At 47.0% G+C, this 144179-nt stretch overlaps 2 protein-coding genes and 1 non-coding gene across 3 annotated transcripts; 1 reads left to right on the plus strand and 2 right to left on the minus strand.

Annotated features, from left to right (window-relative positions):
- Positions 1-13396: 13396 nt before the first annotated feature.
- On the minus strand, positions 13397-13469 carry TRNAV-UAC (transfer RNA valine (anticodon UAC)). The gene has a single exon. It is a non-coding gene; the product is annotated as a tRNA-Val (tRNA).
- A 545-nt stretch (positions 13470-14014) lies between these two features.
- Kap-alpha3 (karyopherin alpha3) lies at positions 14015-76749 on the plus strand. Its single transcript, XM_050188497.3, has 11 exons — positions 14015-14181; positions 20980-21185; positions 22572-22667; positions 27632-27717; positions 27843-27929; positions 33687-33901; positions 35566-35697; positions 39322-39450; positions 48738-48842; positions 69624-69950; positions 72665-76749. Exons 1-11 carry the CDS (start codon positions 14116-14118, stop codon positions 72758-72760), a joined length of 1545 nt encoding a protein of 514 aa, XP_050044454.1. The 5' UTR covers positions 14015-14115; the 3' UTR covers positions 72761-76749.
- A 15133-nt stretch (positions 76750-91882) lies between these two features.
- On the minus strand, positions 91883-125009 carry LOC126541644 (uncharacterized). The gene is made up of 7 exons (XM_050188500.3): positions 124680-125009; positions 116651-116747; positions 113433-113518; positions 104990-105082; positions 100713-100802; positions 95588-95648; positions 91883-92146 (listed from the first exon to the last, which is right to left on the minus strand). Exons 1-7 carry the CDS (start codon positions 124755-124757, stop codon positions 92046-92048), a joined length of 606 nt encoding a protein of 201 aa, XP_050044457.1. The 5' UTR covers positions 124758-125009; the 3' UTR covers positions 91883-92045.
- Positions 125010-144179: the final 19170 nt, after the last annotated feature.

Consider the following 144179-nt stretch of genomic DNA (forward strand, 5'->3'; position numbering starts at 1 on the left):
GTAAATGATAAACAAATTCTGACATTATACCAGCTAATAACTGCCTTGCTCAAGATGGACAACTGAGCTATTTCATGATAGGTGTGTTTGAAAACTTGCATCAATACTGACTGAACGAAATGCTATTTTGCTTCAGCTACCTAGAAAGAACTAGCATTAGTGAGGTTGATCTCTTGATATGTCTTATGGTAAACGAATGGAGGTGCATTTGCCCATTTAGAATGAGAATAGTGGAAATTAATGGGACATTGAAAAGACACTTCAACATTCCGACAGTTGTTACAATTATGAAGGGCATGACAGTTCCCGTAGCATTACTGTTCTGCTTACCATTTAAAGGTTACCAGCTTACTGCTGTGGTTTGGACATTAAACTCTACATTCGACCTCACATTGTGTGTTCTTCTACCTGCCTTGAACCTCATCCTTTCCGTGCATACGAGGTGTGTTGAAAAAAAAACCGAACTTTTGCTATAACAGCTTTGCTGCTTATGGTACAACATCTTAAGTGCTGTCTCCTTCAAAGTAGTCCCCTCTACTGGCAATGCACTCTTCCCATCTTTTCTTCCATTTTTGGAAAGCCTCCTGGAATGCAATTTCTGGAATGGCATGCAGGTCTGTTCTCGCATTGTCCTGGATCTCCTCTACGATTTGGAAAGGGTCTAGGTCCGGAGAATATGGTGGGTGGGGCACAAAAGGAGTGTGGTGTTTCGCTAAGTAGCTGCGAACAAGGAGCGACATGTGAGCCAGGGCATTGTCACGATGCAACATTCAAGCCCGATTTTCCCACAATTCAGGCCTCTTACTGCACACAGAATCTCTCAAACATGCTAGGGTTCCCTGGCAAACTTCTTTGTTTACCGTCTAACCATGTGGCACAAATTCCTGATGGGCAATGCCTTTGCAGTCAAAAAACACAACCAACATCACCTTCATTTTTGACCGACTCATGCGTGCTTTTTTTGGATGAGGAGAACCTTTGGCCACCCACTGCGATGACTGCACTTTCGTTTCAACATTGTAGGCATAAGCCCATGTCTCATCGCCTCTTATGATGTTCTTAAGAAAGTTTTCATCGTCATTGGCAGCGGCAAGCATTTCCTGGCTGATTTCAACATGGCTCTGCTTCTGTGCACCAGACAACAAACGTGGCACAAATTTTGCACTGACACTACGCATCCCAAGTTTGTCACTCAAAATTTCATGACATGATCCTATGCTGATACCCACTTCATCAGCGGCTTCTCGAACAGTCAAACAACCATTTCCATGAATCACAGTTCGAACTCTCTCGATGTGGTCATCATCTGTGGATGTGGAAGGTTGTCCAAGCTTGGGATCGTCACCGACCAACATTCTTCCCTCTTCAAAATGCTTGAACCAATCATAGCACTGCGTGCGACTCATATAGTCCTCCCCGTATACTTGGCTAAGCAACTGAAATGTCTCTGTGAAAGTTTTCCCAAGTTTGTAGCAGAACTTCACACACACACACTGTTCTTCCAATTCCTTCATTGTCACTTTGGCACCAATCCGAAGAGCAGCTTGTTCATGTGTTCACTTCAGCGGCTGTAGCTCGCCAACTAACGGTCAGAGCGAAATGCGGCAAATGGCAGTTAGTTGTCTAAACCTGCCGCTTCATGCGCTCAGTAGCCGCAGCGCGCTCCCTCTGCTGATTGGCATGCTATTTCAAAAGTTCGGTTTCTTTTTGAACCCACCTCGTATATATTACTGCACACACACACGAAAACCTTGAGTCATAAGTGAGCACTGTGTCTGTCTCCTTTCCTTTTCCAATCAGTTGACACTGTTTTCGTTCTAAATACCTTCTAGGAACTAGGCCATCAAGAAACTGTCTTGCAAGTGCCCTATATTATCTGTGTTGTACAGTCCAGTTTGTCAGTCCACCTAAATTTAGCATTGTTTATAAATTCTGCTTAAGTGCTTCAAGATTTTATGTATTTTATTCTGTACGCTTCTACAGGTCAACACCACCACATATTTCATGTAAGTAAAAGTTACTATGCAGAAAATGCTCGTTTTATTTGATGACCAAGCAGTTTAAGTGATAATGCATGTCCTGACTAGGTAAAGTTAGTGAAAAGTGACCAAACATATTTTTCAAAGAAAGGCTATGTATATGTACTACAGGCAATACAAACCTCTATTTGCATGCCGCTGCTATAGGTCCCATGACCAGTGTGACTTGCTTTCTGTAAACAGTACAGGCTGTACAGAGCTGTGAAGTCAGCTAGTCTTTAGTCTATCTAGCTTGCTTTCCTGGTGCTTTCATGTATACAAACCAGAAGGCCGCCTTCTACAGTATTATGCTGAAGATTATGAACGGTTGTCTGACACTGTGCCTTGCAGTGTTCACAGGCATTCTGCTTACCAGGAGACATCATTTGTGTTGGCAACAGTAGGTGAGAGGTAAATAAAAAAATAAAGTACACATTAATTTAAAAGCCTTCATCTTCACTATGTTGTGCAACATGAGGATGCCTTTCCAAAGGAATGTAGCCAGTGCCATCTGCAAGCACATTGCTCACCAGCTGCAGTGGCTTCATATTGACACAGGTGACACGTAACTACATCATTGTGCTTGAAGTGAGGTGCATGTAAAGCACCACAATCCAATAAAACTGCTCATCTTTTATACATGTACTGCGTTTTTGCTTCCACTTTGAGGTTGACATGATGAGCCTGAATGCCATCAGCCATCCCATACAAAAACTGTCCCAACTTTCATTCAAATGACTCAACCTAACTGTGATAGGCTAGCAATTTTCTTGCTTGGATATGCTGTTCAGTTGGTGCATGTTATAGTGCAGGCATACCACCAACTGATTTAAGCATTGTGAAAATCAAGTACACTACATTGCCTACTTAAGCACATGAACATTTAAGTAACAAAATCTTTTTCTGCTCATGCAGTGACCTACAGCTACAAAGGAAGACACAAAGACATTGCAGACGTGTAGGTAATATCAAGCTTTGATGCAGACATAGTAAGCTGTGGTGAGGAATGAAGTGTAATCTGTGTTTCCACTTCTGCATGAATTTTGTGGAAGTGCTGGAGGGTCGAGGTTTTATACAGCTACTAATTTATGTATGTGGTCTAATAAACCATTGCAAAGTGAATGTGTGGCATCAGCAACAGATAGCCAGGCACTATCACAAAAAGAAGCAAAATAATGCTGGGGAGTGGTCAAAAGCTGCAGGTCTGGAGGAGAGAGACAAAAGGACAAGACTGCTTCGATCAATTTGACATGACTGAAGGCATGCACGGTATGTCGTGCAAGAAGCAGACAGAAGGAGTATTAAGGAAACGCATGAAGGAGAAGTCTGACGGTGTGAGAAGGCAAGAGCATCACATAAAAAGAAAAATTTGAAGAAAGTAGCAAATGAATGGGGAGATCAGATGCCAAGGAGCAAGCATTTTCCACTAGAAATGTTTTTGCTGTTGTGCCTTAGCCCTGATGCTGTAAATGGAAGGTGGAAGAAACAAGTACAGTACAAGTTGAAAAAGTGTTGTGGCAAGCGTGAGCGGCATTAGATCGGTGCCTCATCAAAATGATTGAATTTGCAGTGCTCATCTGCACTCAACAAAGTGTGCTAACCTGTGCTGCTGGAAGTGTGTGAACTATCTCGAGATTAAATGTACAATCAGTCAGCTCTTCCAGATTCAGAAAAGACTTAAGACCAGAGGAAAATTTCAAAAATTACAAGACGGCAACCTGATTTGATAAATCATATTATGGATGTTTCCAGTAGAAGCACTTGCACCAACGGAAACTAAGCTGCATTAAAGGTTGGACTTCAGAAAGTGCATCAACACTACACCAACGATAAATGCAATTCCACTACATGGATGACTTGCCTTGTATGAAAACATTGTTTTCACCTTTTGCTCTCCTGTTCGCCACATAAGCATTGCAGATTAAACGAAGTCTCACTGTTTCGTGCGATGCGTTTGTCACTGGCTGACCACAAATGAATCGCTGTCAATGTCGTGTAATGAGCATTAAAAATTTCTCTTCAGCTCCTACTTTGTGACTGATGAGCCGGCTGTGCTTATATAGGTGCGGATCCACCTCCAGAGGGTCATCAATGAATTGCACTTTTTTTGACTGACTGCACATATGTTACCAGGCTTTTTATCAATGTTTTAAATCACCCACACAGGCGTACGTTATTCTCTTCATTTAGTACAGAGGGTTAAACATCGACAAAATGATGCAGCTCAAATAGCTTGAACGTGTATGCGTTTTCTATCCGCAGTGACAGACAACATGGCTCGAGCGTTGCATAATGCCGTTTGCCTAAAGCCAGCTTCGCTGCAGGGCAACATTGTCGCGCAAAGAAGCATGCGCATTGTATTGCGGCAAAGTATACCAATAGTGGAAAGCGGCCACTGTGATATACGTGCCCACTTGCCGTCACGTCTCCTGTCGCAGTACAAGCACGGAGACGCCGAACAAGTGTACTGGCAGGCATTCAGAGCTATTTCACATGCGGTTGTAGCGACCTGAGCCCTTGTTTCGCCCACATAGAGCGCCCCTTATATGAGCTAGACATTGTAAAAGCCGGGATTATTAACTAGCCATTATCAGTGTTACTGTACAGCTTTCACAAAGGTCTACTGCTATGAACTTTCATGACGACCATTTTTCTTTAGCATACATTTCTTCCGTATTCATCCGCAGGGGTAGTGTTTTGCCAGTGTGGCTGTACAGCTCTCACAACGAACTACGGCTCAGATTGCATGGCGACGCAAGTTTTAGTACTTACACATACAGAGTACAAGATTTCCATTCCCACGAACCTCCAAGTGTGCTGTATTCTCAGTTACATTAAGAACTAATGCATCGGCACGGCAGTTAATTCATAAACTGTTCCCGTTCCCGCGATTCCCCTGAAGTGTGTGGTATGCTGACCTTGATCGACACTAATGAACAATGCATCGGCACGACGTAATGCTTTGCCACTAAAGTCATCCGAGAAGACACCTCACTTCCAAACGTATCCCCTTGCGACTATAAAATTTAATATGCTACCGTCTCAACAAAATAGCAACAAACTCACCTCGGACGCGGCTTTTTCGCCTTGCCGGCCACGCATCCTGTCGATTCTGTGCTGCAAGCTCGGCTAGGGACAAACGGAGCAAACGGTTTTCTTCCCCATAGTACCTAAACGACGAGAAATTTTGAGCACCTAAAGTCCCCACATTTCTCTCTCGCAACCACTGCTCCCCGCGCGTGCGCAGAAAGAGCGGTGAAATCCAATTTCGATGTGCTCGTCATGGACCGCGCGGAGTTGTGTTACTCTGCCAACCAATCACAGAAGCAAACAAAATCGTCGTCATGCGGCCTTTTCAAAATGGCGTCGTACTTGATACCTCCGGGGTGTCTGCTGTTCTTGAAGGGTCTTTTCATCGGCGGAAGCAATGAGGTGTGCAACAGACATGGACAAAATGTATGGAGTCTGAGCATTTCACTCTTCAAAAGTCTGCGGTGCAGTTAATTTCACTGCTGAACCCATTTTACTCATGCAACTTCACTGCCAACTGAAGTGAAACTTCACAACAAATAGTTGTAGCATAGCAAGCATGTTATTTCAGTTCAATAAAGAATTAGGCATTCGCCATTCTATTACAATAGGCGAGGGGAAAGGTATAACATCACGCGCTAATAATTTTATTTTTGTAGTTAGCGTCTTATTTGGGTAAGAAAAAGTTTGAAGTACGAATTATTTGCAGCCTCGCGAAGGAACAGTGGCTGGCGGTTATGAGGGCGTGGGCGGCGCTTAAGGAATGTGTGTGCGTGGGCGGCGCATTGATTTGGCGGCGCTTAAGGAATGTGTGTGAGAAGTGGTGGCGTGGGCGGGGAGGGGGGGTAGGTATGCGTCTTAATTTCGGGGGAGGGGGGAGGGGGGCGCTTCCACGGTACGTGCCTGCTACAGGCTATTGCGAATAGTATGCGTTCAATTCAATTCGCTTCCGACGCGCTTTCCATATTTAAATTCTTGGCTCGAGTTATGTGGGGCACCCTGTATAGCCGCCCGTCTCCACGTGCGTGTAAAAAACAGCGCGCACAGTTTCTTATTCCGGTACCAGCAATTTCAGCCCGGGTCATCGCACGGCGCATATTCGCAGCTATCGCCACCAAACCTACTGCGATAAGCCTCTTCACCTAACTGTTTCTCAGCGCGTGGTGCGTAGTGCCATGTTTTTATAGTAGGCGATAATCCAAACGCGCCGCCGTTCCCTGCTGCAGGCGGCGCGATATATGTGGGCATCAAGTTTCGCTTGGGCGTCATCCGGCATCGCCCACCAGCTCGGTATCTCTTGTTTCCCGTCGCCCTCTTAAAACACTACGCAATAAAATAAAATTAAATTATGGGGCTTTACGTGCCAAAACCACTTTCTGATTATGAGGCACGCCGTAGTGGAGGACTCCGGAAATTTCGACCAGCTGGGGTTCTTTACCGCGCACCTAAATCTAAGTACACGGGCACGTGTTTTCGCATTTCGCCCCAATCGAAATGCGGCCGCCGTGGCCGGGATTCGATCCCGCGACCTCGTGCTCAGCAGCCCAACATAGCCACAGAGCAACCACGGCGGGTCACTACGCAACAGGAATAGCATATAGTACAGTAGAACCTCATTGATATATTCCCGTTACGTACGTCTTCCCGGTGTCAATTCATTCGCAATCGCGAACACAAAAAATGCCCTAATATAGAGTTACGTATTTTTACCGTTTCATACGTTTCCGGAAAACTAAATTTTTCGGCACTAACGTTCAGTACGTCGCCAAACTGTGATCATATGATACGTATTCCGGCCGCTAGATCCTATGTGAAGAAACTGCACGAGGCGCACGCGATCGAGAACCGTATACATCTGCCAGCCACGACAGCTTCCCCACAATACTCGCCCGCCCGTCTCACGTGAAAACGCCTGCACGTACTCAGTTTCTTATCTCGTTACCAGTTATCACCACTATCACCTCCAATATCCTATTGCGATTAGAATCTTCGCCTATCTGTTTCACAGCGCGTGGCGCTGTCGGTAGCGTATAATGCAAGCTTTTAACATGCGATGACCGAAACGCGCAGCCACTCCCTGCTGCAGACTGCGATCGTATTCCGGCCGCTAGATCCTACGTGAACAAGAAAAGGCGCGAGGCGCGCGCAGCCAAGAACAGTATAGCTGCCTGTATCACGTGAAAACGACGGCGCGCGCAGTTTCTTATTCCGCTACCAGCAAATCTCCGCCCGAGTCGTTGCACACTGCATTCACAGCTATCGCCACCAAACCTATTGCGATAAGCATCTTCACCTATCTATTTTACAGCGCGTGGTGCGTAGTGCCATTGGTAGCGTACTGCACGCTTTTAGTAGGCTATAATCCAAGCACGCCGCCGTTCCCTGCTGCAGGCGGCGCGATGTGCACGGGCATCAAGTTCGCTTGGGCGCGGCATCCGGCGTCGCATACCAGCTCGATTTCGCTTCGGTTTCCCGTCGCCCTCTTAAAACACTACGCAGTAGGAAAACAACAAAACGCGTCTCGGGCCGCTGGAGCACCACCAGCTGGACGCGCGTCGGCGTCTCGTGCCGCAACGATCCGCGCGACGCTTCGCAGATGTCAACAGTCTGTCAAATTCGTTTGGTTATTCGGATCGTAAGTTTTCCCCGTTAGTACGCTTTTTCTCGCGGCTTTTTCGAAAACGTTAGTTTGTATTCACCATCCATGGAACAAGAGAAGCCAGACAGCATCACTGACCAATTTTATATCACTAAAGAAAGGAGTTCATTTTTGATCTTGTACATCTTGTTTTACTGTACATGTCCCTCGCTCCATCCAGGTTCCCAACATTTTGATCTGAAAAGCTTGTCTGTCACCACGTACACGTATACCTTGAAGGAATATCCGTTTTGAAAGCATTTTCAACCTCCGTTTGCTTTTCTGGCATGGAAATTAAAATTAAATTATGGGGTTTTACGTGCCAGAACCACCATCTGATTATGAGGCACGCTGTGGTGGGGGTCTCTGAAAAATTTGACCATCTGGCGTACTTTAACGTGCATCTAAATCTAAGCACACAGGTGTTTTCGCATCTCGCCCCCATCGAAATGCAGCCGCCGTAGCCATGGTGGATTCGATCCCGTGACCTCGTGCTTAGCAGCCCAACACCATAGCCTCTAAGCAGCCACAGCAGGTTTCTGGCATGGAATAAAACAATTTTTTGTCTTTAAACCACTTACTTTTAAAATATTCTGTTTGGTTCATTTTTCTAACTTCTGCAGATCTGCATTCATATCTTCCATAATTAACTGGCTCCGTTTTCTTTCTTGCTTGCCAAAAATATGCCGTCATCCATGTCATGCTAAATTGGAAGGCCTTCTGTTAGCAATGGGTATTGTGCTTCAAGACTGTCAGTGCAACTTTCCACGAAAAAAGCTATTCTTGGATTCTTCGGTGTCCCCTTGTATGAAGGCAAACTGAACATCAATAAATTATTGTTCAGCTTCATATCATATGTTGCTGCTGCATGGTTCACTTAACTCTGCAAGAGACTGGTCTTTTGTCATACCAAGAGTGCACTTCAATTGGTCTTATTCTCTTTCTTTTGACATTATTGTTTATGAGGCTCACAGGTATACGTATCTGTGTTAACAATAACGCCTGATTTTGTGCAGCATATACTACATTTAACCAGATAAAATATGCACGTTGTGTCTCTTGGACTTGTCTGCAGTGGTAGGAGGTCAAGACCACAATTGGGGATGGCTGGCCGAGATCTATGGTGTGTGTCCTCGCTGTCCTGTGGTATACATCTGGCAAGCTTTCGTGGTGGCAAGAAGACAAGCCAGGCATCATGTGATCTTTCTAATTATTGTGCACAGAGTTATCAGCATGATAATATCCTTCATGCTATAAAGAATACCCCCAGCATGCAGTCTATATGTTTATGCATGCCTTTTTGTTGCTTATGACAATAAAATCTAACACCCTTTGAAGCACACTCACTCGCTGTCTGATCAAGAAAGGAATGCACAATTAAAATGAAAAACGCTGCCTTCTGTAAATTTATTAGCAACAAGGAAGCCACTCTGAAAGAATTTATTTACATACACAGCAACACGAACCAAAACCTAAAAATGGGGAAAAAACACGAACTAACAATAAAAGAAACCAGACACCCAACAATATGTGTTACATATTACTCAAGTAGGCACATTCAACCTGAGTTAAAGAGATATACTGTTGACTCCTGCACTCCTGCGCATGCATCTGGATATGTTAAGCCTTTTTCATCGGGCGAGGAGGACAGGGCGCGCGGAGAGCCTTTCCTCCTCTCTGGCTTGGGCGATCCGGCGCGGCGCTGTTTGAAAGTATTGCTGTCGCGTGCTGCGGAACGATTTCGAGATGTTTTAGATCGTACTTTGTGAAATTTACGCCATGTTCGTTCATATAAGGTCCTCAGGGAAGCCTTTCGGTGCATCGGTAACAACTATAGGCGGAATTATGTCTTGGGGGCGCAAAAATGTGACGCGCATAATGAGCCGCGGTGTACGCGCAATATCAGTCGCTGTGCGTGTATGTGTTCTTTACTATTTTGCTTATATCGATTTTAAATCAATAAAGGAAACCAGCGTGTCTGTATTACCATCATTAAATGGTAAATCAGCTCACTGTCTGATCGATTGGCGTAGGGAGTAAAACATAAGAGCGCGTGCTGTGCACGGCCAACCTAAGGCAACCATGAAATATCTGAGCGGCAAGCGCTATCAAATATTTGTGATACACTGGCATCGTTCTCACACATTTCAAGTCTAGTGTGCTTGAAATTACCATATGTCTACGCTAGCCTTGCTGCATGAGGACCATATGGCGCTGCTCAACACAGCGATCACTACGGCTGGTGAGCCAGCACGATACATATATAAGCTGTGTGCTTCGGAATTGCCTTCTTGGCCTGTATACAGCCATAATATATGAGAGGGCTTGCATAAAAAGAATGCGATGGTTATTCTTGAGCGCAAAATTTCCGTAATAAGTGTCAGTGCGTCGTAGAGAAATGAACGAACACAACCGAAAAAGAAAAATTCGGTTATCATCCTCTTTCTCTAAAAAGCAAGAGAAAACGGGCTAACGCAACACAACGTTTATAAATATATACCCGCTGATGCCGTATGCTTGGACCATGCGCTATACAGAACAAAGATATCTGTAATCCAGCACCTACTACTGCTTAGGACGCTCGCGCAGTTCGTAAACGGTCGCTTTACTGGACAAGCTTAATGCAGACTGTAAGGTATGCTGCTATTACTAGTCCAAAACTATTTTATTCATGGGTGGAAACCTCATCCATCCAACCAAGTAGTCACGCAATGTAACCTGCAGCGAACACTTTGAACGCTTGTCAAAGTATAACAGCACAGCTCCTATCGTAGCAGAACGATCGCCGCGTATGTTTCATGGCTCCTAAACCGCAGCTTAGAAATAAAGGATAATACTGCAATAAGGTAACATTAGTGATTGGAACATTCAGAAATACACAATTGATCTCCGAGGCTGATTGTAGGCTCAAATATGCGCGCTCACATCGCGCTGGGTCTTCCGTCCACCTCAACGCCAGCAGAAATTCCGGCTATGACGCCTTAAACCACTTCAGCACGTCTCACAGAACCGTTTACCACGTAGAAGACGCACGTCATACTCAACAGGCCGCACGACCGCGAAAACAAACGCCAAAACCTACCGCCGAGCGTACACATCCCATGCAAAAGACCGCTTTCACCCAAGCCAGTATGGCGCTGCTCATAGGCGGCGCCACTGCGTTCACAATATGGCGGCGCCTACGAAAAAACGGTCAGGTTGCGAAGGGTTGCGAACATAGTTCCCGCGCCCACTAGGGCGCCCCTCGCGGCGGCGAGCGCGGAACCGGCAGGATACGACCGGCCCGCTTGCGTTCGGAAAGCCTGTCTGTGCACTGTTTCGCGCGTAGCTGTTGCCTTTTCTGAGCAATGTCGAAGTGCAACGCGAGCTGTTGCGTAGTGGGCTGCAACAGCACGTACACCAACTCACGAGCAACAAAGTTTTACAGGTTTCCAAGCCGACCGTATGAAGCAGAATGGTGTCAACACTGGATAGCGCTCGTCCGACGGCATAAGCTGTTTTATGTTCCGGCGTTATGCCAAGTGCGTTAACGCTGAATTCTTTGCTTTTACAGCAATGATGGCTGCAACGGTACACCTGTAGTGCGTACCAGCATATGCAGCAAACAAAGTAGTTTGTTTCCACACTGTACCGCAGTAAATCTGTGGAACTCTTTCCCAATCCTTTCCCATTCAAACAGCGCTAGGGCTTGCTGAGAGACTTGAGGAGGGATTGCAGCTGGCTGAGCTGGCATGCACCCTTCTGCGCCCAGCATATCAACTAAGGGACAGTTGAGATCACCAAATTTTTTGACGACGTGGTTTATTGGAACCTCCTTTGCACGCACTGAAAAATCGCATCATAAAAGTATCGCACTTCCAGTAACTTGGGCGAAAATATTTACCCAGCGTTGTCTAACACAACTGGTAAGTTCCTCACCTTTTTTTGTGTGTGTTTGGGGAGAGCAACGTTGGAATACCTCAGGTAGGTCTTACGAGTCGTTCGTACGCCCCACGTTCTTGGATGAGATGTTTTGGATTCGCATTTGCCGTCCTGTATGTACATGGAAACTACCGCGGCGTCCTTGCACTTCCCTGCGATGCCAGCACGGCAATCCCAGTTCCCCGCTAGGATTTGTCTGCTGTCGCCGATCTTCAAGAATCAATGTCACTTATAATTTCATGCGTCCACACCGTAGATAACGAAGTAACTTACGCTGAGCTTCCCGCATCTCGCTGGTGCGTTATTTTTCGTTTGCGGAATACACCTAGCAGTCACTTCCGATCAGTGCGAGTTGAACACTTCCCTCACGTCGTAGACCTGCCCCACTTAGCATAGACGACTTCCTTTCTCTAAATTCCTTTCACGAAAAACGCTGTCAAGATCTTGTAATTCCCGAAACCCGGTTAAAATTAATATCGGCACGCTGTTTCGCGCCATCGCTACCGTTTGACAGGGCGCCAAACACGCAGCGCGAGCTGCTGACGCCGTGAGTAATCCTACCGCATTCGCGCAACTATTCGTCAGATGGCGCTAGGGGTTGGAAAGACAGGGCGCCGCCTAGCGCTTGCAACGTGCCCATAGCACATTCCACAAAGCTATTGGTCAACACGATTTGTCACAGGCACAGGCGAAGTTCGCTAAACACTACACGGGACTACGCGGCCACTCTCGATCACTTAGCCACCGACTCTTACATTTAACGACATCCAATAACTTCTCCAACTTCGCTCAGAGCTCTTGTGGCTTATTGTCGCATTCATCCTTTTACTGCCATCTATTTAAAAATAAGTTTTTTAATATATGAAGCCAGGTCAAATCATTATTTAGCGTCTATTTTGGTGAACGTAACGCTTTTGGACCCTAACCCGCCCTAACCCCTATAACGACCCTGGCAAAGTAACGTTTACCTCCCCGACCTCCCGTAATCACTCCGTCGACCGCGGGGTCGCAGTACTGGTGGCCACGCCCGTTTCCACAACCTCCGCAACAGCCATATAGATGTTTAGTGGCATTTCAAGAAATATTTATTTAATTTTTTTTATTTACTTAATTTTGTAAATGTCATATATCTAGAATTCGTATAAGTTTGTGAGAACTACGTTCGCATCGAAGTTTTTTTTTTTTTATCTAAGGATCTTATGTTGGTTTCGGGCGACGAGCGCAGCACGTGCCCTTCGCATGGCTCCCCTCGAAGGAACGTGCCATATGTCGTGCCGAACAAGTTGGACGACCAGCCTTGTCGGCACAAAGAATTCGAAAACATCGACGCGATTTGCATTGCATCAGGAGGCCGTGCAAGCGCTCCTGCGCTTCTTGACATCGACCGGCCGGTGTTAATGCCTGTGGTTTAAACGCCTTTTCTGTCTTTTTCTTTCTTGTTCCTTCTTTTTCTCCTCTCGCTCCTTGTCGTCTTTGCAACCCCTATATTCCCCACCCCAGTGCAGGGTAGCAAATCAGAAATTCGCCTCTGATTAGCCTTAGGAGTGCAGAAAGTTAGGCTAGTTGGTTGAAATGCGTACTGAAAAAAAGTTTGCGCGGAGGCACGAGGACAAGCAGAGAAAGAAACAAGGACGAGCGCTAACTCACCACTCCTCCCTGCCTTTCCTTTCTCTCTCTTGAAGGCAACAACAATCGGCGCCTTTGTAGCGGCTTGTTGAAGTCTGACCACGAAGACGGTCGAAATGACCAAATAAAAGAAAAAGCGCTAAAAAGAAAAGCATAAAAGTAATGGTTCCGCCCGGGATCGAACCGGGGACCTTTCGCGTGTAAAGCGAACGTGATAACCACTACACTACGGAACCAGCTGTGCGTTGCAGTATTCTGACATTATATAAAACATTTTCTAAACTTTCATGTTGATAAAATTTAACTTTAGGTTTTATGAATGCACTGACTACCGTGCAAGGCAAAAACAAACGCAACGTTTTATTTCAACTATGTACAATGTCGAGTTATTAGCCTAAAACGGTCTAAACACAATCAGAACGCAACAGCCACCGTGCGCGGCAGTAGTCAGCGCGTATCGCAGCTTGGCTGCTACGCTGGCCGCTATCGCATGTATACATGTAAGCCAATACAAAATTATGCAGGAATTTCAGAAAATTAAAACGATTTCAGTCTTAGCGCTAGCAATTGTCATTTTTATACGTTATACAAAATTGGTGCTCCGGCTGAAGGCACGATGAGTGCTGCGCCGTGGCTGCTCGATAGTGTTTCATTGCTAAACGATTTTGCGCCGCCTTTGTTTTGGCATTCTTTCACTTAGCGTATTTTTTCCGATTTAATTGCACGTCGTTTTACGAGAAAGAAAATTCCACATTGGCATTCGCAGCTTTCAGATATCTGTGACGTCATCAAAGAAGTGCAGACCGGCATTTTGAAAGACGTGTTTGGTTCTGCAAGCCTCCGTTTTTCAAAGACTGCCGCGGCTAAATCAAAGAAGCCAGAATGGCTACAGATGGCCTACAGAAATCGAGGTTGCAGCACTTTAAAAACAAGGGCAAGGATCAAGAAGTAAGTGCTTATCATCGTTTGCACACAACGTTTTTACACGCACAACCCTAGGCCTAACTGCTTTACCGTGTTAGTGAAAGCGCTTGCTCGCATTGATGGAGTGAACGACCTGACGAGCGCCTTAGTGACGCTAGCGTAATTCACCGTGATGTTGGCCCCCAAAACAAGGTTTTTACTAGCTGACTTCTTATGGTGTGGCCAGTGTGTGTTGTAAAGCGTAGGTCACTTGTCTCTATTAGGCCTATCCGATAGTTCAAAGCAAAACTTGGTCCGCTGTACGAGTTGCGGGTATACTCTTCGCTTGAAAGTTCACTTTTTTTTATAAAAGTGCTCGTCCCTTATGTTAATTCGATGTTCCGTAACCTAGCTGCATCACACGCTACCGGTTGTCGCATTTTGGTAACATTCCTGCGTGGTGTGAATGTCCGAGACGGATCATGCGAAGGGCCCGTGGTGGTTGATGTATCGACTGCGCGTTTTGGTTCGTTTTTGGGTTTAGCCGATCCGGCTTCAGGCAGCTGTTCTTGACATATCTGACTGCATGAAATTACTCGACGAATTGTTTATGTAGCGTGTACGCAGTTGCCTTCCAGAAGTTCTTGCTTTTTGACCCACTATGTCTACCAATGTTTTTCCTATTTTTTTTTTTTTTTCGAGTCGCAGCGTTGAAGGTACTTCGGCGCGTTAAGTGCTTAGCTACGGTTCGAAAATTAGTGTTCGATAAGCCGTTATTAAATAAAGTAAAATTGATCTGTTCCTGTTTGCTGGTATGGTAGAATGACTTGGTCGCGTTACCACGTGCATATGCAAGTGCGCAGCGTTGATGTCCACGCCGCGGTCCATTGTCGGAGGCGGTGCATATCGCGGAGTTGTGACAGCGCGCCGTGGCGCGGCGAATGGAGTACGCATCTTGAATTGGTTATAGCGGTTGCAACAGCTTTTCGTTGAACTTGGCTCGCGAGACAAGGGGCTTTTGCGAAAAATCGCACGGTAAACCAACCGATGAGTTCCTAAAGCAGTAGCAGAGGCGCGCGGCGATTACTTATTAAATGTGACCTACTAAAAAAGAATGATACATACGCTGTTAAAAATGTGTTTGTAAATGTCTCGGCAACACCACGTTGGGCATGTGTGAGTAAATGAGTGGACACTTGCATTTTAGCTAGTAAAACTGCTGGATGTTTGCAATGCATTTGTTGTTCGGCATCACATTAGGGCATTGCTGTGTCTTGCAAGAGATTGTGCTTCATGATAAGTGGTTTGAGAGATGCTTAACCCATTGCTGCACACTTCGTTGTTGGACAATGTGCTGTTGAGCTGTTGAAATATGTTTGTCGCTAGCTGCATCCTAAATGTGGCAGTTGAATGTCAAGGAGGTAGATCTCAAGTCCAACATGCTTTGTGTGGAATTGTCAACCTCTTAATGGCTTCACTGTGAAAGCATTGTAACAGACGAGTGCCACAAATAAAATTAGCCAATGCTGTTAATGATTTGCGTGGCCTTAAGAACAAGCTGGAGAGCTGTGAAAATCACGCACCTTTGCAGCACAGTGACATACAGAAATTGAGTTATACACAATTTTTCTTGCAGTCTTGCACCCTGTGTACTGTTATCGACAAACAATATTTTCAAAGATTTCCATATGCTGTGGTGCATATGCTTTTTTATTACAAAATGTTCATATGCAATGATTAAGCACCAGATAGACCCCAAATCCTAGGTGTTGGTACATCCTGAATATACCATGTTTTGGCAAGAACAGTTTATTTCATTACGAAGGCTTAGGTGGACTCAGCTTCATTTAATCTTAAAATTTTGTCACAAACAATATTTACACTCGTGCCGCTGCATGTATCTTAAATGTCTTCATAAGGCTTTTGCATGCTAGGTTTGTGCACTGAATGAGTTCATCTGTTGCAAACTCAGGTACCTAAATATTTAATTGTAACTTGGCTATTTGTTTGATTGTGACAAAACTTCTGCAACTGTTTGTGACATTAAAGAGCAGTACTATTTCGGTGATAAGCCACATGCAGTAACAAAAACACAAGTGAACCTTGCCGCTTGGTATATCACACACTTTGCCAGATGTGTGCTGCTTTTGAATCTTTGTTCATCGATATCATAATTCAATCTGATTTCAAATTTGTGCTTAATAACCTGCAAAATGCATTCTGTGTCAGTTGCTGCTTTTCATGTCTTGTAGGAACCAGCTGTATTCAAAGTGACACTAACCCCCGAATGCAGAGATCTAACTTGGCTCGAACTTGACTTCTGGCAGTCTCAAGACAGCTTCGCCGCGCGTCGTAAATCGTGCTTGATCTTGCGGACGACTTGCGAACGACTTGGCTGCGTCGAAGACCGCTCAAGTTTGAAGTCTGCTCCCGGGCTAGCTTGAAACTGACTTCGTGTGTTATTCCAACATGGCAGCCTCCTGAATGGACGTCGCGCGGAGGTTAGCTGCTTTCGAGTTTGCTTGCTACGCCATGGCTACAGCATTTTCAGAGACACAGCCCTTGCAGAAAATTCCGTGACCCACCCTACGTGACCGAGGGAATCCGATGGAGCTGTACGACGACGAACAATTCCTCGGTCGCTACAGATTCAAGAAGAACGCCGTGCGACTTCTCGCTATGTTGCCTATCCGGGTAAGCGGGGACAACAGAGGACCGACTGTGTGCCTCCCATGCTGCAGTTGCTGATGGCTGTGATGTTTTACGGCGCTGGCACGTTTCAAACAGTCACCAGAGGTCCGGTCCGCATTCCTCACTCAACAGTGTGCCGCGCAGTTGGAAAGGTGACTCTGCTCATCGCGAAGCACCCGCGCCCGATGCTGGTGCGCTTCCCGCAGTCGCGGAAAGATTGATTGCGAGTGTATTTTCTCATCTCCTGTGACTACACATAATAAAATGTAGCCCAAATAAGTCAGTCATGCAGAACATGTGCGCTTACCAGTTTTGTGGCGCTTTCCCTTTTCTTCCGCAGCTTCCTCTTTCCGCTTTTGCTTCAGGTTGGTCCAGCATTTTTTCATTTGCAGGTGATCGCGCCGCGTAATCCCGTGGTTGGCATTCTAATGTTTTGCTATTTCTTTCAATGTCTGATTCTTCTTGGTCAACGAAGCGACATCAGTTTTCTTGCATTCCACAATATGCTTGTAGTCGTTCAGGAGTGTCGTCGGCAGGCTCTTTTCGTGTTCTTTAAAACGGGCTGCCGTCTTGCGTTGCGGTGCATTCTCTTGGGAGGAGACCGTACGTGAGTGCGACATTTCAGCGTCAAAGCCTGTTGACAGAACAGCAATTTCGTACCAAATGCGGCGCGCGGCCATCACGCGAGCCCCACAACTTGTTTTCCTAACAGACGACACTTTTCTAGCAGACGACACGCACTGCCAATTTGCGATGTCTACGACTGTGCTGCACTCTCCCTCTCGTTGTTCTCGACAAACCCTCCATGCGAAGCAGACAAATCGTTTGCACGTGTCATTTTACTTATTTTTTTTTTTTTTTTTTATCGGGTGTTGTCACCCATATGGGTCCGGGCAGGGGACTCAACGGCGCTCGGTACTCTTCGTTCGCAGCACATGTTGCAGTTTTTTTCTTGTTTGTGACTCTGGCCTAGTGCGTTCGAATAGGTTGGCTTTTTCTTCAAAGGGTCACGTAGCCCGAGCAGAACACGGGCCGTCGCCTTCCTCCTGGAATGCCTATAGGCGAAAAGGGACGCGCGAGCTCCCTCAGAAACCGACCGTATGCCTCGTCTCGGCCTCTTGTATCCGGTTGCTGGCCCAGACGGCGCATGAGCGCCTTGCCGCAATTGAGAACAAAGGCCGTTTAAAGACCGCCATACGAACCAACGAAATGAACCAACCATTTCGTTCGCTTCTCTACGGCAACAAACATGCAACAAGACCTCTGAGTTAAAGATAAGCTAAAACCAAAATAAATGTGACGATAAAATTGATTTGCACTCAAATACACTGTCGCCTAAAAGTGTAGCGGCGACTTGAAAAAATGGTGAAACCTGCAACTCAAAAAGCGCGCCAAAACACCGAAATTTGAAGACCACCTAAACCCGCCGGGAACGCGCGCTTTCCGCAAGCAACACTGCCCATCGCAGCGGCGGACGTAGCCAGATGGAATAAGTTTACGCAAACTATACTTCAGCACTTATGCCCTGGTGGAAATTTGGAAAGATACATACTTTTTTGCTATAAAACGTGCCTTACGCTAATAAATGTATTGTTAACCTCGAACACAGACGAGCAACCTGCTTTTGCGTTGAAGCACAGTCTTGACTTGACGAAGCAAGTCAGCTTGAGCGTCTATGAAACGTGAAAGCCGACTTGGTCGTTTTGAAGTCCGCCTCTTGCTTCGGGCCGACTTCATCAAGTCAAGTCCAAGCCCGATCCAAGTTAGATCTCTGCATTCGGGGGTAAGGTGCAATATATCAGAGCAGATTGGTAGACAACACTTGCAAAATATTGGATGATGGGCTTTGCCAACAGCAAAGGGGTTCGGTGTGCCAGTAAGTAATGTTGAAGCAGGAGGCTGAGGTGCTGCTGAAATCCCCACACATCGTTGTGACGTTTACAAATGTTAGCAATGCCTGAATATAATGACTTAACTACCTAGTGTTAAAAAAATTTGAATAGGAATAAGCAGTTAAAAAAAAAAGTAAGGTCTTAGCAGGCATCTAGCAGTTTTCCTACAGAAAAATGAAAGATCTCTGAAAATGCCATGCTGCATGTTGCTTTTCATGGCTACATCATAGTTACACTGGCTTAGCAGTAGAAATGAAAACGGAAGTAAACAATATGCAGAATCCACAAATTGATTTTTCTCTAACTCAACTGGTGAAACATTTTCACACCAAACTAAATGCCACCATATAGGTGGTGGATCTAGTGCTCTAGGAATTAACAAGTTGTGCCTTACAGGCTGAGAGCAAAAGCAGAAGAGTGGCATGTATTAAAGGGACCCTGAAACGATTTTGTACAAACCTACCGAGTTGTTAGAGTAGGTCCTTCTGATCATTGATGCATTTAAGTGCTCCACATGAAGCGTGTAATTTATTATAAGGTTTTAAAAATGTACATCGCTGCCGATTGCAGCACATCGCTCAGCTGAATTTTAAGCCGCCCCTACCCATTTGACGTCATTTACTCCCATGACGATAGTAGGGCGAGCTATCTGATTGGCTGCCCAGGGCGCGTCATCAATAATTTTCCCAACTTTATAGTGAACAAATGTTGTTTGTAATAGTTGGAATGTTAGTTAATTTGTTTTTATAAAAAAAAGTAACAAAGAGAATGCACAAGAACAATTTCTCACTACATTTAAGCACTTCCAGCACACAGCGTCGTCTGCTTGTTACGTGCTCCATTTTGACCAGAGCTCCACGGTCAGAGTCGGTTTCAGTCTTTTTCGCGTGCACCATGATTCGACTTCGTTGCATTGTGGACTGCAAACATAGTGACTGGCAATATGTCAAGCTGCGACATCGTGTCCCTCCGCAAGGCAGCAGATGAGTGGACTGGCTGCAGCACATCGAACTGCCGCTATCCGATCGGCGCCAGGATTTGCGTGTTTGCAGCCGTCACTTTACACTGGAGGATTACTACCGCAATAGCATTTTGCGAGTCCGGTATTCGGGTAAACGCAAGCACAAGGGGACAGGGCCTGGCCGTTTGACCGTGGCGATGAGCAGAAGCGCAAATCTGAATGGTCTGCGCGGTGCAGCCACCTGGTGGCACAGAGCTCAACCACATACAGTAGCAGTAACGAAATGTATTCTTCTTTGCTGCTGGTGCAAATTTTTTGCAGGAGTGGAATCAACACATTGTTTTTGTAAATGTTTAAAATGTTTTGTACTTGGTTAGAGCAATATTAGTGCTTTGTTTGACTGGTTAAGCTCTGTGCCAACAGGTGGCTGGACCGTGCAGACCGATCGGGTCGCTCATGTACATCAATGCTAAAGTTCCTTCATCAACTTGAGTTTATGCCTCCAGCCATCCGTCGAAATGCCCAGCTCGCTGGTGGTTACCGGAATACCAGACACATACGGTGCTGCGACAGAATGCTTGCAACGCATGCTGCTTCGATAGCTCTCGCTTGGGGTTGACTGCCAAGCAGCTGGCGGAGAGTTTGAAGAAGCTTCGCACGCTCGCTCCTAGAGAACGGAAGTTGAAATGACTTGCCAATATGACGCAGAGCCAGTGAAGGCGGAGCTTGGTCCCAATCGCTCGGTGAACGAGTTGAGGAGAAAATGCATGACTGTGGAGGAGGGTAACTTGTAATCGTTTGTAGCTCTCTTAATATGAGATGCTTCACACAAATTGTGGTGCAAATTATTAATTTTAGCTGTAACCTACGTGTCTACGAAAGTTGTCCGAGCCGTTTCCGGGGCCCTTTAATGCATATTGGATTAAGAAAGGAGGCAGAGCTTCTGTTGTCTGTGCAAAAGAATGGATTTTGTTTTTTTAATTGGTGGTGTGAACTACACTGATTGCTGCTGTGCCTCGGCCTTTGCTTAGCTTGAGTGCTGAGTTTGTGTAGCCTGCTTCTAACATATTGAAAAGCATTGTTCAGTTTTTGTAACAAAGCCTATTCGGGGTGTTTTCAGTTTGTTTGCAGTCATCTCTTAACGTGTATTCTTTTGGAATGCATGGTCTAAGATTATTTTGAATAAATTTCTCTCCTAACTTGCTGTTTGTTGGTAGTGTTCCTTTTGAAGATACTGCTGTTTACATCTTTGTTGCTGCAGTGTGTTTGCATTGTAACCTGGCTTCTTTTGCATCACAGGAAATGCGAAGGCGGCGAAATGAGGTGACAGTAGAGTTGAGAAAGAACAAGAGGGATGAGTCGCTGCTCAAGAGACGCAATGTGCCCCAGGTGGACTCCACGGATGATGAAGAAGTTGACAGGGGCCACCCAGACCTCCAGGCTATTGTGGCTAATGCAAGCAGTGGGGATCCCAATGTCCAGCTCAGTGCAGTCCAGTCAGCCAGGTGATTGCCGCTTTGTTTTTTTCTGTGCTGTGTATGCTGTTTTTCTAAATGGGTAGTTGATCTGCCCTCTCCTCTTGGTAGCTAATCCAGTTTTTTTAGCACCTATAGCTGCTTCACATGGACAAAGTTATCATTCTTTCAGCGCATATTTTACGGACTTGCAGCAGAACTACACAAGTAGGCTGCAGATTGGAATGTTTGGGATGTTATTTGGACTGAGTGATATCAAATGGATTTACAGAAAATTTGTGCAGTGTGGTAGTGAATTGACTCTCGATTGCTCTCGGTACATAGAACTACACGAATGTATGAGTGGATTATGCAGACTGATATTTCTGCAGTGTACTGAAACAGGGCTATTTGAATATATTTTGTCATTGGCCCTTTCTTTTTATGCAGTGTCACCTTCACAACTGTGCGCTGCTAAGCTGTGCCATTTGTGCGGTCTTCATGTTCTTTTGCTGTCTCTCATTTTATGGAATGCTGTGATCTTATTTGCTATAATGTTTATTAGTATTTCATACCCACTTTCTCTACTTTGTTACTATTAGTTCTCCTGAAAGGCCGCGTAGAATGCACATAGCAGCTAAGAGAAATGAATTATTTTGATTTCGCATCTTTTTCATTGCTGTTATCTAATATTGTGACCTTGTGGAAAAGTGTATGCGAAGTAAAGTGCAGGAGAATCTGTCACTAGACGTTTTACACTATTAAGTTGGCTAACAAAATCCCGACGACTGCATTTGGAATTATATTTAGTAACTTAAAATTTTGTAATTAGTTTAGAAAAGGTTTTTTTGCCACCTTTCCATATATAAAATTGTTATTGACAACATTATTAGCATATTTGTGTTCTGCTGGTAAGAATTATGAGACCAGGCCTTAAAGGGTAAACGCTATCAAATGTCAAAAAGCCTTGGCAAGTTTTTTGGTGCAAACGTTTCCAGGGCCATTTAAAATCGGATAATACTCTAATAATTCATGAGCTACTATTTTCAGTTTAAAATCTTCGTGTGGTAGGCCGTAAATGGCTGTCTTTGACCGAAGATTACATGTTTTTGACGCATTCACTGCACTGCCAAGACAGACGCCACTATTAGTCACCAGTCGGGTCAGTTGCATGCTGACAAGCCAAGTTAGAATTATCTGGTAAAGGTAAATGTCAGGTTCAAGATAACCATAGTTGTCCCGATAGAAATGTAGGAGTAACGGCGGGACCTTCACTTGCGATCAAATTATAAGGAAATTGAATATATCGGAGTTGAATTAATAGAAGTCGACTGTAAGCATTTTCAAAGTGCAACAGCAGTTTTATAAGCATTTATAGGTTTGTGCTAACTTAAGATGGAAAATTACTAATAAATGTGTGTTGTTTCCTTTTGTCAGGAGGCTACTCTCCAGCGATCGTAATCCGCCTATTGACGATCTGATCAACTCCGGAATCCTCCCCATATTAGTTCAAGCCTTACGAAGGCATGACAAGTAAGTATCCTCCTTTCCATTTTGTGGTTGTTGGGTGTTGCCAGGTGTGATATTGTTGGACCTATTCTAGCTTAATGGTGCAAGTGTACACACCAGTGTTTCGGGAATATCGGGATTTTCGAACAGTAGTTTCGAATATTGCGCTATTCCATATTCGCTTTGAGAGCAGCTGTAATATTTGTGCTTTTCGAAGTGTCAAACTTACGGTCGCAAATTACTGTTTAATACAGTCAGTGACCCATCTTCCAGATGCTTGATTTTTCAGACATGCCTGATAATTCAGATGCCTTTGCGGCACCTCCATGATACGCCACAGAGTCAATCTAGAAGAATGTCTGGAATTTCGAACGCAAAAATGCGTCTCTGTTCGGTTTTTCAGACTTTTTGCCATGACCGCAAGTCCGAAACGGCATTGATTGAAGCCACCACTGCCGCCATTTTCGTTATCTCGCAACCTTGAACAGGTGCTCTTCCCTGCAGAGCCGCTGGCAGCCGTAGCCACCAACGGGGCAACGCTAGGCCTAGTTATGTTAGCTACTGAGCTTCTTGCTGTTAGCAATGGCGCCGACTCTGCCTTTAATCCTCGCTGAAGGCTTCGAAGCTCTGAAAGCATGACTCGTTGCATAATGCTGATTCCCGAAAGACAGCTTCATCTTAATACAGTGCAGTCCACTTATAACGATATCGATAAAGACGAAAAATATGATCGTTATAACCGATGATCGCTATATCTGGACTGCAGTTATCAAAAAAAAAAAAAAATTTTTTTTAAACGGGTTTGCGCTCTTTACCTTTGCAGCTCTGAACTCGAATTCGCTACTTGCTCTAAAGAATAGATGATGTATACAGTAGGCCGTGAAAAACAAACTTTATTTGTAGCGCCAATGACCGTGTCAAGGATTAGGCGCGCCGAAATAGTCCGAAATCTGCACTTGCTTTTGCGGCAGCTTCAGCTTCACAACCGCGGTGTGCATGGATTCCAGCTGCTGCGCGAACACTGGCGGCAATCCTTTAGCATGCATAAAATCAATTAAGGAGTCGATCGACGACAGTGCGCTTTGCGTGGACATCGTGGTCGAGGTCAAGGAGCCACTGTCGATCTCGTTGTCACTGTCGCTGATGCCGTCGCCACCGTCGCATAACTTTGCGTCTGTCGAGACAGCACATCTTCGGCGATCGCCTCGTCGGTGACCTCATCGCAGAACGAGGCAGCACTGTCTGCAGTCAAAAACTCTTCCTTCGACACACCACCTGTGTCACCAGTAGGAACGAGCTCCCAGAGCTCGGTTATGTCAGCGACTTCCACCGGGTCGGTCTCGGCGGGTTGGGGAAGTTCGTCCTTACGCACAAAGCCCGACTTCTTTAAGCCATTGGTGATGAACCACTGGTAAAGCGCCTCTTCAACATCGGCGTACAAGGGATCTCTAAACCCTTTTCCGCTGATCGGAATGGCCGCTGATAGCTCCTGCCTTCACAATCGCGGTGCTCCCGGTTTTCAAGATGGTTGATATCGTTAACTGGACGAGCTCATACTTCTTCACGAGGGCGCTCACCTTGAAGCCGCATCGAGAGTCCTGCAAAATATCCATCTTCGTGTCAAGCGACACAGCTTTGCGCTTTGTCGGCGCTATCTTCGAACTGGGTTGAACTGTTAGTTGCACGCTGCTTCGGTGGCGTCAGCCTGCTATCGCGAGAGAGACGCGGGACGGGCGCTACCGCGCCGCTTTGCTTGTCGCTTCTTTTTTTCTTTCACTCTCTTTCGGAGCGACTGTGGCCGACGCGCATGAAGCAGCTAGCGCCATCTTGTGGCGCGCTGCGCCAACGTTGGCTGCGCCTACTCGTGCGCGGGCGGGGCGAGACGCGCTGCGCGGTAATGGCGGCAGATACGAACTTACGGAGGTAAACATCGCCTCGTCTCGACATCGTTCGTTTCAGGGAACTAAGCAACGCAAACGTTACGATTATTTGGCACGGAAAACGCCGTCCAGACTGCAAAATTTTGATCGTTATATCCGATATGCGGTGAATAACCTATCGTTATAAATGGTTTTTTTCCCCATAGACATAATGCATAAAATGACACTCTCATGTCGACCCATCGTTATAACCGATATATCGTTATATGTGGTATCGTTATAAGTGGACTGCACTGTATAGCGGTGTTATGCGGTGAAGCATGTGCGCATTATTATGGCAAAGCATACCAAAAGTGGGAAGAGGCAATTGTCACAGGACACAGTATGTATTCCTTAATTATACACACGTGCACTCGCTGTCTTCTGTTAGAGTAAGAGCACCGATATGTCTAATAAGTGTACTGGCAGGCATTCAGAGCTATTTCGGACGTGTCTGTGGAAATTTGATCCCTTGGGGGGGCAGTAAAAAGCATGCATTCGTGTTTTCGAACTGCCCGATTTTCTTTTTTTCATTATTGTGCCCTAGGGAGTCGGAACAATCGAGCGTTGACTGTAGTCTGTAAGGCACGATTTTCAAAATAAAAATAGACATTCGGCAAAACTGCATAAATGGTATGGGTGGAGTTTGCAAATACAGTTGAACCCGGCTATATCGAACTCGGAAAAAAAAAACGCCTATCAGTTCGATATAGAGCGTAATTCGCTATAAGCCTGCTAAAGAATTGGATGTCATAAAAGCACATACCATTTATAAAATCACTTTATTAATGAAATTAGCTTAGTTTCCCATTAAATAGTCCTGTATTTTCTTCTGCTTGGGCAATTTAGCTGCCTGCGACGCACGCGCTTCTCCACATTGTCCAAGGAGTCGGAGCAGCTGAAGCCGCAGCCTTCCGCATTTGCGCAGAAGCACCGGACTAGTGCAAGTGCACCAATCGCCTCGGAGGATGTGGGCGGAGGACCGTCGTTGCTTTCCTCATTCTGCCCACTTTCACTTGTGCTCAGTACGATGTCGGCAATGTAATCTTCGTTTTCGGGCTCTCCCGTAGTCGCGACACCGTCATCTGCACTCGCAAGCTCGTCGACTGTTGATTAGCCAATGGCTTCCGGACATTCTGACAGCTCGCTCCAAACTTTCGCAGCATCGGCAACGGCTTCGTCGCATTCATCAGAATTTTCAGTCATCACCGAGCATGCAGAAGCTGGTACGTCTGAAGCAATTTCACATGAACCACTTGTACACCTCCGTATGTAGGCGTCGGGCGCCACGGGCACCGGTTCGCGAGTTTGGTCGCTTTCGCCCCAATCTCCCCCGTATTCTTCAAGATTGTGCTGAGAGTGCTCCTCGGAATCTTGCACACTGCGGTAACGTTTGACTTCTCATCACGTTCGAACCGATTTGATTTAGAGCTTCACGATGAAAGGCGAATTCTGCCACTTCATCACGGCAACACGGCAGAAGAAGGCCCACAAGGCGTAAATACAATAAACTGGAAAAGCAGCGAGACAACTCACACTTGCACCATTCTGCACGACGAGGGCACAAGAACCTCTGATTGGCTGTCTGAGCAAGCGCTGCGGCCGGGCCAGGATAATTTTTTGCAGGGTTGTGTCGACGGCTTGCCAGAGGCAGCGCAGTCGCGGTAGGGAGAGCGGTTGGATCGAGCCGCACCGCCGGGTTGTCCCGCCATCGCGAGGGAAAGCCAACTTCTGGGGGCACTTTCCACCGCTTGACGTTTGATATGTCGGGAGTCGCTGCTATTTTTGTTCGATGTAAGATTAATTTTTGCTATATATACTCATTGTAACTATACTGTGTTCAGAAATTGTTCGATATACAGAATAATTTGATATAAACGGGTTTGATATAGTCGGGCTCTACAGTATATTAATTGTAGTTATTTTATCAACTTTATTAAACAACTGGCAAAATAAACTGAGCAGCAAGCTCCAGATACGCTGGTATATGCTGGCGACATCTTTGCCAAACTTGGCGCCCTGGTTGCCTGCACTCTTTTCACCACTGCTGCGTCCAGAAACTAAGTTAGAAAAACAAGTTTCGGATAAAAATAAACACCTTTAGATGTTTTTCATAACCTTCATAATTTCTTAGAAATATTTGTTTGCGAGAAAACCCATTAACGCCATTTCAAAAAATTTGTACTATAATACAATTTATACTATCTCTGTGCGCCTCTCTTCTGTCGCCCTTCCACTCCTCTGAACACGAATGGGCTGTGCCGTAGGTCTACGCCGCCCAAACCTTCCAAAACACGAATGGACAGCGCCAACTGTGCTGCTCGCAGATTGCTCACATGTTGATCGCTGGCTTCTCATTCAACGCAGTTCTTCAAACAGCTTGATCGCTCGCATTCGTCTTTGTTGGTTGCGTCGAAATCGTTTCTGTCCACGCGGTCTCTGAGGCGTTTCTTTCGAGGAACCCGTATGGGTTTCCTTTGTAGTAATTGCTACGATTGGGTGGATGTCCGATTTTCCTTTTATTAATTACTTCTCTCCACCTTGCGGGTTTCCGCAGAACTGCTACGTCAAACACTTGCCTTTGCTTTGTGTTGTTGACAAATTCGACTTCGCACTGCCATCTGCTAGCTGCCTGGTTAGCTCAGATGGTAGAGCAACTGCCCCGGAAAGGTGGTGGTCTCGGGTTTGAGTCCCGGACCAGGACGAATTTTTCTTCAACTCTGAGGCGTTTCTTTCGGGAACCCATATGAGCTTCCTTTGTAGCCATTGCTACGAACGGGTGGATGTCCGATTTTTCCTTTATTAAATACTTGTTTTTCAGTACTGAGAGGATTACATTTGAAAAATGCTTAGAAGTCTCAAAAACAAATCTTTGAAAATCTGCCTTTAGAAGTGTGGTTCAGTAAGGTATTCTGGCAGAAAAATATGTGCCAAGCACATATTTTTTATTCAGTTTGGAAAAGAAGTAGTAGGTAATATGCTCAAAGCCTACATATTTGTGCATTCTCGCACATTATGTGACATGCAAGTTTGTTGAAGCATATGCCTTATTGCACTTTCATTTTTCAGCCCTTCCTTACAATTCGAAGCTGCGTGGGCACTAACGAACATTGCATCAGGAACATCACAACAAACGCAAGCAGTTGTGAACGCAGGTACGTTTGATGTTCTAAATTTCTAGCCTTGGAAATTGTCTTCCTTGCCTTGTTTTTATGCTTTCGATTAAATTTTTTTCTCCACTTTCCTAATCGTTTATGCTTTGCCTGTTTTGCCCTTCCAGAAGCAGTACCACTTTTCTTAGACTTGCTGAGATCACCACACCAAAATGTCTGCGAACAAGCAGTTTGGGCATTGGGAAACATAATTGGTGAGCTGTGTATCATTGCAGTTTTTGTAGCAACGTAATGGTCATTGTTCTATGGGGAACCTTGAGTCGCACTACTGTTTGCTTCGGATGGGAAGAGATGTCAGGTTATTGTAAGTTGTTGCAGGTGTGCGCTGCCAAACAAGCCCCTGTTACTTGAGGTGGGACAAGGCTCTTTTCAAGGAAATGTCAAGTGTTGAGGTTCTGTTTATCGACTTCAGTGAAATTGACAGATTTTGAGTGCTGTTCCTGAAATCTGTCGCAGTATTGTGAACACCTTGTATTCAACAGTGTGGCTTGTGTAACCTTGGAGTGTGCAATCATGTTTTTAGTGTTGCGCATCTCCAGAGATCTTGCAATGCATCGTACGTGGTGTACTGTGCTCTTATCTCTGTTTACCGATGTACGGATTGTCATGGGAAAATAAAAGGTGGAAGGTCATGGGAAAATAGATGGTGGAAGATACATTCTGCCCAATTAGCCCATGATATTTCAGTGCATCCCACCCATCACAGCAAGACTAGCGAATTCCCATAGGAAAGACGGAGGGGGCTGTAGGTGAAAGTAGCGCGTAAGGGGGGACGTGGGTTTTGAAACGGCAAAAAATCACAAAAAAGTAGATTTTCGGAAAAGTGCATTTTCGCTACGTTTATACATTCAAGAATCCCTCCCCGAAATCTAAAAGCTAAATCTAATTGGAAAATAATAAAAAATTGCGCTTAAAGGGGCCAGGGTGAACGCGAAATCAGCAAAATTTGGTCAAAAATGTTCAAACTTCGCGCCGTCACCTTTTGCGAACGCGGTGGCCGGTGGCCGCTATCTTGCGCTTGTTTTGAAGCTGTTTTCTTTGTGCGCATTTCGCGCCAGTTCAAAATGGTGTCAGTGAAGGGAAACTGACGCTATCGCGTCATTTCTGAAGGATGCGTCCGTGCCGCCTATTGGTTTGGCGCTCCTTGGCGCGCGCTCGACCGCTCTCGCATTTCGCCACGTTTGTTTATCTCTGGTTTCATCGCACCGCTGTCTATGTTGTCTACGTTTGTTGTTTGTTCAGCCGCTTGCTTCGCGACCACGTTTGATAAGGTGTTCATTTCGCTGCCCGGATGGCTGGAAAAGATCATCGTCAAGTGGCTGTGGAATGCGCGACGGAAGGCGGCTAGGCCTGTCATACTCGCGGAGTTGCCGGTTGCTGGTCTGCCTGGACATTCTATCGGATCAAGTTCCGAGCTGCAAACCGGCACGTCTAGCGTCAACACTTCGTCCGCCCACGCCACGCATGTTGGCACAGATCGTGCAGGCACCGTTTCCTTCACAACTGAAGAAAGCAGCGAGCGCCGGGAAATGTACCTGGTGTCGTAGTCTGCAATGGAACGAAAGTTCAAACTGCTGGGTGTCCACACGAGAGAGGACGTCAACAACAGCGGAAGTAAATTTGCAATCGTGGATTTATCCGTCGTACAAGAGTTCCCTGGACTCGTGCTGTGTCCCGGGTGCAGCTAGAAAGTGGTGATGCTTTCAAGGACCCCTCCAAGGAGTACGGGCTCTCAGCAATGTTCTGACAATGTTCTGTCGTCACAATGCTGCGAGAGCAAAGGGAGAGCCTGAACCCAGGCACCACTACAACTTGCCAGAACATGTGGCAGAAGCAATGCTGCCCGTATGTACGTGGCTATCTGAAAAAACCCTGCTTCAGATATGCCAGCGAGGCAAGACACAGAATTCGAATGAGAGCCTTCACTCAGTGATTTGGAATGTCTCAAAGGAACAGCGTGCATCTTTCTTTGCTGTGCAAGCTGCTGTTGGGGAACCTGTCCTACGCTTCAACACTGGGAACCTGCTTGCGTCCACTGCAATTCTACAGCAGCTACACATGAATATTCCTGGCACTGCATCTCAGCGAGCAAATGAGAAAGACGGCCATCGAAGTGCTAACTCCAACAAGAAGCCTCTTTGAGCGCAAGGAAGCTGGCCAAAAAGCGGCATAAAGATGGGATGCATCCAGTTTATGCCCCTTGTGAATTTCCTTGAGATTTTATTGGTATGTTCTCAATGAAGATGTTGCAGAATGTTTTTCCTTGATTTCTCAAAACAACAATTTTGACAGACTTCCAATTTGGAGGTAAAATAGCTTCTGTCCTATTTCAGCTATCGGCATAATTTTTTTTTTTGCCAGAAAGAGAAATGTATGCAGTAAGCAATATGCACATTTTCAAAGCAGTACTCTTCTCAGAAAGTTTTTGAAATGGGTCACATGCTTGACATGTCAAGATGGCATTTTTTCCTCATAACTTTGATGAGCTCTGCCTCTTGCTCAGATTAGCCTAGAACATTGATTAATACCTTATGGCACTCCCTGAACATTCTAGATAGTCTTTATACTCAAATCACTGTGTTAGGGTTTTCTGTTTAGATGCTAGTTTTCTTCCAAACAAAGGACCCAGCTTATACAATGCATTTAGAGTATATCAGAAACTACTTATCCTATGGCAAAATTAATTATATTTTTAGAATCTGAATATTAAAATACACCAAGTGTGAAAATTTCGTTCAGATCTGTCCACAAATAAAAAAGTAGTATTTCAAGTGTAGCCTCCCCCTTTAAGGGGAGACACGGCTCTTTGAGGCGAAAAAATCTTGAAAAAAATATATTTTTTAAATGTCATTTTCGATACCTTCAGCCACTATTCCTTCACCAAGTTTGCTATCTCGCAGAAGAGTATTTTGCCTGTAATATAAATTTATAACATCACTGCGAGCTGAATTCCGTGCAAAAGCAACCCTCTTTATTGCGGCGCGTAGCTCTTTTCCTATGCATGCGGTTGCAGCCATTTTGGTCTTTTTGGAAAGAGGAGGCTTTCTTCTTCAATTTGTCACCAAAAGTGACTAAGCCAGCTCGCCGCTGACGTTGAAATCCGGGAAGAAAATAAAGTCCAAACATGCGATCCCATTCGTCAACTAGCGCATGTGATCAGAAATGCGTACTGTGGTTGGCTGCGCGAGGTTTCTGTCGTCTGCTCCACTCCGCAGGTGACACGACATCGCGTCTCATAGGTTTGTAACAAGTGTGCGACGATGTCTGATCCACCGGGGAAGTTCGCCACGAGGCACAAGTTTGGCAAAAAGAAGCGATCAGCTTATACATTTCAAAAGCATTCCATTCCTTCGGAAAACATCAAGAATGGTCTGTCGCCAACCACAAGTGATGCTGAAGTTGTGGACGATGTCAAAGTAGGCCGAGCCTACTTTCAGTGAACACTTTCACTGAGTGAAAGTGTTCCGGACAGTGGCCGCGTTCGGCATAACTCTGCAATGTTGCAGCGTGGGGATTTGCTGCAGAGAGAGATGAAAGCCCCCCAAAAGCTTCAAGTTCTTGCTTAAAAGCCAGCAACAAAGCGAAAGTTGGATTTCTTCACTTGCGTCGACGACGTTGCGGCCGTACCAGTCGACGCCGAGGGAGGCTTTGCTATCGTCGGTTTGGACTGAATGAACGCACTGATGTTGTTTGCCAAGTGCAAGGTGTGCGGCCGTAGCATCACATTTGGCAAAAGCGAACGAGAATATGGCCTCGCCATAAAGTTCGTTATCATGTGCGTGTGATGTCACGTTGAAGTGGAGCTCGCCCTGCAGATGCAGAAGAGAGAGAGAGAGAGAACTATTTGGTCCATTAAGGGTAGATGCAGAAGAGCAACCCGTTCATTGTGAACGATCTTGCCATGCACACGATGCAATCCGCGAACGGTGCTAAATGTTTTTGGCACATTTGGGTGGCTGTAGTCGGAGCGACTACATTCCTGGTGGCTTTTAGCCACTTTCACTGTAAAATATTGCAATACTATTTCTGCACTTTTGATTAAAAGCGAATGTATTTTTTCTCATTTACTCATAACACAGATTTTTGACTTGCTGATTTGCGGCAGCGATATGTCTGCTTTCAAGGCAGGTAGAGCCATAATTATTGTTGTGGCTCATAGCTGAGTGTGCAAAACACACGATAGGAATAGATTTTGAAATTTATGCTTCAAAATTTTTCAGTTCTGCTTTAGATCAGACAGTAGCAAACCCACCTTTGGAACAGTGAAGATTGAATTGCTATAGAATTACTAGTACCTATTTGTTATATCAAAAGAATATTCCTACCACTGTGTTATGTTTTCAGTACCTAGGCATGTGCCAATATGATTTCTTGTAGTAAGGTTATTTTTCTATTGTTTCTGCAAATGATGAACGATGAATTTCATTCATCTTAGGACTGGAAAGTTTCATTAATATTAATGAAAAAATTATGAACATTATTTTAATAGCAGTGTCCCTCCTTAAAAGGGACTTGACAGAAGCCCACCGATACCTCTGTACAGCTGACAGTTACAATAAAGCATTGATATAGATCCTGAAAGGCATTGGAGCTACTGTTATAAGGCAGGGAACTAAGTGAACTTGTTTCTGAAAAAGTACCACCGACAGCCATATTTACACCGCTAAGTGCCTATTCTAAAATATGCTAGAGAGGATGTACTGTATCCACCTACAGAAAGTTACCAGTGGGGTGGGGTCTTTTATGTTGCAACTTAATGCCAAAAATAGCAGTGTGAAGCATTATGGCATTGGATGGGGAGGCCTCCAAAAACTAGGTATGCAAATGACTTTCTTCAATAACAGGGGTAGCTTTATTCCTTGGTTGTGTTGATTTATTCAGTGCCATGCTGTAGTAAAAGAAAGTGTGTTGTTGTGCTTGGATATTCTTATGTGCATTCTTTTGTTGAGGCATTATTTTGGTAAACAGCCTTACCCTTGCTTGTAACTCAGTTTAGCCAGATTGTCCAAACAAAGGTTATCTGTGCCGTTCAGGCCAGTTCAGCCAATACGCATGGAGTAATCATTTTCTAGTTGCATTACAATAGACTATCCTCAAGGGAGGGTTAATTACAGCATCATTGATTCAAATGGTAGTTGTGCTTAGCACATCAAATCACAAGTATGGTCTCTTCACGGTGTCATTTATCATAGCACATTGAACAGCACTTTTGCCAAAATCCCCTATACTGATTATGAAGTGGAAAAATCCAAATTTTATTGGCTTTGTGCATTCCACTTGAAGTACACTTGAGTCTAGGCTCGGCATTAAAGGAACAGAAAAATGAGTCAAGCTTTATTAAAAAATTTAACTTCGTTAATACCATAAAAAACACTTTTACCTTGATAAAGAGGCCTGATAAGCCAGGAAAGATGTGAAAATGAAAGACTGGTGGTAATGTTGCATCGCCCAGCTCTTCGTGGTGTCAAGGATTTTGACGACACCTGCTCAGGCCTAGTCTTCTTTTTTTTATTGGTAATGATGGACTACATTGTACTTTAAAGGAGGCAAAGACAGAACTTCGCAAACTTTTACTGAGCCACAGTGGCCCCAATACGAAGAAATGCTTTGAAATCTGTGATGTCGCATTTGACATATTGCTGCTGAGGTGTCGGTGTGAAATTGAAATGGAGATTTTCTTACCTTGAAAGTAATGTGTGTAATTATGAAATATTTTGTCAGTCCGAACTGATTTAGCGTTCCTTTTTAGTGCTCCTTAGTGAAGGTTACTGGCATCATGGTGCCAGCAGGATGTGTGCACATGCATGCACCCTTGAGTCTGGTGTTTGTCACTAATTGCATATAATGTGTACTCTGGATGCTTATGAGGATTGAAGGTGTTTGCTTGTAATTGCTCTTGGAAGAGGCACTGATGCAGATCTTTTAAAGGATTGTTTGCATCTTTGTTTCAGGGGACGGGCCACAGCTGCGAGACTACGTAATTAAACTTGGTGTGGTAGAGCCACTGCTGTCGTTCATCAAGCCTTCCATGCCGCTAACGTTCTTGCGCAATGTTACCTGGGTCATTGTAAACCTCTGTCGGAACAAAGACCCTCCGCCACCCCTGGAAACTATTCGGGAAATTCTGCCTTCCCTATGTCTCCTCATTCACCACACGGACAACAATGTGAGACACTTTTTCCTGATAACCTTCGTTTTGCTGACAATACTTATTGACATTGTGGTGATTACCGTATTTACTCGCATAATGATTGCACTTGCGTAATGATTGCGCCGCTGAATTTTGTCGTCAAAATTCTATTTTTTTCTTTCCCATGGAATGATCGCACCCCGAACTTGTCGCAACGATATGTCGTGTGCAAAGTCTAGCTAATGATGATCACGCTTACCATCTGTCGAATGCTGTCGAATGCTACGCGAACGACTCATGACGACATACCAAGCGGTCTGCACGCACCATTCTTAAGAATATGCCGCATTTCAATCCTTTCACCACTTTCCGCACTTCCATGAAAAAGAAAAAAAAAAAGCCACAACCAAACTTGCTTTGGCTTTATTACTCGTAGGCTTCATAATGGTTTTGGCCATTAACAACAAAAAAGGTGCCTTTCGATTCTTCTCATCTGCACTCGCGGGCACACAACAAATCACGAGCAGTAACTATAGTGGCCACGTTTACACTGATATGTTAAAAGTGTACCCTATTCATACGCCGACGCTTGTAACACTGCTAGGATATTCGCCCACCTTAGCGGAAACATGCCGTATTAGGATAGTAGTGAAGACAAATGTTGCACTTCCCGCAGCATGCCCGCCATCTGTTTCACTGGCAGCTACGTGTGCCCATCTCTGTTTCCGTCCCCTCAAAGTGTACATGGCTACGTTATTGCCGCAAACTTGCCGATATTAACGATATTATTCATAACTGATATGGAAGAAACTGTTTCAATGCGCGTAATGTACTCACAAGAACAACAAAAATCGCAGTCTGCGCGTTTGGCTTGCTCCGCCGGTCGCCATATTTGGCAGCCGCCTGCTTGTTAACCTGGCAAACGTGGGATGAAAAAAATTTGTTTCTCGCGGGAAATTTAACTCTCGTAATGATAACAGTCCTGAATTTGCATCAATTCTTTTGACAAAAAAGTTTGATCATTATGCGAGTAAATACAGTACTCTAACAGTACTGGCAAAATAAAAAGCTTCAAGTGAGTGGACTAGGTTGAAATTAGATCAGCAGTTTGAAAAGAGGAAATTTAGGATAACTTGTTGTAAAATTTATAAATTACAGGCCTTTACTTGCTTGGCCAGTGACACCATTCCAGTAATCTAAAATACATATTACGTACTGTAGACGTCATCCACAGACACAGAAAGACGAGATGGCCAGGGAGAAAATGGTATAAGTGCGTTGCTCAGAGGCTTGGCTGGAGGCACAGCTTGGTTTGGCTGTAGCTGTTGCCAGCTGCAATTGTCTTTATTTGTTCTTTTTTTTTTTTTTTCCTGTGGCAGCATAGCTCGAGCAAGGAAACTTTAGCCAAGTCAGTTGTTGGTTCAAGTCTTGTCCATTATAGCCTCCTGTAGATTTTAAGGTGTACTTTTTGTGCATGTAAGGCTGGCAGAACTAAGGGGAAATGTAGTCCACTATGTTGGAAAGTCTGTCGTATGTGAGGATTCTACCTTCCTAGCCTGGAAATAATGCTCTCTCTCTCCTATGGCACATTTTTATTTTGAAGTGCAAATGAGAACTTTGTCTCGTGACCCTTGGCATAACGTGCTTTTTCTCACTTTTTCAACATGCTCAGCTCTGCCCTCATTGCTTTTGTACTGCAGATCCTGGTCGACACGGTGTGGGCCATTTCCTACTTAACGGATGGTGGCAATGAGCAGATCCAGTGGGTGATTGACTCTGGAGTGGTGCCTCTGCTGGTGCCCTTACTTAGCCACAAGGAGGTGAAAGTGCAGGTATGCCTTCCCTAAAAATAGCTCAGTAATGAAGCCGGCATGTTCGCACTACTATTCCACTGGTTGGCATCTGGGGTATCGCATATACTGGAGCAGCGCCAAGAAAGGCTACCCCCTTGTCCCCCAGATGCATGCATAATAGGGGTCGTAAACACACGACCCATGAATAAATGTTTGCACAGTGACTGTTCAGCTTTCCCATCAAAAATATATCCTTCATGTTGTTTAGAAGCCTAGAAAAGTGTGAAAAAGAACTGTATCTCCAACACTGAGTGCAAAGAATTCCTGTTTGGTAATGTAATGTTCCTGCTATGTTCGTGTGCTGCCATCTTGGAAATGGCTGTTGTCTTATGCAAACAAAATGTGACATGCCTGCTAAGTTCTGCAATGTCACAGACTAGGAAAAAGCATACCAATAAACTAATTGGAAGACTAGCCAATCCTTTTGAATTGCTAACGTTGGTTATATCTGTCAGTAGTGCGGTGTCCAGTGGGTTGTTAATGCCTGCTGCAAGCTGCACTGAAAGTGATGGCCAGGAGCAATGAAGAATTGATGGAAGCTTTCTCAGCAGCTATGATCATTGGCAGGTGGCTACAGCAAAACAGTTTTTTGTCACCAGCAGTTCCGGCTAAGTTTTCTCATTTTTGTCCAACAGTCCCTGAAGTGTTGTTTGCCCGCTCCACCAATCCAGAAGAGGTTCCTTCTCGCTGGCTGTTGCCCAGGGTTGTTAAGGATCCCGTTTTGGGTCCCATTTCAGCTCCTGTTTTCTAGCTAATATGCATTGCAATGTGTGGGTTTCCGGCATCATGAGCAGCAAGAGGAACTCAAGTACTCGCATTCAGCACAGTTGCGAGCATCATAGCTCACTTCTCACAGTGGCAAATTGTCCTGGTGTATCATGTTTGCAAACTAAGGCTACAAGGTGGCAGCTGTAGGCAAGAGTCAAGCAGTGGTCATAGCTTTATCGTGCAGCTCGTCTTGGTGATACATATGACGGGTGCGTCATAGTGGACAAATAAACCCAAGCACCAGTAGTTGCTGCAGCCATTTCCCTGAGGTGAGGTTGGGGCAGGCTGATAAACAAGATGTGTTCATTAATTGGGTGGTTGGAAAAGAAGAGTAGGGCTTGTAGTGCAGCAGTCCTTGAGCATGAGACCATCAGCCACCTTGGTGAGCTTTGCCATGTTGGCAGAAGGTTTATTTTCCACTGTGTCTTGGTGTTGCAGATACACCTGTCTGAGGCTCTGAGCATGCTATCAACTTTATCTCCAGTGCTCATTTCCTGAGCTGGTCATAGCGAGCTGTGAACCTGTAAGCGCATATTTTCCTGTGGGTGCTGTATGTGGACCTGCATCTCCTCCTTCAAATTGTGTGTTCCAGCAGTGGACCCATTCTTCGCTGTGGGTCCGCGGCAGACGGACTTGTCGCAGTATCCGCAGCAGCGGATGCGGTCGTTAGGCCTGTCGTTGCTGCATCGACGATTTCGGCATCGGACGCTGAGGTTGTGGCGTCCTGGGCGTTTTGCAGTGTTGAGCAGCGTTTTTTTTAAGTTTTCGATGAGCGTCCGTCGCACTTTTTTCGCACCAAACTTGTGCCGCGTTTGAAATTTGCGCTCCGTTTCAGACATCGCATTGACACTGGGGCAAGATGGCGCACCTTAATGCGCGGCTCTAAGCGCGGAGCAGACGATGGCCATGCAGTTCCGCCAATCGGGAGGCAAGCTCAAGTCACATGCACCGAGTGACGAATAGGATGGAGTTCTAGTACCTTTTTTTGCCGCGCATTTTCTAAGTGGCCAATGACCGAATGGGGCCCGTTCTGGTGGGAATTTGAAAGGAAAAGTCGCCTCTTTCAGATGAGACCAAGATGTCCGCGCTAGCATATGTGGAAGAGCAGGTGCGCGTTTCGGAAAATGTGCCGTTTCAGCGCAAGTTCCGCCTGAAATTCAGCTAGTACATGTCGTGTAAGGCGTCACTGCGGCTAAAATACGGATGTTATCGGCATAAAATTAACAATGTTGATGCAATAATAGCTGTACACTCCAAAAATGCAATAAAAAAATCTAGAGTTTTCTCGCGATTTTTGGTCGCCACAACCCGTGTCCCCCCTTAACCAAGATAGCGTGAGATCGCCCATTTACCTGTCGAAAATGGAACTCTGGGAGAGTGTAATGAAGGGGCAAAAAACACAGTATTTATTCCTTTCACACAACAAAAGTCTTATTTTCATTTGATGCCGCAGCGGCGTAGCAGCGACGACAACAACCTCAAACTCCCTTAAGCTGTGAGCCAGCTTTTCCGCCAACACCCTCTTTTTAGCAAACACCCGCATGAGGCCGATGTGATGCGCAGCTTCTACCCGCCGTGGTTGCTCAGTGGCTATGGTGTTAGTCTGCTGAGCACGAAGTCGCGGGATCGAATCCCGACCATGGCGGCTGCATTTCGATGGGGGCGAAATGCGAAAACACCCGTGTACTTAGATTTAGGTGCACGTTAAAGAACCCCGGGTGCTCAAAATTTTCGGAGTCCTCCACTATGGTGTGCCTCATAATCAGAAAGTGGTTTTGGCACGTAAAACCCCATAATTTAATTTTAATGCGCAGCTTCTGCCACTGTCTAGCCTGAATCGTCCATGCTGTCGCTTTCCATGTCGTCTTCATCACTGTCGTTAGGCGACACTTCGGCAATAACAGAGGCTACAATGGCAAAAAGTCGAAGCTCGAAAAGGTGAGCTTTGTAGCCGACATCTTTTCGCGGTCCCAGCAGCACTGCCAAGCATCTTCTCCTTCGCATTCTGAATGCCACACACCACAGTCAATGGTAGGTCCCTCTCGCATGCCAGCAGAGACTTCATGCCACGTTCAGTAGCACGAACAATGTCCAATTTTTATTTTATGTTGAGTACCTGGTTTTTTGTCCGAGCTTCGGTATGATGAGAGTCCTAGCTTGCACGACGTCACAACATAGGCCACCACTAGCCACCCACAATGCTCTCTGACTCTGCGCTGAAATGATGTGGATGTTAATGTGGCTTCACCCTTCCAAGCGTCCTCTGCGTTTGCACTTGCAAGTCGTTCTGATCTCTGAGGCTCCTTCTTCTGCCTGGCCGACCTACTGCCGTGATCGTGCTACAAAAGTGCAAACACTACGTGTTAACTGATATGCTTGCAATAAGCTGGTACGGTTTATGCGGGTACAAAACACATTATGTTCAATGGCTGCTGAGTCGGGGAATTGACTTTACTACTTTTTAAACAAATTACTGTTTAAGCGGATATGGTTTAACGAGGTTTTACTGTATTAACAATATGTGTGTGTTAGCATGCAGCATTGAAATGCCTATTTTTGTTCTTCTTGAACTACCTGTTTGGTGCATTTGATGTATGCTTGTTTCATCAAATTCCATTTACATGGGTTTCTATAAATTGCAGGGCGATACAACATGCTCGTGTCACAGCTTTGCGGTGGTTCCAAAAACTGGTTTATACGGAATAGCTCATAAACTTTATTTGAGCAGCATCTCATGCCTGTATGCTAATGACAAGACTTATTACACTCATGTTTAGATCACTTGCGCATTTACTGTGTTGGCATTATGCTGATGGTTGAGTGTTTGCTTTGCAGACTGCTGCCTTGAGGGCAGTAGGCAACATCGTCACAGGCACTGACGAGCAGACGCAGGTGGTACTGAACTGTGATGCACTGGCACACTTCCCTGCACTGCTGACACATCCCAAAGAGAAAATCAACAAGGCAAGTAATGGTTTACTACAATTTGCTCCACTGCTGCTAAGACCAGCAGAATAGCACAGTACTGCTGCACCAAACGCCAAAGTTTTGCTGGTAGGGATTTTCATTTGTGGAGTTTTGAACTCTACTGGTAGGCATGACTCGTGGTGGTGCTGTGCATATATATATATATATATATAATGGAAACAGGCACAGGTTGCCATGTACCAGATGCGAAAAGTGACCTTTAAGTTTTCTATAGTTTTTAAAAATTAGTACAACCAGGCCACACATGGGAAAAAATGTCCAGCTTTACTAAGTTGTCATCAAAGGAACCAGCACTTTGCATTACTCAATGTAAATATGATGAGCAAAATGAGAACGAGGTAAAAGCGGGAGCCAATGTTTCGACAAGTGGACTTGTCATTTTCAAGGCCTTGAAAAAGGACAAGTCCACTTGTTGAAATGTTGGCTCTCGTTTTTATCTTCTTCTCGTTTCCCACCCTCCCCGTGATTTCCCTCAATGTATATATGAGAGATAGCCATGGCTGCTCATGTGCGATTGTATTTTTCCATTGCCAAAGTCAAAAATAGGAAGCTTAGCTTAATGCATGCTATGGTTATGGTGAAAGATGCGACACAATTCATACAGCACTTCTTTTGTGCTGTGATGATATCTAATACTGATACCCAATATTGATTTCAAGTGTAGTGAAAAACAGTCAAGGTATAGGGGATAAATTTTCTTGCACCTAACAAGGCCTTAAAGTAGCCAAACCTGACAGCCCTGTGGGCGGAATATACTACCCAAGCATATGAAGTTTCATAACTTCAGGGAAGCCACGGGATAGGAATGATGACAAGACTCTCAAGAGGTGGTAGTGCTTTCTTGTGCTGATGCGTGTGGGCCTGGAGGTTCCCAACACTTGGCCAACCGCCATTGTGGCTGACATAGCAGTGCATCTGAGGAGAGCATCCCAGTCTGCTGCTTTTCTGAAGCATGGTGGAAGATTGGTATGCACCAGTGATCAGACAACCGTGAGGGCCGTTGATGTGCTGGTGAACCTCCTCCACGTGCATTGGAGCAAGAGCATTAAGCAATGCACTGCCTTATTGAGAGTCCGGGGGTTTGCCTAGCTGGGAGCTCCTCTCGTTCTTCGCTTGAGTTGAGCACCAGTGATTGCTAGCCCCTGTCCTGGTCTGACCAATAATGGCTACACTGCTGAATTTCATTTGGGTTAAATATGCAGGTGTTTAGCACATACGTGTTCGTTACTGGTGGGCCGTGCAATACACTCAAGAAATGTTGTGTAGCGATGAAAAATCTTCCCCTAGTGTTGCCATTTCTGCTTATTGCGACATCGTGGAAAAGCACTGGGTTTTGCTCGTTTGTGTAAAGAATATGCCATGTGTCCTTGTGTAACTGCTGCATTCTAAATATTGGTGTAAATATTTAAAGGGGACCTGAATCACTCCTTGGGCTTGGTGAAATAAAAAAGTCTGAGGATAGCATACGCTGCTGTGAACATATAAGCCAAGTTTTGCAGTTATGCACGGTGCGTGGAGCTTGCAAGCAGAGTGTGAAGTAATCTTCCTCTCAAACGCTCTTTTCAACAGAAGCCTGCTCCTCACTCTTTTCTGGATGCTTCATTTGTATTAAACCGGATTCCCATACGCAGCTGCTATTGGCCAATAGCTGACGTCAATGAAGAAGGGTGTATGGATCAGAGTGCTTCTTACTCCTGTTCCTGTGTATATTTATTGACAGTTTAATAAGCAGGCTGAAGTAAGCGAAAATCTGCTTTAGAATTTCGATAATTATGTACTTCCCAAAGAAGCCAACTATCGTGTGCTTATGCTCGGCCGCAGCAGCCTGCGTATGAATGAAACAATGGCCACCCTGCTTATTCGTGTTCTAACCGGTGGGTCTCGCTAATTTCGATTAGTTTTGAACGCTCAACTAGCCTCGAACCATGCGAAATTAGAGGTCATACCACATGCATGTTCGCCAACACACACTCAGTCCTATCCACTCCTGGTTCTATGCCTTGGCAGACTTAGTGATAGCGCTTCAAAAATACGCAAGTTATATATGGCTACTATCCATCGTACAAGCTGTTGTAGGACAAAGCCGGCCTGCACCATGTAGCATGGCCGGACCAGAGCGTATGAGTGTGAGCATGCACTCAGGCTCTGTCATGCACACGGCACACACTGAATGTACACACTACAGTTGCATGTAGCTGCTGTCTGCTACGCAGTGTAGATACAGCGGCCACCATGAGGTGCCGTGACGAGTCCACTGGCTAAGTGCACTGTGGCTTGCCGTGGGCAAATGTGTTTGGCTTATGTTTGTCATGTCGTAGGCAGCAAAATAGGAAGTAGTGGCATCTACGTTAACATGAATTCTGGACTACGGTAACGTTCAGTGGGCAGAGAATTGTGGGCATGCCTCACTCCGCCGTAGCCTTCGCATTTCTAAGCATTGTAGAAAGAGTGGAAGCACTGCGAAGGGGGCCATGTTTGATTGCCAAATAACTCTGCTTCTGCTGAATGCATTGAAGTACTTCTTGCGGCAAGTAAATATGAAATAGCCCATTTTAACTTTAAATGCCTTTCTTTCTCCACTTCAATAAAAAATGGTTCAGGGCCCCTTTAAAAAAAAAAAATATTCCGTGCATATACTGTGGCTGTGTGGCATGCACTGCATTACAGTGAAAACCCGCAATAACGAAAAGTTTCCTATCCCTGGCGAACGCCTATAGGGTTCAATGCATTTCGTAGCTCTCGACAATGAAATGTCACTGTACTACAATCTTGCATCAACTAAATTTGCCGAAACGTAACCCCCCCCCCATATCACCTACTTGCACAAGGCTAGCAGGCTTCAATATGGCTCAAATGCGATTTGCACTAAAATTGCATAAAATACCACCACATTACACTTGCGTTGGTGCCACCATTTCTGTTTACAAAAACAACCAAGTGCTGGGAGTGATCGCATGCGCCAGAAATAAGATGAGGGTAGCTTTGTTGTCCTTGTCATCCAGCTTGCGCTACAGCAAAATAGGAGATGCCGGAAACAAGTCAAGGCCGTCATCTTTTTGATGATCCCCTGTTTGAAGCAGCGCACATGTTGCTACCGACATGTGACGACTGTTTTTGCACACTTAGTGCAGTGCTTAAAGAAGGAAGGCTCCTCTTTCCAACGAGACCAAGATGGCTGCGATCGCGCGCATAGAAAAGGAGCTACGCGCCGCGATAAAAAGGGCTGTTCTTGCGCGGAATTCAGCTCACAGTGATGTTATAAATTGATATTGCGGACGAAATACTCTTCCCTGAGATTCAAAACTTGGTGAATTAAAGGAATATTAGCTGTAGAATTCGAAAATTTTATTTTCGAAAAATCGATTTTTTCGTGATTTTTTCGCCGCAAAGACCCGTGTCCCCCCTTAATGTGCGCCTCAATGAGCAAAATGCAGCAAGAACAAGAAAATTCATGTCCCACCGACGTGGAATATGCTGCTTGAGATGGCATGGCTTTAGGTGGTCGCAGCATGGAGTGCCAAGCATCGGCCCATGATTAAAATAAGCATCCCTTGCTTTAAGAATGCTGGTTTGGTGCCACCTGACAGGCATCATGTGCGGATTCGGCACCGGATGTAGATTTGCGCTAAAAGGCCGTAATCTCGATCGACTGCCTTCGGGTATGCGAGATATCACTTTCGCGCTCGGCACTGGACGCGTCGGTGTTTACGGGCAACAGTGTGCGATGGATAAATGCTGCTGGTTGTGTGGTGCGTTGTTGTTTTGCCTTCGGTGCCGAGTTATGCAAAATCTCATAAAAGTGATTGTATCTCCGAAAGCAATTGATTGAGAATATAGCTCCACAGCACTGCTGCCACTGCTGATTGATGCATTCGGCGCACTTTGTACTGTCGGCAGTGCGGTTGTCAGCAATGCGGCAAAGCTTGCCAAAGTAGGCTAACGGAATTTCGACAGTAAAGCTTTGTTCTGCGTCGCATTACCTGTCTGTTTCATTTCGCAACAACGAAATTCTTGCGAAAGCGACTTTATTCGCGTTCCCTGCTGATTTCGTTATTGCGAGGTTAAACTGTGTCCCCAAATTGTATTGGCATGCTGCTTAGAGGCATATGGGGCTCCTTTGATTTGTTGGCTGCTCCTGACCGTTTAATAGAGCCCTACTAGTTCTTTTTATTTATTGACTATTTTTTTTTTCATTGTGCCACCTTATGATGGCACATTTGAGCTCTCCTTCAAGGATAATTTTTACATTAGAACTGCACACTTTGAAGCGACAATGAATGAGGTAGAAATCAAAGATAATGTGAATGCTTCCCAAGTTTGAATGCACGTGGCAGTAAGGTTGCCTGTTTTACTAAGCAGATGCAGAGTTGTATACATCGTACTTATATTGGGTGCACCCAAATAACCCTGATCCAAATTTAAGACGAAGCTTCAGCTCGGTGCCAGCTTTGATACTGCTAATAAAGTACAATTAAGCATGGTTATACAGTAAAAGCTTGTTAATTCAGAACTAATTAATTCGAAATTTCGGATAATTCGAAGTAGCCGCTGCGGTCCTTCCAGCAATGTATTGAAAGCAATATGTAACACATCCGGCTAATTCACACTGAAATCTGCCCCTTCACTGATAATTCAAACTCCACGCCATCGTGGATAGGGAGAGTACTAGTGCGCGGTAGCACGTTGGCGATGCTGGCGTTGCCGCGTGGGCTGCGTGGCTTTACTTTTAACGCGACAGTGTTACGGAGCTCGTGTCGCAGAAAAGCCGGCGTCAGTGTCGGCGTCCGCGGCGTTGGCCGTGAGCGAAAAACCCCGGCAGGCAATTCATAAATAAAAACAACTTGCAACATGGGCTGCGTGGGAATCGAACCAGGGTCTCCGGAGTGTGAGGCGGAGACGCTACCACTCAGCCACGAGTTCGATGCTTCAAAGCGGTACAAAAGCGCCTCTAGTGAATGCGGTGTTGTCTTAGAAACGTGCCGTAGAAAGTTATACTGCGGTGTATATCGGTAATTATGAGCATGTAACTTACAGAAGTTGCAGTTACACGAGTAGCGAAGTACGTTTCCGTTACATTTCTTCTGCGCTTTACGCACATGCAGAGCCATCTTGCGGCAAACACAGAAGTCCCCTCCTCTCAATGTACGGCACTGCCCTGACAGGTGGCGCGCCACGCGCGTATTGGGGCTGTGCGGGGACCGGTGTGAGGTGCGTCGCGGCCCCGACTCCCTCTCCCCTGACGACTCTTCGCCGTGCTCTCTCAAGGGTTGCAGAATCAAGCGTCCTCCCTTTCTTTAGATCACTATCTATATATCTCTCTGCCTGTGCCGATCACGACGTTTGGCTGGCATAGATTGTTTCCCCCTCCGAGACACCGAGTTCTTTGGTTCGTTCCGCTTGCTCAGGCGCACGTTTCGTTGCCGCGCCGAACGCTGTGTTGCTCGACGCTCACCGCGTGATTGGTGGGTGCAAAGTCCGATGCGGGGCGCCTCGTAAGTGATCGCTGCGCCGTAGCGCATTGTCTTACACCCCTTGGCGGGTCTACGGGAACGCTGTCGCGTTTCACTCTTGAAGGCGAAGCTTAAGCGTCCTCCAATTTTTTCCATCTGTGGCCCTTTGTTGAGGCCTGACTGGAGAGAGATGCGTTTGTGCCTGGCCAGACAAGGCCAACGCCTCTGTTGCAGGTCGGTTCTCTCCCGTAAAGTTCCGTCCAAAGCTCAAGAGCGATAAAATCGTCACCGTATGCTGTATGTGCGAGCGAGAGCATGTGAGGGTGAGCTGGTGTGCGCGGCTCAATCTCGCATGCGTGAGGCACAGGGGTAAGGTGGAGAGTGCGAATTCGAGGCGGCGAGATAACCAAAATAACGGTGGTGGTGACTCCGATTAATGCAGTTTTGGACCTGCGGTCTTGGCAGAAAGTCCGGAAAATCAGACGGCGAAGGTTTTTTGCGTCCAAAATTTCAGACATTATACAGTCGAACCCGACTATATCGAACCCGTTTACATCGAATTATTCTATATATCGAACAATTTCTGGTCACGGTATAGTTACAATGAGTATATATAGCAAAAATTACGCTTACATCGAACAAATATTGCAGTGACTCCCGATATATCGAACGTCAAGCGGCGGAAAAGTGCCCCCAGAAGTTGGCTTTCCCTCGCGGTAGCGGGGAAACCCGGCGGCGCGGCTCCATCCAACCGCTCTCCCTACCGTGACCGCGCTGCCTCGGGCTGTTCGGGCGAGCCGTCGACACTCCCCCTGTCGCGCATAGTGGAGTCTATGAGGCCACATCCTCCCTCTTTCTCTATCATCTTTCACTTGCCACCCCCTCTCCCCTGACGACACTTGGCCGTGCTCCCTCACGGGTTGCAGAATCAAGCGTCCTTCCTTTCTTTAGATCACTATCTAGCGACACTCCCCAGCAAAAAATGATCCTGGCCCGCCTGCAGCACTTGCTCAGACAGCCAATCAGAGGCTCTTGTGCTCTCTTCGTGCAAGATGGTGAAAGTGCGAGTTGTCTGGCTGCTTCTCTGGTTAATCGTGTTTGCGCCTTGTGGGCCTTCTCCCGCAATGTTGCCGTGATGAAGCGGCAGAATTCGCCTTTCGTCGTGAAGCTCGAAATCGTAAATCGCGTCGAACGCGATGAGAAGTTGGATGTCCCCGCAGCGTGCAAGATTCCGAGGAGCACTCTCGGCACGATTAGGGCTAAAGTGGCCAGACTCGCGACCCGGTGCCCATGGCGCCCGACGCGTACGCACGGCCGTGTACGAGGGGTTCTTCATACATGCCGGTTTCCGCGTGCTCGGTGAGGACTGTAAATTCTGATCAATGCGACGAAGCCGTTGCCGGTGTTGCCGAAGTTTGGAGCGAGCTGTCAAAATTTCCGGGACATTCGAATCAACGGTGGACGGGTTGGTGAGTGCAGATGATGCTGTCGCGACCACGGTAGAGGCCGGAAACGAAGACTACATCGCCGACATCGTACCGAGCACAAATGAAAGTAGGCACATTGAGGAAAGCAACTACGGTCCTTTGCCCACATCCTCCGAAGTGATTGGTGCACTCGCATTAGTCCGGCGCTTCTGCGCGAATGCGGAAGGTTGCGGCCTCAGCTGCTCCGACTCCTTTGACAACGTGGGGAAGTGCGTGCGTCGCAGGCAGCGAAATTGCCCAAGCAGAAGAAAATGCTAGAAAACTAAGCTAGTTTCGTTAATAAAGTGATTTTATAAATGGTATGTGCTTTTATGACATCCAATTATTTAGCAGGCTTATATCGAATTATGCTCTATATCGAACTGACAGGCGTTTTTTTGCGAGTTCGATATAGCCGGGTTTGACTGTATACAGTCGCCGACCGATTTTCCGGACTCCAAAAATTCGGACATGCCCGATTATTCGGTCAGCTTCGCGGCACCGCCATTCTCCCCATAGACCATAATGTATAACAACTGCCGAAAGTTCGGACACCTTGCGACCTCTCGTCTGATTTTTCGGACACTCCTTGAGCCAACTCGATCGAGGGCATCATGCACAGACTCTGACCGGCGCATAGTTCGACTTGCTGAACGCCATTTTTGTTTTAAACGGAGCCTCCTTGCTGTCCCACAAAGTGGCGCTACTGGAAATCCCCGCTCATCATCATCGTTTCTTCCTGGTTCGATAGAGTGGCCGTACAGCAGTTCCGGTTTCAGCTTAGTAAGCCATGTCAAGACAATCCAGCAGCTGATTTGTTTCTGTCGTGCGCGACGCTGCGAGCAGGCCACGTTTTTCGTTTGTGCGACTGGTGTCGGCACGATGGTGTTTGCTTTGTGCGCTGTGTCGAGGTTTCGGTGATCCAATGCGGCGTACGGAAACATCGCGTCAAGTGTCTAATGGTGCCGACAGTGCCCGCGCAGACTCCGCTGGGGAATGCCGGCAAGCGGGTGCCGGGAGGCCTAAGATTTGTCGCCTTCCGATGTGCTCCCTACTGACGCGGAAAATGTTCTGCCGAAACCTGCGCAGTGGTTGCATTGAGATTCCGGACACCGTCTCATTTGACAGTTTCACAGGTGCTGACACTGCTGTACTGACGTGCGCAGAACTCGACGACGGCGAGATCATTCGTCAGGTTTCTGCTGCACCGCCGGACGATGACTCCGAGTCGGAAGATGACGCACCATGTGCTAGGCTACCGTCGCATGCGGAGCGTGTACAAGCAGTGACTGTGCTTTCAGCCGCCTATAGTGACCTCACGACCCTCTCCGAGATTCAGGCTTATCTGATTGCGCGAAAACGGAACAGCGTGCAACGGCGCACTCACGATTTCTTCAAGCCTACTGACGAGCCCGAATAAGTGCGTGGAAATAAAGGATTTCATTTTTTTTTCTTAATCCGCTTTTTCGGACACCTGTTTATTCGGACATTTCCGCAGTCCCCGTGAGGTCCAAATAAACGGTCGGCGACTGTATTGGCTTGGGGTACATGGTAGTGCCGTGAAGGCATCTGAATTAACGGGAATGTCTGAAAAATTGGGTGTCTAGAAAATCGTTTGTTCACTGTAGTTAGCTAACTTTATAAACTTACCTATTAGATGAGATCTCAATGAAAATGTTGTAGATGATGTTAAAACAAGGACGATAATTACATTCAAAGTAATCTAGGATTTGCATTAGCGAATATCTGTATGCAATAAGTGCAATAAATAATGTTACCCAATTTAACTTCAGTATTGGTTTCCTGTCCACAATGAAAAAAAAAAAGCTTTTGACTAGCATTAGCGAAAGCATCATCATCATCAGCCTGTTGTCTCCTCTCCTAGCCTGCCATGGCTGTGCAATGCATGGCTGTCAGCCCTCTGACTGCTTACTGGCCCACTTGCTTCATCTCACAGGTGATCTACGGCAAGTGCAAAACCCAAGCTAGCTGTGGCTTCTTGTGCTCTGTCCTTAAGTGTGTTTTGTGCTGAAGGACATGTGATCTCAAGTTTCGGAGATGGGTTGAAGTGAGAGGTAGACTAACCTTCTGCTTCCTCTCCTGTGCTCTTCATGGTAACGTCCCGCACAAGCGACGCTATCAGCTGAAGCAGAGTGGACACAAACGGCTTCGCTGGCTTTGCCTTGTACTGTCGATGTGAAGATATTGTCAACAGTCTGTGCATTCTGTTGACACAGCCATCTCCATGGTTCTCTAACCAGCAGGCTTTGCTATTCTTTTCTTGCCGTGATGTGTTGGCTTGGATAGTACTGATTTTATTAATGCCCCCTTTTTTTATGTCTTGCAGGAGGCAGTGTGGTTCCTGTCAAACATCACGGCAGGCAACAACCAGCAGGTCCAAGCTGTGATTGATGCTGGTCTAATTCCAATGATTATCCACCATCTAAGTAAGGTAGGCAATCTGTTTTTTTTTTTTTTTTTGCATATTGAAGAATTCGGGGCATCAGTCATTCAAAAATAATCCAGGCCCTCCGTTATGGTTTTCCGAATTGCGGACAAGTTGTAGCTTTGGGATGTACAAACCAAACACAGACCTAGAGGACAGCATGTGAAGTCTACGGAAAGGGATGTTAAGTAGAGAAAACATTTTGGCTGAACCTCGATATAACTATATAACAATATAACGAAGTTGCACTTGTAGTGAAAAGCTTTGATATATTGCGAAATTCGTAAATTCGAGGTTTTAGAAGTTTCAGCATTAAAGATCATTCTACAAATTTGCAGAACATTCCTAGAGGATAGTACAGTTGACTCTTGTTACAACAGACCCTGAGAATCAGGCAAAAGATGCCCATTTTATCCGAAGTCCGTAACATCCGAAACGCCTCACTTACGAAACTTTTGTCATGATGTCTAACAACTTTGTTGCAAATAGTGAGTGACGAACGTCCAAAGTAAAAACAAACAAAACAAAGTCAGTTTCGCCGAAAAGGCAAAGCATCGATTGCTATAGCAAATTACCGATTTACCTGCGTAATGAACGCTCTTTTCTTCCCAATATATCGAAGCAAACTTGGGGGGTGCGATAATTATGCGGGGTAAATTTCATGGAAACATTTTCGAGACATCAAAAATTGAAAAGTAAGGTGGTAATCATTTTGAGCATGCATAAGATAACCTATCTTTGCAGTAAAAATACATGTATACCATTTGCAAACCGAAACTTCACATCGGAAGCACCAGACCTTTCGTTCGGCTTGCTGGCTGCATCATCCACGTCGTGGTTCCTGCATAGAATAAAGAACCAACGCATCAGCTGCGCGAAGTTGGCATGGCCTAGGCCAATCGTGCGCAGCGAAACTGAACTCGTGCTCCAGCTCGTATCGCAGCGGCTTCTGGCCTTCTGCCGTTATCGCAAGCATCACGTTGAAGTGCGCACCTTTTTTGACAAGCTCGCTGTGTGCGTCTTTCCTCGATCGTCTTGCTCATTGGCATGTCAAAGTTTATCGGTGTCTGATCAGCGTTTCCGTTTTGTGAGCAGATAAACTCTGTCCTGTAGCAGGTGTATAACTCGACCTAATGAAGGGGGGACATGGGTTTTAGAGACCAAAAATCGCAAGAAAATCAATATTTTGAAAATGGCATTTTCAGAATTTAAAACTATTATTGTAGTGCTTCGGCAAATTTTTCGCATTCGAAATCAATATTTTAGCCGTAATATAAATTTTTGGCACCAGTGTGGGCTAAATATGAGCCAAAGTTTCCGTAAGAAAGCGCTTTTTCCACTGTGCGTGACAGCCCCCGCAGTCGTTTGGTCGCGCCGACCCGTATATCGTTTGGAAGAGCAGTCTCTCGTCTTCATTTTCCCGCCATGACCGGCTTCGTCCGCACATTGGCAGTGAAGAAATTCCGCCTCAAAAAGAAGACCCAATGCATGCTGTAATTGATCAACAAAGGCACGTGACCCTCAGCTAGCCACGCCATTGGCTAGACTGGCGTTGTCTGCATCGCTCCGCCGCCGCTCCGCACACGCCGTGCGTGCCGACGACGTTTCCCGCGCTGACGGCAATGTCGACCTTGACTCCTAAGTTCGCTACAAAGTACAAATTTTGAAAAAAACAAGAAAGAGGAAGTCGGTGTACAACGTTAAGAAACGATGCTCCGTCGCGTCACTTCCCGATGACATTGATAAGGCGCGTTTAGTCTGACGTTTCGACGCACGGGCGAGCGTCGCTCGATGTGGGACGCGTCGGAGTCATTTGGCCGCGTCCGGTTATGCTAGCTGCACCAGCGTGTTGAATCATCGGTCTAACTGTAGACGCTCTTGTTCTTGCCAACGTGACGTAACGTATGCGTGCGCTCACACTACTTCAGACTGTATTTAGCCTGCCTGTTCCTGCAGTTGAGCCCAATGGCATGTTAGGCCTAGACCCCTGAAGCGCTCCTGACAACGACCACGTTTCATCAACGTTTCGGCACGACGCTACTATTCCGCGGCTGGAATTTTTGGGGCGTATTGACAGTGAAGCTCACGGAAAGCTTCAAGCATTAGCATCAACGCATGCTACTGACCAAAAATCGGAACTACTAGATTGCGTTGACGACATCGCTGCTGGGACAAACGAGCTGGCTACATCTGCTGAGCATGCGTCTGCTGAAAACTTGCAGCGGGTGCTCAAAAGGCATGATCATAGTGACACTAGCCAGACAGACTACATTCCTGGATGCTACTAATGCAATAGCACTTGTATATATCCAAATATTTTGTGGTGTACTGCTATAAAAAATAAGCTGATTTTGTTTTTTCAAGTTTACACAGAATCTCATTTTTGGTGTTTTTTATACTTGCCGAAGCACTACCTCGCTCTTCAGGGCACATGGAACCATAACTTTAACTGCAGCATGTAGCTACACGTGTGTACTACACAATGCTAGGAGCAGATTTTTTAATTTCGCTTTTGTAAACTATAAAATCTGGCGACTAATTGGACCACATGATTGCCATGTCTGGAGATCGAACTTCAAATTGCTGTAAAATTGGTACTACCGGCAATATAAAAAAAGTAGTCCTACAGTTGTGTTGCTTACACTTTGTAGTATCCAGCCATATATCTTTATAAACATTCTGGCTGATACTCTTCTTACAATTGTTCTGATAAACAATAGGTGAATAAATTATATCTGGAACCTCTCAGTCAATTTAAAAAGTAATTATATTTTTCAAAATCAGCATGATAAACTCTGTCTGGGTGACAATTTTATTAAATTTAGTCAAAAAATAAAGTTTCTAAACAGCTCTTTGCCCCTTAAGGTAGTAGGCCCCTAAAAAAAAAGAAACGTTTATTTTAAGAAGGAGCTAGGGTTGATATAATTTTTTCTTCTGGATAAGCATGGTTTATTTACGTTACCCAGCTGTTTAGGGCTCAAAATATTGTTTGTTTATTCAGAAAATGGGCTAAACGTGGTAGTCGCACCAGCCGTGATAACTTACTAATGAAAGGCTTAATTGAGTAAAACATTATCATTTGTGTAGCTAAATGTTGGGGCTATGCAGTCAACCAGGATAAATATAATACAATAAATATTAATGAAGTAATGTTAAAAAGAATTGATAAAAATGGCACTTTTTACCAAACCTCCTCGCAAAATGAGCTCTGAATTCAAAAGTATTGCATCATTTTATTTTATTCTGGTTCATTGCACAGGTATATACGTTGCAAATGAGCATATAAAATTTCAGTTCGAAATACACGTCCAGAAAAAGGTCATGAAAGTTTCCGTCACATGAGCTGGAGAAAAATCTTGTTTTGAGAAAAGCGTAAACAAATTTCAGACCTAGCGAAACATGTGCAAAACACCACAAAGAGACCTAAAATGCACCAGGTTCATAGCTGGGTTCCTCGCGAGATGCATTAGAGTCCCCTTTAGCTCGTGTAGCTGCTCGTCTTTTCTTCCTGGCCCGTTCTGTCCCATCAGTTGACTTGCACTGAGCATTCTGGATGCGCTGGTGATTTCTGGTGATGCAAGCTTTTGTCGTTCGATGCCAGGTTCCCTGAGGACTTCCAGGGTGTGAACACCACCATTATTAAAGTGTGCCACAGTATCATTCATAGCAAACAATAGTGTAGGCAAGGTTACGTAGACCTCCTTGGGAGCCCACTGCCATGCGAGACCATTGAAGTACTCATTTGCATTTTGTGTCTTTCCATGCAGACACTTCATCAGAAGTTCATCCGAACACAAATCATTGTACACTGTTTTCACTTCGTTAAGCACGTCGTTTGAAAGCCCTCCTTTGTGCACATACTTCCCTTGGACGACTGTTTCTACCCTTCTGTACAGCCTCTTCGGCGTGTGTTGGTTCCTAGCAAACTTGCGCTTCTTTGTTTTCCTTGCTCTGAATTTCGCCATGTTGGTCAGAATGTGGTCTAGATGGCCTAAACACACTGCCGTAATTGCACTAACACTTGGGAAATTTGCAAAACGAAGCCACCAAGGTAACCAAAGAACAGATATGTTATGAGCAATGCGACGAGTGTCGTTCGCCCTCCTTGTGGCCGTTTCTAGAGTTTAAAATAATTACAAATGTGAAACTAGTTTTACATCAATTAAGCTTTTAATGATAATAAAATTGAGAAAATATTTTGAATAATAATATAAATGAAAAAACACGTACTTTCTGAACCCATGCAATGTGGTTTTAGTTTTGGTCTTAGAATACGAGTGCGTGGTATGGAAAACTTACTGTAACTCCGAAACTAATGATGATAGGAGAATAGTTTTTGTTGCTACATATTCTTGAATGTTTGGGCATACAGAAACCAGCAAAAGCAAAAAATCATTCTCGTGCAAAAAAATTTACTTTCTTATGTGGCCTACCACCTTAAGGCCCATTACACATATCGAAACCCAAGGCAGGCAGAAGTGTGAGCCACAGACACATGAATTCCACACTACACCCAACTATGACCACTATGCCGGCCAAGTGCCGGCCGCCCCTAATTCACTTACTCTCCTGTGTGCCAGGTGCGCACTCTCCTGTTATGTCAGCGTAAAGTACGCAAACTAGGTATGTTGCAGAGAGCCAGTTTTGTTTTTTCCTCTCTCAAACTGGCGAGGTGCCTTTGCGCTGGCACTGGCGGAAAGGATGCGTTAAGCATTAAGGGGGGACGTGGCTTTGAAAATGAACTTGTTGATGAAAATTGGCACAAATGTTTAGACTGTCTCCCTGATGCTTCCATAAAAGTTTCAGAGAGATATCTTGAGAACATTTTATTCAATTTTATTGAGCAGAATTTTTCTCCCTCTTGCTTTCTGGAGAGCCTGGGGAACTTAAAAAATGTGATAGGCATCGTGATAGGTTGATAGGTTGCGTTAAGTGATAGGTTGCGTTAAGGGGGGACGCGGGGATCAGATCGTGAAAATCGTAAAAAAGATCGATTTTTGGCAACGACGCATTTCGGTATCTGCAATGCCTAATCTACATTGTATCAATATGGTTTGACTGAAAACGCACTAAAAGTGCCCGAAAAAAATTAATTTATCAGTGCGTAGGGCGAGAAAACAGCTTTAAATCGCGTAAAATCACCGCAGTTTGCGGAGCCCTAACTCGTCTTTCCGGCCACCGAACGCCGCCATCTTGGTATCGTTCGAACGCTCGAAGTTTCGCCATTCCGTTTCTGAATTCTTCGGTCGTCGCCATCTTGTAACAAACGCACAAACACAAAAGAAGCGCGGGTCTGCTAAAGGCGGTCACCTGGGCCCTGCGATGAAAGCGGGCCTCCGATTGGTTGCCGTACTGAAAGGCGTCTCGCCATTGGTTGCTGCTGCAGCAGCGGGCAAGCTGGCAACCACAGCGGACGGCAGTTGTCTGCTTTGAAAACCACGCCGGCGTCGTTCTTCGCTTGACACTCGCAAAATTCTGATTTATGAAAGCTCCCAGGTCAGTGATGGATCGTCGCTCGTTCGAAAAGAACTTTTAAATGAAGCATGCCTTCGGAAAACGGAAGCGCAAGCCTCCTAGGGCGAGAAAAAGACTGCGGCTAGCGGGAGAAGCGGAGAACCCGACTGAACACGCGGATAACGTGCCGCGTTATCTTGCACTGTGCTATTGCAGCAGCGAAGCCGACAATCTCCCTGTGACATCGATACTGATAACTAAGCCACCAGAAGACGTGCCAAGGGAGGCTCTCGCACCTGTGCGTACGGCCGCGCGAGTCAGCAACCGAGATCTCGTTGTTGGAGGCGACGCGGGTCGAAGGTCTCCATCGCCGGCAGAGATGGTGTGCGTTTCCGATGCATCGTGCCACAGGGACACGCAGCCTGCGAGTGAGCCCCAACCGTCGACGAGCTACATACTGTATGGTGACTCAAGGCTCACCAGACGAATCGTCGCACGATTCAGACGCACCTCGAGCCGCGTTTTGTGTCAGCGGTGACTGCAGAAGCGCAGGCATGCAGCGTTCGCGACTCCCTTCGCGCAGTGTCAGCGACTGATAGGAAGCAGCAATGCCAAGAACAAATTTAGGCCCCTTGTGACTGCGAGTTCATTATTATGCCTGTTTCCGCGATGAACTCTTTGATCGCTAAAGCTCTGTGCCCAAGATGCCAACAGCGTTCTGTGGGTGTACACTGCGTTACCAGGCTCGGCCTGGCAGTGAAAATGGTGGTCATGCACTACTCCAAACGGCGCAAGAAAAGGATGAAGAACGCCTGAAGAAGGCATCCAAAGCCCACCAAATAAAGAGGCAAATGTGTAAGAAGATGCCTGACAGCAATGATTCAAAATATTACAGCCCTGGTGCTTTTTAATAAATTTGCAGTGCTTTTAAAACTTTGCAAACTTTGCAGCCAGTTTTCTCAATTGCATTTTTTTTGTCAATCACCTCGCTCGTGGAAAGCGTAGCACAACAATGGCTTGACTGATTTTGGTCCAGTTTGTTTTGCTGTGATCCACAAGCTGTGCTGTACTTAAAGACAGTCTTGAAATGTTTATCTTTCCATTATTTATTTCACAATTACTACATGGCTCCATGCAGTGAAGCACAGTCATGTGCATGTTATGTTGATCCCCTCCTAAGGAGGAGGGGATCAGACTTAACTTTTTTGTTTCTTGACAGAAAGGGCTGAAATTTGGCACACACACTGCACACTGCAATACAGAGACAATTCTAAAATTTCATTAGGATATCTTAATTAGTTTTGTTTTATAAGAATTTATAAGTTTCTTGCTTGTGGAAAGCCTGGCACAGTAACGAAACATGATAGGGAGCTGGAAATACTTTGCATGTTTGCCCAGATGTCTAATCTACGTCAAGACAGTGTTCGATTTTTTTTTTAGTGCGCTAATAATTTTTTGCTCAACATAACATGCACATGACTGTGCTTCACTGCATGGAGCCATGTAGTAATTGTGAAATAATTAAATAATGGAAAGATAAAGAAACATTTCAAGACTGTCTTTAAGTACAGTACAGCTTGTGGATCACAGCAAAACAAACTGGACCAAAATCGGTCCAGCCATTGTTGTGCTACGCTTTCCACGAGCGAGGTGATTGACAAAAAAAGTGCAATTGAGAAAACTGGCTGCAAAGTTTTATAAGCACTGCAAATTTATTAAGAAGCACCAGGGCTGCAATATTTTGAATCATTGCTGTCAGACATCTTCTTACACCTTTGCCTCTTTGTTTGGTGGGCTTTAGATGCCTTCTTCAGGCGTTCTTTATCCTTTTCTTGCGCCATCTGTAGTAGTGCACGACCACCATTTTCACTGCCAGACCGAGCCTGGTATCGCAGTGCACACCCACAGAACACTGTTGGCATCTTGGGCACAGAGTTTTAGCGATCAAAGAGTTCATCGCGGAAACAGGCATAATAATGAAATCACAGTCACAAGGGGCCGAAATTTGTTCTTGGCATTGCTGCTTTCGCTCAGTCGCGGACACTGCGCGAAGGGAGTCGCAAACGCTGCATGCTTGCGCTTCTGCAGTCACCGCTGACACAAAACGTCTGTCTGGTGAGCCTTGAGTCACCATACAGTATGTAGCTCGTCGACGGTTGGGGCTCACTCGCAGGCTGCGTGTCCCTGTCGCATGGTGCATCGGAAACGCACACCGTCTCTGCCGGCGATGGAGACCTTCGACCCGCGTCGTCTCCAACAAGGCGATCTCGGTTGCTGACTCACGCGGCCGTACGCACAGGTGCGAGAGCCCCCGTTGGCACGTCTTCCAGTGGCTTGGTTATCAGTGTCGATGTCACAGGGCTATAGTCGGCTTCGCTGCTGGAATCGCACGGTGCAAGATAACGCAGCACGTTATCCGCGTGTTCAGTCGGGTTCTCCGCTTCTCCCGCTAGCCGCAGTCTTTTTCTCGCCCTAGGAGGCTTGCGCTTCCGTTTTCCGAAGGCATGCTTCATTTAAAAGTTCTTTTCGAACGAGCGACGATCCATCACTGACCTGGGAGCTTTCATAAATCAGAATTTTGCGAGTGTCAAGCGAAGAACGACGCCGGCGTGGTTTTCAAAGCAGACAACTGCCGTCCGCTGTGGTTGCCAGCTTGCCCGCTGCTGCAGCAGCAACCAATGGCGAGACGCCTTTCAGTACGGCAACCAATCGGAGGCCCGCTTTCATCGCAGGGCCCAGGTGACCGCCTTTAGCAGACCCGCGCTTCTTTTGTGTTTGTGCGTTTGTTACAAGATGGCGACGACTGAAGAATACAGAAACGGAATGGCGAAACTTCGAGCTTTTGAACGATACCAAGATGGCGGCGTTCGGTGGCGGAAAAGACGAGTTAGGGCTTCGCGAACTGCGGTGATTTTACGCGATTTAGAGCTGTTTTCTCGCCCTACGCACTGATAAATTAATTTTTTTCGGGTACTTTTAGTGCTTTTTCAGTCAAACCATTTCGATACAATGTAGATTAGGCATTGCAGATACCGAAACGCGTCGTTCTCTTTTGCGATTTTTGCGATCTGATCCCCGCATCCCCCCTTAAGTATTGACTGCATAGCTAAATGCATTCTTGCATTTTTTTTTTTTCGCAACACAGATTTTTTGGAGTGCCATATTTTATGTTACCTTCACATCAAGCACACTTTCAGGGTAGACGAATAGCCATATTGTAAACTTACAAAGGGTCAAGATAAGAAAGCGAGAATGTCACGACCTGCACTGCAGCCCAAGGAACGTGACAAAGAAAACGGAGTCAAAATATGTTAAACGGCAACAAAGAAATCAGCTCCACAAACTGAGCAAGAAGGCAGAAAAACAGTTTTGAGAAAACGGCTCTCAAAGTTTCACCTTCTCTTCAGTTCTCTTAAAGGCACCAAATTTGTAGTCATTGGGGTGTTTTTTATTTTGTGGGGCTTCTTGTACATGTGGCCTCTGGTTTGGTGTGCCTCCCCCCCCCCCCTTTTTTTTTTCTTATTATAGGGCATTCTTTGCTGCTGCTGCTCTACAAAGAGCATGGCGCCTAGGTTTCAAACCAAGTGACGTGCAGAACTCTGTGTGGGCATGAATGTAGTTCCAGTGTACATTCAGGCAGCTTGTACCCACAGGCAGCCTGTACTGGCAGGCTGCCCGATTCATAGCAATTTCCAGTACAATCAGTGAAGCTTTTTTTTTTTTTTGGTAGATTTGACCATGTTACTGAATGAAGGCTCAGAGTGTCAGCAGCCTCCCAAGTCATTTTTACTTGACAATGGCTGTAGAACTTAGGATAAGAGAGCCAGTGATAGATATGCTGCTGCTAGGTGCTTTCCAGAATTGTACTTTTGTATGATGCCTCAATCACTTCTGCAGCCAGGTGTCTGTGCCAGCCCAAGGGGCCTAGGGAACAGAGCTCATGATGAGGTTCTCTTTATAAAGGGGTGGTATGACAGATATTCGACAGACTCTATCGTGACAATAGAGTGAATGCGCAATATGCTTGGATGCGGGTCCGAGATGAAGACTCATGGAATGCCTAGCCACAGATACAAGGAGCCGACGCGCAATGTGCTTAGTCGCGCAGTTCGAGGTGCCGACGCGCGAAATGTCTAGTCGTGGGCTCGAGGAGTCGACCCTCGATGCGCTTATTCATGCAGTCCGAGCTGCCGACGCGCGAAATGCCTACCGTATTTACACGATTGTAAGTCGACTCGAATGTAAGTCGACCCCCCCATATCGCTTGACCGAAAAAAAAAAAAATCAGAGAGCATACCCGAGGGCGCATTCGATAACGAAAATTTATTAGTAGCTGACATGGTCACTGGACTCCTCGTCTTCACTAGTGCTGCCATCATCATCGTTGCTGCGGTCCCACAGCGCGTCGTGGTCCAGCGAAATTTCAAATTTGGCAAACGACCGCACCAGGACATCTTGCAGAACAGCAGCCCACGCCAAATGCACCCAGCCACACGCAGCCGTCAGGGAGGCTCTTTTGACAGGTCCGGTTGGCGTAAATTCGCAGTCTTCTGCCGACAGCCACTCGTTGTACTCACGGCGGAGCAGAACCTTAAAATTAAGGCGAAGGTCCGGGCTTGTTTCATGACCACGTCGCACTTCACTGGCAGGGACCGATCACGCATTTCAGCGACGTACGCCGCAAGCTTAGCCTACAGCTCCGGAAAGCGTCCAGACTTCGGCACGTGGGAAATTTCTCACTTGCCGTCACACATTTCGCTTCGCTGCAGTCGCCACTCTCGCACCACCCGTTTAGAAACATCGAAATTGCGGCCCGCTGCGCAGTGATTTGTTTCTTCGGCGCAAAGGATGGCAGCCCTTTTGAACGCTGCTGTGAACGAGTGCCGAACGATTAGTGGGCCTGGAGCACTCATGACGACTGGGGAAGCATAGAAGTAGCACGTAGCCGGCAGTCAAGTGGAACGCGTCAAACCAATACGAATGCCTATAAACCACGACCGACTAGTAATAAAGCCGGTCGTGCTTTAAACAGAGAAAGAGAAACCCGCGAGCGGTGTCTGCTCTTCCATGAACTACCGATACTCCCCGCAAGCGCCGCGGTTCTGAGGGTGCCGCCGCAAATCGGAACAGCGGCGCTTCCATCAACTATCGACATCCCCCATGAGTGTTGCATGCACTGCAAGACTCTCAAAAATGTTGAAAAACCCTTCCGAAAAGCGAACAAACACGCGGGATAGCAAAAAGATACGGGTAGGGCCATAGAGCAAACATAAAATTGTAACTACGTTGTAGCTCCCGTTGGTATCGCTTTTTTTTTGGCGGGGCCATGTTTCGGTTTCGATTGTAAGTCGACCCCCCAACTTCAGACTTTCAAATTTAAAAAAAGGGGTCGACTTACAATCGTGTAAATACGGTAGTCGTGGGCTCGAGGAGTCGACACTCGACGCGCTTATTCGCGCAGTCTGAGTAGCTGACGCGCGAAATTCCTAGCAGCGGGCTCAAGGTGTCGACACTCGATGCACTTATTCGCGCAGTCAGAGGCGCTGATGCACAAAATGCTTAGGGGAGGGTCCGAGAGGTCCGCGCGCGATGTGCATGATCGCCGAGTCGGAGGCTCCCTATGTGCGAAATGTTTAGCCGTGTGCCCGAGGATTGCGTGTGCGATGTGCTTCGTCACGAATTCCTAAACACCGAGTGCTGAAAGGTTTAGCCGCATGTCCGAGGATTCCGCGCGTGAATCTTGGTCTAGAAGTCTGCGTCGCCGATGCTCGGAATGCTTAGCCGCAATTCTGAAACGTCCACAAGCGTAGGGATCGGCCACGCGACTGCGATGTCCGCGTAGCGCCCGTTTTGAGACGTCGAGATTACAGCGAGTGGAGATGTCCAGACTCACGAGGTGCAAAGAGCCGAGCAGACGCGAGCGCCGAACCAATGGCGAACCGCGCTGGAGTCACGTGGCGGGCGCAGCCAATCGCAGACTCTGGCACGACCTTCAATTATTTGCTTTTTATGCGCTTGTTTCTGTATGGAGGAGATCGCTGAAGCGGCAGATTTGAAGACTGAGAGACGCGCTTTCCAACGAGACCAAGATGGCGGCACTCGGTCGCGCCTTTCCGGAAATATTGTGGCTTGAAAAACGCTGTTCTTTCTTCATTTCCGCAAGATTTTTCGCCACCTTGGCTGATAAAGCGAATTTTTTAGAGCACTTCTAAGTGGTTTACAGTGATGATATTTGGGTATCAGATAGAAAAAGGGTTATAGAAACTGAAAATGTGATTTTCAAAAAAATGTTTTTTTTTTGGCAATTTTTCGCAATGCGAAAGCCGCGTCCTCCCTTAAAGGGACCCGGAAACGATTTTGACGATTTTGTACAAACGTACTGAGTCATTAGAGTAGGTCCTTCTGATCATTCATTGACCCATCTATGTGCTCTGTGTAAGCGTGTAATTTATTATAAGACTTTAAAAATGTACATCGCTGTCGATTGCAGCGCACCGCTCGGCTGAATTTTCGGCCACCCCTAACCGTTTGACTTAAATTGCCGTAATGATGCTAGTAGGGCAAGCTGTCAGACTAGCTGGCCAGGGCGCATCACCGGTAATTTTTCCGACTTCATCACCCTGCCATTTTACGGGATGAGTAGAGCCGCAAACGTGAATGGTCTGCACGGTGCAGTCACCTGGTGGCAAAAGCCCAACCACAGTAGCTGTAACGAAGTCTATTCCACTTTGCTGCTGGTGTAAACTTTTCTCGGGAGCATAATTGCGAGCATGTTTTTGTATATGTTTAAAAAATGTTTTACACTTGGTTAGGGCAATATTTGCGCTTTGTTTGGATGGCTAAGTGAAGGGAAGCTACCCTGGAGACCGAACTTCTTTATTTTTTAAGGTATCCGGTTGAAACTTTCAGGGTACATTCACACCACCAAACTATGAGGAAATGCAAATCTTCATGAAGATGTGTTTATTAGTTCCAGAGTTATTGAGGTCTAACTAGGTGGTTCATGTGTATGCCTGAGGAAGAGCCTGGAGAAATCCCAGGACATCTTAGGAAGCTGAAATTCACTGTGATGATCCCTTGATAGATATTCCAGGGGTCTACAAAGCCCCTTTTTTTTTATTTCCCCTCCAGAAAATTCTAACACAACTTTGAATTTGATGTAGCTAGTAATGACCGCATTTATCAAAAATTAGTTGCTTATTATAAGTTAATTGCACCAGCTAAAAAAAAAAAAAAGCTTGTTATACCCTGGCAAAGTCATTCAGGAACAGAAAAAAAGAAATAAAGCGGCACACAAATCTGAAGAGTGGTTCTTGAGATGTTGCCTTCCCGAGCACCACTAGTAGCGAAAAAATCCATTCTGAGAAAATGCGCCTTAAAGTTGAACACATATATTTTTATTAGAAACCTCCTGTGGAGCTTGTAATTGGCACTTGCGGCTCCAGGCACACTCAATGTGTCGGATTCTCGACTGGCTACAGCCGACAGCGCAGTTCCGCCGCTGCAAGCGTCTACACAGTCGGCACTCGCTGCGGAAGATCAAAAGTTCGCTGCTCGTACAACTTTCGTATCGCGCTGCCGCGCATTGAACATCTGCACTGTCTTGGGCTTCGTTACCGGCATCACGTGCAACAAAGAACTAGCGGAAAAAAAAAAAAGCTGAGGAAATAATCTAAAAGATAGCACAAGGCGTTGAACAGCTCGCAAGCAGACTTCTGTTGAGGCGGACGGAGCAAGGGGCAACAACGACACGAGCGCGCGGGCGTGGCATCGAAGGGAGCAGCCGCGTCCCTTCGAGAGACGCGGCTGCCATTGGCCGCCGCCCGCGCAGCGGCCAATGGCAGGCGTACATTAGCCTGCAGGTTTTGAATGCGCTGCTCTGGCCAACCAGCGCTCCGCATCACGTCGAGGGAAAACGCCAATAGCGTCTCAGCCGTGCCGACGATGCCATTTTGCAAGGCGGCAAAACAGAGACAAAGTATTCACAGTCAAAAAAACACCAACATGGCACGGGCAGGCCGCATGTGCCGGGAATGGCGCGTGCGCGAAGTTTGACTTCATTTCGGCATTTGCACATGTTTTGTGGGCCGCAATGGCCACAAAAGTAGTTTTTTTCTTTTGAGTTGCGGTTGAATTAGGTGCTGATAATTACAGAACAGGTAGTTTATGAGACATACAACCCAAAAATATTGCTTTTCAAAAATCTACTTTTTCGAGGTTTTCTGGTTTTCAGGGGCCGCGTCCCCCTTTAACCCTTTGAAGGTTTTCGCCGTACATGTACGGCGGCGGTTTTCTGTCCCGCAAGGTCTTTGCCGTACGGGTACGGTTCCGACCCTCCGTTTGAAATTTCGCGCCATAATGACGATGAGCGCTCATCGGGAGGTGCTGCCACCTCTTAGCACTTACAAGATGCGTTTGAAATTGGTGCTACCTTCTTGGGGAGATAAACAGAGCTGATTGCTAGCTTCAGCGCGTCGTTCAGACTGCGGCAACGCCCCTTTGGCGGTTTCGGTTTCGCCGCGTGATCGCAACGGAGGCGCGCGAAACGTCATGTTTTTCTTTGTCGGCACTCTCTTGCAGGGCGGTGGAAGTTGATTTCTATCTTGATTGGCGCTGCTCTTAGCTTGCTTATAGCGGCGTTCGCGAGGTATTCCCGCTCTCAGTGGCAACGCGCCTTCGCGGTTTCGGTTCCGCCGCGTGATCGCAACGGAGGCGCGCGAAACGTTGTTTTTCTCTTTGTCGGTACGCTCTCGCAGGGGCGGCGGAAGTTGATTTCTATCTTGATTGGCACTTCTCTTAGCTTGGTTATCACCACTTGCTTATCAGCGCCGTTCGCGAGGCATTCTCGCTCTCCGCGGCAACGCGCTTACGCAAGAGGGTGCCTCAGACCTCTGCCCAAGGCAGCCGCACGCAGAGATGGCATGTGTGCGCCAACACAACTCCTCGCTTCAAGAGAACAGACACGCATTTTAGGTGTGCAGACTGCGATAAGGCGCTGTGCGTAGACCCGTGTTACAACGAGTACCACGCTCGGAAATACTATTGAACATTTTGCAATTCTGAGTGATGCCTACACCAAAATACTGTTCCTAATTATTTTTGACTATTTATTCCCGACTTAATACATTTTGGACATTCAAGATCCGCAAAAAAATAATTTGACCACCTGGGACAGTTTTTTTCAAAATAATTCGACCCTCAAAGGGTTAAGCTCTGCACCACCAGGTCGCTGGACCATGCAGACCGATTAGGCCACTCACGTACGTCTACACTAAAGCTCCTTCATCAGCTTGAGTTTATGCCTCAACCCATCCATTGAAACGCCCATCTCACCTGTGGTTACCGGAATACCGAACACGCTTGGCGCTGCGACAGAATGCTCGCAATGCTTCGCTGCTTCGATAGCTCTCGCTTGGGGTTGGCTGCCAAGCTATGCTGCTGGACAACCGGAAATAGACATGACGTGCCATTATTACGCAGAGCCAGTGAAGGAGGAGCTTAGCCCTGACCATTTGGCGAATGAGTTGAGAAGAAAATGTATGGCTATAAAGGAGGGTAACTTGTAATCCTCCGTAGCTCTCTTAATACAAGATGCTTCACAAAAATCCTGGTGCGAATGTTTAACTGTAGCTGTATCCTATGCATCTACAAAAATCTTTCCGAACTGTTCCAGGGGCCCTTTAAGTGCGCTTGCTTTTAACACGTGTGAGAGTCAAACATTGTAGTCTCTCTGAAAAAACTACAGCATGGCCTTTTGATCGTGGGACTGCACAGTGGCCAAGTTGGGGGTGCATTCATTACGCGAGGAAAAAAATTTGACTTTTTGTGTCTAATCTAGGGGCGCGGTCATAACATGAGTGCATTCATTATGGGAGTAAATACGGTAAGCAAGATGAGCACGACAGCAGCAGCGAGCGCATTGACCTTTGTGCTGTCTTTCACTTCAGTGCGAACTAAGCATCGAAAGCAGAGCGCATACGAAGCTACCAGCACTGGGCACACTTTGTCCACATCGCAGATCGCTTTCTAGATACGGCACCCACGCGGGCATGCACTCCGTCCGCATCACCGATCGCTTTCAAAATTCGGCGCTAACGCGGGCGTGCACTTTGTCCACATCGCAGATCACTACCAAGTTGCTGCAGCCGCACTGTAAAGGCTCATTCACACCAGCGATAGACAATAGTCACGCGACCAGGTTGGTTGCAAATGGTCGCAAATGGCTGCTTTTCTCGAAAAGTGACTGTTTTGGGCTAATTGCTTGCTGCACAATCTTTCAGTCGCGTGACCGTGGTCGAAAAACTGCTAAACCAGTCAGCGGCGTGCTGAAAGTTACATTAGCATGTGTATTAATTCGCATCATCCTGCGTCACAACAAATACAAAGTCCAAGCCGCCATGACAGACTACAGGAATGTAATTGGTGTCTTGCCCTGTGATTCCAGGGGCGCAGCAGTTCCAGCAACGTGTCGAATGTATGCGATGGCATTCGCAGGAAACTAAAGAGCAGCAAAAGAAAGCACGAAAATTATACACCGATTCCCACGCAACACAAACTAGAAATTGCAGCTTACTCTCCATATTACTCCTTGACAAGCGCACAAAGTTTGAACAGAAGGCGGCTTGTGTGACTGATCACTTATCGCGAACGGCGACACACACCGGCAACACTTTTTCTTTGAAGGCTTCTGTGCTGCCGCAGCTGACACCACGCACACCACAGCACATCAGCACAGTGACGAAGTCTTGCTCTTTGCTCGAATCAAAATCCATGGCTTTTGCCTGAACGCGAAACCAGCAAACTGCGCGGGAACTGCGTAGATCCCTAGGGTTTTCGCTAAGAACGATATTCTCCGGGATTGTGACTAGCAGGTCGCGCTTGCCCGCACTAGCCGGTGTGAGCATCGGTTGCTATCAGCCGCTTTTTAGTCGCCAGTCACAAATGGTCGCGTGACCTCCTCAAGTCACTGGTGTAATTGAGCCTTTAACCCTTTGAAGCTTTTGCCGTATATGTACGGCGGCAGTTTTCTGTCCTGCAAGGTCTTTGCCATACGGGTACGGTTTTGACCCTCTGTTTGAAATTTCGCACCATAATGACGATTTGTGCTCACTGGGAGGTACTGCCACCTCTTAGGACTTAGAAGAAGCGTTTGAAATTTGTGCCACCTTTTTGCGGAGATAAACAAAACGGATTCCTAGCTTCAGCGCATCGTGCAGACTGCGGCAACACACCTTTTGCGGTTTCAGTTCCGCCGCGTGATCGCAACGGAGGCGCACGAAACGTGATCTTTCTCTTTGTCGTTACTCTCTTGAAGGGATTGCGATCATTGATTTCTATCTTGATTGGCGCTGCTCTAATACCTGGGTCACACAGGCACATTTGGAAGGCCTTCCAGTTGACGGCCTTCGAAACCCCACAACTCTATCGACTCAAAGGAGTTGTCGTGCTGCTACACGGCACTTTTCAAACGCCATTGAGTGGTTCAGGCGTTTATCGCAAAATTGTGTGGCGCTGCGGATCTTTATTTTCGTTTTCATGTCACGAAAACTGAAACAACATTAAAACCACTTAAAAGCGCTATGGCGGCGGTATGACGGCAGCCGGCAGCACATGGAGGGAGAGTGTGCCAAAGAACATGAAGGAAGGAATGAACACAAGCACGTTCGCTGTCGTCAAGAGTATGTGCAGTTCGCATATATCAAGTGGCAAAAATACTTTATTCAATAATAACTCATATATAGTATTTTTAGAGCATTTTGGTTTGATTTGTTCGATCTAACCGTGAGTACGAGCACACTGTGAACGAGAGGGCATGTTCGCGCTGTTTCCGCTTTCGTTGCTCAAAGGCTATCGAGATTTCGATAGAGTTGTAGGGTGCTCCGTTGACTCGTTAGACTATCGACTCGGCGGCCTTCCAAACTGCCCGCGTAACAGCTCAAACTTGACCTTTGAGTCAATTGACTATCGGTTGGAAGGCCTTCCAAAGGCCCGTGTGACACGGGTATTAGCTTGTTTATCACTCAATGCCGTTCACGAGGTATTCTGAATCTCGCTCTCTGCGGAAACGTGCTAACGCGAGAGGGTGCCTCAGACCTCTGCCCAAGGCAGCCGCACGCAGAGAAGATGTCACGTGTGTGCCAACACAACTCGTCGCTCTAAGAGAACAGACGCGTTTTAGGTGTGCAGACTGCGATCCCTCGAATTAAAAACAAAAGTGCAAAGAGATACGAATATTTGGCCCAAGGAAAAAAAAAGAAACATCGCAGTTTTGCCAGAAAAGCAGAGCATTGATGGCGATAGCAAAGAGATTACACGAAGCCAGATTCGTCGTTTTATTGGTATTATGTGCACTCAGGCAAAGATAACTCAATAACCAAAAATGCTTGGTGTCACAACGTGAGCAAGTGCTTTGCACCATGCCTCGCCTCAGAAACTTCAGATCACGCAACCACGAACACTGGATACATAAGAACAAAATGCATGCATGACGGTGCCAACCATCTCTGCTAGGCCTTTGCACTTGCTGAAGATAACCTCCAAGACACTGTGCTGCATGGCCCGTATATAGACAGCCATGTATGGCTACAGCATGGCTAGAGGAGAGGAGATGCTCTACCTGGGGGAAAGGGCAGATAGGCATATGTCCCCGGTTCCTCTCCTTCCTATAGAGTAGGCTTGATCACATTACCATGCTCGCCTCTTGCCCGCCTCCCTTGTGCTGAAAGAATTGTCAGCTTTAGTGTTTTCCGAGTAGTACCGTGAGCTGCCGTGGCCTCTGCAAGTTGTTACGTGAGAAATGGCGCAGGACTGTTTCCTGCATTCTGTGTCCCGGCACGTGTGCTCTGGCAGCGTTTTTGTCGCTTAAACTTTTCATGCGGAAGGATGCTTGCAAGCGATTTTTCCCTTCGCCGTCATAGGTTTTGCTAGAATTTACCAGCCATGCAGGCTCATAGTACATGCTTGAGATGGCCAGAAACTTCGTTAAATTAAAACCGTGTCACGAAATTACTTAGTCTCCAAATCACAATCTCCCGCATGCAAGGGAGAAAAACGGGGAGGAAGCATGCTGTCTTCCGTAGCGTGCGAGGAACTGGGGGTTGTACTTCGGCAGCAACGCAGGATCGCGCAGGCTTTATCCTGCGAGCGATGTGCTTTGGCGGCAGAGTCTAGGTGGGATGACAGCTCGTAGGTTTGCATGTGCGGTGTTCTCAACGCTCAGTTTGCATTGAAGTGATAGACAGCACAAAGGTCACTTTGCTCGCTGCTGCCGCCGTTGTGCTTCCTCATGCCAGCGTTTTGACAGTGAGTGTCTGTGGTCGTGGTGTGTGATGTGTGCATGTTTGCCTGTGTGTGCTGACACCATGCTTATCACTTAGTTAGTGTTTACAAGTTTATACGGCCGATAAAACTGGTATCCTTACTTCATATGGCCGTCTACTAATTTGCTATTACATTCGATGCTTCACCTTTCGGGTGAAACTGCACTTTTTTTATTTGTAAAAATGATGATATTGCATATTATAGTGGCTAAAGACTGACTATGGCGAATTTCGAGCAATCTTACTGTGTTACAAGCCTAAACAAGAAAATGCTTTGAAATGCATTACATCATCCTGACTGAACATACTGGCATTGGGCTTCTGGTGCAAAATTTAAAAAGTGGAAGTTTCTGCAGTAGAATCTCAATGTTACAATAATGTCTGATACGAATTTCGCCATAATATGAATTCTGCAAGAACCTGCGACTTTATAATTTCTAATACAGTCGACTCTCATTACAATGGACCCTGGTCACCCGACAAAAAATATCTGGTTTATCCGAAGTCCATAATATCCAAACGCTTCACATCGGAAGCATTGGCTGCATGTCTAACGACACTATTGCAAAATAAAAGAGAGAGAGAGAGAGTTGCACCTTCGCTTGAAAGGCGAAGCATCAGTTGCGGTATCAAATTACTAGACAGCTATGCAAAGTGAGTTTAGTAGTTTTATAAGCCGTGTAAAGCTGTAAACATTCGTTTACTAACTAAATTAACAAGCACGGTATCACATGCGCACAGGTAAACATGGACACATCTCGCTCAATGACTGCGGAAAGTCACTGTCACACCATTGGAGTGAGGAAGCGTGGCAGCAGCAGAAAGCTAATTTACATTCATGCTGTTTCTCGCTTAAGCGCGAAGTAAATGTCAAAAGCACAGCGCATACGAAGGTGCTGGCGCTGGGTGCACCTTATCCACATCGCTTTCAATATACGGTGGCTGTGCGGCCGTGCTGCTAGCAGCAGCCGCCGAAGTAGTAGACCCCCGCCGCCTCGCGCAAAAAAGGAGACGGTACGCTTCTGCGCCGCCTTCTTCCCTCATGTGCGTGATATTGCGCTGCGATCGTCGCCTGACCCCCGAAAGTCAGTTGTCAGATACCCAATTTTGAAAAAGCTTGTTGCTAATTTCGTCCACTGTAGCCGATAGTCCGCTGTAATGAGCGTATGCTGTATTGCAAACCACTTTTCATACCGTTTCGGTTGATACGTACAATCAAGCCACTACGTGATCCCTAGTGGAGCTGGCGAGGAGGCTTCGGCGGGCCGGTGAGCCGGTAGCAGCAGACACTGACCGTTGTCAGGCCAGCACAGTGGCTGTGCTTACCCCCCCCCCAAGAAGAAAGATTCTGCTTTGTGCAGTATCATGCAACTTGTTGGTCGTTTTCAAACACCTGGCAACTTTATCGGGAGCCCGCAATCACACACAACCCAGTCTTGCTGTGTTCTGCTAGATGTGCTAGTTTTCATTTTTTGTGCGCAATTTTTTCTTTTATTTCTGCACGGAGAAATGCATTGCTTCGGCTATCTGACTCTGATCTCTCGTGTATACGGTAATACCAAGATGGCGGTGCTTCGTCAGTGGAAAGCCATGCTCGCATGGTCAGCAGGGCAATAGCACTTTCTGAAGCCTGAATTCTTCCACGATTGTGAAGCGAAAACGCTAAGTGCAAGTTGCTTATATTTTGCTGCATATGTTTTACGATTATTTTGCTACGAGGTCAAGGAAGGTCTTAGGATTGCAGAACAAATATAAATGATAAAATCTGAAAACTTGAACAAGTACCAGGCCAATTTCATTTCCTGTTGCCCCTCAGTTTTCGCCATCATTTCCTTAGGTTTTTGGGTGATATGAATTTCGTGTGATACAAATCTTTGTGCAGTTCTGAGATATTCATATAATTGAGATTCTAGTGTAGTAGTCAACCGCTTCCTGCGAAATTAACAAAGATTTTTGAAAGACAACTGTTGTTCCTTAAACTTAAATTGGACTTGTCCCTTGTTCTGCTACCCAGGGAGAGTTCCAGACACAGAAGGAAGCAGCTTGGGCCATCTCCAACTTGACCATTAGTGGCACCAAGACCCAGGTGTCCTACTTAGTGGAGCAGGGAGTTGTTGCACCTCTCTGCAACTTGCTGGTTGTGCGAGACCCCCAGGTGGTGCAGGTGGTCCTAGACGGCCTGAACAACATCCTCAAGATTGCTGGCACCCAGTTCTATGCCGTGGCCAGCAGCATTGAAGAGTGTGGTGGCCTCGACAAGATTGAGGCTCTCCAGAATCATGAAAATGAGGAGATCTACAAGCTGGCCTATGAGATCATTGACCAGTACTTCTCAGATGATGTGAGTTGGCCTTGTACCACTCCTGTTCTTGGTTTCAGATCTTCAGAAGTACTGACAGGAAATACTTGACTACTCACTTCCTTTGTGTTTAGATTCAGAGATGAAAGGTTATTTAAAAAAAAAAAAAAACTTGGATTTGCATTGATTTGGATTCCTCGACTAACTTTGGTTGTTACCTGTGCTGTAGAAAAGAAGAAAGTGAACTTTTCTTGCATGATAGTGGCACACCTGCCTTTGAAAGCACTCGTAAGCACTCAAGGCACAACTGCAGAGCATGAGAAACAAAATATTCAATGAATGCCCTCACTGGAAAGATAGCTCTTCGTACTTTTTAGTCACAAGAAAGCTTCTGTTGAGGTCAGCATAATGCGCAGAAAAAGGGCTAAAGGTAGTGGCATATTTTTGGCCATTGCAAGTCCAGATCAACTGACACAACGAAGACTGAATCATGAGCTAATTAAATTAAACAAACAAAAAGGCGTACTGTTCATGGCTAGCGTAGATAGACTGGCCAGCCGAAAATTTAACTGGATATGATATGGCAATACTTCGGTAATTCGACCCTCGTAAATTCGAAAAATCTGGTAATTTGGGTTTGTTCTCTGGACCTGGCAAGCACATGCATTACCTAAAGGGACATCAAAGGCAAATAGTAGGTGAATGTGGACTGCTAAAATACCTTTTCAGAAACCTTGCAGCGCTTGTTTCGTGCCAAAAACTTTTAAGGGAATGTGTCATCCGAAGGGTCCACATATTTATAGCGCAACTCAAATTGCTTGCCTCCAAGCAGGGACTGGCGACCTTGCATATGCCATCATTGCCCTTCACTGCCATCAGTGAGTAAAATGGCGCCCGACAGATGGTGCTACAGTTTATTGTGTGAAGCGTAAAATACGGCCAGAAATCCGAGCCAAGACAGCCGACAGCAGGGAAGTGAAAGGAAAAGCACGCCAACTCATAAGCACGATTTTCAATGTTGTCGTGATGGGCCTCATTCTCTGCTACTTTGAGTTTGAGTTTTGTGAGCCAGCAAAGCCAGCGCAGCATTACCCGATAACAAAACTACTGAAACGCGGAAGCACGAGTGGCACAGAGCCTGATGAAAATGAGACCTTTTGACCGCTTGCTTTGTTGCAATGGTAACTTCAAAAATTTGTTTTCTAAGAATCAAATAGAAGTACAGTTGAACCCACTTTAATGATACCAGTTTTAAATATATATCGGTTATAACAACGAAAAGCTGCTGCACCGTCAACTTTTGTATGTTTTTCATGGTGAAATGACCCGCTTACTACAAGGCCCCAATGCCGCATTATCGGTTATGCAAGGTGTCTGAGCCGAAAGGTAGCGAAATGCAAAATCTTTGAAAAGACATCGATGAACTTGAAGTCCTGAATGCCAATTTTTAAAGCGAGCATCTCTGCTTTCTGCTCAAGTATGTTGCCCGAAACGGGGAGGTTCTTTGCTAGGACTCCTTTCAACCACAGCTGCAGGGCCTCTTCAAGCTTTGGATGTTGTCCTTTCCAGTCATTTTTTGTAGTGTTGCAGTGTGGCTGGTCGACTGCAGACAAGATCTTTGTCAAGTAATAAGACAAGGTCTGTTTGGAGATATTAAACTCCTTCGCGATGTCGACTTGGGTCCGTCCTTGCTCGATAAGGCTGATGATGGCGTCCTTGTCCAGCGTCATGGTCGAATATTTTCCACGCTTTGACACATTCGGTGGAGGCGGGTGAAGAACAGAGACCATGGCGTCATAAACATGTCGGCGTGGCGCTGAATGAAAAGCCGCAACACACTAAAATAGCGATGATATGTTGTACGGCGGCTAGTGATGGCAGCTGATGATTTCATTTGCACTGTACTGGATAAAAGCCAGCGGATTACATTGCCGGCGGAAACATTGGGCCATAATAAGTCACTCGGCGACAGTATTTGTCTTTTCTTTTTTAAGTTGTTTTGCCCTAAGTTATATGCAAATGAAAAATTGTAAAATATTTGTGTCAATAAAAAAATCGTGAACGAGTGCTGAAAATTCGGCATTTTACTATAAAATTGTCAAATTCAGCAATTATGTACATTGCTCATGAAATGAAACATGACAGAAAATAAAAAAAAGAAATAAAGAAACAACCGAACAAGCACAATTACTTCAGAGTGCGATGTCACGTTGCTGTGCATCTGGTTGTTTAAGGTGGTAAGAAGTATTATCTAAGCGTAGGAGCCAAAATTACGCCGATGTAACACAAGCTCAAAACGGCAGAAACAAAAGTGTGCATGTTAGCTAGACCTAAATTGATGCATTTCATTTCGCGAGTATAGTACAGCTTGCTAAATTTGGAGCATGTTGCATTTTCTTGTATCATAACACACAGATACATCTCCTGTCAGTATGGACAAAATGTATTGTCCCTGTAACAATTTTTTTTACCATGCCAGTTGCAAAAGAAAAGTCCTTGGACGTTTTCTGGGTCTGCAAACACAACTGCCACTGAGCAGACAAAAAAGCCCGTACTGAATCGGGACTAATGCAGTCATTTACTACAGCAGTTTGGAATCCTTGCATTTCTGTTTACCGAATGTGATGCACACTTTCTGAAAGCAAAAGCAGCCAATAAATGAATTGGCACAAGCATGGCGCATTAGTGTTTGAAATGGGGTGGCTGTGCCTCCTGCCCGTTCTACCCTTGCTGACTGGTGTGTCCTCTGGTTACAGGTGGACGAGGATCCCACCTTGATGCCACAAGCCTCTGACCAGGGTTACCAGTTTGATCCCAATGCTTCCATCCCTACGGATGGCTTCAAGTTCTGATGGCCATGCTCCGAGCCTCCCGTGACTACCACGGGCGGGGCGGGGAGAATTGCTGCCACCGGGACAAGAGGGGAGGGGAGACGCCGCACCTCTAGCAAGCGCGGCTGGCAACAACAGACGAGTGGCAGTGCGTGCAACTGGTGTGCAGGAGAGTGAGCGAGGCAACTCGGACACCCGTCTTCTGTGTTGGAGGTGGCGCAAGTCGGCAGTGGCACGCCCCCGCTAGTGCTTCTGCATGTTCGACACTTGCCTCTTGCGGTGTGGCCACCACCAACCGTCGCCAAGGGCGCTTTGCCCTCTCCTACTCAGCATTTTTTGCCATCGGTTACTATCATTGTCCAATTCCCCTTGTGAAGACTCTTCCTGTCAAGCTAGACTGTAGAGAGGTGGTCGTAGCTGTTCACATTGTTCTTCCCTTCCTTCAATCTCTCCTCTGCCCTTGTCCGTGGTTATTCTTACCGTATTCCTTCAAAAGAGGTTGCTACTTTCTGTTTCTCTCTTTTTGTTACTTGCTTTTCCATCTTTGTCACCCATGCCTGGTGCTAACTTGGAGAGAAATGGACCAAGCACTGAGGAATTACTCTCTTTGCTTCTGTTTTTTTTTTTTCTTCTGTTTTTGCGTGTTCTTAATAGGCATGTGTGGCTGTGCCAGGTGTCCTGTCCTCTGCATAGGTGCTTTGTCATGTTATGTACCCAACCTCCTTGCGTCATGCCAGCGGGATCTTGGCAAACATGAGCAAAGGTAGGGAAAAAAAAATGACTAAAGAGAGTAGGTCGTGCACATGGTGTTGTGCTTGAAGGCAAAAGTATTTTGACACTCTTTTGTGCAGGTTTTGCTTTTTATTGCTTTTAGGAATTGTGGTTTGCTGTCAGGTGTGATACCTCAGAATCTTCCAGATGGGAGGAGAGAGAAGCTAGTGTGTAATTATATGTCTGTAATTACCGCCTATCCACACTTTGGGTAACTCAAGCTAAGTTGTGTGAAAGCAGGCTTGCAAAGAAGCACATGATTGCAGCCAAAGCTGAATTTTCTGAGATATACATTGTTCAACAAAGCGATCAAAGGCTGCTGTGCAGTGACAAAGCACTTTCTCCAGAGAGAGCGGGACCTCTGGACGAATTGAGCACAATAGCAAGAGCTGCAAAAGAAATAAAAAACAGCATCGCTGAAGATCAGTTGTTCATCCAGGTGCCTTAAGTTCGGGAAGCTTCCTGATGTGCCCTTGAAGCTGGACGCAAAACAAGAAGAAAAAAAAAAGAAGAGCACAAAATTTGTCGCCAACAGAAGAAGAAAAGGCAGCGCTGCTGTTGTGGCACTGTGGCAACGGTGAGATTTGCCGGACACAGCCAACGAGCATGAAGTGCCAATCTGTGAACATGTGGAGCTGGAGCTAAGGGACTGCTGCTGCTTGCTTCTGTGCTGTTTTCTAGTTTTCTGAGGCATCCAGCTGTGGCTGCTTTGATCCATTTTGTGTTCCCAGTGGCAGTTAGACTGAGAGCATCTGGGTTTTGTGAGCAGCTCCCAAAACAGTAGGGAAAAAGGGTACAAGTCCAGGATTGAGGGATGCCTTCAGTCAACTTGCTGGGGCATGTACTTTTCCCATGTAAATATTTACTGTGGTCCTGCATTACAGCACTCATTTGTGGCAGTAATGCAGCCAGAAAGAGCAGGGTCTTTCTGGTTTGTTTTAATTCTCGGCTTGATTGCATTGAAGCAATCTTGGCCGCAACCTTTGATTGTACATGAGTCTGTTTTGCTCGAACTGACACCCCTTTTCCTTTTTATGCCATGAGCAAAACATTAGGTGTTTATAATGTAGGATTTGTACACAAGTATGCTTAACAAATTGTAAAACCATGTGAGGACACACATGATGGTTGTGTCACAATTCGGGAGGACCTTCGTCAAAGATATTTTACAAGATGGGCAGAGCTAATGTACAATTCTTTGACCCAGTGGCTGCTTTCGCAGTGATGCTCTGTTTTGAGCTTGCTGAAAACCCAGAGGCTTTTCCTTGACATTTATTCCCCCTCGTGTGTGTTGTGACCTGGGCGATTAAAGGTTATCGCTCCTTTATTGTTTCGAGCACTGTGAGAAGTTTTGATGGCCAGTTTAAAGCTAGTATTATATTTGGGACTGAATTTTTTACTGCCTGTTTTGTCCTCGTGTGTTTAGGCCTCTTTCGTGAATATGCAATAGCTGCGTGGTTTCACAAACATTTGGGACTGAATTTCTTACTGCCTGTTTTGTCCTCGGGTGTTAAGGCCTCCTTCGTAAATATGCAATAGCTGCGTGGTTTCACAAATTGTAGGTCTGGCTGTACGTACATTTCTTGTTGCATCTAGCTTTATTCACAAGCCCTCCAAGGAGTATGGTCATGGCACGCAGCCATTGTTTTAGGATCAACAGTATGCCCATTCGGTTCGTTGGCACAGCTACACCATTCTCATAAGGTGGCCAGTGTCCCGGATTGTCTGTGTTCTATTTGCGGCAAAGAACATACAAGAATGTGCTGATCATATCGTCAAAGTATAGGTAAAAAAATGTTATCTGGATCTATTTTTCTTTTCTCTCTCTCTCTCTCTTAGTGCCAGTAAAGTTCTCGAGGCACCGTTTTGTGAACTTGCAGTGTGCACTAAGTGCTGAATTTGAAGTTGCTCAAATGACCCTTTATTTTCTCTGGAAGGAGTGTTATCCAGTCTGCGCAGAAACGTGTAATTGCAGGAAGTATGAGACTCGTCTCTTGTGGATTGCTGTGTTAAAGCTTCCCAAACGTCCATATTCAAGTGGATCGAAACGCCACCTTGTGATATACACTGTCTGAAGAAAAGTTTCTCTCTCGCCTTGAAGGATCGTTATACCAGGGTGCAGTTGTGGGGAGGTGGAGCCTGGCAATCCTTAGTGTTGTTCTTTGGTAGCATTCCTCCTCCGCCTCTCTGGGCCTCGTGTAGTGGGCTCTGGTGGGCATGCAACGTACAGTGCACTACGAGACTAGTATAACCTGCTGTGGTTTCATCCTCTCTGTTGCCCCCCCCCCTGTGAGCATTGTCTCGGGGGCTGTATGTGTGTGTGTGCATGATTGTGTGTTCGTGCATTGTTGGGCACAGCTTGGTGAACTTGAAGGACTGTGTGCATGTGTGTGCTGCTAAATGCTTGTTACTAGCGGCCACTGTTTTTTCTCAAAGCCGGTGACAGCTTGTTAAGGGCGTATTTGATGCCTGCATATATTTTTTGCTGAGCCAAACTGTCAGCCACTGCAGATTTTTTGTGAAATGAGCTCAATAGACACCTCCTTGATAGGCCTTATTCAAATTGAATCATCTGTGACCACTCGCATGGTGCATGCAGGACGTTGGCTTGCTCAGCTCTCGAATCAAGTTCACCAAGGTGTGATAAATTCCTCTTTTGAGCACCCATTGTCTTTGTTGGGTGAACAGCAGCTGACAGTTAGTAACTAATTAATCTGTCGTCGGCTTTATGCCTTAAATTATTTTTCTCCGCCAGAGGGTCCTGCGTCTTACAGCCTAGGGCAAAGAAAGCCGAGTGCTTGTTATTTTGATGTTACCTTCCTGTCAAGCTGGTGTGCCCTGTGCGTTTCTGGACTGTGTGCAGTGCATATATATATATATATATTCTTGTTTTTGTTTTTTCGTTTTGGCGTCTCGATGCTCTTTAGATGTCGTGGTGCACCTTTGTAAGGAAAACAAATGTCTCCAAGGAGGACCATTGTACATACACTGCAAAGCAAATACTACCTGTAAATTTCTTTTTGGTGGGAATCGAAATTTGTTTTCCTTGCAAAGATGTTTCTCCTTTAAAGCTCCTTGCAGGCTACCTTTAGGTTTACAAAGAGTAACATGAAATTGAAAATTTTTTTATACTGTATAGGACATGCTATTTCAATCGGCACACAATTTAAAGGGTGAGTGAAATGCCCCTTGTAAACCGAGGTGCCATGGCAAATAAAAAAAAAGTATGAACCTGGTAATCACTCTTGTGCACAAGTGTACTTGCTCTGTGTCACTGTAAAGACTGCGGGATAGTAGTAAAGCGATCTCAAATTTGTGTCTAACCCCCGTATTATTATATGCATCTTCAAGTCCATACTTGACTTGATATAAATGACGCCTGGTGCAAACACACCCAATATGCTCGTTGAGGTTCCTTTGGTGCGTTCACGACAGGCGTCATTTAAATCAAGGCAAGCCTGGGCTTCAAGTTAAGATACATTTCTGAATACGGGGGTAAGCCTCCGCAGGGCTCATCTCTGGAGGGGTCCCTCGTACTGACCATGGCGGCCGCATTTCGATGGAGGCGAAGTACGAAAACACCCGTTTATTTAGATTTAGGTGCACGTTAAGGAACCCCAGGTGGTCAAAATTTCCGGAGTCCTCCACTACGGCGTGCCTCATAATCAGAAAGTGGTTTCGGCATGTAAAACTCCACAATGTAATGTAATGTCCCTCGTACTGCACGCTCGGTTTTGATACGAAAGTGTCTTATGGCCCATTCGCCGCGTTTACATGAATACAGTAGAACCGTATCGTAATATCTCGCCGTAACGCATTCCGCTGATGCACCTCCGTTTACATGTATGCACATCTCACTGGCTGGCAAGCTAGCGCCATCTGGTGTCACATTTCAAAGTGAGCCCCCTACTTCCGGTAAACATGCTTCGGCTGCCATACGGCCGCGCCTCTCGTTGGTTGGCCGGTTGTAATCCCGCAGCGAATGCTTTCACATAATTCCTGATGCGATACGCTTCTGTTTACATGCACCGCTGAAATGTGCATTCTCCATCTCGAACTACCCTTGTTTGGCGTATTGGATGTGATACGCCTTCCTAGCGAATTACCTCGTTTACATGATATGCGGTACGTTTGAAAGTTGATACGATACGCTTCTGTCGTATTCATGTAAACGCCGCTATCGAGTGAAAATTGAGCAGCGTCTGTAGTAGAGACACGGCGCCAGGCTCGCGCATGTTGGCTCGGATCGATTCGCTAACCCGACGGATTATGAACCGAGCAGACTATTGGGACGGGAAGCCTCCATAATAACCCCAACCCGTAGAATGCCCGAGAGATTCTTGCTCATCAGCGTACAACCAAAAAAACAAACTTGGACGCTTAAGCTTCGCCTTCAAGAGTGGAACGCGATACCGTTATCGCACCCCGTTCGCACCGCCCACTCACTCGCTCGGCATGCTCTTGAGTCACACAAAGACTAAACGTGCGCCTGAGCAAGCGGAATGAACCAAAGAACTCAGTGTCTCGGAGGGTGAGAGAGAGAGAAAACTATTGCTCAGTTAATCGGAGTTATGGCAGGTGTGGGTGGGGCCCTCAGTCCAGGGCTCCACTGGCTCTTGCGGCTCGCTGAGCTTGGTCCAGGAGGGCCAACTGGCTCCCCTAATCCTCGCTTGCGAGTAGTTCCTCCCACTGCCATACGGAGTCTGTGACGCTTAGAAAAGGTGAATATATGTTGCTTGGCCGAGCCATACATTCCCACGTTATGTGGGCTAGCGTGGGTTTTGCGCCGCACCACGGGCAGGTGTCGGTGTAATATGTCGGGTGCTTCTTGTGTAAGAGGTTTAGGTGTGGGTATGAATTGGTTTGTACTGTATGCGACGCCAGTCTTGGGCTTGTCTTCTATTTAGTTTGCAGTGTGGAGGGCCGTAGGTCCGTCTCTCCCTCCTCTGATTCTCTAATATGTCGCGCACTGCGGACAGTGGTTCCTCTAGGGTTCTGGCCGCTGCTCGGTCGTTGCTTCCTCGAGCTATGCGGTCTGCCCTTTCGTTCCCGTCGAGTCCGTTGTGCGCGGGGCACCATGTAATGCCGTGGTCCAGGTCCAGTCGTGAGCCGAGTATTCTTTGGGCGCTGCGCGGTAGCATTCCCCGCATGAAGAGTCGACACGCTGCCTGCGAGTCTGTAAGCACATGAGCCGGCTGACCCTTAAAGTCGGCGTCTCGTATCGCCAGCGCTATTGCCGCTGCCTGTGCTGTGCATACCGAGGTAGTCTTAACCGTAGCGGTTATCGTGGTGACTCTTTTGGTTGCGGCGATCGCGTAGAAGTCCCTGCGAGTGGTTGCACTCGCGTCCGTGTAGTAGACGGCCGGATCCTTGCCGAATTGCTTCTGCAGAGTCCTCGTCCTGGCCTGTCTGCGGCCTGCGTGGTACCTGGCACTCGTATTTCTTGGTATAGGTGAGACATGGACGTGCTCCCTCAAATCTCGTGACAAGTCTGTTTCGTCTCCGCAGAACAGGGGTCGAGCGTTGTATCCCAGTCTTTGGAGAATAGAGCGGCCCTGGGGCGTAGAGCTCAGCCTTTCTCTTTGCGATATCAGAACTGCAGAGGCATGTTCTTCATATTTGTTGTAAATACCCAACCGCTCCAGGCGCTCCGTGCTGACTGTGTTCGGGAGTCCCAGAGCAGATTTGTATGCCGTTCTGATAAGGGTGTCCACCTTCTTCATTTCAGTTTGGTTAAGTTTTTGGAACGGCAGGCCGTAAGTAATGCGGCTAATCGCAAATGCTTGCACCAGCCTAATAGTTTCTTCTTCCGTGAGTCCGTTGCGGCTGCGTCCAACTCGCCATATCATACGTGCCACACTCTTAACGGTTGGTTTTAAGCTCTGAATTGTGGCATCGACGTTGCCATTCTCTTGGATAAGTAGGCCAAGCACTCTCATTTGGGCGACTTCACGAATGGCCTTGCCATCGAGATGTACTATCCTTGGTGTGGTAGTTTTCTTATGACGCTTGCTGCGTACGCACATGAACTCTGATTTTTCGGCTGCGCACGTCATACCCGCGTGCTTGGTGAAGTTTACTACCTTGTCTATGGCCTCCTGTAATAGGTCTTGTTTTTCTCCGTAGGAACCCCGGTGTGCCCACAACGTTATGTCATCGGCATAGATCGTACATCCGAGGTCCCGTGCTTGCTAGAGTTCTAGGGCCAGTCGCCTCATCGCGACATTGAAAAGAAGAGGTGACAAGATTGAGCCCCGTGGAGTTCCTCGGTTGGGCATCGCAAAGACGTCAGAACGCGTACTGCCCAACCCAATGGTTGCCTTCCTGTCGCGAAGGAAGGTAAGGACGTACCCAAACACCCTTCTTCCGCAACCTATGTCTTCCAGACCTTCGAGGATTGCTTCGTGAGAGATCGTGTCAAACGCTTTATTGACGTCGAGCACCACAACTATCCTGGCTTCTTTGCTTCGTGGTGGGTCCAAAACTTCGTCGCGAAACATAAGAAAGGCATCCTGTGCCGAGACGTGTGGCCTGAAGCCAAGCATAGAGTGGGGAAAAAGTTTATTCCGCTCGATGTAGTTGCTCAGTCGTGCTTGGATCACCTTCTCAAAAAGCTTCCCTGCACACGACGTGAGCGATATTGGTCTCAAGTTTTGCAGATCTCTGGGTTTAGCCGGTTTCGGTATGAGTATGATAGTAGCCTCTTTCCATTCTTCTGGCAGTTCCCCGTCTTCGGACCATACATTATCGTTGAAATAGGTCGCAAGCTGCCGCAGTGATTCCTGACTCAGGTTGCGCAGCATCGCATTTGTAATGTGGTTCGGACCCGGTGCGGTGTTCTTACCGAAAGATTGTGCGGCTGCATAGAGCTCTGCCGTTGTTATGGGTGCGTCCAGCTCCGCGTTGTCTGGTCCCTCTTAGTTGTATTGCACTGATGTTGTGTCTGGTACTCCTATGTAGACGCTCTTAAGGTCCTCAATGTGGGCATCGGCCGTGCCATCGTATTCATTTTTAATTAATTTCAGTGTTCTGTTTGTGGTGGTCCATGTTCCTGTCGGATCTATCATACTGCGCAGAATAGCCCATGTTCGCTTTGTGCTAAGCGTTCCTTTGAGTGCATCACAAAACTGAAGGAAATTTGTGTCTTGCAGCTGCTGCACGTACTCACTGGCTTCCTGCGCAAGCCTGGCTATCCTGATCCTGAGTTTTCTGTTGTGCCTCTGTCTCTTTAACGTTTGGTCAGACTTCTCCGCGCTTCCCACATGTGTAGTAGATGCCTGTCTACTGCCGGTGTTTCGACTGTTGTCGATATTTCCCGTGTAGTGCTTCTGTGTATTCTCCTGATGAATTCCGTCCATTCTGTAGCACTATCGCACGGTGTGGCCTGCCTTTGCTTCTGTCTATAAGCTGTCCAATCGGTTATGGTGGCTTTTCCTAATCTATGGCGAACCCGCGTCGTGTTAACTGAGACACTAATAATGCAGTGATCACTGCCAAGGTCTTCGCCTAGGTTGGTCCAGGTAACACCTCTGTCATTGTTGCTGAAAGTTAGGTCCGGCGTGGTATCTTTGACTACACTGTTTCCTGTTCTGGTTGGTTCACTCGGTCGCGTCAGCAGGACCAGCTTATGCTCCTCCGCGAGGTTGGCTAGCCTTTGGCCCTTAAAGGTGCCTCGATCATAGCCCCAATCAGAGTGCGGAGCGTTAAAGTCCCCTAGGATAATTGACCGGTCGTTGCTTTTCACTTTGCGCAATGCGGCCGTCACTAGCACGTCGAACTTTGCCTTCCTATCTCTAGGTGGGCTGTAGACGTGGGCAATAACTGTTTTTGGTTTGCAGCATCTACATGGCCAGACCGTGAGAACCTGATGTTGGACACCGCAGTTGGGGACGTAGTCCATGCTCACCGCTATGTCCGCCCGTGTCAGTGCTGCTATCTGAGGATGGTCAGGGTGCGTGTGCATCTTGTATCCTCTGAGGTTCGGTATGTTCTTGCCTGGTTCTTGTATGCATATTATATCCGGGGGAACAGGCATCGCATCTATAAAACTCAAAAGTGCTGCGTGTTTAGTTCTAAGAGTCCTGCAGTTCCACTGCCAGACCTCGAGGTTTTCGGCTACTCTCGTGTGGCGATTAGCCATATATAGTACTTTCGCTGTCTGTCAACTCTCTCTCTTTAGGTCTGCGTGCAGGAGTTCCCGGGCTGGCACATTTTCGTTTGTTCGGTCCCTCTTTCGTGGCATGAGAAGAGGGGTCCTCTATCTGTCGTTTGAGCTTGTACAGCTCTGCGAAAAGAACTTGGATTTGTCGGGATATGGTATCCAGTTTATCGTCTTTTCCTGTCACCTGTGTGTTCGCGTTCTTGGTTTCTCCTGGCTTGGCTTTGTTCGTGTGGGGCTCATTCCTTTGTTTCAAATCAGCTAGCTCCCTTCGAATTTCTGCAAGACTGTCCTTTAAAATTCTGTTCTCCTCTTAAGATTTTTTGATAGGCTGGACTCGGAGTTACTGGATCGGCAGTGGGAGACACTATTCGCGCCCAGCTTACCCGTTGTGTGGCGATGGCCGCCGTCTGATGTTTAGCCTGCGGAGCCCTCTCCTGTTTGGGGGCTAGAGGCTCGACATTGCGTGCCCAGGATGTTGACCTAGATCTCTGACGACTCCGCCGCCTGGTACGCGATCTCGCTCTGGATCTCGATGTTCCTTCTTATCTGAATTTGGAGGGGGTCCCCTCTTGCCGTTGAGGGAGCTCCGGAAAGTCACTGAGCTCCAATTCTTCGTCTTCTGTTGCAAACCGTCGGGATCGGTGTTGTTGAGCAGCTTTGTGCACTCTGCTTCTCGGTCGGCCTTGTGGTTGTGTTTGCTTCAGGCGTTTTTTGCAGCTTCGGTCGCCCGTGAGGTGCTGCCCCCCGCAAGCGGCACATCGCGGTGAGCACTCGTGTCCGTCTTCGGGCTCGAGCGGCCCACAGATTCCACACACTTTTGTGTCCGGTTGCGGGCAAACGTCCGTGCGGTGGCCGACGCTGTGACAAATCTTGCAAACCTGCACCAAGTTGCGGTATGGATGACACGCCATTTCCCCACCGCAATAGTAGACGAACCGCGGTAGAACCGTGCCGAGGAATGTGATGACTGCGCTTTTGGAGTCCCCTAGCATTCTTGCCTGGATTATCTCGATGCCCTGGGTACGGACTCGGAGGTTTGCCTTGATTGTCTCTCCGGGCGTGTGCGGCGGGAGTCCATGAATGACACCTCTGACGGCGCCTTCTCCTGTGGCAGCGTACGCATTGAACGCGTGCGTCTTGCCATTGACTGAGAGCTGTGATCTTGCGTAGGAGATTAGCTGTCTCTTCCTCAGACGTTGAGACTATTGCTATGTTTGAGCCGTTTTATGCGCAGTATAAAATGCTCACCCTTTACTTCGTTGTGGCAGGCCGCGATCACTGCTTCTGCGAGCATCGGACTGGTTAGAGTGTTCAACGGGAGTCCTTGGTGCGGGCGGAGAATGATATTGAAGTCATCCCGCGGCAGTGGTGGTAACTTGTTCCGTCGCACCTTGCGTCGGCGGATGGGGGGCGAGTTCTGTTCCTTCTGCGAAGGCTCGTTCCGTTTTGCCTGCAGGCGTTCCTTCGCTTGCTGCCGTTCTTGGCGGAGCGTTAGCACCGTGTGCCATCCCTCTTCGTCGGCTTCTCGTAAACCGCCGCAGGTCCTCAGCGTCCGTGAGAAGCGTTGTATTAGTTTCATCTTTACGAGGAGTTAAGGCTTCGGAAAAATCCGTGCCGTCTTCCTCCGTACCGGATTTCGGTTGGGACGGCGCGCCATTTGAGGCGCACGCCGCAATAGAAGCGATTTCTTGAGACGCCATATGCGTCGGTGTCTTGTGCCGGACGCTGCACCGACGCGACGCGGCGGCCGCCGCCGCGCCTTAGCTCTGATGCATGCTAGCTCCGACGCCGCGTACCTGGTAGCTTCTTGAAATTGTGGAGCCGCCGGAAACGGGCCTAGGTCCAAGAGGATGGTGTCCCTGGGTTCCGTAGACGTTCACGGTTCTGATGATACACAATTTCGGTCGGTTACTGGAACTGTAACCAACGAAAAACATGGATATTGCGGAGCTCGAAACGGGCGCTGACAGCGTCAGAGCGAACAGAAGCCCGGCCGTGGTCGAACGCAGCGTTGCAGTTGCGTTTGAGGATGACCGTACCTGGATTAGCCGGAGACGCAGTCAGATGGATCGCTTTTATAGTTTGCTTTCCTTTTAAACCTTATGTGCGTGTTTCACTGTGTCATAACGAAATGCAGAGCTCGTATTCCGAAGAAATGGGGATCATGTACAGTAATGGGATGAGGTACATGAATAAATGAACTGTGTGGCATAATTAGGGGTTAAATAAAAATTGGCAAACCTTTGTTTTCTTCCTTTCTGAAGGCGAAAATTTTCCCGATGCCCTAATACCGGCAGCAACTTCACATTTAGGGAGAATTTAGGCCACATTATTCGTTACGTGCAGCACATTTTTTTGTAGGTTAACTGTGTGTTCTGAAAATATTTCGGAATAGCCGTTTTCTTCCCTATTTTTATGCATCGTACGCCTGAGATGTAGTTGGTTTTCCAGGTCCCTTTGGTGAATAAAGCAAAACACATTGTTTACATTTGCTTGAATTAGGAAGTATGTTATCGGCTGTCTGTGTCTTCTAGGTCGCGCAGGTTTCCATTGTCACACGCCTCCAATGTATATGACGGTTCAAATGAGAGCGGGAGCGTTCTCTTTGACGACCGGCCTTCATTTGTTGCATATCGGGCCGTTCTCTTTCGCGTGAGCTGCTCGGGCGTGGGCTGTTCGTAGAGATACTCCGGAAAATACGGCAAAAGGTTGTGGGTACCGCATCAGACCGAAGTGCAGGCTTTCCACGCTGCGTAGCTACTTCCTGGCCTTCAATGATATGCACATAATGTCTCAGTATGTACTTTGCATCAAAGTGCAGCTCACAAATGGAGTCAGTAGCTTCCAAAGGACCGATCAGGTGAAGATTGAGCTCCGCGTCGCCTTTCTTCATCTTTAGTAACTTCGAAGAGCGAGAGCTTGGCCTTACCTTTCAATCTATTGTATACTGTTTTGCAACCCACTACAAAACCGTAGTTATTTCATCGAGTGTGCTCATCCTCTCATTCTTCGAACACTCTGCCAAGTTGCCGAGCTACGAGAGAAACTATAGACATATGCGAGGGCGGTCTGCGCGCGTAAACATCGTGCAGACGGCATCGTTTGACGGAAGCGAGGAACCTCAATTCATGGCATAGCAGTTATTGTATTCTTTTTTTTTCGCACATACTAGGAACAATAAATTGGCGAAAAAAGAAAACGCAAGCACGACGGTGTGTCGAGCAGACGATGGCGCGTCGAGCACACGACAGCTCGTCGCCGCCGTAACCACCGTCGGTAGGCGCGGTTCCGCCGGGCCGCCGAGGCACCGGATTGGCCGGAACGTCAGAAGGAGGGGCTTTAAGAAGGCGACTGCAGCGCCGCAGCAGACGTCAACGTTTCTTAAGCGCAAGATATACTCCGGCGTAACGCGCGGCGCGGTTAAGCGACGGCGGTGAAATGCGAGCACTCTACAGTCCGGCGTCACGGCGTGGCCGGCGTGCGCCGGTGCGCTTGGCGAACTCAACGCCGCCGGCGCGGACATAGAGCGTGTTCTATTCCACGCAGAATGCACTGCGCGCTGCAGCGGCCGCGAGCAGAGGCTGAATGGCGGCCTGCGGTGCGCATACTGACAGTGCGGCTGTGGTTTTTTCAACATCCGTGTGTGATGACAGCGCGAGTGATGACGCCTGCTTGAAGCGATTCGCAACCATCCATGTGTATACGATGTGAAACGCATGGAGTACCGCGACACAGAGCGGAAGAACAACGCGTGCGAAGCTATACGAAAGCAGTGTGGTCTCGCCACAGGTAAGCTGCATTTCGCAGCTCCTGTACTAGCTGGTGATAGTCGCCGAGTTGAGGGCGCTTGTCGAATAGCTCTCGTATGTACATGGTTCGCTTCCATTTTTGACGTAGCCGATGTACTAGCAATATGAGTGCGATGTTCTGGCTGTCAGGCACGGCGGCCGCATTTCGATGGGGGCGAAATGCGAAAAACACCCCTGTGCTCAGATTTAGGTGCACGTTAAAGAACCCCAGGTGGTCGAAATTTCTGGAGTCCTCCACTACGGCGTGCCTCATGATCAGTAGTGGTTTTGGCACGGAAAACCCTATAATTTTGTTTCTGGCTGTCAGGACTAGTTAACACCATGCCGCAAGAGTTTTCGTTTTAGGCGCACAAACAGCGCGCGGAAAGAGAAAAAGCGCGCGCGCTACCCGAACAGCGCGGGTATATGCAAGACGCGCATGCGCCATGGAAACAGCTATTCGTCGCGGCCACGGAGGAAGGAAACTCCGTGGTCGCGGCCGTGAAGTTGCCCTCCCGGACGCACAGATGGCGCCAGCCTCGAGCTGCGCGTTAGCTGCGCGCGCACGCCGAACTGTAGAGGAAGCAAATTTCTTGCACGCCTGGCGTCGCTAGCGCAGCGTATCCGACTTCGCCTGCCGCGGCCTGGCGCGCCGAGAACGCCGGAGTATATCTTGGCCTTTACTTCACTCTCGCCGCTTGCCGTGACCTCAGTTGGACCCATTCCCTATTCTAGTACACTCTAGTAATGTTCATACTTTTTGGCATAAAAAGACAGTCGTATGACGGCCATTACCGTAGTGAAGATGTGCGTACTGCACGTTTACGCTGCAAGAAATGTAAGGTACACGAGATGTGAGGAGGCTACGGACTCAAGTTTTTTATTTTTTTTTAAATATGTTCCTACCACTAGGATCCACTGTTTAATGCAAGTGACGCAGTATAGCAATAAACGCAGAGTAACTTGGAGACGTGCGCATTGCACCTCTATGGTGCCGGAAACCCCCCCTTTTTGAAGGATAAAACTTGCGTACACGTTTACCTAACAAACATGAAAGGAAACACTTTTGGACGTAAGAGCCGAATTCGCATGTGAGTGTTGAAACCTCTGTAGACAGAAAGGCAGAAAGCTACTTGTAAACAATCCTTAAACCGGACCGGAGGTTGTCTATGACGTATAGATCTGCGGAGGACTGGTTCGGGTTGTAGAGTAGGATTAGAGGAATTGTTACTCGTACAGGAACTGGAATGTGTGTCGGTGTTCTGAGTGCCTTCAGGAGCTGTGTCTTGGGAGGGAGTGTCGGAAGGAAGCTCAGAAGCTTCTGCCTGAGGTGAACCCGGTCGCGGTAGTGAAACCGGAGGTTGTAATGTGGATGCAGCACGGAAACCGGTACCGGTAGGAATGAAGACTAGCATCAGCGAATCGATGCAACAGTTCGTCAGCCCTCGGTAGTGGGAAGGCGTCGATGACAATAGCCTTGTTGGGTTCTCTAAGATCGACGCAAAGTCGAATGGAATTGTCTTCCGAACCACGTCGAGCGGAGAAATCCACTCGGACGCTGAGACTCGTTCGATGATATCAGCCGATTCCAGCCGTTGCAGTTCAGCGGAGACTTGCTCACGGAGAACCAAGGGTAGAGGACGCAGTTTCGCTGAGACTAGTTGCACTGAAGCTCGAAGACGAACGTCGTGGATGAAGCCCGTTACAAGTCCAAATTGTCCTGAGAACAGATGCGCGAACTCTGTTGGAGCGTTGCGCGGTAGAGACGGAAGCTGAAGCTTTGGGTCAGCTGGAACTCCTGATTGTTGACATATGAGCGAAGACCCTTGAATGTTAATGCTCATAGCTTGAATGGTGTCTAAGCCCAGAAGTGCCTTGGTTCGTGACGTGAAATGTCACTATTGCTGCCTTGTTGCGGTACTTGACGAGCACGGAGAAATGTCCTATATGCAAAATTCCTTGTTGCGAATAATTCTTGAGTCGAAGACTCGAAGGAGATAAGGGAAAAACCTTGAAATGTTCTTGGTTTAGGGAGCTGTTCACCAGCGACACCGTAGCTCCTGTATCCACGAGCAGCTTGAATGTAGTATTCGCAATGAGGACTTCGGCGTAAGTTATTGCCGGACGGAAATTGGGCGCTTGAATTGTTAGCACAGACGGGACTTTAGTGGCCGATTCTGTATCCGCGGTAGCGGAAACAAGCTGTGTTTGAACAGGGGACTGTCGATGCGTTCGGTTCCTCGAACGGCAAACTGAAGCGTAATGTCCCACTTTTCCGCACGCACGACAGGCAACGTGCTTTGCCGGACAGCCTGGATCGGATGCGATGTAGTGAGGTGAACCACATCGGTAGCACTGGACTACGATGTCTCGACTGGCTTCGTGGAGTTCGGGCCGGGCGCCATGTCGGCCGGCCTCCCCAGGTCGCGACTTACCGCTATGCCGTTGAGCGCCAATGTTGAACCCGCCGGGTCGAGGGATCGGATCGGAAAACATTTATAGGGCTCTAGAAAAGAGATCTTCGCGGCTTCAGACGGCCTCTTCCATCTTCTGATGGATTCTTCTGTCTGCAATCACAGGGTTGGTGCCCTAGTCCAAGGCTCCACTGAGTATGGCCAACCCGCGAGCTCGCTCTACTAGGCGCTTTTGGCCGTTCAAGCTTACGCTGGAAAGCATACTCTCCCACTGTTCCGCACTCGGGTTTTTAATTTTATAGATAGTTGGGGGGTCAATATTTTGACAGGCCCGTGATATGTGGTACAGATCTGGTTTCTCTCCGCACCATGGGCACTTAGCCTCATATTGTGTAGGGAAAATTTTGTTCAGAAGGTTTAGATTCGGGAAAGTACCCGTCTGCAGTTGTCGCCATGCAACAGCATCCTCTCTGCTTAGATCCTTATCCGGGGGTGGGTACTTCAGTCTGACCCCTTTATAATAATTTAGGATATCTGAGTAGCCCATGGGTACTGACTCAGGTTCCTCAAGGCTGGATGTGTCGGACGCCCGGTTGGTATGTCCTCGAGCTATCCTATCCGCCTCTTGGTTCCCTGTTATGCCAGTGTGCCCTGGTACCCAGATTATGGTATGCTGAACGTTGTTTCCCGGGTCGCATGAGCAGAGTATGTGGCGTGCTCTGCGCCCAATTCTGCCGTTTGTATAATTACGGCATGCTGCTTGAGAGTCTGTTATTATTGTTAGGGACCTGCCAGATCGATAGCCCTCCAGTGCTGCCAGAGCCACAGCTGCCTCTTCGGCCTCGACTACCGTGCAGTCCTGTAGTGATGCGTTGGTGATCTCCTTGAGGTCCGAATTAACCACCGACGCCACTGCTCTGCTGTTGTGTCTTCCGTCTTTGGCGAACGTTGCCGCGTCCGTATACCTTGTGTTGTCCTTGTTCGCCAAGGTTCTCTGCACGTACTCCGCTCTTGCTTCTCTACGCGCCTTGTGCAGGTTCCGGTCCATATTCTTGGGTATCGGTGCGACTCGCAGTGTACTGCGATACTTGTCCGGAATGGCCTCGGTACGTTCTATCTCTTGGATCATGTTGCCGCCGCCATATCGAGGAAGGTGGCGGGGACCGCCATCTTGCGCACCCGGGCGAGGCGCGATGGGCATACGGGTTTTTGAAAGCTTGAAGTTCTTTGTGAACTTGTTCTACGCTTCCTCCGATTTCCTCCGCTTCCTTGAGCGTGAGGGACGATCCTTCACAGAGCAACCTTTTTCGTATTCTTGCTGACGCGACGCCTTGCAAGATTTTGTCGCGAAGGGACTCGTCGTGCCATGCGCCGAATGCACAAGCAGGTGCTATTGGGCGCGAGCTCCACCACTGGAAAAGCTGGCGCCACCGTCGGCGTGACGTGGCATGAGGGATCACGTGGGCACAGCGGCCGCGCCAGCTGCTTCGGAAGCGCCGAAGCGAGCTGAAAACGAAAGTTTAAAGTCCGGCCTGCGCTGCGGTTCTGATTAAGTGGTGAGGTTTTCCCGCCTTGGGGTATCTGTTTGACAGCATTTGGAAGCACTATAATAGGTAGTGGCTGCTTTTGGAGGCGTGCAGCATGGTATAGCTATTGCTCGGTGCCGCAGTGCCGGACGTACGCAACGGAGCCTGGTGTCAGCCTTATTCACACGTAGCCGCAGGACAAGAAGCTGCGTGAAGCTTGGCTCGCGAAACTTAGAACCGGCAAACAGCCATTGGCTACAACTATGTCTCTGCTATCGTACGCGTCCGCGCTTTTCAGTCACTCGACTAGGTTTGACTTTAAGCCATATGCAAACTCCGGATATCCCTCGCTATCCTTCTTGCCTGTGCTTCTAAACCTCTGCCAAAAAGCTTCTGCTGCAAGGCGGTACTTTTTCAAAGGACTAGCCTTAACCTTTGCATAATCATATGCATCCTGCGCACTGAGTCTGGCAATTACTTCCGCAGCCTCACCCGGCAACATAGACAGCAACCGCTGTGACCATGTACTCGGACCGAAGTTCATCTTCTCGCAAGTCCTTTCAAAATTTCCTAGGAATAAGCTTATGTCGTTCCCGACCTCAAATGGCTTTAACAGCCTGTCCATGCGGTATGATTCTGCCTCACTTGATCGTACCAGATCCCTTTCACTTCCTTGAGACCGCTCCAAACGTTTGCTTTCAACTTCAAGTTGCATTTTTCCTAACTCGCTATCTTTCTTGTGTTCCTCTCTGTTCCGTTCTTCTCTTTCCCGTTCTTCTCTTTTCTAAAAAAGTTGTAACCCAATTTAAATGTCTTCCTCACTGGCCTGTTCGGAAATTATCTGCAATAATTGCGAGTTTAACATTTCCTTGCGTACCTCTAGGCCCAGTTCCTCACCAACAATGAACAATTCGTCCCTAAGCACTGTCCTCAACTCCATGATTGCTGCTTTAATGCCTTGATCCTGCTCGCTAAACCTACTTAGAAAAACACAACCTAGCTAACAATCAACAATCTAGCTTCCCTACTGTTTTAAACAGAACAACCACAAAATGAAGCCTAGAGAGTCAAAGCAAGAACCAAGCACTCACCGCAGACACAGCACCACGTCGCAAAGCCCATCCCATCTCTGCCACCAGTTGTAACGTTTGGAGTCGGGCATGAAATAGATGGTAGCTGGCCTATGCCGTCATCCAACTTATCCACGCTGAGGACCTTGTTGAAGGGAGAGACTTGTTCTCATCGGGAACGAGGAATATGGGTGCAACTACGGCTGAGACATTCGCTCCCATTGCAGCCCGCCTGAAGTGGCAGGCCGCACCTTTCTTTTTTTATCCAGTGGCCGTGATCATACAATCTGGAACATTGCTTTCGTACGAGGCAGATGGTACCTGTTAAATAGCGCTGTCTAAAGAAATCGCCTTTTCATGTATTAGTTTCATTCATTTTTTGTGCATAGCAGTGTAAGCGCCGAGAAAACGCGATTGTACAAGGCATATGGGCGCAGATGTTTTGCCTGCATTGGTCGGCGTCCAGCGCTGTCGTCCCCGTGAGCGAAAATTCCCGTATATATATAGGTATATGTATATGCCACACCTTGCTATATGATATGCGGTATATGCAGATTACATTGCCACACCATTCTATCACTAAAGTTGCTCACACCTTGTCTTTAATTCTTGAGAAAACTGTTCCTCGGAATTTTGAGAATGACAACCCACAAACAAATGTCATGAAACAAAACGCCGACAGCGCATGTCTTTTATGTTAAATGTTCTGAAACTTAGATATTAAATCTGCGAAACAATAACAGAAGCCTGAAAACGATGTAATTATTTTGGCACGGCTGTGGACTACCTTCGGGATAGGCCCACGCGAGAGGCCACGTTTCTACCAGAAAGTTAGCCTTCGTGCATAGCGTTCGCGGCAGGCGTTTCCCGGTAAACATTACCGTTACATTAACTGCATTTGCCGAGAATCGTGAGAAGCAGTCAGGGATCTTCTAATGCTATCGCGTTCCACTCTTAAAGGCGAAGCTTAAGCGTCTTCCAATTTTTTGTTTAAGCGGGTCAAATTTTCCTGGACCTGATAAAAAAAAAAAACGTTGCCAACGTGCAGCCCTAAGATTCTTAACGCGCGCCTAGAGTTCCTGAAGCTGGGCTACGGAGATCTCGATGACAGATCGAGGAGGCGGTATTTCTTTGCTACTGGCTTTACGACGACGCGGACAGCTGCTTTTCGGAATGCCAGCCGCGTGCGATATGGGAGCCTCCCTACAGCCTGCTGCAGTACAACCAGCAAGTCCCTGTCACATTATAGACCCACTGTCTAGACCTAAGGCGTAGGCACCTTACCTATAAACCTGAACACTGACGCCGCAGTCGAGCAATGAGTTCAGTCATGGCCTTTGAGATCGCGCGCGCAAAACCTGCGTGCGATCTCGTAGGTCATGGTTCAGTTGATAAAAGGCAGGCGTATCAATGTGGAGGTTGGAAATGCTTTTTTTTTTTCACAATTTTTTAAGCAATCGGGTATGACATTCCCCCTCGGACCATGTGGAGGGGGGTTGTCGAGAGATGACGACGGTGCGTGGCAGCTTGCGTCTCTCCGCCACTTGAGATTCCCGCAGTGCTTAGCCCGCACGGCTCAGGCTGCCTCGAAGGCAGTGTTCACGGAAGCGCCCGCCGCGGCCTCCTTGTGGCCCCATTCGCGCATTACTGCGTTCCATCTGGGGCCCTTGAAAAAGTCTGTGCAGAAAGAAAAGAGGAGGAGAGTTACTCGACGCGGCTGGCCGGTAGCGCCATTTGAGGGACACTAAAACGCAACATTAAATCAGTTGGTAAAGTATATACCTTCCGAACACTATTTCATTTGTGATCGTCAAATACCAGCGCGTAAAAAAAAAAAAAGAAGGGACGAATGCAAGGAGACGTACACGTTCGTCCTTTGTTTTTTTTACGCGCTGGTGTTTGACGATCACGAATAGCCAACAGCCCGAATTTCTGTTCTAGTGCATTTCATTTGGCAGAAACAGAGGGGCGGGATCCAGGGTAGCCTCGGAAAGGGCGGACCTCCCGGGGTTTCCCTCTGGATCTGCCAGTGGAAAAACATTTGTTGTGGTCAGTCCGCGACACCTTCAATAATAAGAAAAGAGAGTTTTGGCGATTGGACGAGTTCTCGAAATTCGGTATGTTTTATTCTGTGGTCCTTTGAATGTAACGTAGACGACTTTTGCCAGTAAGCAACAATACCAGTAGAAGCCGTCAGTCCCTGCTTTTTAAAGCGAAGCTTTTATTGCCTCTTCGACTTTTCCACCGGTGGTGGTGGTGCTGCTGCTGTGGCTGTCTCGCATGCCGCGTCGGAAGGTGGTTCAGAGCGTGTTATAGAGGAAAGACGACGCGAGAAACACGTGTGGACTTTTCCATCGCGTCGCATGCGCAGAATGCCCTCTGGAGCTCTGGGCGTCGCCACATTAGCCTATTGACAGGTGTAATTATCCATCAACTCCGCCCCCCCCCCCCCCCCCGCTATAATGCATCGCAGAAACTGCAAAGCTTACCCTTCTTTTAACGTGCAAGCCCAGAGGGTACAGAGATGAGGTAGGTAGAATGGTAGAGAGCAGGCAGAGAAAGGGTAGAACGGACACAGTTGCGAGACGAGTGAATAACAGCCTTGTCATCCTTCGTTCCCACTCTTTGCTCGCAGTTACCATTCAGGGAGAGGGGGGGGGGGTATAAACAACAGGCAACTTTGCCAAGAGCGGCAAGTTGGGCTAGCTCGTGGAAGTTCATCTTTTATTAAGAGGGTGTTACTGTGCTATAAACGCACGGACAACAGAAGAAGAAGTAGACAGGACGTGCGCAGACTCACAGGACGCAAGCAATCTGCGCGCGTCCTGTCTACTTCTACTTCTGTTGTCCGTGCATATATAGCGCAGTAACCCCCTTATTACAATATGAACTTTGCCAAGCGGACAGCTGACGCAAAGCCGTATTAAATCTAAGTGTGAAAATTAAATCTGAGTCTGCCACTACGGGGTCCCTCATAATCCGATTGTGTTTTAGGCATGTACAGCTCCATAATTCAAATAAAGTTTAACACTTCCGCCACGACGCGATGTGCCATTTAAGGCAATGAGAATGCTCAACCTTCTCAGAGATTATGGACAATGGCGCACAACAACGCCTCAAGTAAACACGTCTCCATGTGCGATTTGTGTACTACGCAGACAAACAGCAGCGGTGCACGCAAGTTAACGTTTAACATCAACTCACCACTATCGTATTGGGCTAAACGCTGAAGAAATTAAACATTCGCCATCAACATCACTGATAATTATCGCCGATCAAAGCAAATAGCACAGAAAGCTTCGATTACGTCGATTCCCACAGTGCGTGGGATCCGCATATTTTTTTTAATCGCAAATTTCAGTCGACGCGAAGAAAAGTTGTACAACTGTGTCTGCTTATTTTGAATGCTAAGAGTCAATGGAAGAATGTTAAGTAAATAAACATTTGTGTGCATTCGAGTTACAAATTGGCAGCGGTCAAAGTAACAATGCGAAATAGTTGGCTTTTTCCGGTGATGGTTACATTCTTTTTTGTATTTAGTAAACGTCTAATGTAACTTAAACATATTGTTTTATGTGTCTTCGGCAATAGGTAACGCTTTTCGATATACTGGGTTTCACGATAGGTATAATCACTTCAACCCGCGATATTTGTGTTACTTAGGGCTACAGCGGTTTTTCATGCTGCGATAAAAGAAAAATGTTGCTGAAAGATCGCCGAGAAAGCTAGTTCTTTCTCGTGCGAAAGAAGGTCACTGGGAATTATTGCATAAGAAACGGTGAACTTTCCAGTGGAAATGAAGTAGCGAAAAGACAAAAAAAAAAAAAAGAAGAAGGAACCCTGAAAATTATATCTTCGCATGAACATCGAAAATGTGCCCATGAATCTTGAGAATTGAAACCGATGATGGTAGTTACCTATGAAGTACTGAAGCAAGTACTTGAGTAGAGTAGCAGCAATGCGTCGGGTAATTTCGAAGGCGTTAACATGGCGACACGGAGTCTGTGGGCAATAGACAGGGTAGTTGAAAAGCAGCAGCTTGGTCTTTCAAGGGATGTTAACCTCAGTAGTTCGGCGTAGGCGTCGTCACGGTGGTATACAGAAGTTGCGCCACCCTGTATGTGTGTGTGGTCGAGGCGTCGAAAAAGGTTTCCTGGTGTCTGGGGCTTTGTAATGTGTCGGTGTGGGCCTTCAAAAAAATACTACAAGGAAAGAAAATATAAGGGATGTTTCGAAGTGAAGTCGCCGCCGATCTCATTTTTACATTCTTTCTGACAATGACCCAGATTACGGTAATATCCCGTTTTCAATTCCGCAGTTGTAATTCTAAGAGGTGCAGAAGCCAGGTACATCCAGGAGCATTGTTATCTCAATAACTTGTTTCAAAAGACGTGTGGCGGCTTAGCGCAATGCTCGCGGAAGTTTAAAAAGTTGGAAGGCGATTCAACCGGTAGGTGAAGAAGATGAAAGACAATGCCTTCTTGAGTGAGAATGGGGCGGAGTCATCGCGCACGGTACTCTATCGCGTCATTCCTTAGCGTTGGACTGCTTAAATTTGTTGATTGCACGATCTTCGGGAACGGCCCACATTTGGAGACTGAACATGCCTGTGAGAGCGGCCTACATTTTCAGAGCACATTATGTGGCCTAAAAATGTGGGCCGTTTCCAGGGTATATGGTCCACATACCCCAGGAACGGCCGATATTTTTAGACAGCAATATCTTTGGGGCTCGGCCGCAGCTTTAGACTGCACACATACCCACGAGAACGGCTTTAGAGTGCACTGCCTTCGGGATTGGTCAGCATTTTTAGACTGCACTACTTTTGCGGTTGGCTCACACTCTTTCACGGCATCATCTTCGGAATCGGCCCTCTTATTTGGACTGCACGTAACCGTCGGGATCGGCCCAGAATTTTAGAATGCACTATCTCCAAGATCGGCCCACGAAAGAGGCTAGAAACAGCCGATACAGAAATGTGGGAATAATTCGCCAAGGAAGGCACTGCCCAAAAAAAGGTGAGTTGTTGAAACGAACGGAAGACTGCAAGCAAAGGTTAAAAAATGAAATCATCTCGAGACAACACCGTAAGTTCAAGAAGCATGTGATGACGCTTACTTGTGTTAGGCTTCTTGAGGAGGTCTTCGAAGTACGACATCACGCAAATCACGAAGTACACCTGGGAGGCAGTAAAATGACATGTCAGATGCCGCGCTCACTGTGCTGTCCGAGCATTATTCACTGAAAGTCGCATTAGGTCACGACACTGTACGACACCACTAGTCAATCTTTTAGTACTATTGCACTTACGACGTCACCCTGGACGCAGTCCTTACAAGAAACGCAGCTGCTTGTTCTCTGTAAATCTAGATGTAAGCATACACCTAGCTCGCACAATACTTTCTCTATATGCTGGTGAAGGCAGCAACCCCGTGAGGCTATTTTTACGTGATGAAGCTTTTGTGATCTGGTTTAGGATGACTTGAAACGCAATGAACGACAGCTCGCTCATTGAGTTTAATAAACATGCAGCTAGGGCACTGACTTGAACAAAATTATCATCGCCTTCTGGCTTGAACTTTTGAACGAGCATCATAATTCTTACTTATTGCACTCACGCAAATGAACTAATTTAGCAGAGAAAGCAGCCTTTCGATTAGTTTTTTGAGTCAGTTCGAAGAACTGTTAAGGGTGCTGAAACAGCCAGTCTGGAAGAGTTTGTCACGTTTTTCTGCGTAGAAACAGCATGAGCGGTCCACTTTTTGTTTTTGTTTGTTTGTTTTATACTGCTAGCCCCAATAAGGGACCATTACAGGAGTAAAAATACAGGTCAAACATTGACAATCATTTCACGTGCATCTTTTTTACCCAACATCGCATATTTCAGTTAAATTTTATTGAACATATGTCTAACACATATATAGGTGCCAGTTGATAACCATGACATGCACGAGACACAGAGATGCATCGAGGCAACTGTGACGAACTGACGCATAATCAAAATTGACATAAGTAACGCAGTACCTTGTCATGACATGAATGTCTGCGCAAACACTGCGCCGCGTAAAAAATAACTCAGGATTAAGCAAACTAGTAGATGTACTAGTATAACTTGCTATCTCAAGGAAAGCGTTGCCTTAGAGGACATACCGAAGGCACGCATGACACATAAGAGGGTTCAGACAGCAGGCTTGACGACTGAGTGCAAATGACTAATGCTGAATTACAATGGTGGACCCAGAGCGGTCTGAAAGCTCGGTAACAGAGCGCCATCCTCCGGCGGAGAGCCCTCGCTTCGAATCCGCGTTTGGAACGCTGGCCCTGCAACCAGAGCGACCAGGGGCACAGCCGCATGCGGAGGTACCAGCATTGCTCGAGCCGAAGGGACATTTTTCTGTCTTTGCGAAGGACACATGTTTTGGCCTCATTCTCGTGGCATGTTCGCGATAGGAACGGTCACTTTGGTGCATAAAAACTCAAATGAGAACGTTTGCGCGATGTCTTCTTACTTTTTTCATTAGCGGCGGCCTCCACTATAGTGTTCACTAGTTTGGACTTGGTTCGGCGAATGGAGCAGATCGCTAAGCTTGAAGGCGTCTGGGGCAATTTCATCACCCCTTGAACCCGAGAAGCTGCTTTTATCAAGGAAAAGTATGTCAATGGGGTCAATATAGCACCACCGGGACATTTTCTTTCTTCAGAGCCGCTTAAGGGCCGTCCATCCGTCGGTACGCAAGAACGAGACTTGTATAGCTCGCTTGCTGCGGGGAATCATCTGCGCTGTCTTATTATGCCGTCTGCTACACAGACAATCCAGTCAACGGCTGCTGGAGGAACTAGCGTCACGCCGATTTGGGCGGAGCAATCTGGGCTCCTCCGCAGGGCGATCTCGGAACGAGAGCTCTCGATCTGCCATTGCAATATACTATCCACGCTTCCGATCTGCCATTGGAACATACTTGCTACAAAAAGGACAGAAAATTTTGGTCCGGGAGCGCTCCATGCAGATCTGCCATTAGAATTCAGCATACGTAAGTTTAACTTGCTCTCGCAAGTTAAAAGCGTCTGAAGATGATAGCCATGGGTGGTGGCTGGCGGTGCGATTGTACAGTAATTTTATATGTTTTGCTGTTAATAGTTATGCCAGGCAGGTCTCGGAAATTGGCGGTTGTTTTCAGGATACACATGACTTGAGACTAGACTTGGCGCAGGCGGCTTTGTTCCATCGCCCAAACAATTTTTCTGGGCTAAAGGAAAGAGTTCAGATTTGTAGACTCAATGAAAGTGCTGCTAAGTCCGAAATTTATATGGACCAGGGGATGCACCTACAATGTTTTTCCGTTTTTCAATAAAGCTTTACTCTGTCTCTCCATAAAATTTAGCTCTGCCAGACTTTTTTCTGCTTTCTGTGATCCTGAGCATACAAAAAATACGTTAAAAATAAATTTTCTGTTAACGCACCTAATTGGCGTTTCAAAGGATAAACGCCAAACCTTCGTCAATGGCTGGTGCATGGTGAAGGCAAACTCGCGGAGAACTTTCTTCAGCAATGAAGGGAACAAATAAGAGCGCTCCTGAAATAGGTCCCATATTTTCACACGCGTTAGTTTAACCTGGGTAAAAGAAAACAGACATCTAAAACAGCAAAATAAGACGAAATACATCACTGATCGAGTGTTAATTTGAGTTATTAAGTGATGGGGGTGATGAAATTGCCTACCCAACGAGGAAAAACGTCCGTCCCTCCGTCCGCCCGTCACTTAAGTCGCTTTCAAGATAGGGCCCACATCAGCGAGCGAATAGACCTTCGTGGCTGCCTCTCGGTTCAAGGCGAACTAAGTGGCGAGAACACAGCGCGCACGAAGCTATCAGCACTCGCCGCACTGTGTCCTCATCGCAGATCGCTCTCAAGATAGGGGCCCGCGCGGCCGCGCCATACGCAGCCGCCACAGGGGTACGGTTGGTCACGGTTGATAACAGAGCGATAACGGCTTATAATGATCGGAACGTCGCCAGCGCACCTGGCGCCACCACCTGCAGCAGTTTGCTTGCCTCATCGATTCACCTTGCGCCACCGTTCGCAGCAGTTCGTGTCGCCGCAGCGGCTTCGTCTATACTGGTCATATCAGTTTCATAACATTGCTAATGACACCGGCCTGCGTGGAGGTGAGCAAGTGACACGATGCTTACGCATACTTAGACAACTCCCAGAGGAGTTTCTGCGTGGTGTTCTTTCTGGCCTTTGTCTTTCGCGTTTGGAAAAATGCGAAACTGATGCACGCGGAAGTTCATCCCAAGAAACCGAAAGCGCTGTCAAACTGTGGCACATGTGCAGAAGCTCTGCCCTGTAGCTTTCCCTTCATTGGTACGGAAAGTTGTCCGCTGGCATAACCGACAGCTTGAGAAGACACAGGAAGGTGGCTCCGGGCCCTGTCCACGTAGTGAACCTTACGCGGAGCTTCTACTGGATCTAAATATACCACAATGACATGACAACTAGCTGCCGTAATATGTGATAAACAAACTGCTTGATTCCATAAAGATCTGCAGCGGCACTTGCGTCGCTGTCTCAAGGAAACACGAGAGCCGTTGACCCGTAAATGGTACGAAAATGCCACACAAAGATCTCTGATGGGTTGGAGAACCACTAGTAAAGATGTGTGGGTCATGTTAGAGTAATATTGGGCGATATGGCCGAGGGCATTGGGGAGGGTACTAACCGGAGGCACGTTCATTTTCGCACTGATCACAGGCATAGTTAATTGGACGTTAAAAGGCAAGAGTGTCCAAAGTGGGAAATCTATGATATACTAGGTGTGGTGCCTCGCCCATCAGTACAAATGGAGATGCCTTCAACGGTTTGTCCGAAGCTGGAGTTGGCGCGTGTTATAATACGGCTTAAGTGAGGTGTTTTAATTAGCGCGACGAACGTGACGGAGATGAATACCAAGTGTTTCTTGTGAGCTTAACACGTCAAGTGGCAGGCATCGCGCGTTACTCGGAAATGTCGCCCTTAAGAGAAGAAACTTAAAAAAAGAATGAAATAAATTAAAAAGATGCAGATCCCACGCACTATGGGAATCGATGTAAGCGAAGCTTTCTGTGCTGGTTGCTTTGATTGACGATAATTAGCGGTGATGTTGACGGCGAACACTTAATTTCTTCAACGTTTAGTCTAACACAACAGTGGTGAGTTGATGTAAAACGTTACCTTGCGCGCCCCAATGCTGTTTGTCTGCGAAATACGCAGTACACACAGGGAGAGGTGTTTGCTTGAGGCGTTGTTGTGCACCATACTTCATAACTTCTCACATGGTACATCGTATCGTGGCAGAAGTAGTTAAATTAGATTATGGGGTTGTACGTGCCAAAACCACAATAATATTATGAGCCCCCCCCCCCCCCCCCCCCCCCGTAGTGGTGGACTCCGGATTAATTTTGACACCGTCGTGATGTTCCTTAACATGTCCCAAAATCGAAATGCATGTGCATTTTCTATTTCGCCCCGCCGAAATGCGGCTGCCGCGGTGGGGATCAAATCCGCGACCTCTAGCAATGCCATAGCCGCAATGCTACCGCGGCGGGCCCAGAAGTGTTCATTTGATGGTCGACCGCTTCCGTAGTGTCGCCTGGGCCCTGCGGTGCGTATTAATTAACGCGGCTCTTCTTCTGCACGCCTTGCGTAATTTGTCCGCTTGACATACTTGGATGGTGTTTATTTTACAGAAATAGTAGCAACGTACTGTACTGTACCTTGGAGCTGAAGCTTATCCAGTTTCCCCGCAACTGCTGGTGTTAGCAGTAGTGATTCCTTGTCTTCTCACGTCACCTTAACTCCCCCCCCCTTGTATGAGAACTGCCCCTTCTTCTCCCTCTTCTTTACAGTTCTATCTATGTCTCCTATGGACCTGCACGTTAGTAGAAAGGGAAACGCTGCACTTTCTGCAATGCTTTTGAGGGGGGTCACGGATAATTACAGCTGTCAAGAGCATAATGTGGCGACGCCCAGGGAGCTCCAGAAGGCATTGTGCATATTCGACGCGGTGGGGTCCAAACGAGTTTCTCACGTCGCCTTTCCTCTCTGACTCGCTCCTGTCATATATACACACGTTCTGACCCCCCCCCCACCCCCCCCCCCCCCGGAGCGGTGTGCCAGACAGCAGCAGCAGCAGCAGCAGAGGGAAAGTCGAAGGAAGAGGCAAAGAAAGCTTAGCTTACAAATAAAAAAATAATATTTTCTCACCATTAAAAGGAAAAGCAAAGCGCAGAGCCCAGCCCCACTGGCGAACCACTCGGAGTAGCCGTCTCCAAAGACCTGGGCACCATTCTCCGTCTGCATCAAGGTGCAAGGCAAACATTTGATACTGCAGCAAAAAGCGGCGGTGTAAAGAAGCACAAATGGGTGTAATGGAGGCGCTGCATGCGATGTATCTTGACTATATATATATATATATATATATATATATATATATATATATATATATATATATATATATATATATATATATATATATATATATATATATATATATATATATATATATATATATATATACTCTGCAAGGCTTTCGCGTAATAATGATTGTTACAGATCGGTGACCTGCGCGTACATAAGGCAGATTAAAAAAATTATATTCTGGGGTTTTACGCGCAGAAAAACACGATATGAATGTGAGGCATGCCGATTATGAGGCGACTATGAATTAATTTTGACCACCTGGAGTTCTTTAACGTGCCTGCGGCCGCCGCTGCCGGGATTTGATTCCGCGCCTTCGTGCTTAAAGGCGCAACGCCAAAGCCACTACACCACCACGGCGGGCAATAGGACAGATTTCAACGAGATGTTACAGTATATGAAACATATGCTTTCACGCCATCGCAACCGTCTTTCCTACTTTAATAAGCAGAAACCCCGTTCTTTACATTTTGGTACACAGACATTCCTAGTGTTGGGTTCCTGTCCTTGCGGCTTGAGTAACTCTTCCTCTCTTCGTGATGTTTTTCCTCGCCCGCAGGTCGAACGCCACGGAGCGCGTATTACGCGGGTACGCTGTCGGGTTTCGACCAGCCACACATTTACCTTCTCCATGCCGAATGCACGTCACGCAATTGTTTTCGGGCAAAGTCACGCAACGGACAGAGCGCATTACTCGGTCTCTTTGAGCGTGTTGAAAAGAGCGCGCTGGCAGATGGAGAAACATCTAAAAAGACGAGACGTCAAGTGGGCCCAGCAGCACGTCCACGAAAGTGGTTACAAATGCGAATGTCACAGCCGTCGCGACACGGGCAAAGGCTGTCTTGGCTGATCGACCCACTTTCTGGAATCCTCGCTGCTTTAACAGGGACCTTTTAGGCCGGGCGCTGCTTCATTTCCGTGGACGCGCAGATGCAGGCTTCATGGCAACCGCATGGAACGCCACACATTCTTGGCGTGGCGTCGACCGGCGTCGCTGCGTCCATATCGCGTTGCGAAATAGCCACACTGCTATTATTAGCCGAGGTGCGTACAACAAGGTATCCGCTGCTCAAAAGGAAAACGTTTCGGCGGAGATTCTGCGCTGTCGTCGCACGGTGTGAAGACGCGCGCCGGAAGTGGGAAGTGCGGCCTCTATAATGCGTTGGAACCTCACTCCAGGTGGCCTCCAACTTCCGATGGGAACGGAATGCAAGAACGCTCATGTGCCGGTGCAGGTGGCCAAAATTAATCCAGAGCCCTCCACTACGGCGCGCCCCTCATAAACAATTGTGCAGTTTCTAGGCGTTAAACCCCATACTTTCCTTGAGCTCACTGTTCCTTTTGTACTGGCGAACATTCGCTTATACTCAGAGAAACAGCTAAATGTCTGTGAGGAGAGAGAATTTATTTGAAAGAAAGCAGAGAGGTCGGCCTGAGCTAACGCGCTCTGGCCTGCTACTCTGCCCAGGGGGAGGAGGAATGGGGACATAAAGGTGGGACGGGGGATAATGATGACATATCATTATATATATATATATATATATATATATATATATATATATATATATATATATATATATATATATATATATATATATAAAGAGGGATGTACAACGGCGAAAGCAAGTTCAACATTATGATGATAAACATTAAGAAATCTCATCCATAAAGCCACTATCGGGTTCCGTGTGTTGTCTGTAGTCACTAATTCAAGTGAACCTAGAGATAAAGGCGCTAAGACGAAGCTGGTGTGCGGGCTTCCTCTGTGTGAGCAGCACCGGCGCCAAACAAAATCTGTACATATTATAAAGAGCTGCGATAAGAGGCTCCAGTACTGCGAATACTTAACTGCAGGGCACTTTTAGTGGCCGGATTCTGGAGACCACCGAAAATCACGCGGATTGACTCTACGAGATGCTTCAGCATTTTCTGAACGCTTTCCTTCTCATTGTGTTCATCTCCTTGCTTGCCCGTAGTGTCACCGGCTTCATTGGCCCTATCATTATTGGCTTCATGGCGCAGAGGACTATGCAGTACGGCCCGCTGTCATAGCCATGGGTCTAGAGGGCATCAAAGGTCATTCCGTGTCTGTATCAGCTGGTGGACGCGAACATTCGCCGCATGCTCTCATCGACCTTGAATTAGCAGTAGGCGCCGTTAAGGTCCTCGATGCACGCACAGGCAGAGGTGGTCGTGGCGCCTGCGCCCCGCTATGTAGTTCTTCTGAAATGACATTGTGGCGCTTCTTTCGCGAGTGTTGGTAACATTGGCGAACAGATTGAGCAGCCTCTTTACGTGAAGATTGGTCTCTTGCCATTTTTCGAAGAATACGAACTTCTTGTTCCATCTTCGGGCATTCTTTCGAAGTCGCTTCATAAGAGCCAGTACAGTTGGGGCAATATAAATGAAGACGTATCACAGTCGGTGGTATTATGCTCTCCGCTGCAACGTGAGCAGGTGTCCTTATTACTTCTACAAACAGCGCTCACGTGTCCTATCTTCAGACATTTCCGGCACTGAAAAGGCTTCGGAACGAATGGTTGTACACGGTGTATCACGTAGCCCACTTTGACAGACGCTGGTAATGTCGAAGAAGCAAATGTTAACTTGATACATCGGGAGTTCCCCAAGTGGTGGCTCTCAAGAATGCGCACCCTCAAAAGACTCTTGAGGTCCACATACTTGATTTCAAGCTCCACGTCGGAAATCACACCAGTCGTTGTCTCCTTCCCATTAGTAATAAAGGAGCGGACGGGGATCGCGCTTAACTGCGGAATTCTCTTTAACTTCTCCAGTATCGCGAAATGTTTCACACCTATTGTCAGGATGTTCTTGCGAGCGTTGATCCTGATCTCGCTGATATGCCAAGAGGCCACACTTTCAAATATTCGTTTAGAAACTGCCTGCTGAGGGAGTTCATGCTGTGTGATATCGGCAGGGGCACGTAAGAAATCATGAAGGATTCCTGCTTACTCTGATTTGATGAAGTTGTCCCAGTCGACATAAGGTGCATCTTCTTCATACGGCGGCCCATGGCTACGGTGTACTCGCTGTCAGAGTCCATGACTTCTGGCGTTGAGCTTTTCCAGGAATCGAGCTGGTTCGAGCTTCCAAAGGCACGTCGTCCAAAAATCAACGATGAAGTAGACGACTGAGCTAGTTCAGCTGGTCTCGGGAGCGTCTTCTTGCTCATCCTTGATGAAATGACTCACACGAAAATGGAAAAAAGTAAAAATTGCATAACAGAGAGAGGCCTACAGCACCAGTGAGCACTGGGCATGGGCTTCTGGTAATCCATGGTGCGGTGAAAGGATGTCGTCAGGACCTCATCCACAATACGGCGTTCCGAACAAGCCATGTCAGCACCAGGGCCGGCCACCACTCGGGCAGCCGGGACGCCCCCCGCGGCAGTAGCGACATATCCACCCCTCGTGGGCCGAGGTTTACGTCCGCCAGCAAGCGATTTCCAAAAACCGAGGAGTCCGAGCGTGGGGAGCTCCCCGCCGAGGGAGGATCGTTCCCAGGCAACAATCCCTCCCTGGGTGGTTTTGCTGTGGCCATACCCTAATAGCGGATGTGAGCCATTAAAGCCTAGGCAGATCTACGGTCCGCCGGGACACAGTCGTTTTTTTTTTTTGGCGTGAATACCAGCGCAAAGGGTCAAATTACGACTCGACTAGAGGCAGGGGAAGTTTACGAAACACGCCCGATGAAAACTGCCTGTCGAGAACAGGAAAGATTGACCTTTTCTCGCAAATAACAGCAGCACAGAAGCGACCACCGAACCGGGCAAGCGGGCGGCCCACTGCCAGCTCCTGGCACGATGGGCTGATGCGGTTATTTTATCAGTGACGCCGCCACCCGCCTTTTTATTCTACCGCAGTTTCTTATTTATTTTTTTAGGCATGCAAAACTCCAGCTCCCGGTAAAAGCCGCCTAAGCATTATAGTACATTTCGTTGCTGTAATCCATCAGTTTAACATCGTAATCTACGACAATTCCCAAGGCATTTCACGCCTTCAAGTGGCGCTGCGAAACATAATGAAATAAGCAGTGGCGCTTACAGCGGCGATTCCAAGCACGACCATGCCGACGACGCAAAGCACGAGGTCGACAATGGCGGTGACTACCCAGGGAAGCACGAGCTGGGCACGTTCCTGAGTCAGGTAGAGAGAGAGAGAGAGAGAGATAACTTCATTAATGAGAGACAAAGAAACAAAAGAAACAAAAGCAACAACAAGCGTCTAGAGCTACACAAGATGGTGGTCGAGCTGTCTACCAGTCCTTTTCAGGCGCGTTCCTGATGTACTGAATGAAAGCCGGCCAGATGGTTAATTTTCACTCTGCTTGGAGGCGAAGTGAGCCAGACCGTTGGGAGGGGCCTCGGTTAAGGATCCTCTGTGCATTGCTTGGGTTTTTGCTAAGGCATGGCGGGCACGTGAATAATAGTCTTGACCTTTTCGCTTGTTGCGAAAAACTCGCTAGAGGTATCAAACAGTTATTACTTCGCTAATGTTGTGGTTTCCAACGTGACGGGATTTTTTTACTATGAGATGTGCATCGGAACTCTCGCATTGTTGCGATGGCCCCCGATTGGTTAAGAACATAAAAGCCGACGTCCTGCATTCAACCATGAGACTGGGCCCGCGTTCACAAAGGTTATTTCTGGCGTGAGAGTTGTCCACGATCAGCTGTTGCCGCAGCGATTGTCTCGTTATCACGGAGATTAAGATTGTCAATTGGAGACGCCTGAACGCCGACCAGCGACGAAGAGCTCTACTGAGCAAAGTTTTGAGAGTACGGCCCGCATTGCTAGCAGCGTCTTTCAATGCGCCCACCGCTGAGTACCAAGTTTGCCCCGTAAACAGCGTAGACTCATCTTGTACGTTGTCACCTTCGAAAAAAAAAGTGAAATAGAAAAATAAAGCAAATAATTAAATTCTAGGGTTTTTATGTGCCAGAACAACAATTAGATTATGAGACACTCCGCTGTACGGTATTTCAGATTAATTTCGATTACATGGGGTTCTTTAACGTGCTCCTAAATTTAACAAGTCTGCGAGCGTTTTTTTTATATTTCGCCTCCATCGATATGAGGCAGCCGCGGCCGGGATCGAACACGCGACCTCGAGCTCAGCAGCGCATGTGCCATAGTCACTGGAATACCGCGAAGCGGGGGGGGGGGGGGGGGGGGTAGGGGCTATCCGCCTTCATGGCTACCGGTGCCTGTCATATCTACGTTGCAGTACGCTGTGTTAAAGTGTGCTCGAATGCGCACATTTTTTAAACATTTTTGATAAACATCAGGGTCTTCAAAAATGGGCCACATGCGAAGCTCGACAAGCTCTTGTATGCGGCATGGGTGACCCTCCTGAACATAGAGCCACGTCATATTCATCTTGCTGCCAAGACTTGCGCCAGTGTTTCCTTTTACTACAATCAGGAAGGGTTTTTGTTACACGTTGCAATTGTGGGCACGAAGTCAACCATTTCTGATGTCATTTACATTTCGCCAAGGGACCCTCCTATCAGTTTCAAGATTCTTGCTCACAATATGTGACCGCACGAAACTGCTCGTATATGCATATTCGACTAGTCGTATCTGAGCACTCTGGAAGCACCTCAAAGGTCGTATATAGGACAGCAACAAGACATTACTGTTACTGGTGCAATGACATTGACTTGCAATGGCGACTATGAGGCCAGAATATCGCTATTTCGCCAGCTTGTTCTTTTCATATAGCTTTATTAAGCTGTCTTGCACGACCTTAAGTAACATTGTCAGAGCCCTCTGAAACATCAAATAAGTCGTAGCAAAAAAAAAAAAAGGAAAGATGACCGAGAGAGAGAGATAGAAGAAGAAATATTAGTCGCTCCTGATGTGCAAACTCACGAAGAACCGCCTGCACCTCGCAGATTGTTATCAGGGAAGAAACAGCCTGTACCTGTGTTGTTGGCTGTTTCATAACCAGCTCGGGTGACAAACGCGAGTTTTTTTCAGCGACTCTTCGCGCCTTTAGGTACGCATTAAAGCGATGATAGAGGTGTTTGACACCTGGATTTCCCTATGGCACGACTGCAGTTTATCAAAGTCTGTCGTCACTACGTAAATAGACTGCACTCTAGTTTCTTTGTCATCCGTTGATGACGTTATCTCAGCTTGACGTAGTAGTTGTAGCAATTGCTACGAACGGGTGGATGTCGGATTGTCCCTTTATTACTTATCCCAGCTTGCGCGTGACTGCATCACGGAAATGTACCGTGTTACGTTTCGCCTACAACGCGCGGTAATGCCGGCGCGGATGCAACGGACGCCGGGGCTTTGTTCAAAACGGCGGACATTTTGGCCTGTTCGACGCCGCCGCAACGCCTACCCGCCAAGCGTGTCCAGGCGTGTTTCAGTGCCACGTGTCTTCGTGTGTGCGTGTGTGTGTGTGTGCCCTCGCTTGTCAAAGCGCGGCAGCCGGGGAGCGGAGTTCCCCGAATGAGGAGCCTGGAGGTCTCTCGGCTCAACCGTTCGCGCCGTCGTGTGGGCGGTTGGCGATGCGTCACTACACTCGGTTCAGCAGGTCTCTCGGCCCGACAGTTCGCGCCGTCGTGGGGTCATGCTCCGCCGTCCCGTGACCTTCATCCCGTGACCTTCATCCCGTGACCTTCTCTTTTGGACCGCGACGCCGAGGGTATAAGAGCAGCTGCCCCCGGACGCCAGGAGAGAGGCTCCGATTTGTACTGTTGAGTTACGTGCTCTCCCGTCTCTCCACTTCGGTCGACCTGACCGGTCGCTCTTTTGCTATGTTAGAATAAACAAGTTGTTCTGTTACCAGTCTTCTCATGCTTTGCCGGGACCTTCGGATGCTTCCAGTGCCCCAGGCCGCCAGGCCAACGCTACCCTTGGGGCTTGCGACCCATTGGCAATAACGGGCGTCAGCACCGAGACCCCAACAACTCGTGCCAGCGGTGCGATTCCAACATCTGGTTGCCAGCGGTGAGATCGCGCCAACGGAGGCCAGCAGCGAAGAGATGCGGTTGACTGTATGCTGAGCAGCACAACGACCATCCGGGAGCAGCGCAACGAGCCCTGTGTGATGACTGGTTGCCTGCAGCGGAACGACTGCGCTGAAGTCTTGGCTGCAAGGTTTGGTGAGTGCGGGACTTTCTTCTTCTGAGTTTTGCCAGGCTTTTGTTAGTGTTAGAAACAGAGCTGGTAATTGTGGTTGTCGTTGCTACCGGGTTAGTTTGCGGCAAGACAACAGTAGGCAGTAGAGAAAGCAGCATTCAGAGCAGCCATGGATTTGAAGTCGTTGCGCAAACCGATATTGCTGGAGCTTGCAAGAGAGTTGGGTCTGGATGTCTCAGACAAACTCAGAAAACCAGAACTGCTAAGGGCTATTCTTGAGTTAGAAGCTGAGGATGACGAGCTGTCGGAATGCCTTGAGACCATTGAGGAGAGGGAGCGTGAACTTAAAGAACAGAAAGAGAAAGATGAGCGCGAACTTAAAGAGCAAAAAGAGAAACAGGAGCGTGAACTTAAAGAACAAAAAGAAAAAGAAAAAGAAGAGCGCGACCGTCAACACGCTTTGGAAATGAAGCGTCTCGAGTTAGAGATGGAACGCGCTCGTAATGGAAGTCAGGCACACGGTGCAGGAGAACGAGTATTGTTCAAAATGACTGACCTGATGCGGCCGTTTAAGCTTGGAGAGGACATTGGTTTGTTCCTGGTTAACTTTGAGCGAACGTGCGAGAAGCAGGGGTTCTCTCGGGAAACGTGGCCACAGCGCTTGCTCACTTTGCTACCCGGCGAGGCGGCCGACGTAGTCGCTCGCTTGGAGAGAGAGGAGGCAGAGGATTTCGACAAAGTGAAATCGAGTCTGCTAAAAAAGTACCGGCTGTCAGCGGAGGCGTTCCGTCGGAAGTTTCGGGAAAATGAGAAAGGCAGAAGTGAGTCATATACAGAGTTTGCGTACAGGCTTATGTCAAACATGCAGGAGTGGCTCAAAGAAGAGAAAGCGTTTGGTGACCACGAGAAAGTTCTGCAGTGTTTCGGGCTAGAACAGTTTTATAGTCGGTTACCTGAGAACGTGCGGTACTGGGTCTTGGATAGGCCAGACGTTAGTACGGTGGCTAGAGCCGCTGAGTTAGCCGAGGAGTTTGTGACGCGTCGGGCTCGTGGAGCTAAGGACGGTCAAAAGGGTGAATTTGGCTCCAAGTTTGAGAGGCCAAAGTTCACGCCCATGAGAGCAAAGGGGGACACACGTAGTGCGGATGCGAGTGAAAGCAGTCCGACCGAACGTAAGGAGACGGCGGCAACCGAAGCCGAACGCAGAAAGCGGTTCGAGATGAGGCAAGCGCGCGTTTGTTATACGTGCCAGAAGCCGGGTCACTTTTCGGCGCAGTGTCCAGAAACAAAAACACAAGTCGTGTTTTTGTCTATATGCAGCACTGACGAGAACATGAAGCTTCTCGAGCCTTACATGCGAGACCTCCTCGTGAACGGGAAAGAGTGCCGAGTGCTTCGCGATTCCGCAGCTACAATGGATGTAGTTCACCCCTCTTACGTAGAACCCGATATGTTCACAGGCGAGTGCGCATGGATCAAGCAAGCAGTGGAAGCTCATAGCGTGTGTCTGCCGGTAGCAAAAGTGCTTATTGAAGGACCTTTCGGAGCACTTGAGACGGAGGCCGCAGTGTCATCTATGCTGCCCCCCCAGTACCCGTACCTATTTTCGAACAGGTCCGATCACCTCCTGCGCGAGAAGGGGCTTTTGTTTGGTGAGGCTAGCGTTCAGGCCTTAACCAGATCGAAGGTTCGGGAGCTCGCTGCAAAGGCGGTAGTTGCGGGACCGACGTTGTTGAACGATGAAAAAGGGTCAGAGGCGCAGCAAGCTAGTATTCAGAGCACGCCCGAACGGGATAAAATTGAGCCTGTAGCGTTAAGGGCACCAGATACTGGAGAGGAAATTCCCGATGCGGGAAAGTTAGAAGAGCTTCCGGTCGAGCTTCCGGGACTAGGCTCAGTGACAAACAGGAAAGACACCGATCAAGTCATTAGTGACTTAATAAGTAAAGCATCGCTGTCGCCTGAGCAGAAAACCGAACTACACCAGCTCTTACAAGAGTTTCAAGGTCTGTTCTCTGAGAGGCCTGGTAGGACTTCTGTCCTTACTCATGACATAGAACTTACCTCCCCAGAGCCAGTACGATCCAAGGCGTACCGGGTGTCACCCCGCCAGAGCGATATTATGGAGGCTGAGGTAACGAAAATGCTACAGCTCGGTGTTATTGAAGCGGGTGAGAGTGATTATACCTCCCCTTTGATTTTAGTTGAGGTACCGGGCAAGGAACCTCGTCCTTGCGTCGACTACCGCAGGCTTAATTCCATCACTAAGGATCAAATTTATCCGATCCCTAACATCGAGGAGCGCCTTGAGAGAGTGAGTAGCGCTCAGTTTATTTCCACCCTAGATCTTGTCAGGGGTTATTGGCAGGTTCCACTTACAGAAGAGGCTAGTAGGTATGCGGCGTTCATTTCACCAATGGGGACATTCCGTCCTAAAGTTTTGAGTTTTGGTTTGAAGAACGCGCCATACTGCTTTTCAAGCCTCATGGATAAAGTGTTGCGGGGACAGCAAGAATTCGCTTTACCGTATCTAGACGACGTAGCGATATTCTCCGCATCCTGGCCGGAACATATGGCGCACTTGCGGGCAGTGCTAACCCGCCTGCGCGATGCGGGCTTGACAGTCAAGGCTCCCAAGTGCCAGTTAGCACAGGCCGAGGTTGTCTACCTCGGACACGTGATTGGTCGGGGTCGTCGCCGCCCCTCTGAAATAAAGGTGGCCGCTGTGCGAGACTTCCCGCAACCGCGCACGAAGACCGATATTCGGTCGTTCTTAGGTGTCGCCGGCTACTATCAGAGGTACATCCCCAGGTACTCGGATATCGCGGCTCCCTTGACGGATGCTCTAAGAAAGACAGAGCCGCAAACAGTCGTCTGGGATGAGACGAAGGAAAGAGCTTTTAGCGCCCTAAAGAGCGCCCTAACAAGCCAGCCTGTGCTACGATCGCCCGACTACACAAAAGGGTTCGTTGTTCAGTGTGATGCTAGTGAGCGAGGCATGGGCGTTGTACTGTGCCAACGGGAAAATGGAGAAGTAGAACACCCCGTCCTGTATGCTAGTCGTAAGCTGACGAGTCGTGAGCAGGCGTATAGCGCCACCGAGAAAGAGTGTGCGTGTATCGTGTGGGCCGTTCAGAAATTGTCATGTTACCTAGCTGGCTCGAGGTTTATCATTGAGACGGATCACTGCCCTCTCCAATGGCTGCAGACCATCTCTCCCAAAAATGGTCGCCTCCTGCGCTGGAGCCTCGCTTTGCAACAATATTCCTTTGAGGTGCGTTACAAAAAGGGGAGTCTCAACGGTAACGCCGATGGCTTAAGTCGAAGCCCCTAACGTGGGAATCAGCCTCAAAATTGCTTGTTACTGATGTTTTTCTTCCTGAGGCAGGATTTTTTTTAACTTATTGCTTTTGTGTAGTGTTTCAAAGTGATGATGTGCTTTCTAGTGCAATTTTCCGATTTGTGGACGCGTTCTGAGTGCTGCTAAACTACTGTAAGGAACTAGGCAGCAGTAAAAAAGGGGAAAGAGCCTGGCAGGGCTTAGTGAGGGTTGTGCCGTGCTTGCTGACTGAGCGGTTGACTTTTGGCGTGGTTCTAACGCTTGCCGGAAACGAGAACAAAAATGTCAACTCTCCCGAAGTCACTTTGCAGTGTCCTGTGTGCACCTGAACGTGAGAACGAGGCCTTCTCTGTGCGCTGCGCTCAAGAAACGCCCAAGGACGCCCAACTTCGGTTATGAGCATCATCGAGCGACATCCCTCCGGACAGCGGATGCAGTCCCCTGACCATCGGGATCTCCTTCCCCCGGCGGGGCGGTCTGTTACGTTTCGCCTACAACGCGCGGTAATGCCGGCGCGGATGCAACGGACGCCGGGGCTTTGTTCAAAACGGCGGACATTTTGGCCTGTTCGACGCCGCCGCAACGCCTACCCGCCAAGCGTGTCCAGGCGTGTTTCAGTGCCACGTGTCTTCGTGTGTGCGTGTGTGTGTGTGTGCCCTCGCTTGTCAAAGCGCGGCAGCCGGGGAGCGGAGTTCCCCGAATGAGGAGCCTGGAGGTCTCTCGGCTCAACCGTTCGCGCCGTCGTGTGGGCGGTTGGCGATGCGTCACTACACTCGGTTCAGCAGGTCTCTCGGCCCGACAGTTCGCGCCGTCGTGGGGTCATGCTCCGCCGTCCCGTGACCTTCATCCCGTGACCTTCATCCCGTGACCTTCTCTTTTGGACCGCGACGCCGAGGGTATAAGAGCAGCTGCCCCCGGACGCCAGGAGAGAGGCTCCGATTTGTACTGTTGAGTTACGTGCTCTCCCGTCTCTCCACTTCGGTCGACCTGACCGGTCGCTCTTTTGCTATGTTAGAATAAACAAGTTGTTCTGTTACCAGTCTTCTCATGCTTTGCCGGGACCTTCGGATGCTTCCAGTGCCCCAGGCCGCCAGGCCAACGCTACCCTTGGGGCTTGCGACCCATTGGCAATAACGGGCGTCAGCACCGAGACCCCAACAACTCGTGCCAGCGGTGCGATTCCAACAACCGTAACTCATATCGTGTGTGGGTTGCGGATGGGTTACAAGCTTCGCAGTTTCGCAACGAGGGGTCTTCTTCGGGTACATCGTCAAGGTATAGCTGACATATCCGAAGGACAACAGGATGCATTTCTGTTCTCCCACTTGAGAGCGGCGTCGCTATCACCGTAGGACGCAAATATCACTGATAGGAACGCTGTTGCAATGACAAGTTTCGCTCGGGTGTCGCAGGACTCCGTAACTTACGTACTGATAGCTAGACACGGGCCTGTGCTGAAATCCCTTTCATCGCACCCTGCAAGCACATTTAGTCCTTGTCAAGTTCGTTTGGCGTGTCATGCCGCAACACAGCGCTGATAAGAGGGAAGCTATAGCGAAGGCAAACCTTAAAACTTCGACTTCAACGCTTCGCAGCAGGGTATGCCCGCCATATCTATTTTGGATCTGCGCTATATGGCAAAGACAGACCGCGGAAGCTCACTTGGGGATGTGAAGTTGAGAACTTACAGATCTGAAGACTGAACGATGGCACATGGACATATATTTCATAAGTCACTTTTGCAGTATCTCCATAAAACGGGTCTCCATGCTCATATATGTAATTTCGTTTCGACGTTACAGATATACAAACTTCAATGATACTCTGGAGATGTTAGCCTGGTTAATCGCCTGACAGGCTACTCCAGGTGCTGGGTGCCGAGTAGCAATCCAGGCGAATAAAAGGATGAACGGAGAGAGAGAGAGAGATAGAAAGAGAGAGAGAAGAGAGAGAGAGGTAAGAACGATATAGTTGGAGAAAAGAGAGCGAGGGTACCAAAAGCAATCTCATAGATCGTGTAAACCATCAAAAGAGTTCTGTGCTGACTTACGATCTTTGATCCCCAGATGAGAAGAATGCAAGTCGAAGTCCTCAAGAGGCAATATATGCAAGGAAACAGGAATAACATTGTGTTCACTGCAAAAGAGGAAAATCAGAAACACAATTCTGAAACAGGTGGCAATTTTGCCTCATTTACGTTCACTTAGTTAACAAAAAAAAAAAATATGTGCAGCAAACTTGCGCATAATGTTACTCCGGTTACTATATTTCGTTACTATATTTCCGTTACTATATTTCGTACTCGCGGCTACGATTGTGAGCTAATGACATTTTTCTGCTGTGGACGAAGTCGGAGAATGCCATGTAGCCACTCTGGTCACAATTAGATAGGGGCGCTAAATTTTTGGTTATCTATATATCACTAGACGGAGGGCCTCTTTAAACTATTAATTGCACACCGTGTAGCGGGACGCCAGGTGCAAATACTGATTAATTTGGGTTTTCAAGCTACTTAAATATAAGCACGTGAATAGCCTCGTTTTGCCTTAGAAGAGAGGCGTAACGTAACGCCCACAAATCAGACGCGTGATTAGAGAAGCAACCGACTGCTTGTGTATACCTTTTCGTTGCTATGCGACTTCGACTTTATCAATAACTTCAACGATGACGTGAGCTACGTATGCCGTAACTTTGGTGGACCCATTGTTCACGGGTGGCAGCGGTAAACGGTCTCCCCTTTCTCTCTCTTTCTCTCGCGCCCACACGCACACATATAGAGAAAAAAAAGTTAGAAACAGAAAGAAATCTATTGTATAGTGTGTGTGTGTGTGGGGGGGGGGGGTGTAGGATGCGAAGAGGACCGTACTTCTAGTGCCGGTGACAGTGAGATGAGATAAATATGCAAACACTATAGATTAACAGTCTTGCCCTCGTCTTCGATGCCAAGCAAACGCCGGGCCTTCATTGCATGCCATCGCCACTTACGGGGTTCAACACTTACAGGGATCAGGGGGACAATCAAGGCCGCAGTACTCGCTGTGTAGGATAAAGGAGCGAGTATATTGAGGCTCTTTGGCGGCGTCATGAGGAGAGGCGGGGAGAGCGTCGATAAGAGGGCAGTAATGGCTCATTAGAGCTGACGGCAAAAGGCTAGAGCGTCGGCCGAAGAAGAGTGACAAGACAATGTTCGAAGAGACTTAGATGCGGAGGTGGGAGTCGCGAAACAAGACTAAGCGAATAAAACTACGCGCCACGCACGCTCAGAGAGAGATACAGAATGAGGCAACGCGGTATGCAGATTGAGAGAGGTGATAGAAAACTAGTGTGTACGAAGAAAGCCTTTTGTTTCGCGGGGATAATTTTTTCTTGTAGCTTGAGTGTCCCCTCGAAACACTGTCCCCCAGGCGAATGTCCCCACTTTCCCGTCAGTCATCATCTCTCTGTGACGCTGCGAAATTTAGTAGCCACGAACATGCGCGATGCTAGCGTCACGTGAGATGCATGCAAGATTATACCGTTGCTGATTATACATTATGTCCAGTTTTCGAACTGGCTGAATGAGAGAGAGGGACGGATTAAGGTAATATATGTTTGAAGAAAACAAGGGACAGTGCTGGACAGCGGGAAGCCACTGCGACAGACGAAGCTCTGCCTTTCAACGATTATTTTATTGCGCATACAGCAATATTTATTTATTTATTTATTTATTTATTTATTTATTTATTTATTTATTTCTTTATTTATTTAGGTTTCCTTAGAGGTTCCCTCAAGAACATTGAGTAAGGGGCTTGAATAGGCAGGAGGGATAGGAGAACATGTCATGGTATGAATGCATTGTCAGGAAGATAGCGACAATGAAGAATCTAAAAACTGCACATCTAAATGGCCGCTATCATCCACATGCAAGATACGCGAGTTCCTTCGTAAGGAGCGATACCGAAGGCACACTCACGCACATATCACCTTGTCGATTCGAAAGGCCTCATATATCTTTAGTGCACGCTGGTCACCATAGCGACTTAGTATTTTGCATTTGTCAAACAATGCACGACAACCGCACTGGGAGCTATGCACGTCTAGGTGGCTGCCAACACACCCCTTCATCAAATTTGAACGTTCTCTGAGGCGGCCATTAATACAACGGCCAGTTTGGCCGATTTAGCAATGACCGCACGAGAAGGGAGTCTCGTACACTACGTTGTGGTAACAATTAGCAGGCTTTTTAGCGTGTTTCTTATCACATGTGCGGGGCCCCATGTCTTCTCTGTTCACTTTTGGGCGCATACTAGTGAATTTGTTTTTTTTTTTGCCTCCTGCCTATTAAAGCCCCTGTATATATTGCTGTATGCGCAAAAATATTGGTTTAACGGCAGCGCTTCGTCTGTCTCAGTCATGTCCCGTTGTTCAGCGCTCTTACTAGTTTTCTTCAGACATATGCCAACAAGCCCAAGTTAGCACGTTATTGAAGGTAATATAGGCTGTCCCACTGCATTTTCTATACTTACTTGATTTTATGGGAATGGCAGTGTTATGCCGAACCTTGTCACAAAAGAAAAGAGAAGAAAGAAACACGAGAATGTCCCAAGTGCAGTAGACTACACACACCGAGGAGCTGGTTGCATATTAAAGCAGGGGATTCATTTTGCGTCACGTCCACACCGTTTGATTCTCAGCTTAGCGGGGACCTTACACTGACTGAGGCATTCGGTTATTCTTCATTCCTTTTCGTTGCGTTGTTCTGGTTCCGTGCATGTAGTTTTTAACTATTTTATGCCCCGCACCGTGTAACTGACCAAGTACGCCGACAAGTGCGTAAGGAATAACGGTCTCACAGCGATGCCCGTCTGAACGTCACCGACGCCGCTTCCTCCGATTAATTCGGGCGGAAAACAGCGTGTCGTTGTAATACTGCATTGCGCAAGAATTCCCGTGTCACATATGATGCAATAACAAGGCATGAGCCGTCATTGACGTAGAGCGCTCACGGCATGCACGGCACATAAAGAATGTGAAGCGGTCATGGTTGCTAACAATTTTAAAATTAAATGTTGGGGCTCACGTTCTAGTAGTAGTGGGAGACTCGGAATGAGTTCTTACCACCAAGGTTTTTTTTTTTTAACTTGCACGCAAATCTAAGTACACTTTCGGTGTATCTAGTTTTTGTACATTTCGACTCCATCGAAATGCGACCGCCACAGTCTGGAATCGAACTCGTGACCTCGTGCTCATCACCAGAACGCCATAGCCACTGTGCGCCGGGTCACTGACCTTTCACCGACCCTTGGTAGTCGGGGATGATGCGGCTGTCACTGGAGGCCACCAGGATCCGTAGGAAGGCGGCCAGGGACCCGGCCATAGACAGCGCCTGCGCGTCATGCAATGTGCGCTCTCAGTCATTCTTTAAAGCACGTTAACCGCCAAGAAAAGAATGCGGTCTCTGCTCATTGTAACTAGACATGTCAGTGCAAGTCTTGACGTCGCGAGACTGGATGCAGAGTCTCCGCCCTTGTGTTGGCTTTCCTTGTCCCGCCGTATAGCGCTCTCTCCAAATAAGTTTCAGAATATACCAACAAGCTCAATTGTCAACCCCGGATGCAGTGTTTGGAAGTATAAGTCCGCGTTCTCATCGAAATAGTGAAATGTGAATACCAAGTTCAGCCACCGTCCCCAACACCTACATCACTTACAACAGTGTTTAGTGCAGCATAGCGCTGGATTCATCCAGCGGCCGTGAGTGCAGTTGGGAGTTCCTGCTCAGAGAGGAGTGCCACAGTGCCCTTTTAAAATGTCTGATCATTAATCGAAAGTAGATAGTATGTATTCATAGACCCTAGGTTTAAACGAGCCAGAACTAGAGCTAGAGCTAAAAGGAGATAGAACCTTATACTCGAGTCGAGTACAAGGTTCTTGCTCTGCTTTACTAGATTTAGTATTTCTAAGTGACCACTTCGATGTAAACTTAACAAATAATCTTTTTCTTGACGGATTCGCAGACCACAAAATATCGCTCTGCAGTATCCCATCAGAGACAAAACTACCACCGCTAAAACGACGTCTACCTATTTCAATTTCAACTCCGCTGATAACACCAGCATATCGGATCACCTAAGTTTTGAATTTTCTTGCTTCAAGGACCTAGCAGACGACATAAACATGGACATTGAAACACTGTGGCAGCAATTTAAAGTAATTACATCTTTTCGCATCCGTAACTTCGTGCCAAATAAAACAAGAAAGACAAATAACCAGAATCCGTAGATTAACTGGGGTATAATTCACATGAAACGAAAAGTAAAACGCCTCAGAAAATGACATAAACACATCCAAATCAGGTTGCCAGTACCACTCTCATCAGAACCATCAAAATCTTGAAATCTAAAATGAAGAAGGCCAAGGATACTTGGTATAAATATTCCTTTACCAACTTTCGAGAAATTCCCCTCAAAAGTTTTGGAAAAAAATAATTCCACCAGCAGACTAACACCGGAAGAAAGTAAAGACAGAAAACTCATGAAACTTCTATTTTCAATCAGACTTCACTACCGGTGACGAAAGTACACCAGATGTTTCGACAATTTGCAACAGTATAATAGAGCCAGTCATCATCATCATCATCATCATCATCATACCACCACCACCACCACCACCACCACCACCATCATCATCATCATCATCATCATCAGCCTGGTTACGCCCACTGCAGGGCAAAGGCCTCTCCCATACTTCTCCAACTACCCCGGTCATGTACTAATTGTGGCCATGTCCCTGCAAACTTCTTAATCTCATCCGCCCACCTAACTTTCTGCCGCCCTCTGATACGCTTCCCTTCCCTTGGAATCCAGTCCGTAACCCTTAATGACCATCGGTTATCTTCCCTCCTCATTACATGTCCTGCCCATGCCCATTTATTTTTCTTGATTTCAACTAAGATATCATTAACTCGCGTTTGTTCCCTCACCCAATCTGCTCTTTTCTTATCCCTTAACGTTACACCTATCATTCTTCTTTCCATAGCTCGTTGCGTCGTCCTCAATTTAAGTAGAACCCTTTTCGTAAGCTTCCAGGTTTCTGCTCCATACGTGAGTGCTGGTAAGACACAGCTGTTATACACTTTTCTCTTGAGGGATAATGGCAACCTGCTGTTCATGATCTGAGAATGCCTGCCAAACACACCCCAGCCCATTCTTATTCTTATGATTATTTCAGTCTCATGATCCGGATCCGCAGTCACTACCTGTTCTAAGTAGATGTATTCCCTTAGTAATTCCAGTGCCTCGCGACCTATCGTAAAGTGCTGTTCTCTTCCGAGACTGTTAAACATCACTTTAGTTTTTCTTTACTTTAGTCTTGAGCCAATCACAGTAGACTAAACTTAGATACAAAAAAAAAAAGGAACTGGACCTGACAATATCCCAAATCATTTCTTAACGCGATACGCAGAATGGGTAGCTAAATACATGTTTCTCATCTTCGATAAATCTTTAATCTGCTCCCTTCCTACTGACTTGGAAAAAGCTAAGATAATTCCTGTGTATCAATCGGGTAACAAAGCTGCTGCCTGTAACTATCGACCCATCTCATTAACTAGAATGGTATGTAAAATTCTTGAGCATATCATCCTCAAACACATAACTCTCTACCTTGAGCAAAAACATGTTTTATCACCTTTTCAACACGGATTCCGCTGTGGGCTATCTACAGTCACCCAACTAATAGAATTTATCCATGACCTAACCTCAAGTATGGATCTCCAAAAGCAAATATACCTAATCGTATTTGACATCCTCAAAGCATTCTATAGAGTATCCTATCCAAAAATGATTAGGAAGCTTCAGTTGACAATAGGTGACGGACCAGTTACGAAATGGGTTAAAAATTATCTCTCTAACAGGACTCAGCTTGTCGAAGTTAATCACGAGTGTTCAGAAATTACCACGGTTACCTCCGGTGTTCCGAAAGGTAGTGTCTTTGCCCCAATCTTATTTCTAATATTCATTAATGATCTGCCTGGTATTATCAGTACTAGCATAAGACTATTTGCTGGCGATTGCACAATTTATCAAGAAATCAACTCACCAGAGGATCACGATATACTGAATCGTGCGCTAAAATCAATAACAGACTGGTGTTGCAAGTGGCAAATGAGTCTTAATGTAAGCAAAACAGCCGTCATGCATATTACTAGAAAGCAGAACGTCTCTGTATACCCTTACGCAGTTGGCAGCGCTTCAATGACAACAGTTAAAGAATACAAATATCTTGGCCTAGTAATATCAGACAATCTCGGGTAGGACTCTCATGTTAAAGCCGCAGCATCCAAAGCTTAGAAAAGACTTTTCTTCCTCCGTAGGCGCCTCCATCAAACTACACCAGAAATTGAACCACTCGCCTTTACCACATTCGTTAGACCTATCCTAGAATACACGAATGTCTCCTGGTTTCCACATGCTAATAAACTAATAACAATGCTAGAATGAGTGCAGAGAAAGGCAATCAAATTTATGTACAACAAGTACAACCTAACTGCCTCTCCATCCCAACTAATTAACAGAACAGGATTTCTCACTTTACAAAATCGTGCCAAACTTGCACGTCTGAAAGTAATCTACTAACTACTGCATAAGATGTTCATAGATAGATCCCGCTACTTGATTAAATCTGAAACTAGGCAGACACGTCATAATCATTCCCAATCACAACAAAATTACCGTTTCAGCACAGACTGTTTTAGATTTTCATCCTTTCCACTCGCAACCAGAAAATGGAACAACCTACCTTCACATATTATCCTCAGTCCGTCACTAGAAGCCTTTTTACAATCTTATGAGATTCACCTACATGCCTTGCAGACATGACTTGTCAACCTTATTCCATTGTGTTGCAATTACCATCAAAAAACGTGTTAACTGTTGGTTATGGTTTCTTTAAACCATTCTCTTCTCTGTAAAAATTGTATAATGCAAAAAAATATGTAACTTAATACACTTTGTACCACACTGTATATATATATATATATATATATATATATATATATCCTAAGCTAAGTAACTAAATAGAGAGACTTAGAAAGTGGGTGAACGATTTGTTAGCGTATAGGCGGGGTTTAACCATGGACACTGACGCCGAAGCTATTCTGCCAAGCCTAAAGGCACCTGAGCAATAATGGTGTTTTTTTTTTTCGCGATGAAGTCTCTTTACGTCTCCTACTACCCAAAAATATATTTCGAGAAAAACTCGCAAGTCTGCGGATGAGGCACATCTCAGAGCTCGTAATTTCTACAACGATCCAGACATACACGAGCAAAAATGAAAATGCGATCACAGGCGCAGCGATAAGGGCGCACATATACTGTTCGAAACAAGAATCGAGATATTCCGCGACGCTAAATGGAAAAAGCAACGCTGGTACGTACTGTGTGCTCCAGTGCGATAAAAGTAAGTCTAGGAGGCCTGTTTTTCGTCAAAGTCTATTGTTCTTTCGGAGCATGTCACGCTGAGAATTCCTGGCTTTAGTCGCTTCGGCGGCAATACATAATTATTGTAAGATAAGTTAGACGGCGTCGCCATGATACTTCACAGAAAACCAGACTGGAAGCTTCTCAAGTTTAGAGCAGTTTTGAAACGGCCCTCCCAATCTCCATCGCAAGGTCACGCAAACGAGCACATCGGAAACCTTACTATACCAGCTTAACCGGGATAATGGCGTCGCGCAAGTGTTCCTGGTGACCTGTTGATAGCATATGATGAATTATAGCGAAATCGTGTAGCCTGAGAAGTGAATGTCCCTGCACTCCGAGGAAGGAGGATAACCTAGCTGCTTCACTTTTCAAACGAAACAATGCAGGCACGCGTGGAGTTTGTGCCGCTGGCGCACAGCTCATTGCCGGCATTTGATTCGCAGGGGCTCTCTATTGCAGTTCTGCGCTTCATGCCACTGGCTAACAAGGCCGTAGTGTCATCTAAAGAACCTAGAGTGCCTGTGTGCTACTGGAAAGATCTCGGGAATGTGCTTAAGGACCGGCACTTGCATCGATCGGTGGAACGTGATGTTCAGCACACCACGGCTGTCAACTCCCGATAGCATAACGTTTATTTTAGATCGACACAATTTTTCGTTTTTCTCCGTTCGTAATTTTAATGAGCAATCTTTATCTTCTGAACTGTATAATAATAATAATAATAATAATAATAATAATAATAATAATAATAATAATAATAATAATAATAATAATAATAATAATAATAATAATAATAATATAAAGAAAACTTGCTATTGTTGTAATTACGAGGACGTAAGGATAATTTTATATTAACGTTAAAGAAAAGCCTGTTTAATATTTGCAAAATGCTCGAAAAGAGTTCTATTCGGTTTCGAGATTTACTTTGCGGATTCATAAAAAAAAATCGCGCTTAAATTCTTGACGGTGATTGCCGATGTAAGCGAATAGTCTAACGCTTCAAGAAATCTATTCACTTTATTAAAAGAATGATGTGCATGACGACATGTATTCGTTGCAGTGTGGGTATTTAGGTAGTTTTTTGTTGTATTTTGTGCAATTACGCGGAGCGCGAAGCCGTCAACCAACACATCTATAGTGGCAGTGTGGGTGGACAGCGCGTGCGTCTCGAAGAGCTATGTGACAGTTGGCGTTCGCAGAGAAGGCGCTCCGCGGGCGCGCGCGCCTTTCCAACCTCCGACCAGCAACCTCCGGCTGCACCGCTAAAACGGGCCAAAGAGCCAAAGAAAGCTATTTGCTCCGAAATTCTGCACACTGTTGGGTCGCGAGCCGTAGATTGAGGGTCTGTATTTCTCAATTTCGAGCTCCGCTGTATGCTGTGCAGGGCGTCCCACTATAAACTTTCAGGGTGTCTCAACTATTGCCGCGCGACGGGCCGCTCGAGGCACTTTCCGTGTATTCGCGGGCTCCTTTCAGCCTAGGAAACAAAAACATACTTTTATCTATCACGTATTGAGTAAGGGAAAGCTGTATCAGGAGTTGTTTTTTCTATGTTACTCTGCAATTTTGTGATGGCACTTTTATCTAATGATAATATTTGCGTTGTTGAATAACTAATTAATACTAATTGTGTAATTAGGTGGCATGCAAAAAAGCAATCTGATCTCCAAGCGACAGAAAACAACATTACTATGGTTCTGGTTATATATATATATATATATATATATATATATATATATATATATATATGTATGTATAAACGAGAAGAAAGGGGGTTAACCGAGGGGCCCAAGTTTTATAAGTCATATGAGAAGCCAACAAACACTGACACCAAGGACAACATAGGGGAAATTACTTGTGCTTAATAAATGAAATGAAGTAACGATAAATTAATGTAAATTAAAGTGGATGAAAAAACAACTTGCCGCAGGTGGCAACCGAACCCACAAGCTTCGCATTTCGCGAAGGTTGTGGGTTCACGATCACGTTCTCGGGACACCTGCGGCAAAAAGGACGTTCCACGTCCGCCGTCAAGGTCTGTGAGTGGTGGCGCTGGCTAACACTACCAGGGTACTACTAGTACACATAAATACCCAAGAAAGTGGATGGGGAAACAATGCCGTGGTAGCTCAATTGGTAGAGCATCGCACGCGAAATGTGAAGGTTGTGGGTTCGGTTCCCACCTGCGGCAAGTCGTTTTTTCATCCACTTTAATTTCCATTAATTTATCGTTACTTCATTTCATTTAATAAGCACAAGTAATTTCCCCTATTTTGTCCTTGGTGTCAGTGTTTGTTGGCTTCTCATGATATGACTTATATATATATATGTGTGTGTGTGTGTGTGTCTGTGTGTTCACGTGCATTGCCACACGTCGCAGTGAGGGAACGTAATTACATATAAGTATAGAGGATCGTTTCGTGCAGACACTAAAACGGCTCTTTTGGTCATTTCTTGATTTCAAACCGTCGTCGTGGGCTCGTAGGAGCTGCAATTTTTGAAATGCGCAAGAACGAACAGACATCTGAAAGACAAAAAACAAGCGATATCTCAGGTGGCATTTACTTTCTTTCCTGCATTCAGTAGCAGGTAAAAATGCTGTTGCGATAACAACAAAAAAAAAGGGCCTTTGAACCCGCTAGACGCTAAGAAAGAAAGCGATGGCGAAAATTTCAAGTGCTTCGTTCCTAGTGAGAGCATCAACGATGAAGACGACAACAATGAATTATATCGCACTGCGAAAGAGGGAGGGCGTTATCAAGGACATCAGCTCCGAATAGACATGATCGTGGCCTGCGGCATCGACTTCTCCTCGTAAAGTCACATTCCTGCGCAACCTCAGATCCTCAGGTCTTTCGCAGCCACTAATTGTTAGGCGTGATCAACAAAAAATGTTTCACTATATGTTGATGCAAGTCAATGCAACTTGGACGTACTTTTAAGCATGTACTGGATTGGCATCCCCTAAGTAACGGGGCGTTCTAGTAAACTCCCGTTCTTTTGCATGCAGGCCACTTGAAGAGGCTTTCAGAGGCTTCAAGAGGATTCAAGAGGCTCGCAAGCTTCGTATCTGAGATCAAAAGACGCTCCAAACAAATGTTTGTTCACTTTTCGCGACCACGGCATTAGCATAAGATTATGATTAGTTTCATGTATGCTATGAACCATTAAAAAACGTTTTCTCAAGTTATATATTTTGCATCTTAAACCCATGCGAAGCATTTGGAGCGATTCACGGACACTCGAGATGATCAGCGCTATTGCAAGGGCCATATATATAAAACTGTATATTTTAGCGTTCTCAATGGCAAAGCGTCTGAGCTGCCGTTACCTTCTATAGGCAAAGTTGCTTTTGGGAAGCCTGTAGATCGTACCATTCATGTAACTCTATACGGGTATAGAAAAAGCCACGTGCTAATAATACGTAAAAGCACGTTTGTTTTTTGTTTCGCACGAATTTAGTGGTCGATCCTCATTTCTGCGAATCGACCTTCACGCTAAGTGTTACGGAAGCTCAAGAAGAAACCATATATAGGGCCAGGATACTCGTACATTTGAACTACTGAGGCGAAGCGACAGCAGCGCATTCTAGCCGAGCTAAAGAGAGTGTTCCCTGTATTGCAGTATTTGTCTCTGCGTAAATGACAAAGAAATCACACAGTAAGAAGGAAGTTCAAGGAACTGCCACGCGGAAAGGTGCTTATTTCTGCCTTTGTTGGTTTCTCTACCTTTGTCGTTGTATTATCTGCATTCACCTGGTATGTAGAATAACCAGTTACGAGGTAGAAAGACGGCAAATAATGCAATTAAGAAGTCCTCCAAACACGATTTCCTCTTACCGCGCTCACGTAGCCGATGATGACGCAGGCGAACTTCGGCGTGACGAGCCCTCCGAACGGCGTTACGGCAGCGAACATAGCGCACCTCGAGCACGCAGGCTGGCCGTCCCTGCGCCGAGATCGCCGCAAGTGGCCCAAACCCCGGAGCCGATCGGCCACAAGTAGTGCACTGTCTCAATGCCTCCGATAATGCATCGAGGGCTGGGACAAAAGAAGGGAAGAGGGCGAGAGAGAGAAAGAAAGAAAGGGGTCACAAGGAGCAAGAGTGCGGGAAAGGGCAAGTCGTGGTGTTTTCGTCATCCCTCCTTCCCGCATAGACGTTACGTGCAGTGCTGTCGAAATTCGAGCCGGACAGCTTGTTTTCAGTTGAGAGAAAACAATCAGTGCACCTTCCCACCTCCATGCACCTCGCATTCGGTTAAATAGCAAATCAGGTGGGAGACAGCCTGGGAACCCATTGTTGATGAGAACGGAACTGTACGGAACTAGCGAAAATGTGTGGGGAGGGCAACAGCAGCGAGATCGTGAGTCGGTGGATGACAACTAGTGATCTCATACGCCGCTGATAAAATTGAGAGAGGTACGCCAGGTGACAATGCTGTGAGTGCGCTGGTGATAAAAGGGAGCAAGTAGAAGGAAACAAAAGCTACGTCAGAAAGCTCGTTTTAGCCATGCCAAGTGCAATTGTATTACAAAAACGCAACGCTGTGAGTTATCTGACATGAAAACCGGCTGAAACCATCCGCATCGGTTGGAACAGCTAACTCAGATCAATGGCGTACATGTTTCGACTGATCTCATTCTGAGGTGCCGAGAACAAATTCCTAACTATTTACTGTAGAGCGACTTCCGAAGTCGTTAGAGGGAAAAAACAAGTTGAGCACTCGCAATTGGGGTTCTTGACAGGGATATGTAGGAACTAGGGAGTGTATGCGCGCACCTCATGGGACACGGAGACGTTGAACGTATTAGGTAGGGTAATCGTAGGCTGTGCAACGGCAGGTGGCCTAAAGATGACACAAGACTTAAAATAAGAGAAACTCACTGGGCGAGCTTAATTTTGTCCCGTGACTTTCTTGCGCTATCACAGTGACCATGTTGGAACCATCTGCACATAAATTGACTTGAGATTGTTTGCTTTGTGGGTCGAAGTAGCTGAACGCCGAGGCCATACTGCTTTCATGGCGCCTCAAATTTATCCAACCGTGCTATGGAAACCAAATAGCATGTGTCTGCTCGGCAACTCTTTTTAACTTATTCTCCACTAGCACGTACATGTATCAAATAGATCAGCGTTAAAACAAATTCATACGAAAAGGAATAGAAGGACGGTGCCACCTACAGGTGTACCTAGCCTTGCAGAGGCCTAGGTACGCCTGCTCGGGCGGGGATATATGCCCCGCACGAGTATCTCCTTTTAACGTGTAGAAAGGGGGTTAAACGAGTAGCCCGATTGGTATTAATTATATCATGAGAAGCCAACAAACAAGCACACAAAGGAAAACATAGGGGAAATTACTTGTACTTACTAAAGAAATGATCAATTAATGGCAATGAAGGTGGATAAAAAGAACAACTTACCGCAGGTGAGGAACGATCCCACGTCTTCGCACTACGCGTGCGATGCTCGAGCATCGCACGCGCATGCGAAGACGTGGGATCGTTCCCCACCTGCGGCAAGTTGTTTCTTCACCCACTTTCATTGCCATTAATTGATCTTTTCTTTAATTCAATTAGTAAGTACAAGTAATTTCGCCTATGTTTTCCTTTGTGTCTTTGTTGGCTTCTCATGATATCCTTTTAACGTCATCATCATCAACAACCTATTTTATGTCCACTGCAGGACGAAGGCCTCTCCCTGCGATCTCCAATTACCCCTGTCCTGCGCCAGCCGATTACAACTAGCACCCGCAAATTTCCTAATTTCATGGCACCACCTAGCGCCGCGCCGTCCTGTAGTGCGCTTCCGTTCTCTTGGTACCCATCCTATCACCCTAATGGTCCAACAGTTTCATAATCTGCGCATTACATGACCTGCCGAGCGCCATTTCTTTCTCTTAATGTCAATTAGAATATCGGCTATACCCGTTTGCTCTCAGATCCAAACCGCTCTCTTTCTGTCTCTTAACGTTATGCCTGGCATTCTTCGTTCCATCGCTCCTTGCGCGGTCCTTAACTTGTTCTCAAGCGTTTTTGTCAGTCTCCAAGCCTCTGCCCCACATGACAGCACTGGTAAAATGCACTGATTGTACACCTTCCTTTTCAATGATAATGGTAAGCTTTCAGTCAGGAGCTGACAATGTCTGCCGTATGCTATCCAACCCATTTTTATTCTATGGATTTTCTTCTCATGATCAGGGTTCTCTGTGATTAACTGACCTAGGTAAGCGTACTTCTTCACAGACTCTAGAGGCTGACTGGCGATCCTGAACTCTTGTTCCCTTGCCCGGTTATTCCTCATTATCTTTGTCTTCTGTACATTTATCTTCAACCCCGCTCTTACACTCTCTATGTTAAGGTCCTCAATCATTTGTTGTAACTCGTCTTCAGTGTTGCTGAATAGAGCAATGTCATCGGCAAACCGAAGGTTGCTGAGGTATTCGCCGTCGATCCTTACTCCTAAGCCTTCCCTCTTTGATAGCTTGAATACTTCTTGCAAGCACGCAGTGAATAAAATTGGAGAGATTGCGTTTCCTTGTCTGACCGCTTTCTTTATAGGTATCTTCTTACTTTTCTTGTGTAGAATTAACGTGTGTGGGACTAAACATGCCACCAGGTGGCAAGTGTGCGAGGTGGTCAAAGTTAAGCCGGAGTTTCTCACTACGACGTCTCTCGTGATCATAGTGTAGTTTTGGCACGTGAAAAAATCCGAAATTAATTTCAATTCGATAGCCAGCGGGCTGTAGGATGACGCTACAATGAAAACACTTTCGGGTTGCTCTGCTGTAGTTTCGTGCCGCAGTCTGGCCGTAGGGTACCAACTTTCGCTTTCATGAATCTTCCTCTAGCTTTCGAGTTATTTCTGTGGAACTTATTTCCCGAATAATTGTTCCCGTGCTTCGAGTCGTCAATTAATTCAACCTCGCGCTGCCGACTGGCAGCTGCTTCGCTAACTCAGTTGACAGAGCGGTTGCTCCAGAAAGGCGGTGGTTCCGGGCTCCGTCCCTGGACCAGGCCAAATGTTTTATTCCACTGCGAAACCCACAGGGGTTTCCTTTGTAGCTTCATGTTAGAGCTTTCCAACGTCGACGCGGCGAATAAACTTATCGCTCTTACACGCGAGCTAACATAGGGCCATGCAGTGGAATATTCAACTCACTTTGCAGACGCATGCCTTCATTCCCTAATTTCTAATTTACAGCTCCGTCTTGCCTATCACTGCGTACGTTGTCGCCTACAAGCTGTCTGTGGCTTAGAGTAAACATATACAAGTGCACATTCTTTGCGCATCCGAATGACTGATGACCCACTCTGTGACTTTTGTGCGCAGCGAGACGATCGTACACGTTGTTTGTGAATGACATCATACAAGCGCACAAAGAACAGCATTCTTCACCACTTCACCACCACTGAGAGTGGACAATCGTCCACTCTCAGAGATCCTTACTTTTGGACACTGGTCTTTCGACTGACGACGCCAGCTCCAGTGGCATTCAAGGTGGTGCTGCATTATTTAAGAGTGACCGGCCTATGACTACACGGCACTGTGACACCGTGGGACATTGTGTGTGAGGCTAACACTTTTACGGACAGCGTGTGACAGCGCATCGGCTTGCCTCCTTTTGTCTCCTCTCTTCTACAGCGTAGCCAACCACATGTCTACTCTGTTTAACCTCCCTGTTTTACCTCGTCGATTTCTTTCGTTCACGTTATATTCTGGATACTTGTTTCTGTATACGTTAGTTTCTTGAATATTAATTTTGAAATCCTCTCTGAGGCATTGTCGATTCAAGGTTCTCGTCATTTGCTGCAAGTCATTTCTGTGCTGTTTAACAGGACCTCATCTTCGCAGCGCACGTTATGTTTACCCCATTAAACTTTACTTTGAATCCTTCCAGATCTAGCCTTTTGAATTATTCTTGTACATATACAGTCAATAACAGCAGAGTCATAGTGTTTCTCGACTGGGCATCATTCTTCACCAATTTTACAGTTATTTCCTTGGATAAGTGCAGCGGATTTACCGAAAACGTATAAACTTTGCATTGATGAAGTTTAGTACGGCACAAAAGTGTATTTTAATGTCTTTGTGCGCACTGTCGGAGGGACTGACGTGGTAATTGATGGATGTGCGCCAAACGCACCTAAAATGGGCAGATCTGACCGCCCCACTGTTAATAAAGCTTTGCTCACCAGTGAACAATAATAAGGTTCACGCACAATTCTATATAAAAAAAAACTGATACGCTAAATGTAAGCAAGTTGTAAGGTTGAATTCAATTTTTTTTTACATCATCGTCTATTCTTTCGGGGGGGGGGGGGGGGGAGCAAATGCGCGGTAATAAAATTCTGTTCGTTTAAAGTACACAAAAAATTACTGACGCATCTACTCATAAAGAACAGTAAAACAGCTAGCAAGCATCAGTTTAAAGTAGTACAGGTTGTCGTTATGATTATATTGCTTCCGGCATGGTTAGTCCGGCAGTCCGGACTGGCCGTTGCTCCGCCGGAGTGTCTATTTCCAGGATTTTAAGACATGTATATCACCGTAAATATGAGTCTAATGCAGTCATGTCCCTTTAATGCAGAGACACCCTAGTTCCCCATCACTGCCCTTAGAGCTAGTCGTTCTCAATAGCGCATTTTAATAGAAAACATTAGACATTCGTTGAGAATGAAATGCTATAAATAAAATTCATGTCAACGCTTTGCACTGTTCACTGGAATTGAAAGTTCAAAAAATATGAGCATGCTTAAGTGCACTATTCCAGTCACTGCTATCATCAATAAATCGCAGTTAAATTTGAAGCACCTCGCGGGTCGGAAGGAACAGGATGGAAAACCTCGCGTTGATGTAATTCCGAAACAATGAAGCATTCGCTCAAGCAAAGTCTATCCAGTAGAAGTGTCAGAGAAGTTGGCAAGTGCCAGTTCTTGATGAAGCTAGCACTCAAGTGGAAATGCTTCTCTGCCTTCGGGGACTTCTACGCATTTGATGACAATAGAATACCTGAAAGACGTAGAAGGTCAAGTCATCGTCTCCCGAAACGTGCACGCTTCAGAGAGCACGTGAGTGCAGAAGCTGTCACGTGAGCGTCGAGGAGCAAAAGACGTTAGCCAATGCGATCGTACTGACAGCGGAGCGTTTCGTCGCCTTTGGCAGGTCGCGCACGCTTCGCCATCAGGACGTGTGTACTTTTGGCTCATTTACGTATTTGGGAGGAGCTCCTGTCCATGCCCGACATTGCCCACATTAACGAGACAAAAATACATGGGCTTCTATGGTTTCAGACGAGTTTCCATATTAACGAGACAAAATAACTGTATCGGAAAAGTTTTATGCTTACAAAAATTGTCGTTATCTATAATTCAAGTCATCCATATTAACGAATATCATAATAGCGAGGCACGGCCCTACACTTTTTCCTGAAGTGCGTAGGTGCTGCGTCGGCACGTCTCTGTACGCGTTGTACTACAACGCCTTCTGTCATTGCCTCTGTACTGTGTTTCGAAACACATTAGTAGCGGAACGCAAAGTACCAGATAAGGTTTCATCAAATGTTCACATTCGCCCCCTTAACGTGAATGCTTGATAAGAACAAGAGGGCATTGTGAAGAAAACGTATCGAGCAAAGTGGGTCGTCTCTATGTGTGTCACTTCGTTCAAGGTTGTTCCATGTTGAGACAGCGTGGCTGCGAATAGGTGAACCAACTCAACAATGTGCATAATATGTTTTTCAAGCTTTCCTTAGCTGAAATCAAGTTGGAATTTAAAATGAAGGGAAATATGGCACATACGGTAAGCATGAAAAAGAAAAAAGAAAGCTCAGTTACTTGCCAAGAATCCATGTTGTTAATTATTTAAGAATTGTTAGGAATTAAACAAGTATTGTTAGGTCGATGAGCTTGTGAATATCTGTCAGTGGAATATCGCTTCGCTCCGAGGAAGATCCGCAAAATTTTGGAAGAACAAAAATATTAGTGTTTAGTACCCTGCTGTACTTGCCGAGGAATTCTTAGAAATCCCAACTACCACTGCAAATAGCGAACGAATTATCAGTGCTACGGTATATAGAATGCAGGATCGTCGTACTTGTTTCAAGCAAGAAAAAAACGCACAACTTTTCGTTTTTGCGCCATTTAATAGTAGTACGCGTCCTGTTCATGTTTGCGGCCATTTATCTATATTTAGCTCGAATTCCACAAAAGCAGTTAAATGTCACTTAACCCAGAATTTTTTTTTCTTGCTTTTTTGTCATCACCGCAGCAAAGCTTTCATAATGTCGGGCCTGATTGGGCCAGGCTGGGATGGGTCGGCCCGGACAGGTTTGTTCTTACTTTTTGTCGTACGTACTTTTTGTCGTAAGCATGGGGGCTTGCGCCAGGTTCTGGTTCGGAACCACATCCCGTGCACACAGGTCTGTGTATACCACACATGTTCTTTGTTTGTTTTTTGATATTCCGATACTCGGCCATTTTCACATGCATCTAAGTAGGTAGAAAGACACCCAGGGGTGTCGTCTGATTTATTTATTAAAGCTAAGCTTTCTTTGCTACTTACCTTTAGTTTGTGAGTGCTGGCCGCTGGCTCGCACTATTGGCCTTACCGGACGTAGTATATGGTGAAAAGCAAGGCGGTGCGGGGCGGTATAAATGATGTACGTAAGCGCGGACGTGAGCTCCAATACAAACACATATTCGATTTAATTTAATCGACTCCATTTCATTGTGATCATTGCTTCGTCGTCATGTCGTTATCATCGTTCCGCCGTCTTCACTCTGTCGTCGTTAGTGCATCGTCATTTCATCGTCACCCACCGTCGTCATTCCATCGTCATCATTCCATCATTTTCTTTCCATCGTCATCATTCCATCATTGTCATTCCATCGTCATCAGTCCATCATTGTCATTCCATCGTCATCATTCCATCATTGTCTTTCCATCGTCATCATTCCATCATTGTCATTCCATCGTCATCATTCCATCATTGTCATTCCATCGTCATCATTCCATCATTGTCTTTCCATCGTCATCATTCCATCATTGTCATTCCATCGTCATCATTCCATCATTGTCATTCCATCATTGTCTTTCCATCGTCATCATTCCATCATTGTCATTCCATCGTCATCATTCCATCATTTTCTTTCCATCGTCATCATTCCATCAGTGTCATTTCATCGTCAGCATTCCATCATTGTCATTCCATCGTCATATAGTCGTAGATATTACAGCGTCGTCATCCCGTTGTCGTTATGCCGCCGTCATCACCAAGTCGTCGTCACACAGTTGTCAATCCAGCCCAGTGAAAATGTATCCATTTTGGTCACGTGCGCTACGCTTGCAATTGTTCGCTAAACATGAACAGCGCTCTTCGTAAACACCAATGAAAGCTTCACTTAATCCACTTGCCAGAGCCCCTGTGATCCGCACATTTCTTTTGTATAATTTTCTTTTTGCCGTAAGGCGACTGCTTTCTTAACAGCGTTGTTGAGGACGTGAAACAGTACAGCGGTTGTTTCTATAAAGACTTCACAAGTAATATTTATAAATGGCCGTTCTAAAAAAGTGGATTTTTTTTACGTCGCCCAGCAGCGGGCAGCCAGTGCGCTGCGATAGTGAAGAGCGAGGAGCCCCAGCACGCTGGCTGCCCGCTGCTGGGCGACGTAAGCATAACGTCGCCTCAAGGGGTGTAGCGCTCTTTGATACCCGAAATTCGTCTTGCCACAGTTCCGCTAGTAATCGCATTTTTTCAGATCCTAAAGTTGGTATGGCTCGTATGGAGAGCTTGCTTCAATTTTCCTATAACTATAAGCCCTCTGAAACTAAATATTAATAATTAATTATTTATTAATTATTGCTAACCAGTTCTTAATTACCACATGTCACCCGTTACCCCGTGGTCACTACCACCAACGGCACTTCTGCAAAGGAACCGTCCTTTTATTTCAAAACGGTTGTTTTTAAATATTACTTAATCTTCGTAGAAACACCCGGTATATTAAGTACGTTGACCTGTTTGCGGCATACTCGAGCGCACGCAAAAAAAAAAGAAGGAAAAGATAAATGAAAACAAAGGACATTTATTTAGCATTTATAGCGCTGCACAAACCCATGAAGATATACGCGCGGCCTTAATCTCAAAGTGGTCACGACCTATACATGTATGCACTGTTCTCTCTTCAGGGGCCCGCATTTCTTTTCGAATTTTACTGCTAACGCTAGCAGATACACTTGCGCTACTACATTGTGACGCTCTTAGGTGCATAGTGGGTTCACGAATGCGACGCGCTTAGGTGCATAGTGGGTTCACGCCTCAACAAACAGTATGTGGGGGCACCGAAGGGTAGTGAAGGAGGACGACGACGTGTGGCTGGCTGGCTGAGTCTCGACAGGCGCTCAGTTGACCAAGGCCATCGCTTCTAACTTTACCCGGCTTCAAAGTAACGCCTTTTGTGGGCGTAACAGAGTGGTGGAGGTGCCGGGGTATCGACGCCGCGGAGAGGGCGACCGGCTTACACGAGGAGCGGGTGGTGGTGTCAAGCTGCGATCGGATGCTGGAGAACGGTTCCGTAGTGGCTCCGGGTGCTGGTGAGGCAAGCTTCCTAAATATGTGTGCGAGGGCGAATATGTTTCGCCCAGAGGAGCGCGGTACCGCCTAGACATCGTCGATCGGTCGAACCTCGGTGGTTGGCGGCGATTGCAGTACCTGGCAATGTGACCCAAGTCGCCACAGCTATAGCACACAGGTAAACGACGATCGATGAACTGCCCTTCGAAGCGCTCAGCCGTGGGGGGTCGTGTAGCAGAGCGGAGCGGCTGAGCCTGCTGCACAGGAGGAACGGTCGGTCTGCGTGCAAACCTGCTGGGGCGAGGGTGTTCTGCTGGTCGGTGTTCGGGCGTAAATGTGTCCTCACGTGTCCATGGAGCACCTCTGTGGTTGACGTCTGTGACACATACCGCCGGTTGCCAGGAAGCGCAGGGTGCGGCAGGCGCCATGTGCTGCGGGTAATAAGCGTCAGGTTGTCGTATGACGTCGCGCGCAAGTTCCTGGTGCCGCAGCAGTTCTTCACGCACGATCTGCCGTATAGTAGACGAAAGATCGGCAGACGGGCTCTCATCGACGCTGGCAATGGTTGTCACATTCGCCAGGCGTCCAAACTTTGGCACAATGCGACGTGTTTTCAACGTCTCAAACGTACGGCAATGACGCACGACATCTGAGACGGAATCAACGTGTTCCCGACTTATGAGGAAATTGTACACATCTTCTGCAATTCCTTTGAGGAGATGTCCGACTCGGTCTTCCTCGGACATCTGCGGATTTACGATTTTGCACAGCTTGAGGATTTTCTCTATGTATATAGTGCATGTTTCTCCAGGAGCTTGAGCTCTTTGAGCAAGTGTTCTCTCGGCGCGTTTCTGTTTGGCGTGGGTGTCGCCAAAACACTTCTTAATTTCCTCAACAAAGTGCTCCCACGTTATTAGGGAGTCTTCGTGGTTTTCATACCACATCAGCGCTGTCTCACTCAGAAAGAGTGCAACATATTCAAGCTGAGTGACAGAATCCCAACGGTTGTAGCGGCTCACCCTTGCGTAGTGCATCAGCCACTCGTCGACGTCTTCGCCCACTTTTCCCGCGAACGAGCGTGGTTCCATGTAGTGCCGCAAAGGTCCAACTGGCGCTGACCTTTGAGAAGGTGAAACTATAGCTGGCATTTGTCCACCTCCGTCCTGAGCCATAGGGAAGGTCGTTGGCAAGAGACCGGCAAGACGACGGCTCCGGCGAAGTTCTAGATGTTGCGACTCCGTGGTACGTTCTGTCGTACCCCGCACCTCCACCACTCTGTTACGCCCACAAAAGGCGTTACTTTGAAGCCGGGTAAAGTTAGAAGCGATGGCCTTGGTCAACTGAGCGCCTGTCGAGACTCAGCCAGCCAGCCACACGTCGTCGTCCTCCTTCACTACCCTTCGGTGCCCCCACATACTGTTTGTTGAGGCGTGAACCCACTATGCACCTAAGCGCGTCGCATTCGTGAACCCACTATGCACCTAAGAGCGTCACATTCGTGAACCCACTATGCACCTAAGAGCGTCACAACGGTTGCACCCGTCGCCACCACCGGAAAACTAGCCAGCGCGGCCGTTGGAGGTGAGGTCGCTGGACAATCTTCGATATCGACAGAGATACCTCCAACCATTTGTATGTTTAAGAATAAGGTGTTTGTATTAATTGACGGGGTTTCATCCATGGCCTTAGTGGACACGGGAGCAACCGTTTCAGTGATGAGTCTTGCGTTTAAAAGCCTCCTAGGACGAAAGGTGATGTTTCGCTGGGACCGTGCCGATACGTTTCGCGGAGTGAGTGGGGAGTTGTTGTATCCTGTGGGCGTGTGTAATGTAGACGTTACCTTGGGTGGTCAAATATTTAACGCGGAGTTCGCTGTTCTACCTCATTCTACGCATGACGTAATCCTGGGTCTTGACTTTTTGAAACTGTGTGGTGCCACCGTCGACTGCAAAACGGGTGAAATCAGTGTAGGTACGAGCTTTGCTGCGGCGTTTATGGAAGCCCCACCGTGTCGTGAAAGTGTGCTTTGTGTATCCCGGGATACAGTTGTGCCTCCGTTATCCGCAACGTGTGTTTCAGTCGCCTGTTTCCCCACCACCGACGGAACGTTTGACGCTACCGTGGAGCCCGTTCACCTGAGTTGCATCAAGAGGAATGTACTAATACCGTATTGCACGCTGTCAGTTGTTCAGGGACGCACCAACTTATGGGCCGTAAACTGTTCGAGTGAACCTGCAATACTACCACAGGGTCTGAAACTTGCCGCCTACCATGAAGATCACGTGCTATCGCTCGCCATTCTTACAGAGGCCCTTGATTCTGCGGATGAGCGCCATTTCGCTAATGTCTGCCCTGCGGCGCACTCCTCATTTCTGACTATGGTAAACAAGTCGCTCAGCACTAAGCAGCGTCACGAAGTGGCGAATATTCTGCTAAAACATGCCCGACTGTTTGACTTCTTCCAGCAAGAGGGACCACCATTGTTTCCTCCTTCTCGTATACACCATCGCATCGATACGGGATCTGCCCAACCGCTGCGACAGAAACCATACAGAGTCTCACCGTCGGAACGCAAGGTGATCAATGACCAAGTCCACGAAATGCTAAATAAGAATGTAATCCAAGAATCCTGTAGTCCGTGGGCAGCGCCAGTGATCCTGGTTAGAAAGAAAGATGGTACATGGCGATTTTGTGTTGACTACCGCCGCCTCAACACCATCACTAAAAAGGACGTATATCCTCTTCCGCGTATTGATGATGCTATCGACTGCCTCTCATCAGCGTCTTACTTTTCGTCTGTTGACTTGAGGTCGGGGTACTGGCAGATTCCTATGCACGAGGCAGACAAGGAGAAAACGGCATTTGTAACACCAGATGGACTTTTTGAATTTAATGTGATGCCGTTCGGGCTCTGTAATGCACCTGCAACTTTCGAGCGCTTCATGGACAACATCCTGCGTGGTTTGAAGTGGGAAGTATGCATGTGCTATCTAGATGATGTAGTGATTTTCGGGCGCACGTTCAGTGAGCACAACGCACGTCTCGATCTTGTGCTAGACTGCTTGGACAAAGCGGGTTTGGTGCTCAACTCGAAGAAGTGTCATTTTGGAGAGCGCCAAACACTCGTTCTGGGACACCTAGTGGATAAGGACGGTATACGGCCTGATCCAGCGAAGACTGCTACGGTGGAAGCCTTCAAGCAACCTCGCCATGTAAAAGAGCTACGCAGTTTCCTAGGGCTTTGCTCGTACTTCCGCCGGTTTATTCGTGGATTTGCCAACATCGCGTATCCGCTGACATGCCTCCTCCAGAAGGGCGTTCCCTTTGAGTGGACTCCTGAATGTGAAGCTAGTTTTCGTGAGCTGAAGTCTCGTCTGACGTCTCATCCCATTCTCCGACACTTCGACCATGCGGCTCCCACAGAAGTTCATACGGACGCTAGCGGTATTGGCATCGGCGCCGTCCTTATTCAACGCGTCGACACCAAAGAACACGTCGTCGCCTATGCGAGTCGTTCTTTAAGTAAGTCCGAGCGTAACTACACCGTTACAGAGCAAGAATGTCTTGCAGTTATTTTCGCAGTACAGCGCTTCCGGTCGTACCTGTACGGGCGCCCCTTCACTGTGGTGACAGACCATCATTCTCTCTGCTGGCTGGTTAATCTCCGTGATCCGTCGGGCCGGCTTGCGCGTTGGACACTCCGTTTACAGGAATATAACTTTACCGTTTCTTATAAAAGCGGCCGCCGACACGCCGACGCTGACTGCCTTTGGCGCATGCCGCTTCCAACGACGGACTGCGACGCGGACAACTTCGACTGCTATATCGCATCACTGGAGCCGGGATTTCCTGATATAAATACCTTCAAGGTCGAGCAACAAAAAGACAGAACTTTAGAACCACTGCTGATTACTGCAAGGCAATCAGCACCATCCACTCGTTTCTGTGTTCGTGATGGGGTTCTTTACAAAAAGAACTATTCTACTACAGGCCCACGATATCTTCTGGTGGTCCCGGAGAGTCTCCGTGTCTCCGTCTTGCGCGCTATGCATGACGATCCAACATCTGGACATTTGGGTTCTGCGCGAACTCTCTACCGCCTCCAAGAAAGGTTCTACTGGCCTAAAATGCGCCAGACGACCGCCGAGTATGTGTCCAGCTGCAGCGAGTGTCAACGTTATAAGCGTCCGACGAGTGCTCCTCCTGGTCAACTCCATCCAGTGCCACCCCCCAGCTCTCCCTTTGAGCAAGTTGGCATCGACATCCTCGGTCCTTTCCCGCGTTCATCCGATGGGAATCGCTGGATTATCGTGTGTGCCGATCACTTGACACGCTACTGTGAGACAGCTGCAATACCATCGGCTACTGCAACCGAAGTGTGTATTTTTCTGCTGCGTTTTGTCATTCTCCGACATGGACCTCCCAGAGTCATCATCAGCGATCGTGGGCGGCAGTTCACTGCAAACGTGGTCGAAGAGATGCTTCGTCTATGTGCTTCAAGGTTTCGACATTCCACCCCGTATCATCCCCAAACAAATGGCCTTACGGAACGCACGAACAGAACTCTTACTAACATGCTGTCCATGTATGTCGAGTCAGATCATAAGAACTGGGACAGCGTGCTACCTTTCATTACGTACGCATTTAACACCTCAAAGCATGAAGTTACGGGCTACAGTCCCTTCTTTCTTCTCTACGCTCGTCCGCCTCGTTATACACTAGACACTATCTTCCCGTTTTCCAGCCACGATAATCTTTGTATATCAGAGACAGTCTGTCTTGCTGAAGAAGCCCGACGACTTGCTTCGTTACGCACTCTTGTTTCACAAGACCGCTCGAAGGCACGCTGCGACCGCCGACGCCGACACGTGATATATGACCCTGGTGATTTAGTGTTGCTCTGGAAACCAACCAGGAAACGTGGACTATGTGAAAAACTGCTGGCCCACTATGTTGGACCCTATGTTATTACGGAGCGCATCAGCGAATTAACCTACCGCATAGCACGTCTCACATCAAATGGCCGACGGTCAGCAAAGACTGAACTTTCGCATGTCGCCCGTTTAAAGCCCTTTATTTCTCGACAGCCTGTTTGACTTGCCCGGCGGGCTTCGTCTGCGCGGAGGGAAATGTGACGCTCTTAGGTGCATAGTGGGTTCACGAATGCGACGCGCTTAGGTGCATAGTGGGTTCACGCCTCAACAAACAGTATGTGGGGGCACCGAAGGGTAGTGAAGGAGGACGACGACGTGTGGCTGGCTGGCTGAGTCTCGACAGGCGCTCAGTTGACCAAGGCCATCGCTTCTAACTTTACCCGGCTTCAAAGTAACGCCTTTTGTGGGCGTAACAATATACATGAATTTATCACAGGGCATGTGAATGGCAGTAGCACTGTATTATGTAGCATGTAAACCCTTTTTTTTTACTTCATAATTTCTTGATTCACGAGGGTGGAAAACTTTAAGGTGGTTTCTGGTCTCAGCGTGTTCTCTGCTCAGTGTGTCACAGTCTATCATTTGCGAATACGGCATTCTTCTTAAAGGTCGGTCGCGCAGCTCCTAAAGCTTCAGCAGTGAGAGCGATGTCGGAAGTCAGGTCACCCGTTGTGTCGAACTTAGAAAGCTTGTTGTTCATAAGTGCTCTCTTACAGTGAACGAGAAGAAAGTGGGTTAACCGAGGGGCCCGATTTTTATTAGTCATATCGTAAGAAGCCAACAAACAAAGACACCAAGGACAAGCTATTTATGCGGACCTTGTGCCGTCATTGTCGGAGGTCACTAAAACTATCATCATCAGCAATGGCTCGAGCTTTGTCGTTTTCTTCCACAGCTGGCTCGTTGGGCGCTGCCGCGCGAACGCGCTCGTACCACTGCTCCCGCATTCATCATCCTCGTCGTATTCTTCCACAGCTGGCTCCGTTGCCGCTCGTCATTCCAGTGTAGAATTTCACTTCTCTTGTGTTGTCGTAGTGCGGAGGCCGCGTTTATGGAGGTACGAGCCATTGCTTGTCTTACGTGACGGACAGATTTAATTTTGAAGGAATTCCCCAGTCATGTTCCTCAGGACACTTCAATCAAGTTCTTGTCAATTGTCAACTAATTTAATTTTGAGGAATCGCAAGCGGCAATGCCGGGCGAATGCCCAAGTAACACAGACGTTCTGCAAACGTTGCCCGATTGTAGTAAATGTCATGCAACGTTGAACAGCCAACATGAAACTGAATGTACGTTGCCAGCTGTGCGTTCAAGTAATGTTACGAATAAATGTCACAACAACATCCTGACACACAAGTTGTGTCGACGCTGCATGTAAACAAGTTAACATGTTAACGCGACCTCTCGCTTTGGCACTGGCATACGTCGTGTGAGTGGTTTTCACCCAAGACATCGAATGCTTCTCTATGGCGAACGTTCCGCGCCATGGAACACGGTTGCCGCCGTCCAGACGCGGCGGCCACAGCCTGCTTCGCTGCTGGCTTGTCGCCGGATGATTTCGCCCGAGAAGCAGCCCGGAAGTTTTCCCCAGTACGACGTGTTGCCTCAAAGAGGCAATGGTGCTTCCTTGGCAGGTATTCCGGCACATATAGACAAGTTACCATCTACAGCAGACTCCGAGGGAATCGAAGCTCTTTCACCATGCCTGAGTTGCTTGCAGCGATAGATGGTGCCAGTCGCAAGACAGCACCCGGTCCAGGCTCTATTACTTATGAGGCTTACAAGAACCTGAGTGGCGCTGTGCTGCCTCAACTCCTCGACACCATTAACAAGGTATGGCTAGATGGCGTTGTCCCTCCGGGTTGGAAATCGGCTATATTGATCCCGATTCCGGAACCAGGCAAGCCGCCGACCGACCTTGGCATCTTCCGACCCATTTTCCTAACGTCAACGTTGTGCCAGCTTGCTGCGAAAATGCTAGCCACACGACTGTCGTGGTAGCTAGAGCACCACGGTTTCTACCACCCTGCTCAAGTTGGCTTCCGTCCATCCATAGGTACTGAAGAAGGGCTGGCTGTCTTGGTGTCCTCAGTTTTATGGTCAACTCGTTGCCACACTGTCCTCGCTATGGACGTCGAAAATGCGTACGATAACATAAGTCATGCTGCCATCTTGGCTTCAATTGACATGCTACATTTCCCCTATAGAGTACGGAAATTTGTCAAATCTTTCCTTGAAGACCGACACTTTGCAATTCGCCTCGTTGGTGATGCCGTCGGCTCATTTGTCCCTCTTCGCGGCGTACCCCAGGGATCGGTATTGTCACCCGCATTATTCAATATTGCTTTAATCCCGCTTGCATGGCGCTTACGTGACTGACAGATTTAATTTTGAAGTAATTCCCCAGTCATGTTCCTCAGGACACATCAATCAAGTTCATGTCAATTGTCAAGCAATTTAATTTTGAAGAATCGCCAATCGCTGGGGCCGGCGTAAACTCTTTGCAACACCCATTTGTACCAGACATAAAGTTCTTGTTGTACGCTGATGACATTATGGTCTGGAGCACTCATCGTGACCTGCAGACTCAAGCCGCTGCCCTGCAATCAGCCTTAAACATCACGTCGACTTACGCTTCTTCGGTCGGCCTTAAGCTTTCCGTCAGCAAATCTGCTTACATCTCAGTCGCCAATCGCTGGGGCTGGCGTAAACTCTCTGCAACACCCACTCGTCTTCATCTATCCGGAACTCCACTTCAACAATGTTCAACTATAAAAATTCTGGGTCTGACGGTCCACGAGTCGGGAACCGGAACTGCTTGGCTCTCCAGTGCTAAAAAGCAGGCGATTCAGACGTCGGGTCTGATTAGGCGCACTGCTGAATGTAACACTGGCGCTTATTTGCTCGATTAGGTGAGTTCAAAAACGTAGGTAGGCCCATTTAAGTTAACTGCCCCTGCACTCTGAGGATAAAATTCTGCAGCGCTTCTTGTTGTACATTCCACAAAGCTTACAGGTATGCGCCGTAATCAGCCCTTAACCTCTTAGCGCGGTTAATTACTTGCATGACTACTTCGCAGTGTCAGCCACAAACGTGGATGCCCTCATTCAAGTCCGCTGAAACTGCTACATGAGCCTATCTTAATTGCCCTTTCGTGTCTCTAGTGTTAGCATGGACGATATAATGCTTTCTTATTTATCATTAGTAAGCGGTCTACCGACGATAAACGGGCGTCAAGTCCCGAGGGATCGGGACTGCTGCGAAAGCATTGCCTTGCTCCCTTAAGGTGCAAGATATTGGCTTCTTAACAAAGTCTTTATAGTGCCTAGCTGATGTGGGGAGAACGCACTGTATACTTAACGCGCTCCGCACTTATATCCGCATTTATAATGTGCTGCCGTATTCCGTGGTAATGAGACGTGGACAAATGCCCTCATTTCTTTTTGTTTTCTCCCTTACCTTCACGTTGAAAAATTCGGCCACCGTCCCTCACCTTCACAACAACAATATGCCTTTATTTGCATAAATATACAACTTATGGGGGATTTAAGGAAAACGTTGCTCGCAGCAACTTGACGGGCCTTAAACCCGGTCTGAGGGCAGCAGCAGAAGGCACAGGCACTGATTCAGGACCGACAAAAACAATACATAAGCAAAAGAAAGACAAGCTGGCTTACACATTATGCCAGCAAACAGAAATGCAATGTAAAAAAAAAATTGGCTGAAGGCTTAGCTTGGTTAAGCCTGGAAGATTGCGAAAGCAATACCCTTGGCTGCGCCTTGGTTCGGCTGATGGTGTGGACATGGTTGCCCTTTGTTAAACTTATGGCTATACATCATCCGACATAGCGCAAGGCAGCGCGCCGACCACTGCGAGGAGCCGAGCTGTAGCCCCATTTATCCTCCTAGCGTGACGTCACACCAGCGAGCGCCCTCTCTCGGTAGCGCCGCAGCAGCGGCGCGCAAGGCTTCACCTCCACCATCGATGCCGCCAGCTGGGGCCCCGTCTCTCGGTCTGGCGTGACGTCACATGGTCACGTGACGCGCAGCTGTGTAAGGAGGCGCCACGACCACCGATGGGCCGAAAGTGCGAGCAGTATTTCTTTCGCAATAAAAACATTACAAACCATAAAAAAAAGAACTACGCAATCCACAGTATACACTAGAGCAACAAAAGCAGTGATAGAATCATTAACCAAGTAATCATTGTAAGGAAAGAATAAGACATGATTGAGCCTTTGACAGAGGCTAATATCAGACGGAGATGTGTAACGACAGTCTACCTCAGAAACAGTCACAAACAACAAATTAATTCGGGTTCAAAAATCACTGAAATGCTCATATAAATGCGATATAGGACAAAAAGTGACATCTATGTTACTACATTTAAGCGTGTTTAACACGCGTGGTAAGCGATGGTGCAACATTTGAAGAGCATAGTTAGTGCGATGATGCGGCACATACCAGTGTTCAGGTGACCGTGTACTGTATTCTGTTCTGTTTCTAATTAATTGCGCTGACGACGTGATGTGTGACTGGCTTTGTTTTACTTCCTTACGATAGGCTAGTAACAGCCTGAACTCTAACAGAGAATGCAGTGTGAGTAACTTCAACTCTTTGAATAGATGTGCAGTGTGAGCGTCTACTGGAGCATTACAGATGCTACGTATGACCTTTTTTTGAAGCAAGAATAACCTGTGTATGTTTGTAGCAGACGTCGTACTCCACACGAGACAGCAGTAGTGTACGTGACCCAGGAAGAGAGCGTTGTACAAAATAAGTTTGACCTTGTGTGGCAGCGGTCTTAAACTCAAGAGTGCCACAGCGACTTGCGCAAGTTTGCCTCCAAGTAAGTCGATGTGATCAGCCCATAACATATGGCTGTCAAAAAAGACACCTGGCGTCTTCGCAGACTGAACAAGCTCAATTCTCGAAGAACTTATTATAATGTCGGTCTCTAAGTTCACGCCTTTATTTTTTGGTTGAAATAAAATAGCTTTTTTTTTTATGTCAGTGTTAATTTTTAAGCAATTATCCTGTGGCCATTTCTGTATTTTTTCAAGAACAGAGTTTGCGGTTGAAACCAGCCTTGCAATGTTGTTCAATGAAAAAAGCACCGTAGTATCATCTGCATAGATGATGTATTTAGGTTCACTTTCGACAACAACAAGGTCATTTACGTATATATTGAAAAGAAGGGGGCCCAATATGCTCCCTTGGGGAACACCAACTGTTACTTGCTTGAACTGGGAGCAGATGCCATTAATTTCAACGAGTTGATTCCGCTGATTTAAATAAGATTTCACTATATACAAAGCAATACCACGAATACCGTAGTACTCTAGCTTCTTTAACAAAAGTTCATGGTTAATATAGTCAAACGCCTAACTGAAGTCGATAAGAACCCCAAGGGTGAGCAGCTTGTTTTCAAAATTTCGCAATATTAGTTCCTTTTGTGCTAGTAACGCGAGCTGGGTTGACCGTCCCTTTCGGAAAGCATATTGAAAGTCAGTGAACAGGTTATGTTTTTGAAGGAAATCTGAAATACGCCGAAATATTATTTTTTCAAGTACTTTTGAAAATACTGGAAGTATAGAAATGGGTCTGTAATTAGATATCATAGTTTTATTGCTTTTTTAAACAGTGAAAGTACTTTAGCTGTCTGCATTTTGGCAGGAAATACCCCAGATGTCAGGCAGAGGTTGTATATGTATGCTAAAACAGGCGATATAATGTCTAAGACGTGCTTTACAGGTGTAATCTGTATGCCGTCAATATCACACGACGTGGTATTACGTAACTCAGAAAATAAATGGACTAGCTCAGATTCAGTA

Source organism: Dermacentor andersoni, chromosome 2 (assembly GCF_023375885.2).
Source record: "Dermacentor andersoni chromosome 2, qqDerAnde1_hic_scaffold, whole genome shotgun sequence".
NCBI classification, from domain to species: Eukaryota; Metazoa; Arthropoda; class Arachnida; order Ixodida; family Ixodidae; genus Dermacentor; species Dermacentor andersoni.

What these genes read in the sequence shown, in the direction of transcription:
- LOC126541644 (XM_050188500.3), bottom strand. Translation starts at nt 124,757, where the DNA reads ATGTTCGCTGCCGTAACGCCGTTCGGAGGGCTCGTCACGCCGAAGTTC. An exon ending in TCATCGGCTACGTGAGCGCG is followed by an intron (nt 116,748 to 124,679) that starts GTAAGAGGAAAT and finishes CATGACGCGCAG; the next exon opens with GCGCTGTCTATGGCCGGGTC. An exon ending in CTTTGCTTTTCCTTTTAATG is followed by an intron (nt 95,649 to 100,712) that starts GTGAGAAAATAT and finishes ACTGCCTCCCAG; the next exon opens with GTGTACTTCGTGATTTGCGT.
- Kap-alpha3 (XM_050188497.3), top strand. Translation starts at nt 14,116, where the DNA reads ATGGCTACAGATGGCCTACAGAAATCGAGGTTGCAGCACTTTAAAAAC. An exon ending in GCCTTACGAAGGCATGACAA is followed by an intron (nt 22,668 to 27,631) that starts GTAAGTATCCTC and finishes TTCATTTTTCAG; the next exon opens with CCCTTCCTTACAATTCGAAG. An exon ending in TTATCCACCATCTAAGTAAG is followed by an intron (nt 48,843 to 69,623) that starts GTAGGCAATCTG and finishes TCTGCTACCCAG; the next exon opens with GGAGAGTTCCAGACACAGAA.